The 106,646-nt window shown below is 38.4% G+C and overlaps 1 protein-coding gene and 1 pseudogene across 1 annotated transcript; one reads left to right on the top strand and one right to left on the bottom strand.

Annotated features, from left to right (window-relative positions):
* Window positions 1-271: 271 nt before the first annotated feature.
* Ints4 (integrator complex subunit 4) lies at window positions 272-106,324 on the bottom strand. Its single transcript, XM_020159834.2, has 23 exons — window positions 106,153-106,324; window positions 99,748-99,942; window positions 87,149-87,266; window positions 80,078-80,184; window positions 67,703-67,888; window positions 66,287-66,337; window positions 64,788-64,876; window positions 63,450-63,570; window positions 56,556-56,627; window positions 54,181-54,355; window positions 45,631-45,836; window positions 41,838-41,980; window positions 38,359-38,474; window positions 35,560-35,693; window positions 34,154-34,311; window positions 22,638-22,731; window positions 18,843-18,923; window positions 16,369-16,499; window positions 10,624-10,683; window positions 8,360-8,519; window positions 7,994-8,137; window positions 3,258-3,378; window positions 272-684 (listed from the first exon to the last, which is right to left on the bottom strand). Exons 1-23 carry the CDS (start codon window positions 106,204-106,206, stop codon window positions 506-508), a joined length of 2,895 nt encoding a protein of 964 aa, XP_020015423.2. The 5' UTR covers window positions 106,207-106,324; the 3' UTR covers window positions 272-505.
* LOC109683796 (dnaJ homolog subfamily A member 1 pseudogene) lies at window positions 49,009-50,952 on the top strand (annotated as a pseudogene).
* Window positions 106,325-106,646: the final 322 nt, after the last annotated feature.

Raw genomic sequence — 106,646 nt, 5'->3', positions numbered from 1 at the left:
ATTGCCTGGGTTAGAGAAGAGGCCTCTTAGTAAGATAACAGACATCTAAAGTCCTTCAGGCTCTTAGATGATGAAAAAGTACAATTGTTAAAGCAGCTTTGAAGTTGCCCTTGGAAACGTTAAGAAACAAGGTTGTAGCTCGAATAACCAGTTCTTTGGAAGTGGCTAGAAAATTGGAACTTTGTGTTTCATACCTCAGAATTAATGCATGTGTTTTAAGTCCTGGAGCTATAGCCACACACATTTTTTAAGGACCAAAAACTAGAATAGCTTGGTGTTTTCTCAGCTTTATTATGGGGGGAGGGCAGGGAGTGTGAAGGAAGTAAACTGGAAGGTTTTGGTTTCTAATGCAAAAATAATTTACCCTGTGTGTGATACCATAAAACTGTAAGGGTCACACGTTCCTTATGCCTACTCATCATTTTGAGGTAAAGCACTCCAGGCTTCTGGCTCATGGTACCTAAGAAGGGCCTTGTAGGCCATGTCTGTGAAGGCCACTTGTGACTCAGCGCCTCGCAGGCTTTGGCATTATGTAGACTTTCACAGGCTTGCTGAAGGGGATGGTGCCCTCGATGCTGGCTTCCATCTGCGGCAACAGCTCACCACTCTCAATCCAAGGGGATTTTGGAATGCGGGCATTGGAGTTGTAGGCCAGCAGCAGCCTCACTTCCACCTGGCATGGTTCTGGAAAAAACACAAAAGAAATCCACTAAGATTGGGCAACTGCTAGGAATTTGAGTGAAAGAGCAACTAAAAGCAGTATCAAAGATGGAAAAAATAGGGTTTCAAGAACATTTCATCTGTCTGCATCCCTCTCCCTTAACCCTAAAAAAAAAAAAAAACTAATTGTCTATGCTGGCCTCCATCTGCAATCTTCCTGATTTCAGCCTCCCAAGTAGCAAGGGCTATAGGAATGAGCTACTGGCAACCAGCTTACCAAAAGTTACTTACCAGTGAAAAGGAACAAGTTTCAAGGACCTAAAATCATGTCAGAAAACCTTTGATTATTTTCATTACATTATATTAAAATGCTGACCTAGTATCTGTCTATTGGCAGGCCCTAGTGAGAAGGAATAAGACCTCCCTTTGAGCTAGTAGCTGTTTGGTTGAGGCAACAAAGACAGCTCTAATTGAGTTTTCAAGTGTACTGAGGAGAGAGTACCAGAAGGCTCTGGAATAAAACACCAAGGCTGTGCCAAACATGGAACCCCAAGAGTTCTTATCCTGCCAAACCATGGAAAAAAGACTGTCATAATCTCGAAAAAAGTCCTGAAGCTTAGAGAGGTTCTAAGGGACTGCCCAAATCCACATCTGTGATGGAACTTGAGTTCAGTTCACAAACTGACACAATTAAGTTTTCCATTATCCACATGGCTTCTACACTGAAGAAGGGGTAGAAGATTTCAGAAAAACCCAGAGGGCAAGTGCAAAGGCCAGAACAGAATAAGCTTGGGACATACTCCCCACTTTGGGGGAACTAGAGCAAAAAGGTGCAAGGGTTAAAGATGAGCCTCAGGCTATGAAGTTCAGAGGGCAGAAGTGAGTGGATGGGTCTAGATTAATGAAGGTAAAGGCTCCAGAACTCCTCAACAAACCAGGCCTATTCCTGGTCACTTCCAGATGTTTTCCAAGAAACCAGTGAGAGACTGGATCCTTGGCAGGCAGCAAGGCCAGGGCAACCTTGCCAATCCCAGAGTTCAGCTTGAGCCCTAAGTGTAGCCTCATCTCCCTATTTACTAGTCATGTAGCATGCACACCTCCACATCATGAGGCCTGACACAGTCAAGAGTGTAGCTGTAATAACACTAGTGCTGCTCTGTGACATCAGACTCCAGAAGAATCTCCCACTCAGGGTGGAGTTAGGGCAGGTACCAGTGTCAGCCTTCCCACCACACTCTCTAGCTCTTCCCAGACAGCAGGGCACAGCCACAGCTGTGGTGCTTTGGTAACACTTTCAAGGAACCAAACACTGAGAGAGTCAGAGGGAGCTGATGCAGTTCTCAATCCTGTTGGGGTCATTTTGCCTTCCCTCACCAGCATTTGGTAACAATGGCAATTCAAGCCAATGCCATGGGAGGAAAGAAGAGAAGAGGGAAACCAAGAGGAAAGTAGCAGTGGAACAAAGAGACCATAGGTCAAATGGGACAAATTACACAACCTATTTGTCAGGCCTAGAATCTGAAAGATTAAGAAAATGAGACAGACAGGTAGGTAAAATGACTTCCTCAGGTTCACACAGCAAGATAGGCAGAACATGAAACCTGTTCTGTGTGACTCTGCTCTCCACATGGCAACACCTCACCTCTCTGAGGAGCAGCCCTAGCAGGGATCAAGGGACTGCAGGAGCTCGTACAAACTTCTGGCACCACATCCTAGGCTAGGAGAAAGAGGCCAAGTGCATTTAGAATGAGAACACTTTAACTTTTCTGTCCCAGGCCAGAAGGGAGCAAGGCTGGATGAAAAAACAAGGGATTTAGGGACCTGTAAGTCTGGGGGTCACCTTCAGCACCTCACTAGTCACCTGTGTGGTTCCCCATGTGTACACCTCTACCATTTTATTCTGACATTAAATACAAAACAAAACATGCACAGCTCTGTGTACTGTCACAAAGTTAGGTTCTATTTAGTTGCTGTTTTAACAGATCATCTTACTCTGCATTACCTCAAAAAAACAGCCCAAGTGGAAGGGAAGAACTGCTACTTGTCATGTTACTTATTTCAGGGGAATAAACTATTCATTCACTGACTATTCACTGACTATACAGATAAATTTTTGGCAAGAAAAGTTGCTTAATCCTCACTACTGATTTGTAGGTTGAGAATTTTCATCTTCATTTTGAAGGTGGGGAAATAGACTCATAGAATTACTTGCCCAAGGGTGCACAGCAAATCAATGGCAGGGTTAGAACAACACAATAGTCTCCGGGAGTCCAGCCCAAGGCTCCATTCTATGATAGGGGGGTATGTGTGTTGAACTGAGGGTCTTGATGCTTGCTAAGCCAATGCTTGGTGCTTGTTTGAGCCATATCCCAACTCTCCTGTATATCTTCTAATAGAATCCTGTTTCTCATGCAACCAGTGAAGCAAAGTAGTCTATATGTACTAAGTTTTAGCTTATGAACTCTTTAAAGAATCAAGTTCAATCTTCAGCATGCATGATTCAAGCATGTATTTTTTTCAAACTGCAAAAAATGCTAGAGTGGTTATGATCTCCAGGAGCATATTTTTCTGCCCACCCTGGCCCACTGACTCTTTACCTGTCCAGGCAGTATGGGAAAGGTACACCTGAGTGATGAGACGGTGCCGCCCTGGGCCAGGATTCCGGAAATCTGCTGGCTTGGGGTGAATCATCTGAGCCTGACCATCTGGATATAAAACCTAAACGGTGACAGAAATGAGGAGGGGTTAAAAAAAAAAAGCAGAAGATATGTGAGCTAAGAAATCTGATCATGGCATCTACTGTGATCCACAAAATAGCAGAAGAAAGATGAAACTAGTCTTCATAGAAGACTGCACTTGAAGGGGAGAGCAACACTATAGACATCCCCAAACCCCCACCCCAGCACAAAGTAGCATCCAATAGACATTTCTAGAATTCCTGGTTAATAAGAGTTAGAAATAAGTGTCTCTATTAAGTAAAAGGGCAGGTAAGAATACTAATTCTGTTTGGGAATCTCTACCCACTTGCCCATAACCTCTCCACAAGTCTTGGGACCTCCCTCTGATTCTATCCTTCTTGAATTTTTTTTCTTCCCACTCTCATCAGAATAACTTCCCTACTTGGCTCTGAATCATATCAAGGCCGACATACACCACCAATCAGCACATGTTAGGAGATTTTTATAACTATTCTTTGCACTACATTTTAAGCTTCTGGGAAAGCATTTATCTATCACTTTCTATAGAGAGACTATTCAATGAAAGTTCTGCTCAAATCATCAGCCAGGCCTTCACATCTCATAAACAGCCACAGAGGTCTCTCCTTAGCATGTGGGGCCTCCCAGTTATCCTTGTAGATAAGAGGACCTATTATGTGACACTGTATACAACTGAACTAGAGGAACCAATGAAGTTGACCCTAAAACCAGACAAGACCTCTTTTATGATCAGGGCAGAGCAGGGAACTACACAGTTCTTTCAACTTTGAAATTCAGGAAGGCACATCTCTATTGCCCATACCCTCTCCACAAGTCTGGGACCTCCCTCTGATTCTACCCTTCTTGAATTTTTTTTTTTTTTAATTTAAGAGATAGTGTCTTGCTGAGTTGTACAGGCTGGAGTTCAGTGGCTATTCACAGGCAAAATTCCACTACAGATGCTTACTATGGGCACCCTATCAGTGTAATGCACTACAGCCTCAATCTCCTGAGCTCTAGCAATCCTCCCGCTTGAGCCTCTTGAGTGGTGGGGACTCCAGGTTCATGCCACCATACCTAGCTACCCTTTTTCTTTCTTAGCTGTGGTATGGTTTGGATATGAAATGTCTACCCAAAACTAAGTGTTGTTGAAGATGGAAAGATGTCCCATGTTCGTGAACTGGCAGATTTAATATTGTGAAAATGACTGTACTACTGAAAACAAACTATGGATTCAATGCACCCCTCATCAAATGTCATGAAAATAGAAAAAACAGTGCTAAGATCCATTTGGAAGCCCAAAAAAATCCTGAATAGCCAAAGCAATCCTGAGCAAAAAGAGCAATGCTAGAGGTGTCACAATACCTGACTCAAATTATACTACAGAGCCATAGTAACAAAAACAACATTGTACTGGCACAAAATCAGACACAGAGGCCAATGGAATAGAACAGAGGACCCAAAAATAACCCATCTAGAACCATCTGATTCTCAACAAAGGTACCAAAAACATATACTGGAAAAAACTCTGACAGTCTTTTCAACAAATGGTGCTGGGAAAACTGGATATCCACACACAGACTGAAACTAGACCCCTATCTCTCACCTTGTATAAAAAAAATCAATTTAAAATAGATCAAAGACCTTAATGTATGATCTGAAACTGAAACTACTACAGAAAAAACATAGGGAAAATGTAGGCATAGGCAACACATTTCTGAATAGGACTCTACTAGTAATTGACAAATGGGATTCCATCAAATTAAAAAGTTGTACAACAAGGGAAATAATTACCAGAGTGAAGAGACAGGAGGACAGAGTAATGAATGGGGGGTAAATATGATAAAAGTACATTGAATACATGTATGAAAGTGTCATGATGAAACCCATGAAAAATGTTTAAGAAAATTCATGTGTTCAAAGCTTGCTCCCCAATACAATGCTCATATGTGGGGCTTTTGGGAAGTGATTGAGGGCTCTGACCTAAACAATGGGTTAATCCACGATGGACTCATAATCTGATGATGCTAGTGGAAGGTGGAAACTAGGGACATGGGCCTAGTTGGAAGAAGTAAGTCACTGGGCTTATGCCCTTGATGGGTGTATATACCTTGTCCCCTTCCTTCTCCCCCACCTCTCTTCTGTTTGCAGATTTATTTATTTTTTTTGCAGCACTGGGATTTGAACTCTAGGCCTCACATTTGCTAGGCAGGCGCTCTATCACTTGGGCCGCTCTACCAGTCCTCCTCCTTCCAGGTTCTGTGACCCCAAACCTATGAGAACAAAATTCTACCTTCCAGATTCTCATTCTCTTTAAAGACAAGGACTTGAGGTTCATTTATGAAAAAGGAGGGCAGAGGAAAGCAGAAACAGGGGTGATCATGGGAAAGCAAAGGGCACCAGCACTTGAGAGGCTAAATTGAGGCAGAAGGATCATGGCTGGAGAACAGTATGAACCACAGAGCAAGACCTTATCTCAAAATTTGTTTTTAAAAAGGACAGAGGCAGAACCTCCTAGCATTCTCAGTAAAGTTGTCCTTGATGAAAAGCCTCACCTCTGTAAAACAGCTGCTGTTTCACTCTCCCTTACTACTACCAAGAGGGGAGATGAGAAGTCTGTGGCTTCAGCAGAAGTCTGTGGTCAGTGTGAATTATATTCTGAATTTCAGAATAACTGAAAACTTCATCTCCTTTTATCATTAGGCATAATATAGCAGCCTGCATCAGGCTGACAAAAGTATCAATGAATGGAGTTCCTGGAGTCCTCTTTAAAAAAGATAGACATCATTTTACCAGAGAATGTAATCTCCTTCCAATCTCTGAGGCATGTTTCCTGGTAGTGCCTAGAACCTAAAGCAATGTCAGAACAGAGGAGGTACTGAAATTGTTTCACACCTCTGCAGGTGTCCACAATAGTGTGGTGAGGGGCCAGCTCCCATCTGCAAGAGGCATCAAACAATTTGCCCATGCATATAGTGCAGGTGCTTCATAGGGGATTTTTCAGGAGGAGCTCCAGCAGATAACCTGTAAATAATCACCTGCAATATCATTCGTGTATAGCTGGCCAGGAAACTTTTTTCAGGGCCATTGTGAAACAGTGATTCTCATTAAAATCACTGACTGCACCCTGTGGTCACCCATGAGCTCTTAGGAAGAATACTCGTACTTCTCAGCCCTGTTCTCAGGATTTTGATTTAATTGCTGTAGGCTGAAGCCTGTTCATTAGTACTTTTTAATGCTTTCTGAGTAATCCTAAAGTGGAGCTAGCAGGGAGAACCACAAATATGAAAACAACAAAAAATCTCTTAAAACAAAGACACTGCAGTATAGATCCATAGTGAGCTTAGAATTAGTTCTCTGCAGGTATCATGATGGGTAGTAATTCCTGCTGGGATGCAACAGTCTTGTTCTTTTACCATCACCATAGACCAAAAGTATCGTCTTCCAGGCCTGATGCGTCCTACTTCTTCCAGGAAGCCTTCCCCACCCTGCTCCAGACCATTTTTTTGTCTGCTGCTTCTTCTTACTACCTGTGCTCACACCCCTGCTTTCCCTTATAGTCCTTCTGCTAGAGTGCCTCCTTTTGCCCTTCCTCCTCGCTGTTACTCATCCTTTTAGATCCTGCCACGCCCCAGCATCTCCACCAGATCTTTCCTTTCCTTGGCTTCCACCACAGCACTCTTAACTTACCCGATCATGTCTTATCACTGACCTTCTGTTTCATAATTGCCTTTCCATTTGTCTGTCTCCCAAAAAAAGTGAGCATCTTAAGCACTGTGACACACTTTCACAACCCCAGCATGTGGAGTAAGCACTAATATGTGAATGGGTGAAAGGACAGACAGTAGGCTGGGTGGATGGATGGAGCTTAACCGTGTAGCTCAGTTGCAGATGTATGAATTGACTGGGGTCTCTACCACATCCCTCCTGTATCTCTAACATACTACTTTAACGTGGGAAAAATTGCTTCCTATTGATGACCTCCCCCTACCCAGAAATTTTGTTTGCCAGCTGACCCACTTATACTGTGAAAAGGACTTGTTTATTACAACTTTCTATAAAAAAAATAAAATAAAATAAAAACTTTTTTGAGATGGGAAGGGGTCTCACTATATTGCCCAAGCTGATCTTGAACTCCTGAGCTCAAATAATCCTCCTACTTCAGCCTCCTCAATACTGGAAGTACAAGCACATCCCGCCTAGGCCTTTTTTTTTTTTTTTTGTGGTACTTGCTAGGCAGGCACTCTACCACTTGAGCCATGACCCCAGCCCACACATGAATGTGTGTGTGTGTGTGTGTGTGTGTGTGTGTGTGTGTGTGTGCTAGGAAACAATCACATCTTAACCTTGACTTATATAAATAGAAAAGGCCCTCATTTACTGGATATCATTTCATTTCAGTATTTGTCAGAGATAGGAATCTGAGTCTTAAGACTTGACTCTAACTCGTTCAGGCAGCAGAGTCACTCAGCAGTAGAACTGGGCTTCAAGCCCAGGGTATTTACCATGGAGATTCATCTCTTCTTCCTTCCCAGTTTCTTCTCCCCTCCAGTAGAGATTAGAGGCATAATAAATTAAGTGTTTCAACACAGGATCAATCTAAAAGCTCTACAAGGACCCAAACCCATTGGACAGACCTGGACCTTCACAGTGCTCTGAGGATCCTGCACATGTTCCAGGGTTGCATCGACATCTAAGGCTACCACCAACCCAGAGGTGAACCTCAAAGGATTGTCTGACTCTCCCGCTGGCTCAATGATGGTGGCTGAGGCTTTGTGGATCTATAAGCAAGAAGAAAATATGATGATTCTAAAGCCAGGTCAAGCTTTAGTAATAAGACATGATCCTTGCCCTTCAGTCTTCTTATCTAATGGGTGGGCATGTTAGAAGCCAAAGGAAGGGCCCTAGCTCAGCTGCTCCACTAACTGAAAAAGCTCACCAAGGTAAGCAGTTTTCACTGCCTGGTCAGAGTTGGCCTGAAGAGGTACGACATAGAACCTGACCTGCTCTGGAAGTGGGAGGTGCAAGAAGGTACTCTGACGCAGCATGGTCTGTAGAATTTTGACCACTTCTGCTGGTTTGGATGTCATGAGTCGGGGCATAAGGTCAAGAAGCTTGTCTACAAAGCTGTCTTGCAAGTGAGGCAAATCAGCAATGAAACACCTGGAGGAATAAACAGAAACAACTGACTATGCATTCATTCACCACAGGCTGAGCTCCATACATTGGCCAAAGCCTTAAGTAAGAAGGCTGCTGAAGTTGGAGGAGCTCAGGTTTCACGACTGAGACAGGCAGGTACATAGACCAATATGCTCTAGTGATACAATCATCACAAGAGCTTCTGCTAATGAATAAACCATTGTTTTAGGCACATGCTTAACTGTTTTACATGATCTTATTTAATCCTCCCAGTGCTCCTCTGCATTGTGAGATTGTCTTTCTCTTACAGCTTCATTAGTAAAACAATGAAGATCCATAAAGTGCCAAGTACTATTTACTAGGGACACTATTGTGAGAGAAAATCAAGAGAACTACTTGGTTTTTCTGTTGTTTGCTTTTATTTTTTTAATTAATTAATTGATTTTTGAGACGGGGTCTTGCTACATAGCCTGGGATAGCCTGAAACTTGTGATCCCCTGCCTCACCCTCCTGAGTGTTGGGATTATAGGCTATACTACCATGCCTGACATGAATCCAGCCCTCCTCTCAGTACGAGGGTTTGAACTCAGGGCCTCATGCTTGCTAGGCAGGCACTCTACCACTTGAGCCATGCCTCCAGCCTGAAAAGAATTATTTTAATGGCGCTTATATCCAAGCAATAGGAACACTGAGATTCAGAGAAGGTAATGTTACACTGAGGCTCAGAAAAGTTAAGCAACTTATTCCCACCTCAGACTGAGTTGCACAGTACTTTGCCTTCCGGAAGGGACAGTCAAAAAGTACTTCACTGAAGAGGTGATACCTACACAGGACCTCAGAGACTGAATTAAGAAGAATAATCAGCCCTATTAACCATATGTGAGGAAGTTTAGCAATTAAGAGCTGTCACATTTTCAAAACCCTTTTCAACCCAATTATGCAAAAAATAAACTCCCCATCTTAAAGAATCTATATCCAAAACTAAGGCATGTATTTATTTTACATTTGAAGCCAGGATTTCAAAGAGCCATCCTAGAAGGTACCCTTTGCTAGAGAGCATCACCTGCTGGTAAAGGGTGGTAATGCATCCCAGCCCTGACAGCAAGCTATTGTCACCCAAATGAAAGATGAGAAATATAGTCATAAAAACTCAGGTTTGGCAAAGTTCATGAGGGCAGGGTCTAATGATTATTAGACTTAATCTAGTGGTTTAAATCCTGTACTGCCAACACAACACAGTAATCAGTACCTTAACTCCCACTATTTCATCAAGCCTTTGATTCATCTATTGCATCTGTTTTCAATTTACCTCTAAGGAAACACTTTTTTTTCTTTTGAGATGGGGGGTCCTACTATGTTGTCCAGGCTGGTTTTGAACTTGTGGGCTCAAGGGGGCCCTCCTGCCACAACAAAGACAATTCCTTGTTGTTTATAGAAGAAATATGCATGTTTACAAAAAGTGACAAAAAAACTGAGAAGTTGTGATTTTTCAATGAAAGCGCTTGAGTTTTCCTCACAATATTTGACTTTTTATGGCTCAACTGAGTAAAGAATCCAAATAATTTCTGATGTTATTAGCCAGTTATACATTTAAATTAAATTTCTTTAAAGAAATTTCTACATTAAAGAAAAAAGCAAATTAGGGCACATTGCCACAGATGACAGATAGCTTATCTTCATGGGCTAAACCAAGGACTATGGTTTATGATCTCCCATGGTGCCTATTAAGTTGCTCTCTGCATAACCAAGATTAATAAGCATAAGAGTTATGAAATACGAGGCCTGATGTAGTGACTCACACCTGTAATCCTAGCAATTTGGGTGGCAGAGATCAGGATGATCACAGTTCAAGGCCAGCTCAGGCAAACAGTTCATAAGACCCCCATCTCAATCAATGGCTGGGTATGGTGGTACATGCCTGTCATCCAAGCTATGTAGGGAAGCACAAATAGGAGGATTGTGATTCAGGCTGGCCCTGGCATAAGGCGTGACCCTATCTCAAAAATAACCAAACCAAAAAGGCCTGGCAGTGTGGCTCAAGTGGTGAAGTGCCTGCCTAGCAAGTGTGAGACCCTGAGCTCAACCTCCAGTACCACCAAAACAAACAAAAAAGTTATGAAATAGTTACCTCTGAAAAAAGTCCACTTCCTGTAAAAATTTTTCACACATCCCAAATAAGGGATCAACTCTGTAGAAAAGAAATGCAAAATAAATAATAATAAGTAACTTGTGAAATTCATGAACTAAGGAGTAAGGATCAGAAGTTCCAGAAACCTGAGATTACATGAAAAGAGAATGAGTATATTATACTATAAAAATATTTCTCTCAAACTAAAGCAGATACCTTAAAAGCAACTGAGATCAATAGGAAAAGGGGACCAGGAACTAGAGAAAAGGTTAGATCAAAAAGAATTAACATAGAAGGTAACACACACACACAGGAAATCAATGTGAGTCAATGCCCTGTATAGCTATCCTTATCTCAACCAGCAAAAACCCTTGTTCCTTCCTATTATTGCTTATACTCTCTCTACAACAAAATTAGAAATAAGGGCAAAATAGTTTCTGCTGGGTATTGAGGGGGTGGGGGGGAGAGGGAGGGGGCGCAGTGGGTGGCAAGGGAGGGTGTGGGGGCAGGGGGGAGAAATGACCCAAGCCTTGTATGCACATATGAATAATAAAAGGAAAAAAAAAGGGAAAAAATATTTCTCTCAGAGGAATAGAGGACTCCTAATGGACCTAGAGAGAACTATCTGTCAGGGTCCTGAGAGCTGATTAAACCACTGCAGTGCCCACTAGGCTCAAGAAACATTAAACATCAAAGACCATCATAGGCTATATTTGGCACTATACTCACTAAGGGTACTAGACAGGGCCCAGCTTGCAGGCAGTGCTGTGCCAAGTTCCCCTTCTGCAATGGTCCCACAGCTATCTTACAACATTTTTGGCCTGGCGATTGAACCCAAGGCCTTGCTCATGCTAGGCAAGCACTCTACTAAGCTACATCACCAACATACTGTCTTAGAGCTTTGATCCTGTAGCTGACAGCTTGGGTGTAAGGAGATGAGATCCACATCAAGCAGGTGTGGAGACCATCCCAGCTTTGAAGTTTCAGGCTCTATAGTTTCCAAGTTCCTACTACTATAGTAGTCATAGTTTCCAGGTTCCTCACAATGAATACCTCCAATTACAACAATCAGTGCACTCAATGAAGCCCAAAGCTATGGTGTCTACCTGAGGAAATTATAGTTCCTTTGTAGTTCCTTCTAGTCTAGATGCAATCTATTCTGGGATCTTTTTTTTCTACAGCAGAATGGCCCACTAATATAGTTGTCACTATGAGGGTTCTAGGCAACAGAACTAGAAAGTTAACCAAATGCAGAAGGAGAACGAGTTTTGTTTCTGCTTTGCCCACAGACACAAGCTATGTGCCATCTGCTTATCTTGTTTTACATAATACCTAAGAGTATTTCATTTCAGTAAAAAACTATTACATATCTAAATCATTGGGAAACATGCCACACTAGGTCAATATAACTTGCTAAATATACAACACACTCTTCCTTTTGAATTTTGTACCTTTTCTTTTTATTTCTTGTATGTAAATTCCACATGAAACTTCCCATTTTCATTTCTATATCATTCACTCGAGGTGTGAAGTTCCATTCAAGAAGGGAAACAGACAAAAACTCTTTCCTTACGTAAAAATATGTAAGATAATGGAGTCAATATTTTTAATAACCTGGTTTGCTCTCTACTAAAATATATGTTCCATGAAAATATAAACTTTGTATTCCTCATCATATATTTCCTGGCACAGCAGCATTCAATAAATATTTGCTGAATAAGTAAATGAGTGGGAATGGCAAACAGAAACCTGCTCTGCAAGCAACATTCATTCGAGTTCTTTCCCCAACCCCCCCCCCCCAAAAAAAGATAGCACTTGAAACTTTTTTTAACTGATATACTACTGGAATGGAACTAAAATTTGATAGTGAGGCTAACCCACTAAAGATTGCTGGGAGTGACACAGTCAGTAGGGAAAACTCAGTCAAACAAGGACATAAAAGAAAGGAATTCAGCAAAGCAGTGACATTTTTCTTTTTTGGCCTGTCTATATAGCACCAGCTTAGACAGCTTCTGAGCAGTAAAATACAAAAAGATTTGGGAACTATCCCCAAATCCTGAAACAGAACCAGCAGCCTCACCTACATGCTCTAGGAGATAGGTCTCTAACACTAAGAATCTGCACTTTCCCTTTGAATGAGGAAGAAAAGCAGTGAATGATATTAGGGAAGTCAAACATTGACTACATCAATTACAAATTTAAACCACTCCACACTTTCATATTTAAGTATGCAAAGAGATGGAAAATTAAGCAAAAGGAGACCAACTAGCCCTCAATAAGACAAAGTCAAAAAAAAAAAAAAACACGGAAAAATTTTACAACAGATTCTAACAGGTAATCTCAGCAAAGGGCTGGGGATGTAGCTCAGTGGAACAGCATGTGCATAGTATGCACAAGATACTATGTTCGAACCCCAGCAGTGTGTGTGTGTGTGTGTGTGTGTGTGTGTGTGTGTGTGTGTGTGTGTATTAATCTCAGTGGGAGTTAAGAAGAGATTTAAAAAGAGCTGCATCGATTAAGAGAAATTACTATAAAAAATAGTACACAGAAGAAAGCACATTTGGAAATCAAAATAATAATGAAATCAAACTCAACAGTTAATGAGCAATAATGAAAACTCAAATGACAAGAATATATTGAGAAGCTGGGCACTGGTGGCTCACTTAATCCTAGCTACTCAGGAGGCAGAGATCAGGAGGACTGCTGTTGAAAGCCAGCCTGGGCACGAGACCCTATCTTGAAAAAACCCTTCACAAAACTAAGGCTGGTGGAGTGGCTCAAGGTGAAGGCCCTGAGTTCAAGCCCCCATACCACCAAAAAAAAAAAAAAGAGTACATTGAGGAATTTACTCAGAATATAGTGTAGAAACAAAAAAACACAAATTATAAAAGCAAAGTTTAGAGAAAACTGATCCAGAAGATACAATATCCAGTATGAGGGACTGGAGTGGATGGAAAACATAGTAATAAAAGAAATAATGGAAGAAAAAAATTCCTAAGTTAAAAACAGCTGAAACTTCAGAGTCCCACTGAGTCTCAGCAACAATTTTCAAAGAAAACATATACCTAGAAACATCCTGGTGAAATTTCTGAATTCTAAAGAGAAAAAGAAAATTTTGTAGCTTTGAGCCAGTTGTCTACAAAGGAAAGAGAACCATACTGACATCAGACATCCTAGCTATATTATTAAATACTAAATGTCAATGTAACAACATTTTCAGAGTTCTTTTTTTAAAAGAATACCATTTATGTATGAAAGCAAAAGAAAGGGAGATTTAGAAGTGCAAGGCCTAAATGAAGTATACTACTTATTTATGCCTATTTTAAAAAACAATTACTAGCTGGGCACTGGTGGCTCACCCCTGTAATTCCATCTACTCAGGAGGCAGAGGTCAGGAAGATCGCAGTTTGAAACCAGCCCAGGGAAATAATCCTCGAGATCCTATCTCATAAAACTCATCATAAAAAAGGGCTGGTGGAGTGGCTCAACGTGTAGGCCCTGAGTTCAAATCCCAGTACCACAAAAAAGAGAACAAAAACAAATACTAGAGTTTGTGTACTAGGCAAAAAATGAATTAGAACAGGGAGTTTTAAATGGCAAATATGATACAAAAAGAGCAGATGTGGGCAAGATAGAGCAAAACATAAAGATTATATAGAAAACTCACATAATCTTATAAAGTTGTAATGATTAATGCATATCTTAAGAAAAGGTCTTAAAAGAGGTATTTAAAAAACATAGTATGATGCAAAATGCCAATTATTTAAATAGCACTGGACAGATAAGATAAAAGCACACTTAGAATTCATCTTGATCTTGAAGATAAATAAGTGATCATAAATCCTATTTAATTCTTTTATTCTAACAAATTTAGACTGGTTATTAAAATTGTAATGGTAATGACAGTATCATTAGAACTAATGCTGGCTAACGTTTATCAAATATTTATAGTGAATGTGACAGGCAGTATTTTATGGGTTTTATATATTCAATAATTACAATAACTATAATAATAGGGGAGAAGTAGGTATTATTCTTATCCCAACTAACTTACGGGAACAAACTGAGGAAAAGAAGTGTTAAGTAACTTTTCCAAGATACCTAAGCTTACAAATGGTAAAGACAAGATCTGAAGCCAAGCAATGTAGTACCATGTAGCTGTGCTCTACTGCCTCTTACTTGACCAGGTTAGAATTAAGGTATGGAACTTTCAAACCCCTGGAGGAAAAAAGAAACAAAGAAACCAATCCATCTGCAAAACATAAGAAAGGGGAAAAAAAATAAGCAGGAATGCATACAAATGGAAAATGTAAAACAATATAGCATGAATAAAGATTGAAGATATCCCCCTTATCTTTATGTAATAATAAGGAAAGATAAGCATATTTTATTGTAGAGTGAAAGGAACAGGAGGCAGAACAGCAAAGTATACTATGATCCCATTAATGTTAACACACACACATTTATAATGTACACATGCTCATATGATTGGAAAAAATCTGGAAGTTCATACATGAAAAGACAGATGTTCTAGAACCTTTACATACTCTGCAATATTTTAATTTACAAAAATTATATTTGAACTGAAAAAAAATCTTTTCCTAAAAATAAAAAGTGTACATGCCATCACAAACACCTTTCTTTTCTCAGTTGTGAGTATAGTAGTGCAGTGGGATTAAACTTTTTAAAGTGACTATATGGGTATCTTTAAGATTAAACCACTATATGAGTTTATCAGGATACTATATCAAGGTTAAGTGAAGAAATAAAGTAAATTTGAGAATGTCCTCACTGAGCTGTTTTTCAGGGTCTACTTTCAGGGTCTAAACCAACCTAGCTTGACACTGCTGCTGGACTTGGTACCAAATGCCCTCTATTACATCTATGATGCCATCATTCTTAAGATGCACCTTTATTTTATGAAATGCCAAGAAACAAAAAACACATTCAATCAAACGATAGCATACCATCACAATATTTGATTTCAGGGAAGTTACAATAATAAAAACATGCAGCTTAGAAATGATAAAATATGGCAATGCTCATTATCAGAAATCTTAAAGCTACCATCAAATTGAGCTCTTATTATAAGCCAAGTATAATGGTACTAAATTCCTTTACATCTATTTTTCCATTTATTTTTCATCGGGAACCCGTAAGATAGACCCTGTCACCCTTCTTATTTTGTAGACAGAAAAACAAGGCATATGTAGAGAGGTGAAAAATTTTGGCTGTAATCAAACAACTAATAACTGGAGAAGTCTGATTTGAATGAGGTTGGCTGACTTCATAGTACTCTAATTTCATGTTTACTGTCTGAGAGAACACTTCCTAGTTCTTTGGAACAGAAAAAGCAGTTCCTGGCACTAAATTCTCTTGGATTTTGTTTGCTTTTCCTGGCTCTAACTTCTCTCAGGAATCTATCAAGGACAGCCATACAGAAGCCCTTTTTACCAGATGAAGTTCTGTGCTGTGCTGTAGGGAATGGAGAGCCACGTGAAGAGGGGCACAGGGGTTGACAGTGTTTAAGCAAGAGAGAGACATGATTTAGATTTCCAAGTATCTAATCTGATCTAAGAGTGGAATTTAGAATATGTGGGAAAAAACAAATAGATTGCACATCCCTTAGTTAATCTTTCTTAAATCTCATTCTACTTATTATTGACCTTGGGGAGATCTGTGAATCCATGTGAAGGTGTCCTTGAAAGGAAAATGCCACCCCTTTTGGCCAACCCCTCATCTTACCCTCGAGTAGTTCGTGCAGTTACTATAAGTTGCAAAGCTTTGGCCTGGAGCCTCATGTGATGTATAATCACCACCTGCTTATTCTCCACACCGCTGTACATGAACTCCATTTTGTAGGTCTCTTCCATGATCTATATGGAAAAGGTAACAGTCAGTAAAAATACCAGATTCTTATTTGAGAGCAGCCTACTGACTAGTCAAACAGTCTTCCAGGTGACACTCTGAAGCTAAATGTTTTGAAAAATGCCTGCTTTACTTCTGAATTGAGATTTTTTAAGTACCAAGTGAAATCAATATAGTATGTCTTGTGAACAAAGTATTTTGGCAATTGAAAAAAAAGACTTTGATGTGGTAGTAAAGTCATTTTAGCTGATGATATGAAGATATGAAAGTTTAACCACCGATCAAACTGCAAAGCACTTCTTGTTACCCTAAACCAATTCACCATGCTGTGGGAACAAATGGATATCAGATGCTCACTGACTGATGATTGGATTATGTTCCAAGAAGCCCATTCAAAGTTGAAAATACCGTAAGTCAAAAATGCATTTAATACAATTAATCTAGCAACACAGTACTGCAAAGTATCAGTTGTTACCCTCATGATCACATGGCTGACTGGGAGCTGCAACTTGCTGCCATCATCCAGTATCACAAGAGAGCACTGTACTGCCCAGGAAAAGATCAAAATCCAAGATCCAAAGTAAGTTTCCTACTGAATGTATATCACTTTTGAAATATCATAGAGTCAAAAAATTAGCCAGGCGCCAGTGGCTCACACCTATAATCCTAGCTACTCAGGAGGTAGAGATCAGGAGGATCACAGTTCAAAGCCAGCCCAGGCAAATAGTTTGTGAGACCCTATCTCAAAAAACCCTTCACAAAATAGGGCTGGTGGAGTGGCTCAAGGTGAAGACCTTGAGTTCAAGCCCCAGTACCACAAAAAAAAAAAAAAAAAAAAAAATCAAAAAAATTGTTAAGTCAAACCATTACAAATAAGGGATTATCTGTATATACCATATATAGAAACCCAATCCCCAGGAAAATTTGCCAAGAATTAAGCCTCAGAAACCACTAACAGGAATGGGAAAGGGGTACGGGGAGGTGGCCCAAACAATGTATACACATGAGTAAATGTAGAAACAATTAAAAAAAAAAAACCCACTAACCACACACCAGTCATCCAGACAGCCTGATCTACGGGGGGAACCTGTCTATGTGAGGGAGGTTATAAAGGGAAAAACTACGGAAAATGTCTGTGACCCCAGGTCAGGCCCAGTGCATCTGAAGATCCTGTTCAATTCTAACAAATTGATTATTTCCATCCAAATGATGCTTCTCTTTCCCTTTGTACTTACCTCCCTTTGGAGGCTTTGGCGTCAGAGAAATGGCTCTAGACTCTCTTACAGCTTGAAGTAAGACAAGTAACTTATTATGTGATAATAGCACCAACATCATAAAACTCCAAGTAGCAAATGGGGCATGAAAAGTGCTTAGCACAGTATGTGATAAATAACAATGATATTCTTTTCATATCTTCCTTCCAAACTACTGCTCCCTGGTCCTGACCTTCTGAACATGCCTGTTTTTTGGTTCTACTGAAGTTCTATTTCCCTGCAATAAGCCGCGTACCAGACCTGAGAGAGTCTGGATCAGATTAAAAATTGAACACTGTAGGACTACAGAAAGAAAACAGATTCTGGGTATCAAGTCCTGACACTACCAGCTTGAGCTCTAAGAACTTAACCACACTGAGCCTTCTTCGTCTGCAAAATGTACTTAATACTTATTCCCATCTAATGGAATTACTGCGAGGGTTAATTAAAACAAGAGACTTGAGTGTAATATAACAATCACAGTCAACATCATTAACTTCCTTCTGAGTCATAATCACTGGGTCATATACAGACTGGCTATCTGGAAGACAAGACCCAAAATGATCACCAAGTTCTAATACTTATGAATGAAGGGGAACTGCTCAAAACTAGAAAATAATTTGAGGAAAAAATGCTATTTAATAAACTAAAAAGAAATGTAAGAACCTTCTGACATTCAAAGTGGTACAGGCTAAAACTACAAACAACCTCAAACTGAGTTTAGCTATGTTTTTAAATGAAGGGTTCATGATAGTAGTTATTAGATTTTAATATATATGGAATACAAACTGATTAATGGTTTGGAACACAAAACAATCTTAGATATTATGTAATACAATTGCTACATGGAGGAAAGGAGGAAAAATCCATGCAGGTTCAGTATCATCTAGCAAGTTAAGAAGCCAAGCTGAGGTTGGAACACAGTCCCCTGACTCCAAAGCCAGTGCTGTGTCCCCTAACTACACTGCTTCTCCTACCATTAGCTTCTACCATAACCTGAAATTGCAGAGGCACAGAACCTTAGGAAGGTCTCTGGCTCTGCCTTAGATTGATAATTCCTGGACAGATACCTGTCTGAGGAGGTCAGAATAAACTTACCTGTTTTGCTGCTGCTGAGGCCAAATCACTCTGCTTTAGATACAAAGGGGCAGCGACATTCCACAGCTTTTCCTGCAAAGCCTACCCAGATGAATGAGGAAAAAACAGGACACAGGTCACAAAATCTGACACATCACTTGAGATATGCATTTTTGTCTTGGTTTGAAAATCTACCACAATCAGTAGTACTTCCTGAATGTTAAACTTATTCTTTTAAGCTAATAAGCCATACCTGTTACAAAGAAAGAGAGCAACAGTTTGGGCTAAATGAACTCTTGCCTGTTTGATAAAATTCCTGGACCAAAGGCCCCATATCTTACTCAGATCAGCCATGAGGCCTCACTAATATGTGTAGGCAAGTCAGCTTCCTGCACTCTGGGCCCTCCTTCCTTGACTCTGGTTCTTTCTTTGCTCTTTGAAGAGCCTTATCATCTTACTAGAATACTCAAACTAGAAATCAAGCAGCTTTCCTAGATTGATCCTTCTCTCAACCTCTCTATACTCAAAATTGTCACTAAGAGCCACAGATTTTACCTTCCATCTCTCTCCTCACCTATCCACCCACATGACCCCATCTAATCTCATTTAACTTCTATACTCTTCTTTTCAAGTACTTGGGTTTATTAAAATTTTTATTTTTTGAGACAGGGTGTTACTATATAGCCCAGGCTTACCTCAGACTCTCCATCTTCCTGCCTCAGCCTCACAATTTCAGGAATTACAGGCATGCACCATCACACCTGGCTTTCAAGGACCATTTTTTTTTTTTTTTGGTGGTACGGGGGGGGGGGGGGGGGGATTACACTCAGGGACTTAAGCTTGCTAGGCAAACCCTGTACCACTTGAGTCATACCGCAGTCCTGAAAGACCTTCTTAATTATAGATGCAACTGAGTGACAGAAAACTTAAACTAACTCTGCCAAATGGAAATCTACATAATATGATTCACATATATAACTTTAACTTTTCTAGTAAGCACATTTTAAAAAGTAAAAGAAATAGGTGAAATTAATTTTTAAAATACAGTTTATTTAATCCAGCATAGCCAAGATGTTACCATTTTACCATGTAATATTTTAAAAATTATTAGTGAGATAGTTTATACATTTTTATAGTAAATCTAACAAATCCAATGGCTATTTTGCACTTATAGTACATCCATCTCATTTTGAGTAATGACATTAAATATTCAACAATCGCAAGTATCTAGTGGCATCATATCAGATAGCAATAATTTTAGACTACTGACAAAAGAAGTTTGGGAGAAGGGGGCAGTACTGGGGTTTGAACTCAGTACTGCAGGCATCCTACACCTTGAGGCTTTTTTTGTGTTGGGTATTTTCGACACCCAATAGGGTCTTGAGAACTATTTGTAGGGGCTGGCTTCGAACCATGATCCTCGTGATCTCTGCCTCCTGAGTAGCTAGGATTACAGGCGTGAGCCACCTATGCCAGACTAAAAGAAAATTTTAAACTATTTACTTCTGTCACCCTCTTAGTGCAGTGAGTGGTGTGTCATTCTCATAAAATATTTACTTCTATCATTTTTCATAGGCTATATAGTTATGGTCAGAAAGCAGAATTAATTTTGTATTTTTATGAGAATATTACAAAATATGTATTTTGTCATGTTGTGGTTGTGGTATAATTCTTCACAAAGATCATTACTAGCTATAAAATATATTGAGGAGCTGTGTCATGGTTAATTTAGCTCTTCCCCTATTATCAAACACATTCTTGGCTTGGGTTCTGGGTCTGGGTCCCTTACCTACCCATGCTGCTCCTTGATACTATGTTCCTTGTAAGAGTAATCTCTTCTCTTTTCCCCTCCTATTTTTTGCTACTACAGAACAGTGATTTCTTTTTCTCTTCGTATTCCTATGGGAAAGAAAGCATGCCAAGGAAGAAGACCGCATTTCCAAGGCCCTTGCTGCATACCAGATTACTGGGCTTCCACACACATTGTTTCTCACCAAGTCTCATCCCATGGACAGAGTTCTTACACTCTGTTTCACAGTCTTTGCAAAACCAAAACACTTTGCAATGGGGTATCAAAAAAACTTTAGGAGGTGGGATGTTCTATTATCTTGCCTATAATGATGTTTACACAAGTACCTACATTTGAAAGAATTTATCTAGACTAAAAAGGGCTGTTTAAAACCTAACCCACCTCAATGTACACACCCCGTTTAACATGTACACTCACACCCGCACAACTGTAAGTATAATACTTGCATAAAACCATTTAGATAAAACCACGATAAAGGTTTAACAAGTGAGAAGTTCTCACCTAAATACTGAGCCTAAATTTACAACACAACTCCATTGCCAGAAGCTGAAAACTACTGAACTAGTTCAAGTTTTCTTATTGTATATTTTTGTTTATTTTTTTATGGTACTGAGGTTTGAACTCAGGGCCTCATGCTTGCTAGGCACTCTACCACTTGAGCCATGCACACAGTCCCTTAATTAGATGGGTTTTTTTGTTTTGTTTTGTTTTTTGTTTTGGTGGGACTGGGGTCTAGTCCATTTTGCTCTGGTTATTTTAGAGATGGAGTCTCAATGAAATATTTGCCTGGGCTGGCATCATACAAGGATCCTCCTGATCTCAGCCTCCCAAGTAGCTAGGATTATAGGTGTGAACCACCAGAACCCAGCCCTTTATTGTTTTTGTTTGCTTTTTGTTTGTCTGTACCAGGATCTGAACTCAACTTCACGCTTTCGAGGCAGGTATTCTTACCATCTGAGCAACTCCACCAGTCCCCTTAATTAGTTTTTAATTCAGCAAGCCTGAATAGCTTCTTGGGTGTCAATTTTGAGTGTATATGTTATCTGGCTAGTAAGAAACTGAAGCAACCTGGCTTTTAAAATTTATTGATTGATTGATTGATTTACTGTGGGACTGGAGAGTGAACCCAGAGCCTCACACTAAGCAGCACTGTACACCTATATAGCTCCAGTCCTTTCTAATTTTGGCGGTGTGGGCAGTACTAGGGGTTGAACTCAGGGCTTCCCATGTTCTAAGCAGATGCTCTACCACTTGGGTGACACCGCTAGCCCTTTTTGCTCTGGTTATTTTTGAGATAGGGTCTTGTTTTATGCCCAGGCTGACCTGGACCATGATCCTCCTGGTTGTGCTTTCATGCATAGCTGGGATGAAAGACATGCACCACCATGCCCAGTTTATGGTTGAGATGGGTCGTATGAATTATTCTTCTTGGTCTCCAACTCTCCCAAGGTCCACCTCCTGAGTTGCTAGGATTATAGGTCTGAGCTACCATGCCCAGCGCTTTTCTAAATATTGTTAGGGTGAGGGTCTCACTATGTTGCCCAGGCTGGCCTCAAACATGCATCCCGTGCCTCAGCATCCTGATTATCTGTATTACAGGACTGTACTACCATGTCCAGCAAGTTGGCTCTTTTAAAAGCAATGAAATTAACCTTTTAACTTTGACAAAATGAAATCAGTATTTTTAAAAATAGTATGAAAATTCATGTAAGTCCTTTGCTAATCATATTATACTAAACATTTAACAATCCTTAGGATTCTAATTAAAATGAGTATCCAATATTCCCTAATTATGTAAAGATGAAAGAATTCTCTTAAAATTTAAATTTTTATATGAGTTAACATTTCTTTATTTAGAGATAATATAATTACACTGCAGGGTACCTAATTTCTCCATAAGTGGTTATAAGGACCTTAAGTTTTCCTACTTATGGCCTCAAACACTGCTAGATCAGTTAAAGTGCATTCTTAGATCACAATCACAAAAATAACAGATCCAAACCAACCTTGATGAGAAGCAGCTGACACTGAAGATAGGCAGCAGAGAAGTCAGCTACTCCTGCCAATTCAGACTGAAGCTCTCCAAGTCTCTGCAGATCTCTACAGTAAATAAAATCCCAAGCCAAACACAGGACAAGGATAATGTCACCAACATAAGATCAAGTCAAAAGCATTTTATATCTAGTAAATTGGTCCTAAGTTTTAAAATGACATCAAATGCTGAAGTGGTTATAATAAAATAGGTTCATTCACACTTTGATAGAAGATTAAGCTGATACAATCATTTGGAAAGCAAAACTGTATTATAAAACCATGTATATACTAAAATATTTTAATTTCATTTATGCTATGACGTGATCCTAAAGTAAATATTCAACAGAAATGAACTGTTTTATGCCCCATAATATTCATTGATTTGTGGGCTATTAAAGTAAAATACTGAGTGACTATCAGAAAATCTAATGGTAAGGGTTAAGTCAATTATGGTATATCCAGCCAGTGACACTCTCCAGTTCCTAACATATCAACTGTCAACAGGGTGTATGATGATGGGAAAATTACACATCAGAGAAAACACAGTAAAGCAGTTTTCTGGATAGTAGTATAAGGGTGCTTTTTACTCTTTTCCCAACTGTGCTATCTTACCAAGATTTTTATATAACAAGCAAGCATTTTTTTCCAAAGTGAAAAAATCTTTTAAAGAAGGTATTAGCTGCCTGCTCAGTTAACCATTCTCCACCCCTTCATTACTAACTGACTATTGATTTTGTTCAACAGAACATATCCCCAAACCCAGTTAAAGGTACAGTCCAGAACTGAGCAAGAATGCTTATAGCTCTGGCTGACCCTGATGACTACATGAACTCCAAAGGGAAAAAAACCTTAGGTTAAAATCAAAGCTGAGAGCAAGAAAAATACAAGATGACTAGAGGCGTGGCTCATGTGGTGGTGTGCCTGCTTTGTAAGAACAAAGCCCTGAGTTCAAACCCCAGTCCCATGTGTTTAAAAAAAACAGTGCTGATATCAAGAAAAATGCAAGAAACATAAAAATTATGGACTAATGGCATAAACAAATTACTAGTCATATATCATTCTTCCAATTTCTAGTTATCTGAAGGAAAGTTATACTCCATATAACAAAAATAGAGCAGGTGGCTTATAAACAAGAAAATTTTATTTCTCACAGCTCTGGAAGCTAGACAGTCCAAGAGAAAGGCACTGGCAAATGTGGTGTCTATGGAGACCCACTTCATCACAGACAGCAGCTTCTAGCTGCATCTTGAAATTATGAAAGGGACTGTAGAAGCCCCTTAATCCTCTTTTAGGAGGGCACTAAACTTTTATGTGGGCTCTATCCTCATTACTTCAGGACCTTCCCAAGCCCACCTCCCAATATCATCATCACCTTGGGGTTAGGATTTCAACATATGAACATTCAGATTAGATCTAAGCAAGGCACAAATAGGCATTGTAAGCTAGTTTGAGATAAAGCTTTTCTGATACATGGAATTTAAGGACATTCTATTGGATATATGAATGGACACAAGGACTACAACCATATAAATACATAATTATTCTGGCCATGGTAGTGTATGCTTATATCATCCCAACAACTTGGGAGGCAGAGGCAGGAAAATCACTTGAGCCCAGGAGTCCCAGACCTGCCTGGGCAACCTAGCAAGACTGCATCATGAAAAAAAAAAAATAAATATGTAAAAGTGCCTGTGGACAGGAAATTTAAAAGTAACACACACAAATGAAATAGTTATGTTGGGAACTGGGATTATTAGTAATTTCAAACATTTAGTGTTTTGAATAGGTAATACAGAAGTACATTTATAAGATATAGAACTCAAAAGATCCTATAGGTTATACAATTAAATTAGTCCCTTTTCCTATATCTGTACCCTGCTCTATTATGCTATACACCTTCCAAGAAACAACCACTATGACCAGTTTATTATTATTATTATTATTATTCTTTCAGATATGCTGTATATCTACAAAAAGCATTGGTTGTCTTTTCTTTTTGCTTTTTTTGGGAGGAGAGGGGAATACTATGTGTGTGTGTATATGTGTGTCCCCGTCCCCTAACAATCCAGCTCAGCATTCATAGAAATCTATTTCTGTTTTTTTGTTTTTGTTTTTGATGCTACTTGGGTTTGAACTCAGGGCTCGTGCTTACTATACAGGTGCTCTACCACTTGAGTCATGGCTCTAGCCCTTTTGCTTTAGTTATTTTTCAACTAGGGCTGAACAGACCAGTCTGGAGGGATATCCTCCTATTTATGCCTCCTGCATAGCTAAGAGGACAGGCACATACCACCACACCAACATTTTATTGGTCGAGATGGGGGTCTCACAAACTCCATGTCCCCCAGACATTAAACTACAATCCTCCCCATCTCTGCCTCCTGAGTAGCTGGAACTGGTGTGTACCACCACACCAGCCTGCTTCATTATTTTTTAATGGCAACATCAAAACTGTGGAAAATCTGAAGATAAAGTGCACTAAGGAAAATGCTTTAGATATAACACATGAGGTTTCATAGTAGCCTGAAGAAAACTGTTCATTGGACTAAGCCCCTCTCTCTAATCTCACACCTAGAAGGCAACTTTATAATAACTAATGCTGCCTTCTAGGGACCTTGGTATCAGGAAGGAGATGCCCCACAAAAGAACACAGAGTGAATTATCCTCAGAGTGATTGAAGATATTAGTACTTATGGCAAGCAAGCTCTTGTGAGCTAGACTGACTGGCTTGAGTTGGTCCCAGAGAGCCTGCTCACATATGAGAACCTAGCACAATAAAAGACAAGACCTTGGATGAGCTAGCCATATCTGTCAAGTATAATTTGGTGGCCAGATAATCTCTCCCTTTCACTTCTCTGATGTTTCTCTTACAAGAGACATCCTCAACCCATTCAACTTCTGAAGTATTTTCCTCTCCAAGAAGTTCTACCTTCTGTTACAATTAGCACTGACCAGTCGATTGTGGGCTAACTGACTGCCTCTGGGGGTAGGGTCATTCTATTGTCCCTGGATTGGAGCAAAGGTTCTCAATTTGAACAGAACAAAGTGCAACCAAATCCAATTAGCTATGGGAACTCTGACCTATGTATAAACAAAAATGAAAACCTGCTAGCCCTGGGCAAAATCCTTTGTGTTCCAGTGCTTCCTCTCTGTATCTCCTTACACTCACAATCCTCAGAACCTTAGTTTAGACATCCATCAGAAGACTAGGAACTCTTAGGCACAAAGAAAGAGCTGCCGTGGTGGTACCCCTATAATCCCAGCACTCCAGAGGCTGAGAAAGGAGGACTGTGAGTTCGAGGCTAGTCTGGGATACATAATGAAACCATGTCTTTAAAAGAAAAAAAATAAATAAATAAAATAAAGAAGCTGGGCGCCAGTGGGTAAGGCCTGTCATCTTAGCTTCTCAGGAGGCAGAGATCAGGAGGATTGAGGTCCAAGGCCAGTCCAGGCAAAGAGTTCATAAGACCCTATCTTGAAAATACCCAACACAGAGCTCTAGCTGTAGACCCCCTGTAGATTTCTTCTCCCCAGTAAAGCCTGTGCTGATGTTAAAAAAAAAAAAAAAGAAAGAAAGAAAGAAAGAAATACCCAACACAAAAAAGGCTGGTAGAGTGGCTCAAGTGGTAGAGTGCCTGCCTAGGAAGTGTAATGCCCTGAGTTCAAGTCCCAGTACCACAAAAAAAGAGAGCAAAAGGAGAGAGGGGAGAGAAAGGGAGAAAGAGAAAGGGGAGAGGGGAAAGGGGCAGGAAAGAAAATGTACAAAGAGCATCTTCTGTGTACACTGTACTGTACTAGATGTTTCCACACTTGAGCTCATTTAATTCTCACAAAATGAATTGGGAGAGTTCATACTCTCTCACAGAGTATGAAACTAAAAACCAGCATTTAAGTGGTTTGTCCAAAATCACAGAATCAATGTGGCAAAAATAGCACACAAACCCAAGTCTCTCTGACTCCAAAAGTCTTTTTTAAAAACTGTATATTACATCTTATTTTCTATTAAGCTTTTTATTTATTTATGAGCTACACCAAATTCAAATGAGTCAAAACTGACTTAAAACCAGAAACACTGAAGCACATTTCTAGAGATGTGATCTGGCAGGAAAAAGAGCCTAGTCCAGAAACAAACACTTTAGCATTCCTTAGTCCAAAATGACACTAAATAGTATTTTTTAAATATTAAAAGTAAACAAGTTTTTATATATTGTGTGGGGGTGGTTGTTTAGTTTTGAGACAGGGTGTCACTATGCTGACAGGCCTGCACAGGCTGGCCTGTGACTTGTCAGCCTCCTGGTTCAGCCTCCCGAGTGCTAGAATTACCAGTTTGCACCACCACATCCAGCTCATATACTGTGATTTAAAAAAAATTAAAAAAAGTTCACATAATAAGCTGAATTGGCTAGTTTCCTTAAATCATTGTTAAAGATAGTCAAAAAGACTGTGGATATATAAATCAAATGCTGCATATCTTTTTCATCCTCTTCCAGTCTCTAAAAATCAGAGTTGCAATTGATGTCTCTTAGTAGCTTGGCAGAATGAGAAATATTAGAAAATAGGTATTGTGACTTTTCAAAACACATGTTCATGCTTATACCCAGGTGACTATAAACATTTATTTCTACCTCTTTAATTAGCCAGCTCATTCACTGACTACAAAACAGGTACCATTCCTTAAAGACATTAACAATTGTACAGCAAAAGGAGAATCTGAAAGAATTCAACCATGAAATCCCATATTCTTTAGAATCAGTGTACAAAAGAATTCCCGTAAGAAAAGAAGTGTATTTCTAGTGATTCCAGATAAATGAAGCCCCTCCATTTCAGACTGAAATGAGATGTTATACTCCAAAATTTAAAAACTATATTGTGGAACACTTCTAAAGTGGTATAGTTCCTGAAACAATAATACGTATTTCCAGAAACAGCACTTTCATGGACTTACACAAAAATTCAAACTGAAAAATCAGAAGTCATTAGACATCCTAAGAAACAATGGACAAATGGCCACAGTATTCCTTAAAAGACAACTGCCTGTGAATGGGATAAGAGAATGTAAGGAAGGCAGTGAACTTGTTCAAAGTACACAGTATGCACCTATGGAATCATCACCTTTGTTCCATCAATATATGCTAATTAAAAGTAAAATAAAAACCTTTAAAAAGAAAAGACAATTCTCTTACTCTCAGTGAACTTAAACATGGTTACAACAGTTGTATTTGGAAGGATTTACTCGCAAAATAGCATGAGCATGCTCACATATAGATATAGATATACATATATCTATATAGACTGCTATTCTCAAAATGCTTTTATTATAATAAACCACAATAGTCCTCCATAGTAGCTACATAGTACCCTTGGCTTACAGATGAGGGAGTAGATGATCCAAGATCACACACCTATGAAGTGATTAGTGCTAAACTTGAACCAGTCCTTCTATTTCAAATTTCATTATACTAGATGCTTTAACTTCAGAAAAAACTGATCAGGTGGAAGGCTAGAAAGACCTATGTTCTAGTCCAGGCCTTTCCTATTCCTAGTCCTGAACAGACTCTTCTGCCTTCTTCATGCACCAATGTAACTTCTATTCATTCTTCAGGTCACCCTTAAGAGTATTCAAGAAAGGATTAGGTGCCCCTCCCATTTTTCTAGAGACCCCTATGCTTACTCAATGATAGCATGACACTTCTGAATTTCCTATTCTCTCTCGCATGAGGCTATAGGAGCCTCACAGCACACTGCCTTGTTTACTATTGTGTCCCCTCTGCCTCACGTAGTCCCTGGTTTATGATGAATGCTCAAAAAACATACAGGGAATGAATGAACCCCCAGCTCCCTCACCAGGAGTGTTATCACACTCTTTATAAAAAGGGGGTGATTCTTGTGGGATTACTTTCAAATTCAATTAAATAAAGAATATAAAGCTCTTAGATAAAGTATACAGTAGGCCTTTGACAGATAGCAGCCCAGGTAATCAAGGAGAACATAGCCTTAAAGCATCAGGCTGTACATGTGGAGATGAAGTATGGCCAGAAGGAAATGCCATCTATAAAAATCTTAAGTTTAATATTCCTAGTTAAGCCACCACAACTATAGTTTTCAATAAACATTTATGAGTCCCTATAAGTATCCAGGTACAGTAGTGAAGGCAAAGAGTTATGTAAGTTCCAGAAACAAAGAAATACCATTTCCCAGAGCCCTCACTGAAGTGGACTTTCTATAGATGAGAACTTGCTTGGATGCTTACATGACAGTAAGTGGCAATGAATGTGAGAGTGAAATTTGTTTTATACTAATAGTAACAAATTCATGGGCCAGTTCTAATTAGGTAACATTTGGAATGAAATTCCAACTGACACTTTACTGTTCATCAACTTGTAGAAATAGTAATTTGTGAAGAACCTCAGGAATCAAATGCAGGGCCTTGTGCACGGTAGGCAAGCACTCTGCCATGGCTAGAGTAACAGGCCTAAATTAAATCATATTTACAAAAGCAGGCAGCAGATCAGTTTTGGTCTACAGGCTCCACTTTGGTGACCCTTTGTTTAAGAGCATTGTTCTGGCACATCCAGACACTCAAAAAGTATCAAATATATGACTGAATGTACAGCATAAAGAACCTGTCATGCTAAAACCATTTCAACTTTTTAAAAAATATATTCTATTTCACCTGTCTCTTATTGTTGCTGGTTATAGTGATGGTGTTCACATGAATGCTTTGTCACTTAGAACACCATTTAGCTTTAGCCTGTAGAACCAATATGGCTGCTTCATGCCACTTAGTCTTTTGGGTTTTTGCCAGGTTCAGCTTGTTAAGAATTTGAGCTGCTCTGCAGGCCTTCTAGCTGACACTAACACTGCAAAGCTGGCAATAATTGTGTGTCTAGTCAGTGTGTAACAAGCTTTCACTTGAGCTCTGTGTCTTGCAGCATTTTTCATTTCTGGCAGGATTTCTTCCATCCATTTGCAATGTCAGGTCCACCGCAGGATTATTTTTCCTTTTTCTTTCTTTTGAGAAAAGGTCTTTCTATGTAACCCAGGCTGGCCTGGAATTCCTATCCTCCTTGACTCAGACTCATGAGTGCTGGGATTACAGACATGAACCACCACAACTAGCCACAGCAGGATTTTCTTACCAAGTTGTGAGATTTTGTGAACATTCCCTGCTTGGGGCTCAGAGCTGCTGGGGGCCCTGTAGCTGGAGTGTCCCTATAAGCCTCTATGGCACAGCTTCCCCAGAATGTCGCAGACTATGTGTCCCCAGAATGCTACAGCTTTCTTTTTTTTTTAATTTTTATTTTATTCATATGTGCATACAATGTTTGGGTCATTTCTCCCCGCCTCCACCCCCTCCCTTCCTCCCTTCCTTCCCTCCTTACCCCTCGCTCCCTGGCAGAACTATTCTGCCCTTATCTCTTATTATGCTGAAGAGAGAGTATAAGCAATAATAGGAAGGAACAAGGGTTTTTTCTAGTTGAGATAAGGATAGCTATACAGGGAGCTGACTCACATTGATTTCCTGTACATGTGTGTTATCTTCTAAATTAATTCTTCTCGAACTAACCTTTTCTCTAGTTCCTGGTCCCCTTCTCCTATTGGCTTCAGTTGCTTTAAAGTATCTGCTTTAGTTTCTCTGCATTGAGGGCAACAAATGCTATCTAGTTTTTTAGGTGTCTTACCTATCCTCATACCTCCCTTGTGTGCTCTCCTTTTATCATGTGATCAAAGTCCAAGTCCCTTGTTGTGTTTGCCCTTGATCTAATGTCCACATATGAGGGAGAACGTATGATTTTTGGTCTTTTGGGCCAGGCTAACCTCACTCAGAATGATGTTCTCCAATTCCATCCATTTACCAGCGAATGATAACATTTCATTCTTCTTCATGGCTGCATAAAATTCCATTGTGTATAAATACCACATTTTCTTAATCCATTTGTCAGTGGTGGGGCATCTTGGCTGTTTCCATAACTTGGCTATTGTGAATAGTGCCGCAGTAAACATGGGTGTGCAGGTGCCTCTGGAGTAACCTGTGTCACAGTCTTTTGGGTATCCCCAAGAGTGGTATTGCTGGATCATATGGTAGATCAATGTTTAGCTTTTTAAGTAGCCTCCACATTTTTTTCCAGATTGGTTGTACTAGTTTACATTCCCACCAGCAGTGTAAGAGGGTTCCTTTTTCCCCACATCCTTGCCAACACCTGTTGTTAGTGGTGTTGCTAATGATGGCTATTCTAACAGGGGTGAGGTGGAATCTTAGTGTGTTTTTAATTTGCATTTCCTTTATTGCTAGAGATGGTGAGCATTTTTTCATGTGTTTTTTTGTCCATTTGAATTTCTTCTTTTGAGAAAGTTCTGTTTAGTTCACTTGCCCATTTCTTTATTTGCTACAGCTTTCTTATACCTGCATCCACACACAGAAGCAAAAATTCTCCCCACTGGCCCCATGCACTCCCAAGGGCTAAGAGATATCGGGTTTTTATAAGGCTACTAAGAAGATCAGGCCACCCATGTAGCTTTCCCAGCTCCTTACTCTCACCCCGAATCCTAGCCAGTTGTCAGGTCCTCTAGGTGAGTATACTGGAGCCAAGAGCAGTTTGGTAGCTGGAGCACAGACTAATTTTGCCTCACTCACAGATTCCAATTTTCACCTAATATATTTTCTCATACTATACATATACATGCTGCAAAGTTAAAACTGCATTTCCCAGACTCTCTTGAACTAGGTTCCAGGCATGATTTACTATGGGTCAATCAAACACATTCTTATGAGATTTGCATATGGAACAAAGAAGTAGCAAAGAGGCAGAGCGCAACACATGGTTCTGCAGCCAGCAGTTGTACCAGTGGCATCCAAATTCAATTGGCAGTTTCCTGATCATGGGAGGAACAGCAGCTCCCTTGATAACCATTCAGTGTAGTGGCTCTGGAAATCATTCCCAGAAATTCAACCTAGTGTGTTTCTTTAGTCTTCCCAACAATTCTGTGAGTCATTTAACATCATATAATAAACTTCTTTTTGCTTAAAGTTTTTTTTTTAATCTGCTTAAATTAGTTAACGTCTACAAATGGAACACTAAGCAATAAACTTCCTAAGATGAAATAAGTGTTAGGTGGTAGAGCTCAGATTTGAGCCCAAATCAGTGTGCTTTCAAAGCCTAATTCACTGCATTCCACCTTCGGCAGTACTGTAAGGCCATCCTCTCTCCTGTCTCAGGGCTGTTGAGATGTTTGTTACAGCTGGAATTCTATTCCACCCTGCACTACAATACTGACAGGCTCAGTCATCATTCCATACTAGCCAAAGAGTCTTCTCTTTTATGAAGCATCCCAGACCTCCTACACTGACAAGTCAGGGACTTTCATCTGCTTTTCCACAGCCTCTAGGCTTCTATCATCTGGGTTCTGTAATAGACAATGAGTACCTGGAGAACAAAGGTCACTTCGTATTTCTCTCCAGCCTCAGCATCTGGCCTATTAGAATATATACACAGGTAATGCTGCTAAGTGAATGACATGACATGTCCTAATATAATGGGGTCAATAACTTGAAGAATGGCTCAGTTGGCCCTCTTCAAAACATATTAAGATGCAGTAATGCACAGGAAAGTACAAGTAAAATAAAAGCATTGCTATCCACCATCATAATTCTTAAGTCTTTGTCCATCTTGTCTGCAAGGGCTAAGGGCAGAATCCTGTCTAACTGATCTGCATCTAGCACAGAGCTTGCTTCTCACTGTATAGAATGAAATCATTCACCAAGAATTATTAACTGTGGACTGGAGGTGTGGCTCAAGCATTAGAGTGTCTGTCCAACCAAAAAAAAAGAAGAATCATTAATTGAGGGCTAGAATATAGCTAAGTGGCTGATCTTAGCATGTTTAAGGCTGTGGGTCCGAACCCCAGCAATGCAAAAGAAAAAAAGAGTCAGGTGCCAGGGTACATGCCTATAACCTGTGCATTCAGGAGGCTGGATGCAAAGAGCACAAAGTCAGCCTAGACTACAAAGCCTGGTTGAGTGCTGAGATTATAGACATGCACCACCATGTCCAGCATACTTCCCCGCCTCTTTCTCTCTCTCTCTCTCTCTCTCATACTATTAGGGATTGACTCAGAGCCTTGAACTTGCTGAGCAAGCACTCCATCACTTGAGCCATGCCCCAGCCCAAACTTTGCTCTTTTAAGAGCAAACAATAAACAATACTGCTTTTGCTAAAGACAAAGGGGTTTAATTGTTCTTGGCGGGGTGGGGGGTTACTGAGGTTTGAACTCAGGGCTTCACAGGTTTAAATAATTTTCACAACATTCAGGTAATTTTATTTTATTTCATTTTTCTTTTATTATTCATATGTGCATATAAGGCTTGGGTCATTTCTCCCCCCTTCCCCACCCCCTCCCTTACCACCCACTCCGCCCCCTCCTTCTCCCCCACCCCTCAATACCCAGCAGAAACTATTTTGCCCTTATCTCTAATTTTGTTGAAGAGAGAGTATAAGCAATAATAGGAAGGAACAAGGGTTTTTGCTGGTTGAGATAAGGATAGCTATACAGGGCATTGACTCACATTGATTTCCTGTGCGTGGGTGTTACCTCAGGTAATTTTAATATGTTGGTTATTCCCTAATATCTTTGCTACTCTGTGTCTTGAGTACAGAGTCATCAAAGGTTAACCAGGCACCAGTTATCAGAGTGAAGACTGCATTTCCAGCTCCCTGAAGCTAGATATGGCCATGTGACCTATGCTCCAGTCAACAGGATGCAAGTAAAACTTGAATACAACATTTGGGATGTGTCTATAAAAAAGTGGGTGGAGGTGGAAATGAAGCCTTCTCTTGGACTTTGAGTCAGAAATCAAGGGAGAGTTAGACTTGGGACTGGTAGGCAGAGGCCAGTTAATGCCAAAGATGGAAACACATGCAACTCTATGAGAAAGAATTAAAGGGGGTGGGGGCAGGGGAGAGATATGAACCAAGCCTTGTATGCACATATGAATAATAAAAGAAAAAGAAAAAAAAAAAAAGAAATGTAAACTAAGAAAAAAAAAAGAATTAAACTGTTGCCTTCTTAAGTCATTGATACTTTGAATTTCTGTCACCCATCAAATACAGAAGAAAGAAATTTTAAACATCGTATTTGTAGTTATTTCTATTTTGTACTAATCAAGTCATGATTTTTTTTTTTTAAACAGTCTTGCTATATAGCCTCCCAAGCTGGCCTTGAACTCAATATGTAACTCAGGACAGTCTTGAACTTGCCATCTCCTCCTGCCTCAGTCTCCCAAGTGCTGGGATTACAGGTGTGTGCCACATAACCAGCTCACAAAAAGCAGTTTTTAAAAATAAGCTCAATCTAATTCAAATAGAAACAGGTCACAAAATCCATGCAACAGTGTAGGCCAACAGAGTGATAAACATGCAAACTCAAAACAGTAAGCTGAGCAAGCACTGGTGTTGACTCTGTCAGAGGAAGTGAAGTCAGAGACCCTTACCTGATGGTGAACTCCAGCAGCTCCTGGGCTCCCTGAGGGTCTAGGTGCTGAAGACTATACACTCTTTCCAGGCTCTGCTGCAGGAACTGCTGGGAAGGATCCTCATGGGGTGTGATATTGGGGGAGACAGATGATGACACTAGTTTTCTACCTGGTAACTAAGCAAACACAGTAGGATGATAGTGCTATCCAGTTCTGTGGCTCAGCTGTGGTAGCATAAAGAAAGCAGAAAAAACCTGAACCAAACAAAGCAAGGGAAAAAAAGAGTAGAAGGGTCTATACACAACCTAGTGTTCCCTTCTAGCTACAGGGGTAGCAGGGGACAAATTGGGGGGGAGGGGGGAGAGAGATTGAGAGAGAGAGAGAGAGAGAGAGAGAGAGAAACAAGCATGGTCTACCCAACACAGGAAAAAAAGAAAATGGTGTAATTTAATTTTTCTGTTGCTAACCCAAGAATAAAAGTTAATGTATTGTTGTATTTATTTTTAAGCTTTATTTTCTCTTTCACTTCATGAATGAGTGACAATTTATTCCCAAGGTTTATATAGCATGTTATAAAAATGTTTCCCATGAGGATAATTAAAATTCTTGTTTTTATTATTAGGTTACCTTTTAAGAAAGGGTTGGGGAGGGGACAGCAAAGATTTCACTGTTCATATTTTTTCTTCTATAAAGTTTAAATTTTCTAGCCACAAACAAAATTATTTCATCTCTAGGTTTTAAAAATAATAAAAGTTTTATTTTTAAAAAGTAAATGCTTAGCTGGGTGTTGGTATCTCATGCCTGCAATCCTAGCTACTCAGGAGGCAGAGATCAGGAGGATCATTGTTCAAAGTCAGCCTGGGCAAATAGCTTGTGAGACCCTCTCTCAAAAAATACCCAACCACAAAAGGGCTGCTAGAGTGGCTCAAGTGGTAGAGAAAGCATGAGGCCCTGAGTTCAAACCCCAGTACTGCCAAAAAAAAAAAAAAAAGTAAATGCTTACTGAGAGAATCATGGCTTTAGGTAATTGTTAAAATATAACAAATTTATTTTAGTCTAAAATATAGTCTATTATTCCAGAGTCATTTTTTCTTACCTAGCACCATATAAGTAAAAACCCAGTGACATTAAAAGCTTTTTTAAAAGGTAAAGGAGATCTGAAGATATAGTTCAGTGGTACAGAACTTTCTTAGCATGCACAAGGCCCTGGGTTTTATACCCAGCACTGGGGGTGGGGGGAAAAGGAAAAGGAAGAAGAAGAAAGAATATAGAACCAAAAATACAAAAGAATGAGTCAGAGCCCAAGAGAGAAAGAGATTAAATCAATGAGATCTCAGAGAATATATAGGCTGCTTACTGCTATTTAACAACCACAAACCCCCCAAATCAAAAACTAAAAGCAAGGACAACTGTTTTCAACATACCCTCAAGGCAGGAACAAGATGGGAAAGGCTGTCTCTGAGGTAGGCATAGTGTCTGAAGGTGTGATCAGAGAACAACGCTGGCATTGTTGGACAGGTTTTAGCAGCATTGAAAATAAGCACCAATACTGCAATGTCTGATAGGTAAGGGAGTTAAGAGAACTTGAAGTATAAAAGGTTGAGCTTGGCCAGAGCCTAGTACCCGTTACTCCCACTGCCAAAATTCCCATTAAGGGACTATGATTTTCTAATAAGCACAAGCCAGGAGACACATTACCCTATTCCACCCATAACCCTAAATGCCAACAGTTTTAAAAACAGTGCCCAAAGCTTTGGAGAATTAAAAAAAAAAAAAACCTAGCTGGGTGCCAGTGGCTCACACCTGTAATCCTAGCTACTCAAGAGGCAGAGATCAGGAGGATCGTGGTTCAAAGCCAGCCTGGGCAAATAGTTCATGAGACCCTATCTCAAAAAACCCTTCACAAAAATAGGGCTGGTGGAGTGGCTCAAGGTGAATTCAAGCCTCAGTAATGCAAAAACAAAACAAAACAAAACAAAAACATAAAAAGGAGCCACACCCCACTGGCTCACACCTATAATCCCAGCCACTTAGGAGGCTGAGATCGATAGGTCAAGGTTCAAGGCCAGCCTGGGCAAATAGTTCGTAAGACCTCATCTCCAAAATAATCAACATAAAATGGACTAAAGGTGTGGCTCAATTGGTAAAGCACCTGCTTTGTAAGTGTGAGGCCCTGAGTTCAAATACCACTCCCACACAAAAAAAGGGTATTTACAATATTGAATCATCAACATTTTTCATTGTAAGTGAAAAACATACAGATGATGTGATAGTATCTATTATTAAATATTTGTTGAGATGAACTTTAAAAAGTAGCAGCAAAGCTTCAATTCTAAGCTTTTTAAAAAAAGAAGAAAATATACCAAAATATTAATAGATTACTTTGTACCAGACACTGTGGAAACACCTGTGGTCCCAGGAAGTCAGAAGGCTGAGAAAGGAGGCTCACTTGAGCCATGGAGTTCAAGAACAGAGCAGCCAGGCATAGGTGGCTCATACCTGTAAATCCTAGCTACTGAAGAGGCAGAGATTAGGAGGATCATAGCTCAAAGCCAGCAAATTGTTCAAGAGACCCTATCTCAGAAAATACTCAACACAAAAAAAAGGGCTGGCAGAGTGGCTCAAGTGGTAGAGCATCTGCCTAGCAGGTAAGAAGCCCTGAATTCAAACTTTAGTACTACTAAAACTACCAAAACAAAAACAAACAAAAAAACCATAACATGCCTTACAGTCCCTCCATATTTCCAAATATGGGCTGAAATGGGCTTACCTAATATCTATCCTTCTCCCTTTCCTTTAGAAAACTGATTTTATTCTAGTTGTCCTCTAACTTCCTGCCTGGAAACTGGAACTGATAATTAGAGTTCTAGTCACCAGAACATTTCTAGGATAACTACTAGAAATGGCAGAACACAATGTTATGATGGCATATGCCTGTAGTCCCAGCTGAGGCAAGTGAATCACTTGAAGCCAGGAGTTTAAGGCCAGCCTAGGCAACATAATGAGATCTTGTTTCCAAATTTAAGAAAAGAAAATGGCAGAACAAGAGCACAGATCACCGAGAACAATGCAGAGCTGCTGTAATGTGGAGCAACCCTGAACTGCTTACCTCCAGATTCCTCTTATATTAAGGAAAAATGAAAGTCTTAATTTGTTTGCTCTACATTTGAGGACAATCTTTGTTACTTAGAGCTGAACATAATTTATAAACAATACACAATCCTTCAAAAGAAGGAAAGTTTCTTACCAAAGCACAAAAGGTTTTAATTTTCTTAAATATGAAAAAGCCTTCACATTTCATAGCATTTCAAAATCTCTCCTGAAATTAGTACTAAGACCTAACCCACAAGTCCCTCTCTGATGAGCTAAATTTCAAAAAGCTATACTACACCTTTCAGAGCTGGACTACGTTTTTCTTAGAGGTAAACACAGGCATTGGGTAGTCAATTACAGAGTTTTAAAAAAATTCTCCAAATGCACTGTAAAAGTAAACAGAGTTAAGGGAGAATACAATGGTCACCTTCATACAATAGCCAGTTTTTTGGCTGATCCTTATGTTTCAATAAAAATTCCTAAACCCATAGAAGGTCTGCCCACAGAGCAAAAGGCACCACAGGAGAGTGCAGGTGAACTGACATAAATGTATCTCCATGGCCTGAAAAAAATGCAATCCCATAGAATACTCCAAAAAAACAATCATAAGCCCAATGAACTTGTATCAGAGGCAGGGTCATCATGCAGCCTCGTTCAGAGCATCACCTCCCTCAAGCTGCACATCAACTTAGACACAGTGTAACACAGGTGAACATGCACAGACTCGGAAATCAGATATTTCAGTCTTTAAATCCCAGATCTGCTTCTTAAGAGTCACTTAAACGCCATGAATCTCAGTTTCCTCATCCGTAAACTATAAAAAAACTTCCTTCCAGGATTGTTTGCCACATCATTGATAAAATGTATAAACATTTAACAAGTATTGGAATACAGGAGGTGCTAAATAAATGGTAAAATATAATTCCTAGTATTAAATGGTAAAAAAAGATGAATTACTATGAGAACAACAACAAAAGCTTAGAATAAAAACCATTAGGTTCCCTCAGCCACACTCTCTTACCTAAAGAAAGTAGAAAAAGTAAAAATCAGACCACCATAGCTACACTGCAGAAAGCGATTCCTGAGTTCCCTGTAAAGGCTACAGGGTCCGTCCTAAGCACAGAGGATACAAGCTGGATCATCCATGTCTGGCTCAGCTGTGTCAAAAAATGGGTGGGTGCTCAAGAGCTCTGGCACCAAGGGAAGCACCAGAGTTGGATGCCGACTTCCCAGAAACTTCAAGCACCTGAAACAAACAAGGAAGAACTCATTTTTCTTCCATTCTTTTTTGGTAGTACAAGGGTTTGAACTCGGGGCCTTGAACTTGCTAGCAATGCCCCCAGGCCATGAACCCACTTCAGTAAGCTAATAAATGCCTTAAAGGTACCAGGGGTTAGACTCATGGAGTGGCTCAAGTGGTAGAGTGCCTGGCTAGCAAGCATGAGGACCTGAATTCAAACCACAGTACCACAAAAAAAAAAAAGTATAAGAATTAGAATCAGAAAACTAGATTAAGAATTAGAAATTCTGAACTATCTACTTTTCCTAAGTCTATGAACTCAGACAGACCATCTCTGGAACTCAGTTAATTCACCTAAAAATGGTTATTATGAAGATAAAAGAACTGGCATGGCAGACATATGGGTTATTTAAGCAACAGCTATCTCCCCCATTATCCTTGTGAAGAGACCTTAGAGCAATTAACACAAACCAGATCTTTGTAGGAGAGCCACTTGGTGAAGGAGAAGGATGTGTTACAAGGTCAGGCCTACTTACCAGTGCTGTCAAGCCATACTCTCCAGGTACTTCTGGACTCCCATTAGCTAAATACAGCCACTCCTGCCTATATTACCAAGATTAAATGACAAAAGCAGGAACAAGACAACCTCAATAGAGAGATACTTCCCAATCTATTTCCTCAGCCTCCTCCCAACAGCACGAAGACACAAGGAGACTGGTGGCTTGCTGAGATGGTCCAGGCTGAATCTGAGCATCAAGTCTCTACATGCCTTGATGATGCCTCACCACTGAGATTCTGATGGGTGCCTTCCTTTCTTTTCTTTTCTTTTTTTTTTTTTTTTTTTGTCAGTACCAGAGATTGAACTCACAGCCTGGAGCTTTTCTAGGCAAGTGCTCTACCACTTGAGTCATGCCTACTATAGTCTTTTTCCTTTTAGTTTGTTTTTCAGATAGGGTCTTGTGCTTTTGCCCAGGTTGGGAAAACAAAAACAACAACAAAAAAACCCCATAACCATATAGAGTTGCTATAAGGATTAAAAGAAACAACAAATATAAAGTACTTGACAAGGTATAGTAAGAATTAAATAAATGTTATTACAACTACATGGAGGCCCTTTATAAGCGATAAATAACTATACTGGTGAAGGAAGTGTGTATTTTTAAGTTGCAGTTTAAAAACTACATTGAATTGAAGAGAAATATTAGCCTTAACCTCTCTCCTCACTGAGTTTACAAGCCAGTTGAGGCAAAAATGACCAGCATTCTGAGGTAGTGATCTATCAAAGATACTCTACTTTCTACTTGGCAAGGGTATGATCAGACAGAAGTATCATATAGCAGCTAGCACTTCACAAGGACTGGAATGTAGTTAGATCAGCAGAAGAGATAAAATGAACACTGAGACAGAGTCATGAATAGATGGGTACAAAAGACATCTCCATCTACTGCATTTATCTTGCTTAAAAAAGGACATTTTCCCCAACCTGATGTTTTTCCTTCTATGTGGAATGAAATCCATTCATTCATTTTCTGACCTCTCTCAGCCCTTTTACTCACTGTGCTTCGGAGCACACTGTAAAGGTTGCAGTTTGGCCTCTAGTTGACATTCCTTTATTTTCTCTCTTGCTCTATTCAGGACTCAAGTAAATAGAACTTGACTGCTACTAATTGGGTCCCCCTAGAAATCCCAACACAGCGGAGGTTCTCTAAACCTAGACTTCAATCCTGGCTTCCTAATAGTTAATTTTTTTGCTATCTCATCCAATCTTCCTATCCATATATCTCCTACTTCTCTCTCTTTGTTATTTGAGGAATGGGTCTCTGAGATAATTCATTTTTAAGTTTTCACACCACTTAATACAGTGATGGGGTTGTAACAAGTACTCAGTAAGCATCTGTTAAGTGAACTAGACATAAACAGAACATGGGCATGGTGACTCATCCCTGATGCTTTAACAGGAGGATTATGGATTCCAGGTCAGCCTGGGCGCAAAACCTATCTCAAAAAGAAAGAAAGAAAAGAAACAAACTATCTCTTTCAAAATTTTCATTTATGCCTCTATTTTTAGAAACATCTTAAAAACACACCACTCTGCCAAGGTGATGGGGCTCACACCTGAGAAGCTAAGATAAGGAGGATTATGATTTGAGGCCAGCCTGGGCAAATAGCTCTTGAGACCCCCATCTCCAAAATAATGCAAAATTGACTGGAAGAATGGCTCAAGCAATAGAGCACCTGCTTTGCAAGCACAAAGCCCGGAGTTTAAACCCCAGTACCATCCAAAAAATAAATAAAACAAACAAAAGACCGCACATCACTCTGATTATTCATTTATACTTCTATTATATTCTCTTTTAACATTTCTTTCTTTTCTTTTTTTTTTTTTTTTGCAGTGCTGAGGCTTGAACTCGGGGCCTTCACCTTGAGCCACTCCACCAGCCCTATTTTTGTGAAGGGTTTTTTGAGATAGGGTCTCACAAACTATTTGACAGGGGTGGCTTTGATCTCTGCCTCCTGAGTAGCTAGGATTACAGGCATGAGCCACTGGTGCCCAGCCTATTAAATGTTATTTAACTTATCTAAAAAAGTCACTATTCATGGGAAGAAATTAAAAAAAAAAAGTGATGATTACAACAGGTAACTTCAAAATCATTTGACGTACTATCACCCAAGCAGGACAATCTTATATAAATATTCTATGAAGAATAAATAATCACAAATCTTATTTTATACTAAAAAAAGTTCTGGGAAACATTAAATAACAATGCCTTTCACCAAGCAGAATTAATCATTCCTTCTATGTCTTCCACAGAACTACAGTTACTGACAGAGGTGTGTATTCCTGCTACATCCCCACACATACCCCAAATGACTGAGTGTTCCTTGAAGATTATTAATAAATATACATTTAAGTGAACTGAGCAGGACTGCACAAACATAAGGAAATGGCAAAACAGAAACCAGACAGCAAAAATGTGACCTGGGTCTGTGGGCAAGGCTCAAGGTGTAGAAACTGCTTATCTAGCAAGTGCAAGGCCATGAATTCAATTACTAATATTGCCAAAAAATTAAAACTTTTTTAAAAATGTGACCTAGAGGCAAGATTCTCCTGGCATTTTTCACTTGGGGTTTGGGATTTTTTTTTTTTTTTTTGAGGGAAGGGGCAGTACTGGGGTTTGAACTCAGAGCCTCACACTTGCTAGGCAGTCCTCTACTGCTTGAGCCACACCCTCAGTGTCATTTTTAGTTTTTAATATATTTTTCAGGGAGGTGGAGATGTGGACATGCCTACCATGTGTGAGGCATGAGAAGTTAACACTGTACATTTACCATGTTATGGGACTTAATAATGGGGTGGGAAGTCCTTACTTCCATATGGAGTCCCTATCAGTAGGGTACTTGGCTAAATTTTTCAGTAGCTCCACCAGTGCAAGATGAATCCCTTCTTTGGTTGAAACATTTGTACAGCATAAGAGTTCATGAAGAGCCTCTCTAATATCTCTGGATGAATCCTTTAAAAAAAGAAAAAGGTAACAATTAACAATAATAACCACTGTTAAAATTAGCAAACCCAGGCTCCATCTACCATCCCCTTCTTCCTAGTCACCTTCCCATTTAGGACGGACACGTGACAAAGTATTCAGAACTTTGTTAGCTGAAATTCCTGAAAAAGCTCTTCATTAAATTTTATTGATTTAATAAAAGGGCTATACAAGCCATGCCCCCTTTTGCTTTTTAACCTTTCTTGTTCCTCCTGACTAGAACTCAGTCATAATGCCAAATGGGAAAGCGCCTCCATGCAACTATGTGAAAGTACAGGTTGCCAGGCAAGGCAGAAGGACTGCTGTCTGAGGCCAGCTCAGGCAAAACAGCAAGACCTTATCCTAAAAGCAAACTAGAAACCAAAAAAACTGTAGAGTGGTAGAATGCTGCTGAGCAAGTGTGCAGCCTAAAGTTCAATCTCCAGTACTGCCAAAGAAAAAACAGAATGAACCAAAAAAGACAGGTTAAGCTGGGCATTGAGGCTCAGACCTGTAACTCCAGCACTCAGAAGGCTGAGGCAGGAGAATCTTAAGGTCAGCCTACATAATGAGACCAAGTCTGACAAAAACAATAAATAAAAATAAAGATGACTTGCAAGGCTCTGCATAAGTTGGCTCCACTTCCCCCAGGCAGCCTACCTAATCTCATACCACAAATGTATTAACCTTTTCTACAAGCCACACAGCCCTCTTTCAGTTCATTAAGTGTGCCATCTTCCCATCCACAACGTATCTTCTACACCTGTTGCTGAGGGGACAAGTGGAGAGCCTTATGGTCATTTAAAATGTTTGGATTTTATTCTAAGCATTGTAGGGAGCTGTTGAAGGATTTTGTGAAGACAAGTGGCATGTATATTTGCCCCCTCTTTCAACATTTCTCATTCTTAAAGTCTTCTTGATATTTGTATCAGATACATAGACTCCTTCCCATATTCATAGTTTGAATTTAATGCATAGTGACTGAGTACCAGGCCCATGAGTCCCTTTATTTTTCACACTTTATCAAGTACAGCAGGTTTTGTGTATTTGTTTTATCTCACTGATAAGATTATTAGCTCCGTAAGTAGAGTTACTAGGTGTTACCTTTCATTTTATTCTTCTCAGTGTGATTTTATCACAGTGAATGCTTAGTTAATATTTCCTAAAACAAAACTGCACAAGTTAACTATGTAACTTGAAATTATACAGTTCTTAAGAAACACACAAATCAACAGGGCTTTCTTACTACTTTGACAATTATTTCTCCAGGACATCAGTATACTGTCAGCAATGGGGATTCATTCATATGGAAAGCATTGCCTTATGATTTTCTTCACAGTATTTAAAGCCAGACAGATCTGAACCAACTTGTCAGTCCCTCTCTTTGGTCCTTCCTATATCCTTTCCTTTGATATCTCTTGACGGCCTATTATGTACCAGGCACTGTTCTCACAAGAATGTAATAATGAACAAAAGCCATGGTCCTGCTCTCCTGAACCTTATAATTTAATGAGAGAGACAGACAAATAAGTGATACAAGTAAAGGTATAAGCTGAGTGAAGCTCATGGCAAAGTGAGTTCCCACAGAGTCTACTAGAGGAATTGGGTTGGGTGTGGGTGAGGGAGTACTGCAGTCAGGAAGATTCTGAAGGTGAGCTCATAAACAAAGAAATAGACACTAACCTGGCAAGAAGAGTTGGGAGTGTGTGGTGGAAGAACAGTGAGCAACAGAGTAAAAGAACAGTTTAGAGACAATGAGTTCATACGTGTCCAAATTCTGGAACAGAATTCTAAGTCAAAGAATTTATACCAATAAATTATTTGTGGGTCATATACAAATGTACTCATACATACCTATGGTCCTATGAGCAATTCTGTACATCAAAACACAGCTTGGTGATTTGGGTGGCTGAAGTGGGAGGATGATTTGGGCCTAGAGATCAAGACCAGCCCGGGCAACATAATGACATCCAGACTTGAAAAACCAATGGCAAAAAACATAGCTTTGGACATAACTAAGCTACTTGGCAAACATTTACTGAGCACCTGATTGTGTCATATACTGCAAGGCATTTGGGTTTTTTTGTGGGATTTTTTTTGGGGGGTGGGAGAGGTACTGGAGTTTGAACTTAGGGCCCTGCACTTGCAAGGTAGGTGTTCTAACACTTCAGCCAACACCACCAGCCCTTTTTGCTTATTTTTCAAATGGGGTCTTATGATTTTTGCCCTGTACCAGCCTAAGACTGCAGTCCTACTGCTTATGCCTCCCATGTAGCTTGAATTATAGATATGCACAACCATGTCCAGCTTATTAAGATGGGGTCTTACTAATTTTTGCCAGGGCTGGTCTTGAACCTCAATCTTCCTTATTTCCACCTCCTGAGTTCCTGGGAATGTAGGCCTGACCAATGCCACTCAGCTAGTATGCAGAATTTTAAAAGTGAAAGACAGGACCCCACCCAATTGAGCAGTTTACAGGGTGTGATGATAGACGGAGAATGAAAGCAAGATATTAAGGAAAAGCAAGAATGTAAAAAGTAACTACAGCATAAAGCAAGCTACAAAGGAAGTGAGCAGTTAGCTTAGGGACCACCCATGGAAAAACAATACATAGAATCAAATGTTACCTTATTAGGAAAAAATACATGAAAAACTACAAATATAGATACATATTTCAGGAAAAGTTTTAATGGGAGTGCTAAGCAGCTTGGGAGAATAGGAACCTTAAAAACAAAAGCACTCAATCTGTTTTCTAAAGTATGTACTAGAAATATGAAATAAATATGCTAGTAACAAAGTATCAAATTACTATCCCTTTCATATCTAGAGAAAGGAAAAAAAAACCTAAGGCTAAATCCCATTTATTAATACTTAGGAACTAACTTGAGCACTTGCAAATAAAATCCAGACACTTCAGAAAAACAATCCAAACACACAGAGTTCTGAACGTCCATGTTCATAACCTGGGGCAGCCACTTACTGGCTACAGGACCTCAAATTACTTTTTTCTCTATGAAACTATAGGATTGAACAAACTGATCATTAAGACCCGTTCCTGCAGTAACAGCAGAGTAAAACTAAATCAGACACTGAGAAAAACTCATTATTATGGCTCTTGGCTATCTATAGGTTCCTCTCTCCTCTCTCATCTCTTCAACTGTAGGCAACCATTATAGTCACGCCTTTTCACTCCTGCAATACAGTACACTCTCTCTTACCTCTGGATCTTTAGACACTGCTCCTCTGTTTGTTTCCCTCTACTCTGCTACCAGTACCATTTCCTCTTTAAAAGAAATTCCTCATTATGTCATTACGTCTGACTCTACCTTCAAATATCTACTACATTTCTTCTTTCCTCTCTGTCTCCCCTTCCTCACCTCACCAATTCAAGTATATATATATGTATATTTTATTATTATTCCCAGACACTCTGTCCTTTCCTGATCACAGCAACACCAGCTTATTTAAATTTCCTGTTGAATAGTCAGTTTCCTCCACCTTAAGGGAGGGATGTGCTGGAAAGGGAGACCTGTGCTGATATTGATGTATTTTTGAATGCCTGGCACGCTGCCTGGTTTTGAAAGTGAGGAGTCTCAGTAGGTATCTGATAAAGAAATGAGTGACAAACTGGAGACACTCACCTCTAGCACAGCCAGGACAGTGTCGAGCTGATCTTCTCGGAGGGTGATATTGTTAGAGATTTTTCTCATGGTATGTATGGACTGTAGACGTACTTCCTCAATTTCATCATTAAACATGTCAACAAGGAAATCAAGGCACTTTTCAGCAAAAGAGGGTGAAGACTGTGCCAGCATGCAGAGAGCCTCCACAGCAGCAATGCGCACCTCTAGAGAAGAGAAGACAAGTGAAGCTGCACATGAAGTTAACAGCCATGGGGAAATGCAAAATGAATCCTTTTCATTCAGGCTGTCTTTCAGTCTGCACTCTTCTCGCTCTACAAACTCTCCCTAGAGAATCTTTCTATGCCACCTTCATGGTTCTAAGAACCTGGACTTTGGTGTCACAAGCACTAAGGTTTAAATCTAATCTACATATGTGTGATCAAGTCTCACATCTGCCTACATTAACTGAATTTCTCTTTTTTAAAAATTTTTTTGGCAGCACTGGGGCTTGAACTCAGAGCATCACACTTGCTAGGCAGCTGCTCTACCACTTGAGCCACTCCCTCAGCCCCTAAATTAATTTCTTGAACACTATGTTGTCTTATTTCAATATTCTAACTACAAGAAAGTAGTAAGAATTGATAAATGGGATTACAACAGATTTAAAAGTTTCTGTACAACAAAGGAAACAATTACCAGAGTGAAGAAACAGCCTAGAGAATGGCAGAAAATCTTTGCCAACTCTCCATCTGAATAATATCTAGAATATACATAGAACTCAAAAAATTAAACACCAAAAGAACAGATAATACAATCAGTAGATGAGGAAATGAATTAAACAGTCAGTTCTGAAGAGAAGTACAAACGGCCGATAAATACATGAAAAAATGTCCAACATCTTTAGCCATTAGGGAAATGCAAAACAAAACTACACTGAAGCTGGGTGCCAGTGGCTCATGCCTGTAATCCTAGCTACTTGGGAAGCTGAGAGGGGGATGGGGACAGATTGAGGTTCAAGGCCAGCCCAGAAAAACAGTTCTCAAGACCCCATCTCCAAAATAACCAGAGCAAAATGGACTGGCAGTGTGGCTCAAGAGGTAGAGAGGGTTATCATCAAGGAAACAAATAATCAATGTTAGGGAGAATGCAGAGGAAAAAGGAACCCTTACACACTATTGGCAAAAAAGAAAATTAATGCAGCCACCATGGAAATCAGTATGAAGTTTCCTCAAACAACTAAAAATAGTACTACCATATGATCCAGCTACTCTACTTTTGGGTACATACCCAAAGGAATCATAAGCAGAATACAACAAAGATATCTGCACACCCATGTTTATTACAGCACTATTCACAAAACCCAAGGTACTGACTAACAAATGAATAAAGAAAATTTGGTATATACACAAGGGACCATCTTACAGCAAATTGGATAATGCAACTCAATTTTTATACCTACTAATAAAACAAAACTGTCTTTCAAACATTCTTGAGCATGCCTATAATTCCAACACTTGGGAGGCAGAAGCAGGAGAATCATGAATTCAAGGCCAGCGTGGACTACAAAGCAAGATCTTGTCAATGATGAATATGATGATGATGATGATAATATTCTTGTCCTTCTAAATTCTATTCTAAGGTAATTTTTTTTAACAGGAATCATTAAAGGCCAGGGTCCTATCCCTGACTCTACACACATTTACTCCAAAATTTCAAAATCAACATCACTTCCACAAGTCTATAGCTCTCAGCGGCAACGAGAAGGCACTAATGTTCTGTGATCTAGTAAGACAGATAGTGTCATATTATGGAAATCACAAGGGCTTTACTGGACTTCCATTACCAGCCAAGATGGAGTAGCTTTATCTTCCCAGAATAAGACTGAGACAAATGCATTCTGAGAAGTATATCATTAGGTGATTTTGTCATTGCACAAAGACCACAGAGTACACTTACACAAACCTAGATGGTTAGATCAGTCACTTGACATGGCCTCTTGATGTAATCAAGGGACACAGTAATCAAAAGATGAATGAGGTCACTGTTGGCATGACATGTCATAATGTCTTAAACTTTGTTAAAAATAAATAGAAGTATGCTCTAAAATAATGATAAAGTACAATATACTAAACAAATAAATCAGTAGTATATTTGCTCATTATCATTATCAATTATATGTACTATACATACTGTATGTACTGAAGTGCAGTAGGTTTGTGTAGACCAGTATTGCCATACATACAAGTAATCCATGCATTGTGCTATGACATCATGATGGCTATAGCTCACTAGGAAATAGGATTTCTCCGCTATAATCTTACAGGATATAATAATGCACTCTATTGTAGACCGAAATATTGTTATGTGGCACATGAATGCATGTGAAACAACAGTATCCCAGATTGGACACCATTCAATGAAAGAATGATTCCTGAGAGGTGGGAAATAAAAGCATCAGAAAGGAGATAACTGCACAGAAAGAGTTTGGAAGAGCTGCAACGAGTCCCCCTTGAGTCTTCAGTTGAGCTCTGATCTGTAAGAAAACTGAGACCTAGAAAAGAACTACCCTACAAAAGAGCCACTCTAGAAGGGTAACAATCTATAGAGATCACAAAGGACCCATAATACTTTATTTAGAAGCTTTGCTTCAGTGGCACAGAAAAATAAGCCATAGACTAAATGCAGTTCTGATCCTGCCCAATAAAACTTAAAAGTAAGACCTAAGTAAAATGTACCCCACAACAAAACCCGAGAATATTTATAGGAATAAAACAATATTCAGTACCAAATAATAGTAAAATTCACAATGTCTGGCACCCAATTAAAAATTAATAGGTAGCAGAACTTTCCACAATGCTCGATGAGGAAAAGCACGCAGCCACATTCTCCTTCCTGTCTCCCCCTTGGCCCAGCCAACTCACTCAGTGTAGAAAATAGTGAAAGAAACCACTTACTATGATGTTTTGGGAAGCAAACTCAAGCCACCCAGACAGAACTCAAAAAGGCTTATAGGAAATTGGCCCTGAAGTCTTATCACGGTAAGAATTCAAATAAAGGAGAAAAGTTTAAATAGATTTCTCAAGCATGTAAAATTCTCTGATGCCAAGAAAGGGGAATTACAACAAAGGAGAACACGCAGTTAAGGAAGGGAAAGCAGGTGGTAGTTTTGGCTCCCCATGAAGATCTTTGATACATTTTTTGGAAGAAGAGGAAGGATGCAGAGAGAAAGAAGAGGTAGAAATGTTGTACAATTAGCTATTGGTAACCTTAGAAGATTTATGAAATGGTACAAGAAAACTGACTAGGCAAAAGACAGTGGTGATTTGTGACAAATGTGAAGGCCAAGGTGAAAAGAACAGAGCAACAGAGTGCTGTCCCAACTGCCAAGGTACTGGAATGCAAATAAGAATTCATCACACAGACCTGGAATTTCAACAAATTCAGTCTGGGTGCTTGGAGTACTAGGGCTATGGAGAATGAATCAGTTCCAAAGATAGATATAAAAGCTACAATGGAAGGAAGACAGTTTGAGAGGAAATTCTAGAAGTTCATATTGACAAAGACATGAAACATGGCTAGAAGATAACATTACATGGTGAAGGAGACCTAAAACCAGGACTGGAGTTAGGATGATCAGAAGGACCATGCTGTTTTCACTCAATGAGGAGAACAACTTTTCCTGTCTGTGGACGTACAGCTGGTTGAGGGACTGTGTGGCTTCCAAAAGCAAATATCCACTCTTGACAACTGAACCATAGTCCTCATCTCTCATCCATGATAGACTGTTAAGCATGAAGATGTTACGTGTGTGCTAAATGAAGGAATGCCACTTTATCATCTACCATATGAAAGGGTCCCCTAATCATCAAGTTAAAGGCAAACTTTTCTGAAGATGACTATCATTCTCATGATAAACTCTCTTTGCTGGAAAAACTTCTACCTGGGAAGAAGGAAGAAGAAGAGACTGATGAAATGGATCAGGTAGAACTGGTGGACTCTGTTTTTCACTTTGGGAGTAGGGAGAGGGAGAAAAATCATATTTATTAGTTAAGACAACCACAAGCTACACACAACACATATGCCAAAAAGTAGACTGTCTGACTGGAGGTAAGGTTCAAGAAGTAGAGTGCCTGCCTAGCAAGTAAGTTCAAACCCCTGTATGGTTAAAAAAAAAAAAAAAAGAAGAAGAAGAAGAAGAAGAAGAAAAGTGGACTGTCTTTTAAAACTTTAAAGGTAAATAAGTAAACTTTTTCATAGGCCTACAGTCTTTTCCATAAATATTTACAAATTAAAAGGCCCACATTAAGACATTGAAAAGGAAGTCTCTGCTCCTATCTCCTACATAGGAAGCAAGAAATGTTTCTCCCTCTTTTCCCATTTCTTTCTACATCCTATTGTACTAAATTTCTTTGCAAATAAACTGGGCTGTCATTTTCACTAAAGGAAAAAAGACATCTTGCAATAAAATATATCATAAATGTTTCAACCTATCCCAAGAGCTTATTCTAAGTTAAAAATCATGAATTTGACTAAGCATGCCATTGAAAATCACTTAGTATATTAGAGTCTGAATTAGTTTTCAATATATTAGCCCTAGAAACATCACTCCCCATCCCAAAACCCTTCCCCAGCATATTCTAATTTGTTCTACATTTTAGAGATAAGGCAGTTAACATCTAAGCTTCATTTTAAAAATCAAAATTTAAATGAAGTCTACTAAAAAGCTCCCTTGTCCTGGCAAAACATACTCCTAAACTCTCTGGAAAGACATTGATACCTACTTTTAGCCATTGCTGAAATAAATTATAAGAAACTTAGATTGGAGAGCCAAACTTAACTCTGAAACTATACTCTGCATCTTGGAAGCAATAAACCAATGTTGAACATAACATTATTATTTAATTATTTAAATAGGGGGAGGGCAGTTCTGGGGTTTGAACTCAGGGCTTCACTACGCAGGAGCTTTACCACTTGAGCCCAACCTCTGCTATAAACCATTAATTTTGGTGACGTTTTACCTTGTGTTAGTTTGAGTATAAGTAGACCTTACAGTTTGAAGACTTCTAGAATTCCCTGAATTATTGCAATGACATCCACAATTCCCAGAATGATCAGTTAAGTGCCATTAGAAGATATAAAGACTAGAATCTACAATTAACCTGCACTGAAGATGTTGTTAGTAGAGTTTCAAACCTAGCTCTTGGGCTAACTCAATGTTCTTTCAGCTGTATTCATTTTGGCGGACTGGTGGACTTGGAAAGGCAGTGATATTACAATAGAGAAAGGTATGAAGATAATAGACATCACCCTAGAAGTGGTGTTCAGTGCCAAACCTCTTAATGTGACCTGTGAATAGCACTCAATGCTGGCATTTTATATGTAGTAATGAATGAATAAAGAACTATAATCATAACATGCTTACTATTTGCTATATTTTTGTTTTAATCTTCAGCTATAGTAGTGTTTTAAAGGTAACCAAAGATAAGCTTGTCTCCTACCTCTGCACTTCTCTCAGGAGGTACTATTTTCCTCTCTTTAAATTTCTCCCTACTTTATCCTGTTACAGTAAAATAAGTTCTTGCTAAAACTTCTAAATAATAATAACAAAAGTAAAGAATAAACTCAAATAGAAAATCTGACTTTGCTCCAAATGTTTGAGGACTTCAATATGCAAGATGAAGTTTAATACATATAAAAACCTATTTTTAAAAAGTTCCCCTACCACCAATTAGGTCATAACCTGTAACATATATAAATGATATATAATTATACATTGATCTGTCCTGGTCACATTCTTTTTCCCATCTCTTTGGACCATGATAAAACAGTTGAGTAATGACTTCCAGAGCTGGCTAACTTACATCAGACATCTTCAGACTGATGATATGTGGAGAAGTAATATGCATGTATGATAAAAGAAGGTGTTTCTCAGATATATTATAGGCTTACTTTAAATTATTTCTTTTATGCCCCAATGTAAATGTAACTTAACGTTGGTAGTATAGCAAACTTGATGAATGGCTTTAATTATATGTTTAAAAGTTATATGTCATATGTTCATATACTTAAATCTGGATATCAGAATTTAAGCAATTCTTGAAATGTATAAATATCTTCTTAATATACTGTTACAAAGGGGAAAAGTTACCAAACATAGAGCCAGGTGTGGTGGTGCATGCTTGTATTCTTAGCATTTAGGAAGATGAGGCATAGAGAATGGCAAGTTTGAGGTGAGCTTGAGCTATACAATGAGACCCTGTCTCAAAAAAAAAAAAAAAAAATCAACCCAGGAATCACATAAAAGACCTAGTAGAGAAAGACAATTATTATAAATATATTATATATTGAAAAAGCTAACAAAAGATTAAGCACATTAAGTACAGTATAAAGAGGATACTAAAAAGTCCAAATTCTAGTTGAACTTCTCAGAATGGAAACTATACCTGAGTTGGGCATTGCCTGAAATATCAGCACTTGGGAGGCTGAGCCAGGAGGATCACAACTTTGAGGTCAACCTGGACTACATCTCAAAAAAAAAAAAAAAAAAAAGATAAAAGAAAAAACTACATCTGAGATGAAAAAGTACATTAAACAAGATTAACATCAGATTAGATAGTGCAGAAGAAAAGATTAGTGAACTCAAAGACAAAAAGCTACCCAAAATAAAACACTAATGGAAAAAAAAAACCTATGTGAAAAAAAGAGTAAAACATGAACTGAAGTAAAATTTCATAACTCTAATATGTATTAGATTAGAGTACCAAAAGGGCCATGGAACCAGAAAAACATTTAAAGAAATAATAGCTGAAAATGTGAAATGTGATAAACTGTAATTTGATTCAAGAAGCTTGACGAACTCCCAGCATAAGAAACATGAAGAAAATTATGCTAAGGCATACCATAATCAAATTAAAGCCAGTAATAAAGATAAATTTTTACCAACAGCTTGAGGGGGAAAAAAAAAGAGAGAGAGAGAGAGACACTAGAGAGCCAAACAAAGATGAAAATGACAGCAGGCTTCTCAACAGGAAATACAGAGCATCATCTTTAAAAGACTTAATGGAAATCCTATTGATTCTATTCATACAAAATATCTTTCAAAAACAAAGGTGAAAGAAAGTCTTTATGGGGACTGATACTTGTCTCAAGAGGTAGAGTGCAAAGATTCCACCTCACCCCAGTTAGAATAGCCATCATTAGCAACACCACTAACAACAGGAGTTGGCGAGGTTGCGGGGGGAGAAAGGAACCCTCTTACACTGCTGGTGGGAATGTAAACTAGTACAACCACTCTGGAAAAAATTTTGGAGGCTTCTTAAAAACCTAAACATTGATCTACCATATGATCCAGCAATACCACTCTTGGGGATATACCCAAAAGACTGTGACACAGGTTACTCAGAGGCACCTGCACACCCATGTTTATTGCGGCACTATTCACAACAGTCAAGTTATGGAAACAGCCAAGATGCCCCACCACTGATGAATGGATTAAGAAAATGTGGTATTTATACACAATGGAATTTTATGCAGCCATGAAGAAGAATGAAATGTTATCATTTGCAGGTAAATGGATGGAATTGAAGAACATCATTCTGAGTGAGGTTAGCCTGGTCCAAAAGACCAAAAATCGTATGTTCTCCCTCATATGCGGACATTAGATCAAGGGCAAACACAACAAGGGGATTGGACTTTGATCACATGATAAAGGGAGAGCACACAAGGGAGGTATGAGGATAGGTAAGACACCTAAAAAACTAGATAGCATTTGTTGCCCTCAATGCAGAGAAACTAAAGCAGATACTTTAAAGCAACTGAGGCCAATAGGAGAAGGGGACCAGGAACTAGAGAAAAGGTTAGTTCGAGAAGAATTAAGTTAGAAGGTAACACACATGCACAGGAAATTAATGTGAGTCAACTCCCTGTATAGCTATCCTTATCTCAACTAGTAAAAACCCTTGGTCCTTCCTATTATAAGAGATAAGGGCAGAATAGTTTCTGCCAGGAAGGGAGGGGTAAGGGGGGAAAGGAAGGGAGGGGGTGGAGGCGGGGAGAAATGACCCAAACATTGTATGCACATATGAATAAAATAAAAATTTAAAAAAAAAGAGGTAGAGAAAAAGAGATAGAGGGCTTGCCTAGTAAGTGCTGGGTTCAATTCCCAGTACCACAAGAAAAAAAAGTCCTGATAAGGACTTATTTATAAAGACTTTCTGGTCAGACATACTGGGATTTAAAACTTGCTTCTATCACTATTAGCTGGTGACTAAGTTATTCTTATTAATGCAAATTTTTACTACTAAGATATAATAAAAGGTCATTTATTATGCCAAGTGCTTTATGTATATAGAACCTCATTAATTCTCACAACTCAGAAAGATACTTGTTATCCTCATTTCATGGAAATGCTGGAATTTTAATTTGCATTGACTACACCCAAAGCCCATGCTCTTAACCACTGTATCATGGAGAGTGACTGTGAGGACTAAATGAGATAATGCTGTATCACTCTACCCAATGCCTGACACGGAGCAGCCAGGTTCTATTATTATTGTGTGTCATACTTACCATACATCTCATCTTCCAACCCATGAACAAAGGCTCCACAAGCTCCCGACTCAATCAAGTTCACAGCCCCAGTATCTATTTCTTCCTTGGGAGCATCATCTCCCCACTTCCTGCCGCTGGAAAACTCTCCTGAGCTGTAAAGCTCCTTGGCACGCTCATGCGCAGTACGTTTCCTCTGTAGGAGACAACAATCACACTTGCAATGATCACTTCCAGAAGGCTCTTGAGGGAACACTAGGTAAACCTTAAGAACATCAGAAGATAGGAAATAAAACTGCTCTCTGAGATTACTCAATAATTCAAAGTAGAGAAATGCAAATTCAACTTACAATGAGACAAAGGCTCACAAGTCTATAACAGCTTTCATTAACCTAATTAAAGAAGATAAAGATAAAGATAGCTAAAGAAAGTGTTGATCAGACAGTGGTTATGTTTGTCATGACAACAATATAGAGAGGGACAGCAGAGAAGCAAACAAGGGCAATGAGTTTCCAAACACATTCTTGGGTAGACAGTACACAGACTCTAGAAAGCAAGTTATTTGGTCTCATTAGAAACAAAATGTTTTTCTTTCTGCCTCTGAATAAAGTCTCTATATAACAATATTGCGCTGTATTTGAGCAACAACTGTGCTCACCAAATAACCTTCTAATAAGTTCAATTTTACAGATTACAAAGGGGAACTATATTGCCCAGCAAAAGTCAATATCCATCATACTTAACACTTATGGTTGTCATCATAAATAAGTGAACTGGCATTCTGCTTCATATAACAGCTTCTTACGAATCTTCTCAGTATGAATTCTTAACTCAGGGACAATCATCTCAAAAGCACTGATGAGGTGTAGTACCTGAGCCTATAAGGGATATGGGTTACCTCCAAATTGGAAGCCCTAGTATTACTCATCCCTTCCCATTCACCAGGAGCACTTCCTTCCTTATACTTATGCCATACCACACCAAAAAAAAAAAACCAAACCTTAAATACCAACTTCAAATCAAGGCATATCCTGCAGGAATGGTATATGGCAACATTTCATTAAGCACAGATGTCAACTCCATAACCATCCTGAAGAATTTATTTTATGGATAATTCAAGAAAACAAAGAGCTGGCTCAAGCAGTAAGAGCACCTGCTTAGCAAGTGTGAGGCTGAGAGTTCAAACCCCAGTGCTGACACACACACACACACACACAAGAGCTAATTCACATGAAAATAATAAAGATTATATGGTTTATAGTGGTAGAAAAATCAGGAGAATCTAAATACCTAATACAGTGAAGGGGTTAAAAAGTGATGGCATATCTACTTAACAGAGCTTATACCTCTTGTAAAAGTGCTAAGTATGATGTTGGTAATATGAGTAAAAGTACACGATACAGTGGTATACATAAACAGTAGACTACAAATTACCTACATACAATGATACAATGTTTAAAATATGTGTAAGAGAAAGAGCTGAAGCTGGATGCTACTGGCTCACGCCTATATACTCCTAGCTTCTCAGGAGGCAGAGATCAGGAGGATCGAGGTTCAAAGCCAGCCCAGGCAAACAGTTCACAGACCCTATCTCGAAAATACCCACACATTCAACAAAAAGGCCTGTTGGAGTGGCTCAAGTGCTCAAGTGGTAGAGAACCTGCCTAGTAAGCATGAGGGCCTAAGTTCAAACTCCAGTACTGCAAAAAGAGAGAGAGAGAGAGAAAGAGAGAGAGAGAGAGAGAGAGAGAGAGAGAGAGAGAGAGAGAGAGAGAGAGAGAGAGAAAGAAAACAAGCTGGGAAAAAATATTCCAAAATCACTGAAATCATTGTGTTAAGGTAGTAGGAGTATGAGTAAACTGTTTCCTCCTTTTCCTCAGCTTCTTAAAAATTCTATAACTCCACTAATACTTTTGTAATTAAAAAACCAACACGAATGTGCATATCATTTTCTTGAGTTTTACTTGATCCTGACAACCATGTTGTGTTAGAGAACCATCCCATTCAACGCCTAAGGCATTCCATAGAACCATTTTGTTACAGTTTGGAGAAAGGACTTCCTCACTCTTCCATGGGAACTGCTGCTGAAAGGAGTCCTAGGTGTTCTACCATAACACAAAATAAGACCAGACCAGACCTTTGCAATTTCTAACAAACAGAAAGCTAATCCTGCCACTTCTTTGTAAAATAAGCCATGCAAAGTATTTCATTACAATATAGAATTGAAATGAAGTGGCTTGTGATTTGGTTTGAGTTACTAAGATTTTAAATTAAAATGAAATGTAGTAGCCCTACATTAACTAACAGTGCATTGAATGCTAAATGAAGTGATTCAGCATTCAGTCACATCAATGTTGACTATAGAGACACTGTTTATACACAAAGATTTAAGTTACCCTCAGGTCTGACATGAGCTTCTTGTCAAGGGTCTGCTCCAAGAAGTGAGAACTGACTTGCTCCATAGAGCCCTGAAAAAGAAAGAAACCAGAACATACTCAACAACTTTTATGAAACGAACTTTCTCTTAATATTCAATCTTAAGTGCATAAATATAACATTATTCTTAGGTCAAGATGGCAGTGCATTGCCTGTAATTCCAGAATTTGGGAGGTTAAAGCAGGAGAATCGTGAGCTTGAGGCCAGCCTGGGTTACAAAGTGAGAATGAATTACATGGAGAGATCCCAACTCAAAAAAACCAAAGGTAAAATAAAAGATAACATTATTCTTGGAAAAGATGCCTATAAACTTTGAATCATCAAGAATATAATTTAAAAAAATGCTAGCAATAGCAGCTGCTAACACCTAAATAAAACTTTCTATGTGCCATGAACTAACTGTTCAGTGAACATTATACATATCTTAGCTCATTTAATCCTCATTAGAACCTTATAGCAAGCACTGCTATTAGTCCTGTTTTATATATAGTGGGGGAAAGGCACAAAAAGGTTAAGTTATACATTCAAGATCACAAAGAGAGTAAACTTGAGTGCTGGAATATAAACCCAGGCTTCAGAGTTCTTTGCTTTAACCACTACTTTCCATGGTCTGTCCATTCCTTTTTATTCCATTCTTTTCATTCATTTGATCATTTATTCGGTCACTCAATAAAACAAGTATTTATTTGGCAACCATTCAATTACATGCCTACAGTTATCAGGAACAGGAATAAAAAATAAAAAAAGACATCCACTCTTCAGTCAAGGATCTCACAGATAAGCAAGGGAAATTAACAAGCAGAGATAACCGAATTATGGTTACAATACACATTTATGAAGGAAGCTACACCAGCTAAGAGAATAATTACTACGAGGTACAAGTAGGAAGAAGTATGTTGAGAGAATAGGAAATCAAAGTGCAAATGTTACAAAGTAAGAGAGAATGTCAGGTGGGAGACATTAAGTGGTTTTATGAATGGAACATAGGATAAGGGGTGTCAAAAATGAGGTAGGAAAGATAGGTAGGGATCAGATTATAAAAAGCCTTGTTAGCAAGGAGTTAACAAGTTTACCTAATGAAAAATGGTAAACTCTATTAAATACTTAATGAGCTTGACAATGTGCAAAATATCTTACTTACATTTCTTAAATTTACCCCTTCCAATAATACCATGAAGAATGTACCTTCAATATCACTATTTTTTCTTTGGTGATACTGGGGTTTGAGCTCAGAGACTGGTGCTTGCTAAGCAAGTGCTGTACCACTGGAACTACAGCCCTTTTTGCTTTAGTTATTTTTCAGATAGAGTCTCACTTTTTGCCTGGGACCAGCCTCAGACTGTGCTCACAGGCACATGCCTGGCTTATTGTTTGAGATGGGATCTCACTAACATTTTGCCCAAGGTAACCTTGAACTGCAATCCTACCAATCTTCATCTGGGAATATAAGGGATAAGAGGTGTGACCTTCCCTTACCAGCCTAATATCTGCATTTTAAAGGTATGAAATTCAAGGCTGAGAGAGTAGACTTGCTCATTTCAAGTAAAGAAAAACACAGATTTATATCTCATAAAGCTCATCTTGCAGCAGTGTGTCTAAGGGACCAGAAGGAATCAAAATAAAGCAAAAAGACCAGTTTAATAAAAGGCTGTAAGAATGTCATAGATATTCTTAAGGAAAATATCTCAGGCCTTCTCTAATTTCCATGTTAATAAACATGGAAATAAACAGGCTTGGATCTTTTTTCATTGAAAATTTGTTTCTTTAGAAATATCCTTACCCAAGCTGATCCTTTCCTCTAACTATGAGAGCAACTGGACTATTCTGACTGAATACTTTCAAAACTACTTTTTTCTTATTTCCACATGGTACAGTTGTTTGATACATAGCACTGAGCCAATGCCAAATCTATCAATTATTTTTTATTCAAGCATAAATTTATGAATAAGAAATACAAATATTTAAGGTATTTTAACTTTCTCTTTGGGTATAGAACCAGCATTGGTAGCAGACTTTTTAAGGAGTATTTCCCTCCGACAAAAAACAGAAGTTCTAATGATTTCACGTAAGTTGGTCCATCATAGTTCCCAATGTGCTCCTCCAATGCCTTCAGGTGAGTACTTTCCCAATGCAGTAGCACAGAGGGGTTACCATTCCAATTCAGGCCTCAAAAAACTATGTATCGCTTCCAATACAGGTGTCATCTAAGAACAGAAAGCTGAAGCTTCCTATTTTAAATCCACAATTGCCAAGGGCCCTGAGCATAGTGATTGACCTGGAAATGGTGAGACCTGCATCAGTGTGAGCCCAGCAGAAATGGAAAAGGGATAGATTTAGGTTGTGTCAAGGAGGTACAACTGATGCAAGCTTATGACTTAATGGATGAAGGACATAAAAACAATTTCCAACTTTCTCTAGTCCATGACTTAGTAGATGACAGTATAATTCATGAATACACAAGAGGAGCAGATTTGGGTCAAAAAGATAATGAGTTCATCATAAAGTGCAGGTATTGAAAAAGAATTTTGTCTACTCTGACCAAGACAAATCTCTTAGGTACAATGATGCCTCTCCAATTGCACAGTTATCACTACTTAACAACCTACGTTTGTAACATTAAGAAAACCGTTTCACTGGAGAGCTTCATAAAGTATCTCTGAAACAAGATAGTTAAGCAACCAGTATCAAACACTCTTTCAAAGCAAAACTCCTCCATTCATAAGTCACATAAATCTGTGTACCCTTTCTTTATTCAAATTTTAAACCTTCTACTTTGTATCTAATTAGATGATTCAAAGATAAGCAGAATGCCAAAAAAGATGGATTAGCACATCAGATGTAAGTTGCCACTAACCAGAACATCTACATTTGCCTCTTGGCACACTCACAGGCCCAGAAGCATACAACTAACAATCTAAAAATGTTACAAAGATTTCTGGAGGTTTAAAACTAGATATGATAGCACACACCTGTAATCCCAGCACTTATGATGCTGAGTCAGAATCACAAGTTTGAGACCAGCCTGGGCTATACAGCAAAATGCTGTCTCAAGTTTTGACTTCTGCAGGTTTATAAATAGTTTAATCCTTACCAAATAAGAGAAATTCAACACCCTTAGTAGTCATTGAATTAAAGAACTAAAGACCATAACCTAGATGTCAATACCAGGCTTAATTTCAAAGAAGTGACTGTATTCTAAATAGTTCCATGGATCTGCCTACTTAGAAATCAAATTTCTTTGCCCCAGCAGAACAGTTATAATCAAAATCCAATCTCTTTCACATTGTTCTGAATTTTTTTGATACAACTTACATCTGAAATATCCCAACATCTGCTACAAACCAAGAAGAATGGAAACTATTCATTATTTGTGCAAGACAGACTTAAGTCTAATACTTTATCATTTAAGTTTTTACAGAACCCAGCTTCTCCTGTCCTCTTGAGCTTTATCCTGTCATACATCCTTCATGCTGAACATTATCTTTAGTAGCTATTGCAGTATGGAATGCTAGAATGCACAATATTGTATCACTTCTGTATTCTCTTTCCCTTCTGCTATACCTAGCTAACTCATAATCATCCTTCCAAATGCAGTTCAGAAATCATCTCCTCTAAGAACCCTTTTGTGGTATGGTTACTGGTCTTTCTATGAATACTAGGTATTGTAACTCACTGACTACCTATCTCAACCTATAAAACTATGCACTCTTTTAAAGGCAGAGACTGTGTTTGCTGAACATATAGTGAAAATCATATGCATTTTCTCCAATCACAGAGTTAACGACTAAGGAGCTCAAGCAGGGCAGCTTTACACCTTAGCTTGCATGGACGGATAAGTAAGCCAGTATTGGCCACTGCACCAATGTGTAACTCTCACTAGGAAGATTCTCGCTAGGAAGGGTTTCTACACTGCCTTCAGATTATGAAGTCCAGAGTTCTAATCTGTCATTTACTAACTAGATGGCTGTGGACAAATCCTATCAAGCTTTTAAATCCCTAGTTTCTGATCTAGAAAATAAGTAACATCTACTTCAAAGAGTTTAAAAGGATTAAAAACTGCCTATAAAAAGTATGCATATGAATGTCCCATATTGGTATGCATGTCTCTATGTAAGAAAGTGGGTATAACGCACACAACTAAAAAAGCCCAGTTTAGTAGGCTGAGAATGCTATAAATAGTAGCAATTATATTACTAGCAAGACTAGATTATTAGTCACTTCTGAATATAAGTATAATTACTTATATAATCTGGAACTGTTTAAGTTTAAAATCATGGGAGGGGGAGGTGGCCCACATAACGTATACATATGTAAGTAAATGTAAAAATGATAAAACAAAATTTTTTAAAAAAGTAAAAATATTGACAACTTTCCAAAAACATAAACAAATAAATAAATTTAAAATCATGAAATTATAACATGAAGTACCTGACTCAAATCAGAGTCATTCTAGTAAAAATCCTTTCAATGTACCATTCCTTATGCAAACATCTTTATGTCAATGAATTTCATATCCTCTAGGGAACAAAACAAAATTGTGAATGAGTCTGCTCTAAGTTATTATTTTTCTAAACTACTTGCTTGAATAAAGATGTATCATTAAATTATTCAACATCTTCCCTCCCCTTACAGAGCTCACTGTAGATGTCAAGTAAACATTGATCAAGTCAAGTGCTGGTGACTCAGCCTATAATCCTAGCTACTTGGAAGGTTGAGATCAGGAGGATCACAATTCAAGGCTAACCCAGGGAAATAGTTCCTGAGACCCCATCTCCAAATAACCAGAGCAAAAATGGACTGGAGGAGTGTTTCAAGTGATAGAGTACCTGCTCTGTGAGCACATGCTTTGCAAGAGCAAAGCTCTGAGTTCAAACCCCAGTCTCACCAGAAAAAAATGTTGAATGAAAGGCTTTGATGAATGATTGGACTGTTCTGGATTTAAAAGTATTTGTGATGGGAGTATAGAGCGCAAGTTTAGCATGCAAAGACCTTGGGCTCTATCCTTAGCACCAAAAAATAAAGTATTCATAAACCAAAATAAAGTTTGAATCTAAAACAAAATATGCATTCAAAAAAATTAATTAAATCCCAAACATTATATGCACATATGAATAAAAAAATTAATAACGGCCAGCTATTTAACTGTATTTTATTATGGACAGGTAATATAACTCATTAGAAGGAATTTTTTCTTTCTTTTTGCAATAAATGTAAATTAAATTTGGGACAGAGGCAAGCACTCTACCACTAGAGGCACATCCCAAGACCTTTTGTTGCTGTTGTTGCTATTTATTTGTTTGTTTGTTTGTTGGTGGTTCCTGGGGTTTGAATTCAAGGCCTTGTGCTTGCTAGGCAGGCATTCTACCACTTGAGCCACAACCCCAGCCCTATTTTCTTTTTGAGATAGAGTCACACCAACTTTGCCCAGGCTGGCTTGAACTCATGTTCCTCCTACCTCTGCCTCCCAAGTAGCTGGGAGTATAGCTATGAACCACCATATCTGGCAAGAAGAAAAGATTTAAATCACAAATATATACTCCTTATTATTCCATGAAAATGCTTCACACAAGTTTTAGGTTAGAATATGAAATGTGTCCCACAGGCTCATGTGTTAAAGTGCAGGTTACCAGCTGGTGATGCTATTTTGGGAAGTTCTGGAAACTTGGTGGACCTAGCTAGAGGAAGCAGGTCAGTGGGGATGGGTCCTTGAGGGTATCTTGTCCCTGGCCCCTTCCATTCTCCTTTCTCTGCTTCCTGTCCACCATATATGAAGAACTTCCTTTGCTACACACTCCCACTGCCATAATGTTCTGCCCAAGCACATGGGCCAAGTGACCACAGACCAAGATCTCTGAAACAGTGAGCCAAAATAAATCCTTTCACCATTAGGTTGCTTTTGTCAAGAATTTAGTCACACTGACTAGAAAATTAACTAATACATCCCCAAAATAGTGGTCATAGGACTAAACCTATCACTGGCTCTGTGTTACATCCATGGCATTTCACCAACAATCCCACAAAACATGGCAGGGCTAGAGGCTCTCACAGGAGGAGTAAAAAAACCTCGGATTTTCTTATTGTGCAATTTATACAAATTTTTAAACATCTGTACATATATGCTATAATCCCCAACTACCCCACATGTACTTTACGATTTACAAACATCTTCATAGAAAGTATCTCATTTGAGCATCATGAGAACCCTGTGAGGCAAGCATGGGAGCATTACTTAATAGATGTGGAAACTGAGACTAGGATCAAGCGACATATTCATGGTGACAAAGAAGTAAAATAACCCAAGTATCAAGCCAAGAATTTCTCTACAAGATAGTTCTATCCCTACAAAGCTTTAAACATATGTGCCATGAATCCTCAAAGACAACAGGAAAGTACCAGGCTAATCAGAAAATCAGGATCTGAATCCTACTCTGTAACTTTCTATCACATAAACTGGATAATTTACTTAACTTCTCAGAGCTTCAGTTTCTCATTGGTAAAACAGGGATAAAAGAATCTATTTTAGAGGTTTATTATGAAGAATAAATGAGAAAATATAAGTAAAAGGCATCCTCACAAATATTTAGGGCATAACAGGTACTTAGTAAATGGTATTTCCCTTTTTCTCTAGGCCTTGGCTATCTCATATATTAAAAAGTTTAAGTAGGATTATCTTTAAGATTCTTTTTAATTCTAGAAGACTACTTTACTTTTCTAAAGGAAAATGAGCTATTTCTTTCTATATTAAGAAATTCCAGGGTTTCTAAAAATGAATCACACCTAACCTATCTACAGTTTCCCAAAATGTTTATAAAAACTTAGTAAGCAATGTGTTCACTGAAGAAAGTGAAACTTACCAAGAGCTTTGCAGCTTGAACACGAACCACCCAGGAACCATCACTGACCATGTGACAAATTTTTCCAAATGCATCATCAACTAAGCGAATTTCTTCATTAGAAGAAGGAATTGGGACAATGCTAAATTAAAAGAAAAGGGAAGAAAATGCGTATGACAAAACATGAGCTTAAACTTGCAGGTTTAATAAACCAATTTTCAAGGTACTGTACATGAGGAGATAACTGAGTAGTGCAAATCCTAGAATGATAAAACACATTTCAGCATAAACAAATCATTTTGGGAATATGAACCAATTATTTTGGTTGCATTGAAATTTTTCAGTATCTTGAATAAAAGTGTGTAACCCATCAAAGGTTCAAAGATTTATGAAGAAAACAAGAATTTGAGGCTGGAGGTTTAGTTCAATAGTAGAGCACATACTAATCCTCAGTTCAATTCCCAGAACCAAGAAAGAAAAAAAGATAACAAAAACTAGCTACAACAGAGTATTTTACAGTCTTAAGTTTATTATCTCCTATAAATGAAGTAGCATAAATATAGTAGATCTCAGAATCAATAAAAACTTGCAAACCTGCTTCTAAAAGTAGTAGTTTTGAATGTGTGTATGTATGTGTCTAAGACCTAAAAAACACTTTAAATATAGGCTATTCCTACATGTTTATTAACTATCTTTTTTTTTTTCCAGTACTGGGGTTTGAACTCAGGGCCTCATCTTGCTAAGCAGCAGACACTCTCCCACTTGAGCCACTCTGCCAGCCCTGTAATTAACTCATTCTTGTTTTCAGATTCTGGAAAGAGTTTAATAGAAAGGAAACACACACTTTTTCCTATATGAGGAACTCTTCTATTAAAGAAAATAAATAAGATTTGTCTCTCCACTTTAAATGATCACTGAGGATCAATGATCTAATTGCTGTGAAAAATAGTTTAACCAAGGAAACACTACATAAGGGACCATTATTCTCAGAGTAACCTGGTATCTTTTATCTGGCATTTGGCCCAGGCAAAACTAAACTAAAATGGATCCCAAACAATATTAATGATTAACCAACAAAAAGTGCTGAGAAGCACTTAAGAAAGATAATCCAATCTCTTCAATTATAGATGAGGAGGTTGTACCCAAAGAGGGGAAATGTCTGGCCCAAGATACATGGAAAGGTCATGACAGATTTTAAAGAGGAGACCCAGGCATTCTGATTTTCAGGATACTCTCCCACTGTTTCACACTGCCTTTCAAAACACTAACCAACATTACTTTTCTGGCTGGCTTTTTGTATGGTGGAAGGAAAGAAAAAAGGCTTAGCTATGAATACAGGTGGTTTACACCCACACTGACCTTTCGGGATAGAGCTGGCTGACAACCCAGATGAGCTGGACTGCAGCACTGCGCACTTGTTCATAGTCATCAGAAAGCAATTTACAAGCCTGCAAAGAAGGATTCAAAAGTCTGTCAGTTCTGTGTCCTCCTAGCTAATGTTCAATCTATTTCAAAATGAAGATAGGGTGTCTGGATAAGGATGTCAATCAAAATACTTGTGAGTAGTTTTAACTTCTTAAACCTTTGCCCAACAAAAAATTCTTGGCCTGTCAGCTGCTTAGACTATTTTCTGACTATGAACCTCCTACCCACTACCTGAAAGCAGAGCCACTCTCAGACATTTAAAACATCAAACCTACTGAAGGCTACTGAAAGTCCATAGTAATGCTCTCATAGACTCAAACCCTAAAGATGAGGGTTTTCTCTGTTTATAAAATCAAAATGTACATTTCCATTTACTTTGTTTGAAATCACTTACCTCCATTTAAACCTACTCACTCTTCTTGGAATCTTCATGGCCCCTGGATAATGATGTCTCAAGATAACCTCTGCTAGTTCCCACATTTCTCTTTAATTCGAGACCTTCATAACTACCTAGGGCCTGGAGCTTCACAGATGCCTCACCAACTTTTCAAACTCAACATAACCAAAACTGAACTCATTACAGATCCAAATTCTATATTACATCTCAAACCTTCCACTATCACTCCATCTTCACTGCCCTGAGGCCCTCATTATTGCTTGCCTAGGTTACTGACAGTCATACGCCACTAAACATCTGAATCAGCTAGCTTTCTTTCCTGAATCCTTCCTCCCCAATATTCCATTTAGTCATTTGGCTTCCCACATAGTTTTGTTTTGTTTTTATTATGGACAAAAGGTGATGGTCACACAAATACAAGCATTCTGGACTTATTCTACTTCAGGGGCTTGACTATATATAATCTTCTCCTGAGAGATAAAACCATTCTTGGTAGGCTAACAAAGTCTGATTTCCAAGTGTATATTTAGATTGCCTATCTATTCTCCAAGAGAAAAATAATTTCTAAGGCCTTTTGGTAAGGCTATCAAACAGCTTTTCCACAACTTCATTCTGCCATGCTTTACCAGTGCTACATTCAGGTGACATCTTTTTGTATGAACCCATGGTCTTGGTCACCCTCTAGAAACACTTTAATTTGTCAAACATGGTTCCCCAAATTGACCTCATGTATGGTCCACCCAAAGAGATCTATAAGATTACTACTTCCTTATTTAAACAATATGCTTTTCTTCATGCAGTCTGATATTCCTATTGATACCTAAATCTTCCTAAAAGCCCTTTCACATTTATTAGTGCTATTCAATTACATACCCCAAATTCTTTTCTGAAATGTATGTTTTGGATCTGCCTCACATTCATTCCAATTAATGTGGTACCACAAGCCAGCTGAAGTCCTTATGTTTTCAAATTCAGTGTGCCACCACCCTAGTTTCATGAACCTGCTCCCCTGCCAGATGGTAATCATTCAAAGTACCTGATTATAAATTGTTTGGTGTAATTTCAGTCCTCTTTCATGGAGCTGCAACTAGATAATAAAGATATAGTTTAAGTATTTGTGAAAAAAGGTCAATATTTCTAATGCCTCCCCAAAATCTCATGTATTTTTTCACATTATATCACACTAATATAATATATTAGCCAAAAACCGTAATATAAATAAGAAACCTGGTCAAAGACCAGAATAAGCACTCAAACATTTAAAAAAATCTAATCCATGGACTATCCCAAGGGGGTATTAGAAAAATATGAAATAATCAGGTGTGGTTGCACACACCTATAAATCCCAGCATTCAGTAGCTGAGGCAGGAGGTTTGAGAGTTTGAGGCCAGCCTGGGCTACATAGTGATACTCTCTTTCCAAAAAACAAAAAAAAAAAAAAAAAAAAAAGAGAAAGAGAAATATGAAATAGTGGTAAGAAAGCTAAGGAGAAGGACTGGGGCTGTAGCTCAATGGTAGAACCACTAAGTAGGGCATAGCATTCGCCAGGTCCTAGGTTCGTTTCCCAGCAATGCAAAAGAAAAAGCCAAGAACAAATGGTTTAAACAACTTACTCCTGGTAATTATCATCTATATTTCTGAAACATGGAAGAAATATACTAACTCACATCCCTCCCCAATGGGATCAGATTACCTGGTGGAGGGATGTGACTTGGTGTTATAATAGCCACAAGTTGTACCCTCTATGTTGCAGAGATAGGGATGAAAGCTACCAGAGAAGCCAAAAAACCCACACTTGTTATATAAGAATGTGTGTCTTTTAGTTCTATAAGGTTATCACCAATGCCTCCCTGAAAATGTACATAAAAGTGTACGTAAGATGTATGCTGGGGGATTCAGAATATATCCAAGGCAACACTTGCCATGAACTTTAAAAAAAAAAACAAAGAAGCCAGATGTAGTGGTTCACAATTCTAGTCCCAGTTACTCAGAAGGCTGAGGCAGGAGGATGGCTTGAGCCCAGGAGTTTGGAAACACAGTAAGATCGTGTGTGTGCGCGCGCGAGCATGTGTATGTGCGTGTGGTGATGGGTTCTTTTTCCTGTTTCTTTTTGGTTGTTTTGAGGCAGAGTCTCACTAGGTAGCCTAGGTTGGCACAGAACTCTCTATGTAGCCCAAATTGGCCTTGCACTTACAATCCTCCTGCCTATACCTCCCAAGTGCTACAATTACAGACGTGCACCTCCATTCCCAGACAAGAGCCTACTCTTTAAAAAAAAAAAAAGAGGGCTGGGCATCTAGCTTAGTGGCAGAGCCTTCACCTAGAATGCCTGAGACCTTGGGTTTGAATCCTAGCCTGGCCAAAAAAAAAAAGGAGGGGGAAGGATGTGGAAGATAGAGAACAAGGAGAAGAAGAAGAACTATCCCCAATTAGTTCCCATAATCACGTTTACCATGGCTTTTATAGCTGCTGTTCTGACACGTGGATCTTGGTCACCAAAGTAATCCCCTATAATTTTCTGGACATCTCTTGCAGTAAGGCCTTCTGCATCTTTTGTGACACTTTTCTCCAAAGAACCAAGATTGCCAAGCAATTGCAGGCACTTATTTCTTACACCATGGGAGGTGTCTGTCAAGTGCTATAAAAAGAAAAGAAGCAAAAGAACATGGCTAAAATGCCTTTCAAAACAAACAAAAACACAGTATCACAGCATTGCATCCATTTTAAGGATCATTTCAATCACTACCTTCTCATTAGTCTACGTAGCACATCGTGTAACTTGAAAACTCATCTTCCCCCTAAAAACATAACTACAGGCATGAAACAGGTCCGCTGTTAATAATTACATGACACCAAAAGGAAGCAGTCCAGCAAATACAGAATGCAGGCTACTCTGCTAACAAATACCCAGTTTCTTCAATGAACCAATGGCATCTAAAGAAAAAACAAAAGAAAGCACTTCTATAGACTAAAAGAAATTTAAGAGACTGTCCAAAAGCAGTATGTGGGTCTTTGGGAGGCTTTAAGTTTGAGTTTGTTTATTTTTGTTTTGGTGGGACTGGGGTTTTGAACTCAGGGCTTCACACTTGCACAACAGATACTCTACGACTTGAGCCATACCTCCAGTTCATTTTGCTCGGTTTTGGAGATGGGGTCTCATGAACTATTTGCCCAGACTGGCCTCAAACTGATATCCTCCAGATCTCAACCTCCCAAGTAGCTAGGATTATAGGTGTGAGCCACCAGTGCCTGGCTAGTATGTGGGTCTTTTGGGATCCTAATCTAAAACAAACCAACCATAGAAAGTTATCTTTAGTGCAATGATGAAATTTTAATACAAACTGATCTGACATGACATTAAGTAGTGTTAAGAAGTGCACCATACACCCATGTTTATTGCAGCACTATTCACAATAGCTAAGTTATGGAAACAGCCAAGATGCCCCACCATTGACAAATGGATTAAAAAAATGTGATATCTATACACAACGGAATTTCATGCAGCCATGAAGAAGAACAAAATGTTATCATTCGCAGATAAATGGATGGAATTGGAGAACATCATTCTGAGTGAGGTTAGCCTGGCCCAAAAGACCAAAAATCATATGTTCTCCCTCATATGTGGCATTAGATCAAGGGCAAACACAACAAGGGGACTGGACTTTGAGCACATGATAAAAGCGAGAGCACACAAGGGAGGGGTGAGGATAGGTAAGACACCTAAAAAATTAGCTAGCATTTGTTGCCCTTAACACAGAGAAACTAAAACAGATACCTTAAAGCAACTGAGGCCAATAGGAAAAGGGGACCAGGAACTAGAGAAAAGGTTAGATCAAAAAGAATTAACCTAGAAGGTAACACACACGCACAGGAAATTAATGTGAGTCAACACCCTGTATAGCTATCCTTATCTCAACCAGCAAAAACCCTTGTTCCTTCTTATTATTGCTTATACTCTCTCTTCAACAAAATTAGAAATAAGGGCAAAATAGTTTCTGCTGGGTATTGAGGGGGTGGGGGGGAGAGGGAGAGGGCGGAGTGGGTGGTAAGGGAGGGGGTGGGGGCAGGGGGGAGAAATGACCCAAGCCTTGTATGCACATAGGAATAATAAAACAGTAAAAAAAAATTAACCTCCTAAGTTACTTCATTGTGGTAATGCAAAACTGACATTTTATATATATAATATATATACTAATAAAATTTGTATTTAAATAAAAAAAAAGCACACCATAGCTAAATTAAAAACATATTATCAGTTAAAGAAATATACTGAAGTATTTATGATTTAAATAGCATAATGTTAGGGACTTTAAAATACTACAGCAGACAACAAAAAGTAAGAGGGAATAATACATGGAAAAGATTGCTGATTATGAAATTTGCATTCAAAACTGGAACGAATAATGCATTTGCTATTGTTCATATTATGTGTTTCTGTTTTGTTTTTTTAAAGACCTATCTTCAAACCACAGCTCCAATTCACTAGCTGTGTAATACTGGTCAAGTTGCTGGACCTCTCATGGCCTTAGTATTCTCATCTGCCTCTGTGAATTTATACGCTTATCAGAGACTCAATTTAGGAGTATAAATGCGGAAAAACCTTATGTACTATAAACCATGATACTAACTGTTGTCACTAAAATAGTAAGGAAGGTAGAAAGTCACATATATAGTTACATAGGCAATAACTACATATACAACTGCCAGTACAATACAAGTTATCTTCAGATACTGCCAAGTTCAAAATGTCTGGAATTGTTTTTACCTATAAATGATATCACTAAAAAGAAAAACAACAATAAATGATATCACTAATTTGAAATACACAAAACTAGTTTCTTTCTTCCTGACTCATAGCCCCATGTCTCCAGCACTCTGTTTCCCCCACTATCATTGTAACATAGTCTCTGGAAGTACTCCCAGTAATCACCTCTTCCTCCCCTGCCTTAATTTGACAGGCCTCAATTTCACAGGTGAAGAATATTACGGTTAGTGTTGGGCATGGAGCTCAGTGGTACTATGCTTGCCTAGCATGCATGAGGCCCTGGCTGCAATATGAAGCACTGCAATCAATCACTCAATCGATCAATAGGATTAAGTGATAATGCCTAGTAATACACAGACTACTAGTAGAGGAGCCAATATAGAATCCAAGTTTCCTTACAGTCATTCAATTTGGTTTTCATTTCCCATACAGCTACATAAACAAAATATTTCATGATCTTGAAAACTTTGCTATGTTCAAAGTTGGGCATTTGAAACCTAAGTACTTAAAGAGCTCTTTAATACATAACTGTGTTCTTTACATATATTTACACAGTCACTCCAAGTATCAATGTTCTCCAACAAGGAAGGATTGCCCAGGCTTCTAAAGAATGCCAGAAAATATAGTGATACTAAATCAATAACCAATCCATATGACTAGCTTGCTAGGCTGCCAAACCTTTTGCAAGTAACACACCCACATGTCCACTGAGAGGACACAAAAGCAACACCGCAACAGCAATGAGCACACCTACCACACAGCTCTTGATTGCTTAAAAAGATTTTTTTCACTAAAAGGAACCACGGTTTCTTTTAGAGAAAGGCTGATATTAGGACTAGAACAGAGAAAATACGAGATGAGCCTGTAATATCTTATTGTTCTTTGAAACTATTCAAAGAGCAATAGAGAAAAGACAAAAAGACATAGACAGCTTGAAATTTGACCCACTTGGTCAAATAAGAGTATTTGAACATCAAGATGAATGACAGCAATAAGTTATAATCCATTGAATAAGAAAATACTAAGTTCATAAATGACATAAATAAATAGCAAGTTTGATGTCAGAATACACAAAAGTATCTCCCCACAAAATATTTATTAATTTCAAAGGGGAAAAGAGTAACCTTACAGTGAAGAAGGATGACAGACACCACTGTAACCAATGATAAGTGGTACAATAATTCAAAATGGTGTACTATCTAACAGGATGCAATGGTAACTGCTTCACATCTCTGACATTTTTACCAAAGATGCATAACAGAAACCTAATCAGGAAAAAGCATCAGGCACAAATTCAAGAAGATACTACAAAATAACTGTCCCATAATTTTTAAAGTGTCAATGTCATAAAATCAAGGATCAACTCAGGAATTATTCCAAATCAAAAGCAACTAATGTGATATGGCAACTAAAATGCAGTATGTTATTATTCTGAACAGGACTCTTCTTCTATAAAGGACAGTATGGAAAGACAAATGACATTTGAATGGGTTTGAGGACTACATAGTAATATGTCACTGTTAATGTCCTGATTTTGATTTTGTATTGAGTTTAGATAAAAGGATGTCTTTGTTAATAGAAAATACACAGTAAAGTATTCAAGGATAATGGGGCACCATATTGACAACTTGCTTTCAAATATTTCAAAAGAACAAAGTTCACTACCACTACACTTGTAATCATTCTGTAAGTGTGAGGTTGTATTTTGTTTTGTGTTTGCAATGCTGGGGATCAACCCAGGGCCTGGTGCTTGCTAGCAAGCTCTCTACCACTGAGCCACATGTCCAGCCCAAGTTTGAGATTTTTTAAAAGTTAAAAAATATTCTAAACAAACAAAAAAAATGAAACAAGCATACTGTTTCATAACATTAGAAAAGGAGCACGTGATCCACAAGAGTAAATACACTTTAAAGACCACAAAAAAGAAAGAGGCAGCTATAGAACTATGCCCACACAGGTGCAGGGAATAACTCCATGAGGTACGGGGGCTTTGCAGAGAAATTAGATTTCTTAAATTGTTTTGCCTCTTATCTGAGAAGCAAAGTAGAACAGTGGAATGAACAGAGTGGAAATGGACACATCAAGATTTGATTACTGGCTCTGCCATTTATCACCTAGCCACACACAAGCATCCTAAGCTTTTAGAAGCCCTTAGTGTATAAAAATAGGAACAAAGAAGAAATACAAATGGCCAAAAAACACATGAAGAAATGCTAAACATCCCTGGCCTTAAAAGAAATGCAAATCAAAACCACATTAAGATTCTACCTCATTTCTGTTAGAATGGCTACCATGAAGAACATACACAACAACAAATGTTGGGGAAGATATGGTGGGAATGTAAACTAGTACAGCCACTATAGAAAACAGTGTGGAAATCCCCCTCAAAAAACTAAAAATAGAACTACCATATGATCCAGCAATACTGGCATATATCTGAATGAATATAAGTCAGGATACAATAAAGACACTTTCAACATTATTCACAATAGCCAAGCTATGCCAGGCACTGGTGGCTCATACCTATAATCCAGGAGGCAAAGATTAGGAAGATGGAGGTTTGAAGCCAACTCAGGCAAATAGTTCACAAGACCCTATCTTGAAAAACCTCTTCACAAAAAAGGGCTGGTGGAGTGGCTCAAGTTGTAGACCCTGAGTTCAAACCCCAGTACTACAAAAAAAAAAAAAATACCCAAGCTATGAAAACAGCCCAGAAAATGGATTAAGAAAATATGGTATATAATGGAATTTTATTAAGCCATAAATAAGAATGAAATTTTCTCATTCTCAGGTAGAAGGATGGAACTGGACAACATCATCTTAAGTGAAGTTAACCAGGTTCAGAAAGACAAAGGTCACATGCTTTCTTGTGGAAGATAAATCCAAGTACAAGCATTATATACACATATAAATATATACAGAACGTTTCCAGAAGAAGGACTGCCAGAGGACACTAAGGGAGGAGGAAAAGAAAAGAATGTTAGAACATGAATAATATTGAAATATATCACATCTGTGTAGGAACAAGACACACAAAACATACTGAAAACTGTTCAACAACACAGGATATAGGGTGAGGAAGAGTAACAGAAAGTGTTAGACTGATTGAAGCACAATATATTTACAAGTAAAATACTAAGGCAAAATCTTCACTGAACAATGAACAGACACTTAGACAATTAAGGACAGAAATTTAAAAGGGGAGGGCACTAGTGGGAGCGGAAGGGTAAATGAAGAAGGTGAAGGAGTGTGAATATGGCTGATGTACTTTCTCTACTTATATGAATCTGAAACCAGCTGAAGTCATTTTAAGAGGGGCAAGGGGTAGGAGAGAGAATAATGGAGGGAACGAATCAAACATTATACACATATGTATATACGGAAATGTCACAACAAAACCCCCTGTATAACTATCATAGTCTAATAAAAAATTTAAAAAGTTGAAAAATCTATGTTAGATATAAAAAAGCTATTTATACTTACAAAAAATAAAAACAAGAACAATATCTCATACCACAAAATTATATGGCAAATGAACTAAATTAATTCATTTAATAATTATTGTACATAAAATCAGCTAACAGTATATGGGACATAACAGACATTCAGTAAGTACAGGTACCTACTACAGAACCTGGCACTTAGCATGTGCTTTTTTTAAAACCAGTAGTGGTAGCTCACAACTATAATCCCAGCTACTTAGGAGGCCCGGCCACCCCGGGCAAAGTATCTGAAAAATAAGCTAAAATAAAAAGGGCTGAGGATATGGTTCAAGTGATAAAACACCTGCCTATCAAGTGATAGAGCACCTGCCTAACAAGAGGCCCTGAGATCAAACCCCAGTACCACCAAAAAAATTAAAAAAAGAAAGGTCAGGAATGGTGATACATACCTATAATCTATGATTCCTGCACTAGGAAGGATAGTTAGTTCAAGGAAAAAGAGAGACAAAGAGGGGAGGGGGGGAAGGGAACAAGGCGGGGGATGAGTAGGTGATGGCAAAGAAGAGAAAATGAAACTGAAAGCAACAGAAATAGACTGACTGGATGAAACAAATCTGCACACCTAGGACACTGTCACAAGAGGTAGTAAGCACCCGTTAAATGTTCCTGTCAGATGCTTCAGAAATAATCTCATGAACCAAGTGGGAACCAAAACTTTTGGTAGAAGCCATGTCCTGTGTGAAGGTGACATGGGCAGGCAAGTTTACATTGGGCAGAGAACAAAGGAAATCTCACAAGATTTCTGAGAGTGGGGCTCTCAGAATGGGAATTTCCAATTATAAAAATGGCTCAATCAAGCAGCTTAATCTCAGCTAATTCTTTACCCCCAAGTTGTTTAGGCTAAAAAGTGTGAAACATACACTCTATGTCCCTACGATGCCTCATATATAGTAAGGGCTCAAAATAATCCATCAAAATAAGACACTGAAACTGAGAGATGAAGACACATTTCTAGATTTGAGGCCAACAATGACTGTGTTTGTCACAGTTAATAAAACAGCTGGCTTTTTTTTTTAATGGCTCATTTATGTTTAGTATGGAAGCATTATTTCTTATAACTAAAATGCTGACTAAATCGTCAGCCTCTGGGAGTTGCTAACACTGTTAGAAACACTTTATTTGTACCATTCTAGCTTCTACAGTAACGAGGCAACAATGACTCATAACCTACTGCACACTGAATCTTAGCCCAAAAGAGAGTCTACATCACACCCTCAGAGCAACAATTATAATTTTATGATGTCTTTCCCCTACAGGTCACTTCTTACATCATGCCCATCATCATTAAGAACTGCCAAGTGTCTGAAGATGCTATTTTGGTGTTGTACATTTTGTCAGGCCAAAAGTACCATCATTTTTTATATTAATGGAATGAGTAAGCCAACCACATTTCCAATGAGAGCAATATATATCAAAAGTTAAAATAAACTTAGCCAACCAGTTTAAAACTTTTCTATACCAAAGGGGGGGAAAAAAATCAAAGATCAACTATATCAAGAAAAGTACAGCTGGGCACCAGTGGCTCAAACCTGTAATCCTGGCTACTCAGGAGGCAGAGATCAGGAGGATCACAGTTCAAAGCCAGCCCAGGCAAATTGTTCGAGATCCTATCTCAAAAAAAGGGCTGATGGAGTGACTCAAGGTGTAGGCCCTGAGTTCAAAACCCAATACCGCAAAAAATAAAAAGTACAGAATGGAGTTACATAAGATTAAAAATAACATATTGACTTACTCAGTTTCAATATGGATTGAAATAAAAGTTCAGTGTACACGGCATGCAAATTATTCTTAAGAATACCCTCTATTTCCTCAAATAGAGGGAATAATTTGAAACACCATGCACCTGTTTATAAAGATAGTGTAACAAAATGCACTGTAAACTGTTGAATAAAGGTAGAACAGGTTAACAGAGTAAGTAATAGAGGGGGTTAATGTGATTAAAGCACGATATATACATGACTGAAATAACCAGGCAAAACACCCTTGACAAACCAATATACACTTAATTTTAAAACATAAAGGACAGGAAGGTCCTGTGGGGGGGTGTAATCAGTGGGAGAGGGTAGGGTAAATGGCGAGGGTGATGGAGGGTGAACACAGTGGATGTATTTTGTATTCTTCACTATTAATTCCATTCCATTGCTCTGTCTTTAGGCAGCACCACACTGTCTTGATTCCTGATGCTTTGTAGTTGGGTTCTGAAATTGGCAAGTATAAATACTTTTACTTTGTTCTTCTTTGTCAAGATTATTTTAGTTCCCTTTGAAACTCTTCCATATAGTTTCCAGAGTAAAAGTGTTATACTTCTTTTGTTAAACTTATTCAAAAGCTCGGGCATGTGTTACATAACAATAGGGGCATGTTCTGAGAAATGTACTGTTAGGTGATTTCGACACTGTGTGAACATCATACCTTACTTACACAAGCCTAGACGCTATAGCACACCTGGGCTATAGGGCACAGGCTATTGCTCCTAGGCTCCCAGTCCACATTTTACTGTACCTAATACTATAGGTAATTATAATAACATGTTGATGTTTTTATATCTAAGCATATCTAAATGTAGAAAAGGTGGAATAAAATGTGATATAAAGGTAAAAAAATTGTACAAGCATGAATGGAGCTTGTAGACTGGAAGCTGTGAGTGATTTAGTGAGTGGTAAACAAACATGAAGGCTGAGGACACAATACACACCATTATAGTCTAAAAACATGGCTGCACTTAAGCTACATTGAATTTATTTTACAGTATTTTTAATAATAAATGAATTTTAGCTTAAAACTAGCTGCTTTACAAACTTTCTAATCTTTTAGTTTTTTTATTTTTATTTTTATTTTTCTTGTGGTTCTGGGGTTTGAACTCAGAACCTCACTTTTACTAGGCAGACAATCTACCACTTGAGCCACTCGACCAGCTCTAGCTTTTTGGTTCTCCTGAAGTAACATTTAAAACACACAGTACACTACTATACAAAATATTTTATTTCTCTAGAATCTTATTCTATAAGTTTTTTCCTAAAATGTTTAAATTTTTAAAATTCTTAGTTAAAAACAAAGACAAAAATACACATATCTGACTCCACCTACAAAGGGCCAGGATCACCAGTATCACCATCTTGACAGGCACTGAGAAGTCTTTAGAGACGGTAAAATATGCATGGCACTGTCGACTCCTACAGGTGGTAACATGCCTTCTGGAATATCTCCTGAAGGTTGTGCCTTGAAACTGTTTTACAGTTAATATTTCTGGGTAAACAGAAGTTTACTCTAAAGTAACATTTAAAATTATATTACACTAAATACATAACCCAGTAATGCAGTCACTTTCCATCATTATCAAGTGCTACGTAATATATATAACTGTTCATGCTATCCCTGAATAAGGTAATGCTGGTTAGTTTACACCAGCATCACCACAAACACATGAGTAATGATGGTGGAAATGTCACTAAGTGATTGGAATTTTTTCAGATCCACAATAATCTTATGGAACCACCATAATCTCTGTGATCCACTGTTGACCAAAACATCATTGTGCAGCAAATGACTATATTTCATTCTTTTTGATGCTTACATTATAAGTGCATTATTTTACTAATTTAATTTTTTTTGAAACAAAGTTTCACTATGAAGCCCCAGCTGACCTTCAACTGGAATTATTCTCAACCTCCCAAGTGCTAGGATTACAGACATGTGCCAGCGCATTTGCCTTAATTTTCATATTGTTCATTACAAGTTTATAGAAATACAACTAATTTTTGTATATTAGTCCTGTATCCTACAACCTTGCTAAACTGTTTATTACTTCTAATAATTTCTAAATTCAAGATCATGTCATTTATGAATGGAGATACAGATGCTTTACTTCTTCCTTCCCAAAACAGATGCCTATAATTTCTTTTTCTGGTCTAATAGCCTTGCAGGAACCTCCAATACAAAGGGAAGTGGAAGTGGACAGACATTAGGGGAAAGCACCATCTTTCAAAATTAAGTACAATGTCAAACTGTCAGGTTTTTTGTAGATGCTCTTTATGAGGCTGAGGGAGTTCTGCTCTGTTCTCAGATTATTTTTAGTGTTTTTATAAAGGGTTTAGGTTTTGTTGAATGCTTTTTCTGCATCAATTAGATCATGAGGATTTTTTTGGTCCTTATCTTATTGTTATAATGTGTTATTTTCTTTTCAAATGTTAAACCAATCTCACAGTCCTGGGATACATCCCACCTGATCATGGTATATAATTCTACTTATAAATTGCTGAACTTTATTTGCTAGCATTTTGTTAAGGATACTTATATCCATATTCACAAGAGACACTGGTGTGATTTTCTTTTCATCTCTCTCTCTTTTTTTTTTTTTTTTGTGGAACTAGGGTTTGAACTCAGGACTTCATGCTTGCAAAACAGGCACTCTGCTGCTTGAGTCACACCTCCAGCCCATTTTGATATGCTTACTTTGGAGATGGGGTGTCTCGGACTACTTGCTCATGTTGGCCTTGAACCAGATCTCAGTCTCCCATGTAGCTAGCGAGGTGTGAGCCACTGGTGCCTGTCCGTTTTCTTTTCTTACGATGTTTTTGTCCAATTTTAGTATCAGAGTAATACTGGACTCATAGAATGAGTTGGGAAGTGTTCTCTCCTGCTTTTTAATCAAGTTTGTGAATAATTGGCATTAATTTTTACTTAAATGTTGGATGTGATTCACCAGGGAAATCATCTAGGCCTAAACTTTTCTTTATGAGCAGGTTGTGTTATTGTCTGGGTTTTTCATTACTAGTTCAATCTGTTTACTTGCTTGTTATAGATCTACAGAGACTGTCTACCTTTTTTTAAATCAATTTCAATAGTTGTGCATTTCTAGGAATCTATTTCAAATAGGTTCTCTAATTTTGGGGGTAATGAGATTTGAACTCAGGGCCTCAACAACTGCTAGGTAGTACTCTTGAGACACAGCCCTCATCCTTCCTGCTTTAGTTTGGTTTTTTACATAGGGTTTTTACACTTTTCCCCAGGCCAGCCTCAGACTACAATCCTCCTACCTCCAACTCCAGAGTAGGTGGGATTATAGGCAAGACCCACCACACCCAGCTTGGTTTTTTGTTGTTTTAGGGCTTGGTTTTTTGCTAGCTGAGCAGGTAGTCTACCACTTGAACCATGCCTACAGCCCCAAGCTTGTTTTTTGAGATGGGCTCTCACTATCTTTTTGTCCAGATTGGCCATAAACCACAATCTTATCTCTACTTCCCAAGTAACTGGGATTACAGGTGTGGGCCACCATACCTGGCTCTCTGTTTTTTTTTTTTGTTTGTTTTTTTTTTAATTCCAGGTACTTACAGCTATATGCAAGCAATATTTTACAACTTTTGTTTTTTGAAACAGGGCCTCACTATGTAGCCCAAGCTGGCCTTGAACACTCTGCATCGCCCAGACTGGTCTTGAACTTGCAATCCTCCTTTCTCAGCCTCCTGAATGCTAAGATTATACACATGTACCATCACACCCAGCTGAAACAGTATTTTAACTGCCTAGATTTTCATTCAACTCAAAGTATTTCCTAATTTCCCTTTTTAATTTCTTCTTTGAAGAAGTATGTTGAATTTCTACATACTTATGTGGTTTCTGGATTTATTTCTGCTAACTGATTTCTAATTTTATACCATTATGGTTAGAGAACATACTTTGTATTATTTCTAATAAAAGACCGAATGTTTTATGAATTAATTATATCTCAATTAAAAAAAAATCTTTAGTACTAGGGGTATAACTTAGAGGTAGAGCACAAGCTTAGTTAGTATGGTCAAGACCCTGGGTTCAATCCCCAGCAGAAAAAAAAAGTAAAAGAAAAAGCCAGGCCTGATTCGACATGCCTGTAACCCAGCTACTCAGAAGGTAGAGACAGGAGAATTATGAGTTCATGGTCAGCCTGGGCTACATAGTAAAAATGTCTCAAAAACTAAAAAGCAAACCAAAAAAAACTCCAAGTTACTAGACATAATTAATTTACTTGAATTTCTTTTACAATCAGAAAAAAGGAACCTAAAAAGTGTTTCCCAAACAGTTGCTGTATCTCACTGGCTTGTTTACTGAAGCAACAGGCATAATAAAGAATGTGAGTTTTGAAGTAAGAGAACCCAGTTTACACCCTGGTTCTGCAACCCAACCTCCTCACTGTGAAAACTTGGACAAGTTACACTCCTTAAGCCTCAATATGCACCTTTGTAAAACAAAGATTACAGTATTTACCTAAGAGACTGTGAGCACCAAATGAAAAATTGGAAGAAAGCACCATAATAAGCAGGGTACATTATTAAGCACAATATACACAGTAGCTATGTACTGTAATTATTATCATATCTTTTGGGAGATGAGGAAGTTTATTTTAAAATAACTGACTTAGCTTTATTCCTACCCAACATCAAGGACAAAAAGAGAAACAGCTCTTAAAGCCATTGAGTCCTTGGCAATCCTATTATATGCTTAGGATGAATCTGAGCAGATTTTACAGAACAACCACCTTTCCAGATAATGAGAAACTATTCAAGAGAGACCATTATACTCTTACCTTGCAGGCTACATCAACTAATCGTGACTGGATAGCTTGGTTCTCTGATAGTTTAGTGCCAATTGCAAGCAAAGTGTCCAAGAGTTGAGCTAGGACTTGATGAGACTCTAGAAAAGATGGAAAATTGGGTTATAGAATTTCAAAAGGAGATCTCTATAGAAACTAATTTACTTTAGGATTCTACTATCTAATTCTTCATCCCCTCAACTAAAAGTTGAATTCCTAAAGGAATTGGATCTAAAACTCCAAGTCTTCCATAGGACTGGGTATAGTACTACTCACAGAATAGGTGCTCCCGAAATGTTTAGTGCTTGACTGATTTAAGAACCTTCCATTGGCTGGTCTGATGGTAGTGGGTTATCTGAATTTATTAACATTAGGTGTCAGTAAAGTTGGCATACAACTCCCCACTGCTAAATTTGACTGGCTTAAAAAAAAAAGAACCTTCCATTGCCTTCAATACAAAGTCCAAATTCCTTAGCAGGACTTATACACACACACCAAGCCTTCTATCTCTTTTTCTTTTTTCTTTTTGGTGGGACTGGGGCTTGATCTCAGGGCTTCAGCGCATGCAAAGCAGATGGTTTACCACTGGAGCCACACCTCCAGTCCATTTTGCTGTTTATTTTTTGGAGATAGGGTCTCACAAACTATTTGCCCAGGCTGGCCTTGAAACATAAGCCTCCCAATCTCAGTCTCTCAAGAAACTATGTTTAGAGGTATGAGCCACTGGCACCTGACCAGCTCATCTCTTTCAAGTCCCCTCTAGCACTCTGTGCCAACTACTTATGATTCTATCTCCTCATCTTTGCTCAGGCTAACTTCTCTACCTAGAATGCCTCCACCTACCCATCAGGGACCACCTACTAATAAGTGTCACTTCCTGTGCAGACCTGGTTCTAATTCTCAAGAATTGACCATTTCCTCCTTCTTATCCACAGTACTCTCCACAGCAGGTATATCACTATTTATTTCATATCAGACCAAACAAGAAGACTGAAAGATCCCTAAAGACAATGAATATTTTATTCACCTCTGCAGTCTCAAAATCTAGCTCAATTCATTAAGTGCTCAATGAATGTTTAATAAATGAGCAAAAAGCCAGATCCAAATGAAGCTATGACCATCTTCTTGACCAGATCATCTTCTTTGTCTAAAGACTCTTTGTGTTCCAAAATATGGTTCTTATAATGCTGGTGGCATATAAGAGAATTTTAGACAGCCTTCAAATAATACTTATATTAATAATTATGTATATTTTAATGTACATAACAAAAAGTTACCACTTTCATCTACTGATATCACAATGTAAGTTTTACATTACTAATACAGAAATTCTCTTTGAATTTAGTTTATCAAAAAATTAGTTTACTTAAGAAAAATGATAAATTATAACATAGATGTGAAGCAAATATGCCAAAAAATGACTTGCACAATACATAAATGACTCAATTCTAGGGAACACTAAAGACTTCCAGTTGAACAGTACATTGAACACATCTGTTTGTCTCTGCACTTTCCAAAAACCTCACTAACATAAGAGTAAAGAAAGTAAAAGTGCAACAAGGAGAAAAAAAGTGGATAGATGAGAAGCATGCACACACTTTTCAGATGGAGAAAGTGGTAAGCTTGAGAAATCTAATACTAAATACCTACTAAAAAGAATGTCACTGCAAATCAAATAAATTCTAGCCCTAACACCCCAGAAAGGCTAAGAATTGACGATTTAGGGCAGAGGCATGGTTCAGCACTAGAACTCCTGCCTATGAAGCCCTGAGTTTAAAACCCCGTATTACCCCCCCCAAAAAAGATTTAAAAAGGCGGGGGGGGGGACTACGAAGGGGAATGGGGCAGGGATTTGCTTGACATCTCTATCTGAAGCAGGTTTTGGTTGTTTTTTTGGTGGTACTGGAGTTCGAACTAAGGCCGCACACTTGCTTGACAGGCACTCTACCACTTCAGTCACTCTTCTGGCCCTTTTTTATGCATGTGTTGGGTTTTTCTGAGATAGGGTCTTGGGAACTATCTGCCCAGGCTGACTTCAAACAGCAATCCTCCTGATCTCTGCCTCCTAAGTAGCTAGGATTATAGGTGTGAGCCACTGGCACCCAGCTCTATAAGAAGCGGTCTGATCTTTGACCATTCCGAATACTACACAGTCAAGTATTATTAAAGCAGAAGGTTTATTCTGTATAGAAACTAAACCAGAACAAATGCAATTTTGGGAATGGCTGGTGAGAACAGGCAGTAGATAAGGTGAAGAAGAGGATTTTTTGTTGTTCGTTTTTGCATGCTGTGGATCTAACTCAGGTTATCACTCATGGTAGGCAAGCACTCATCACTGTGCTATATCCCCAGCCTCAGAAGAGAAGATTAAGAGATAATTTTACCTACTGGATAATAAGATGTTCCCTTCCTCCCTCTCCCTAGCCTCCTTTCAGCTACTATGGCTCTAAGAACACAGCATCAAGGCATTTCTGTCTTCGAGTAAGAGATTCATCAACTTCTAACTGGAAAAACTTATAGGCTCAAGAAAAAAAAAAACACTAACATTGCAAAGTTCTCCACAAACATGTAGAATCATCCTATAGTAGAAGCTACCAGCTAACAAGTCCTATCCATGTACACAAACTATTTATCATAGTTGTCTTAAATTTAAATGCAGAGTCAAAGATAACCATGAAAAACTTCCTGGGCTGGCAGAGTGGCTCCAGTGGTAGAGTGCCAACCTAGCAAGCATGAGGCCCTGAGTTCAAACCCCAGTACCATGAAAAAAAAAAAAGAAAAGCCTCCAGCTCCCTCAAGCCAGGTGTGGTAGCACAGGCAAGGGATCACAGACCAAGGTCAGACCCTGTCTGTAAAATAAACCAAAAACAAAAGGGGGCATGGCTCAAGAGGTAGAGTACTTGCCTAGCAAGCACAGGGCCCTGGTCTCAAACCCCAAAGAAAGAAAGAAAGAGCTGGGGGTGTGGTTCAGTGGTAAAAGCTTGCCTAGCATGTTTAAGGTCTTCAGAGCACTGCAAAAATAAAGAAAAGCCTTCAATATTAAAGAAGCCACAGAGAAAAGAAAGCAAGCAAAGAAAATAGAAAAGAGACAAAGAAATCTCCAACATCACTTTATTAATTTATTTCTTCAGAAAGATAATTTTATATAATTTCTGTGAAAAACTAGCTAAAGCTGGGCCCAGTGGCTCACGTCTATAATCCTAGTTATTCAGGAGGCAGAGATCAGGAAGACTGCGATTCAAAGCCAGCCCAGGCAAACAGTTCATGAGACCCTATCTCAAAAGAAAACCAGCACAAAAACGGGATGGTGGAGTGGCTCAAGGTGAAGGCCCTAAGTTCAAGCCTCAGTACTACAAAAAAAGAAAAACTAGCTAAAACTTTTGAAGCTTAACTCTTGCCTTTGATAAATCAGAAATTTAATTTGAATCTTTAATTATAGTTTATCTCCTAAGTTGCAGACCTACAATACAGCTTCAGATTGGACATCTCCACTTGAACAATAAATGATACCTCAACATCATCAAACCAAATTTGTCAGAGCTACCAAATTCTAAAACTAGACGTGATTATTTTATGCTCTTGCTCAAAAAATTTACATATGGGGGGAGAAATGAACCAAGCCTTGTATGCACATATGAATAATAAAAGAAAAATGAAAAAAAAATTTACATAGTGTCACCATCTACAAATTAACATTTAAATTCCTCAGCGTTTAAGACTACCCTTCAATTTCAAATACTTCATCTTTCCTCTAAAAACATATATATAAAAAATTCAATTCTTCAAATCTCTCTCATACTTTCCCGGCTCTCTGCCTATTATCAGAATGTTCCTTCTCCTTGGTGTTACTCTTCCCCACCTCTAATTTTCAGTCCACCTCTTCACTCAGCTTTTCCAGATCTCACCCTCTGCTCTCACCATACTGATTACACCTCCTCTAAAACACGCTTTGTGCTATCATGCGTACCACAGCAGCCACCAGAGAAGCAGGTATACACTACGCCCTCCAAGCACCTAGTCCCGTGTTTGCCAAGGAGTTATAGTCCTCATTCATTTGCTGAACGAAAATAAAAAACTTTTCATCCACAATGTGGGTCACACTTTTAGAGTTGACATGGCACGCTAGACTGAATAATAAAGAGCCCTAATCCTAAATTTATGGCTTTCACAAATACAAAGTGACTATTTAGCAGTCACTTTTCCTCACTGGAGTTTACTTTTATCAGCTATAAAACAAAAGGCATAAACTATCTTATCTCTATGGTCCCTTCTAATTCTACCTTCTATTCTTCTTGGTGGGCCAGGAACTTGAAACCCAACAGAGATATAGATGAATATTCTTAGAGGTAAGTAAGAAACAAAATTAGAAGACTTAGCAACAAATAAAATAGTTATTTGCCATGGATACTGCATAATTTTGAGTCCCTTTCTTTTAAAGGCTAGGATGAGGTTTACATTCAAACTCTCTCTTATAATGTTTCTATTTTGGAGGTAAAGTGTTTCAGTTAAAGTTAACCTATAAGAAAGAACACTACATCAAGTTCTCAGTTCTGAGACTAGTTAGCTAAATGAACTAAGCAACTTACTTCGCCTGTCCAGACTTAGTTTCTGATATCTGCAAAATAAAGCAATTAGAAGGTCAAAAAAGTCTAGGCTGTCTCAAATTCTCACTCTGGAAAGAATGGAGTTCTCCCATACCCCTGAGTCATAAAGTTCCCTGGGTAACTTCTCCACTCAGAATTTCTTCTCTAACACCTGACTCCATCCTCAACTCTACCCCTAATCCTTAAGTTGTCACCTCCCACCCAGTGATTAGAAGAATAGTCCATGGAAAAAAAAAAAAGGACACTTCTGCTCTGAGGCAATATAATTGTTTTGGTACTTTTAAAATTGTGTCCCCTTTTTTTTTTTATCCCCCACCCCTAAGACAGAGACTCACTATGCTGCCTAGGCTAACTCAAGATTCTCTTGTCTCAGCCTCCCAAGTGCTGAAATTACATGCATGTACCATCATGCCCAGCTAAAAATGTGTCTTCATTAAACAAGAACACTCAGTTATAAGTTGGAGCTTAAGATAAATCTATTTGGAAAGTAATATGTAAAATATAGCAATGATTATTAATATGTTTAAGACCCTCTAGCTCAGTAATTTCCTTCTTAATAATTTATCCTAAGCAACAACAGAAAGAAGAAACTGACTTTTATTTTCCCCTAGCTATAAGAACCAAAAAAATGAAAAACATGCTACTTGTTGTTTAATATCAATACCATGAATACTATTGAAGGTATACAGAAACATAAAAAAGAAAAAAAATGTAACATTAAGTGAGTATAATAAAACAAAATAATACATTCACTAAATACAACCATATAAAATGTATATAAATAAAAAGTAATGTGTAAAACATGTTGTTTCATGGAAATAGTAGGAATATTTTTTTAAATGTCATTATATTGTCATTGGAATTTCATTAAAATGGCTCACTGTCTCCTGTGAATGAAAAGGTGGGTCAAAATTCAGTACAAGTCAAAAAAATCTTTTTTGAGCTATGGCTCAAACCTTTTGTTTTTATTTTACTTTTGAGACAGGGTCTCTCTACCTTTGCTCAGGCTAGCCTTGAACTCTCAATGTTCCTGCCTCTGTCTCCTGAGTAGCTAAAATAACAGGTGTGTGCCACCCCGCCTGACTACTAGTAAAATTTTAATATAAAGTTATTTCTAACAAAATTTATAAAATTAGTCTGGGGACACAGCTCAGTGGTAGAGTGCTTACCTAACATGTGCAAGGTGGAAGGAAGGGAGGAAGGAAGGGAGGGAGGGAGGGAGGGAAGAAGTAAAAATTTGTAAATTTCTCAGTTTCAGCCAGTAAAGACAGCTGTACAAGAAATGAATTTACATAGTCTAAGTTCATCTGACATTTATTCTCTCAGAGTCTGTATATAGTTTATATATCACATGCTAATATTTAAATACACATATTTACTTAAATATTTATACCCTAAAAGGAACTAGAACAATAGTATTCTTTGACCAGCACCACAAAAAGATAAAATATAATGTTTTTAGAAACAGTGAAGAGTTTATTTTAATTTTAAAATAAACATCAAGGGAACTGAGGCACTAACTCTGGAACAGAACTGTAAATACATAAAAGCAAATGATCAAAAAATAAAAAAGGTGATGTAGTTCTCGCTTCACTTAAACCCTGAGAATACACTTTAGTGGCATCAATAAGGAGCTAAAATAAAGGAGACAACACAATGCCTGAAAGATGGCACTTTTATGAGCTCTAAACTGTGATGGGCCACACAACCAGGACAGCCTCTTTTATGGTTTCTGAGTTAGTGCAGCACAGTGAACAAACCATAAACTCTGCAGCATACTATGTAACCTTGAATAAGTTAATCTTCTCTGAGCTTCCATTTTCCTACCTATAACACAGGGACAATAATATCTATCTTCTATCTTAAATAAAATAGCTTAAAAATATGGCACTTGGTAGAGGTCAATAAAGGATAGCTATTACGAGAAAAAAATTATATTTAAAAAATGTATTAGCATAAGGGATTATGCAAAGGGATTTCATTATGATATTTATAACATGTATTTAATATACTTTGATCAAATTAATGCATCTATGTTACTATTTTTAGCCACCCTCTTTCCTTCTCCCTCCTTTTTAACAGTTTTAGTGGGTTTCCTTGTGCTATTTTCATACATGTATGTAATATTCCATCACCTTCTTTCCCCTTCCTCCCACCCACTGGTTCCCAAACTGTCCCCCTTTTACAATTATTATTGTTTTTTTAGTTCTACATTCTGTATATGAGTGAAAATATGAGATATTTGTCTTTCTGAGCATGGCTTATCTTGCTTAACATGATGACTTCTAGTTCCATCCAGAGAAAAAACTGTATTTTAACTCTAATGAAAACATACATACATCTTTTATTAAATCATTCTCACATTCCTTTTCAATAACAAGTAATAAAAAAGCTTGTTCTAAAATTCTATACAAAAGGAACTAAGTATTTCTTCTCTGAGTACACACTTACGACAACTTACTTTCATTCTGCAGTATGTTAATAGCATCGTCCATAATGCAGTCTGGTGAGAATCCTGCAGTCTTGGACAATAAACCCAACAATGATGCAATTTTCAGTCTCACGGATGGATCATTTTCCTGGAACAAAAGGAGCAACTGTCACCATGATGCTCTGCTCCCAACTAATTAAAAAACAGGAACGTGGGGAACTAACATGCCATTTCTGAAAAACTAACTTCACATACTCCAAGAGTTTCTCAATTAGCATCTCACACTGAAATACTGTGAATGGAAAGTGAATGGAAAAATGTTTATGCTTGGCTGATGTCATACTGCCAGCCAAATGTGCAGTTGGCTTTAAAAGTAACTTACCTCCACTGAGTACTCAGGTTACACGTGAGTCACAGCCACTTGCACCACCAATACTACCAGCACTGGACACCCAGCACAGCTGTTGGCACCACTGCTCTTGGTAGTCCTAGAAAGTGAGAGCTGCAGCTACCACTGTTATCACCAGAAAGAACCTTCCACTCTACCTACTTTTTTCAGATCACCAGATCTTGACTACACAGTTGGGGCAGGCAAGTGAATTTGGCTGAGTACAGGTCATGTGCCTGGGTCTCAGTAGCAAGGGAGTAGGAGAAATGAGGAATCTGGCCATTTTAGCCTCCAGAGTAAGAGGTGACCTCTAATAGACACCAGGATTCCTGTGGTAAGAAATTTCTCCCCTAGACAAAAGGAGTATGTCCCTTTGTTTACCACTGTACTCAAAGACATAGTACAATACACAACACTAAAAAGATGTTCAACAAACGTGTGAAATGGAGGGTGAAAAGTGCCAGTAATCAAATTAAGCAATCTTTCTATACCAAAGACAAAATTATTCAAATGTATGCTGAAAGAATGAAGTGCCTTCCAGTTATGATCAACTTCCAACCTCCTACCTAGTTCCTAAGGAGGCAACCAGGCCAAGGAGGCCTAAACCAGGGAAGGAAAAGCAAACGTGGAGTCAGAAAACACAAAATCCTGGCAAGCTATGCTCCTTATCTGAATATAATTTTAAGAACATCTTTTTCTTGCAAGCTTAATCATATGGTATAAGTGAAGCAGAAAGACAATAGGCTTTGAAATCAGACACATCTAGGTACAAAAGCCAATTCATTACACAATGCATAGGTCTTTCTGTTAGTGGTGATGGTTTTGGTTTCGAGTTTTTTGTATTTTGCTTTTTTTGTGGCTTCTGGGTTCGAACTCAGGGCCTTGTGCTTGCTAGGCAAGCTCTCTACCATTTGAGCCACATCCCTCCAACCCTCTTTTCAAATAGGGTCTTATGTTTATGCCTAGGCTGGCATGGACTGCAACCCTCCTATTTATGCTTCCTTCCTGACTGTAATTACAGACACACACTACCACACCCAGCTTTTTATTGGTTGAGATCCTACAGATTTCAGCCTTTCGAGTAGCTAGGAATACAGGAGTGAGCCCCAGCCATCCAACTTTTGTTTTTTGTTGTTGTTGTTGTTTTTAATTTGAGTCTATCCTGAAATTCAAGATCCTCCTGTCTCAGCCTTCTGAGTGCTGAGATTGCAGGTATGTGCCACATATCTGGCTTTGTATGTTTTCAACAGGTAGTTAGCCTTTCTAAACCTCATCTGTAAAATGAGGCTAATAATCTAAGAGAGGAAAATGGCTAGTACAGAAATGAAAACATAATAGACTGTCAGTACTGGTACCCTAATATTATTTCCTCCTACTAACTTTGGATTAGTTTGTTCCTTTTTCTAAAATTTTAAGTGGTAATGTTAGGTTCTTGATTTGAGATTAATATTGATATATACAAAACTCCTAAAACTCAGTAAGAAACAAAAACTCTAATTAGAAAACGAGCAAAGGACTTAGTCACTCCTCCAAAGAAAATATGCAAATAACCAATAAGCATATGAAAAGATGTTCAATATCACCAATCATTATGGAAATGCAAATCAAAACTACAATAAGAGAGGGGGTGAATTCACTATAGTATATTGTAAGAACTTTTGTAAATGTCACAATGTACTCCCAATACATTAATTTAAAAAAAGATTAAAAAAAAATAAGATACCACCTCATATCCATTAGAATAGAGCTAATAGGAAAAAAAAAGAATATTAAGAAATTGGAACCCTTTCGCACTATCAATGGGAATATAAAAAAATTGTAAAGATGCTATTGAAAACAGTATGGTATGGGCCAGAAGTGTGGGTCAATGATAAAGCACTTGCCTAACATGTGCAAGCCCTGGCTTCAACCTCCAGTACCATAAAACAAACAACCAGTATGACAGTTCCTCACAAAATTCAAAGTAGACATACCACACGATCCAGCAATTCCACTCTTGGATACTTGGGTATATACTCAAAAGGACTAAAAGCAAGGTCTTCTTTTTTTTTTTTTGGGGGGGGGGGAGGCAATAATAGGGTTTGAACTCAGAGCTTCACACTTGCTAGGCAGGCACTCTACTACTTGAGCCATACCTCCAAAAACCAAAAGCAGTGCCTTGAAGAGATATTTGTACGTCTATGTTCACAGCAACATCATTCTCAATAGCTAAAACAGGAAAGCAACCCAAGAATCTGTAGACAAATGAAAAGATAAGCAAAATATGGTATTTACTCACAAAGGAATATTGTTCAGCCTTAAACACAGAAAATTCTGACCCATCTTACAGCATGGATGAACCTGAAGCATATTATGTTAAGTGAAATAAGCCAGTCAGACAGAAAAAGACAAATACTGTATGATTCCACTTACATGAGATACTTGAAGTAGTCAAAACTACAGAGACAGAAAGTAGAATGGTAGATGTCAGAGGTTCGTGAAGGAGGAAAATTGGGGGTGAATGTTCAATGGATATAGAATCTCAGATGTGCAAGATGAAGAGTTCTAGAGGTGGTGATGTTTGTACAACAATATGAACATACTTAAGGCACCACTGAACTGTACACTTAAAAATGGTCAAGTGTTCGATGGCAAAGCACTTGCCTAACATGCACAAGGCCCTGGGTTCAATCCCCAAGCACAGCAAAATTAAAAACTGAAAAATGGTTAAGATAGTAAATTTCATAACAAAAGTATTTTACCACAATAAAAAGTAAAAGAAATAAAGGGGGGGAGCTAAGACAGTATCTGACCTAGTAACATTCCTTATCCACCTGGATACTTTACACAAGCTCTCTACTTTCTGAAATAACCTCTGGTACCTCTTATCTAAGTGAACTCCTTTACAGTGAGCTAAAAACAAATGGCCTCCAGGGAAATCATTAAAATTGTCCTGATTTAGACTTTCATCATCCTTCTCCAGACCTATCAGTCTCCTGTTGGTCATTCTCACTCCAGTCTTGCCCTCATTCAATTCCTCCATCCTCTCTACATCCCACAAAGTGACATATCTAAAGCAAAAACTAACAAGGTAGAACACAAGGCCCTTCAGAATCAGACTCCTTCCAAATCTTTCGAACTATAGTTCCAAACCTAAAATCTCGCCAAGCAGGAGCTCTACCACTTGAGTCACACCTCCAGTCTAGATTTATTTTTATGTGATAACCTATTTCACATCTCCACGCCTTTGCTTATAACAGCTCACAAATACAGTGTCTTTCCTCCCATTCTCCAACTGTCCAAAATCTGTTTTTAAGACTTGGCACAAATATCACTACTGTCTTTAATGTCTTTTTTGGATGGAGGGAAAATCCTAATTTTTTATTGAGAGTCATGACTAATACTGCTGTATAAACACTGCCATTTGGAAAAATTGACAAGTTTGATTCTCACTGGTATGGTTAGCGAAATAAAAATAGAACCTTTTTTCTTTTGATACGTGATAACAAAACAATTTTAAAACCTACTGTTTTTATCACTGAAATTTAAATTGTGAGATAGCTCTTAAATGTCTACAATGCAATTGATGACTTTTCTTGAACTGTTAGGTATTTTTTTTTGAAGTATAGCTTTTTCATGTTGCATTTGTATTTGTGAAAAAAAAAGAGCTCCAAAATCTGAATAAAAAACAGAGAAAAACTATTGTGTGTGTGTTATTTATCTATGATTCCAGTCTTTGCAATTACTTAAAGAAAAATAATAAAAATTCTAGAGTACCTCAAGTCATAAAGTACCTGCCTAGCAAGCATGAGGCCCTGAGTTCAAACCATAGAACTGCCGGAAAAAAAAAAATTCTAGATCTGTCTTATCAGATTGAGAGTATGTGAAGAATTACAGAATCTATCTTTCATCACCTTATATGTGTTTTGTTAACATTTGTTATGTCTTATTCTAAAACTGAGTCTCAAACTGGAAAGACAGATGCTTCTGTCTTTGGTCTAAATAGTGCAACATTTGTACTAAGTTTTACTTCAGTGTCTAATCAGATTCCTAATCATAGCCCACAAGGAATGTGACTTTAATATTGGACTTTGCTGATGTGCTTGAGTATCTGCAACTTTTTTCCCTTTAAATCATAGCCATATGGTAAATTTTCTATCTTGTTATGGTTCTCTGTTATTAACAGACATACAGTGGGTATTTCTTGGAAATGGCCAATTTTCATTTAAGTATTTCCAGAAAAAAATTTTTAAAAGAAAAGACTAAGGAAGAAGAAATGTGCTTTAAGAAAATGACTGAGCAGGTCTCATGGCAGTGGTAGGGAGAAGGGTTCTAAGCAGAAGAAATACATGTAAAAAGCCACTAATTTCAGCCGGGTGCCAGTGGCTCACATCTGTAATCCTACCTACTCAGGAAGCAGAGATCAGGAGGATCACAGTTCAAAGCCAGCCCAGGGAAATAGTTCGCAAGACTCTATCTCAAAAAAAACTTTCACAAAAAAGGGCTGGTGGAGTGGCTCAGGGTGTAAGTCCTGAGTTCAAGCTCTAGTACTGCAAAAAAAAAAAAAAAGTCACTAATTTCACAAACATACAGGGTACTTGAAAAATCTGAAGCACTCTGATTAAGATAGAACATTACATATGTAAAGCAGACATTTTAAGTTAGACATTAAAGGTAAAGGTAATGAACAGATTCAAATAAAAATAATTTATAAAGAGAGATTAAAGAGAAAAAAACAAAGTTTTACAAGGTAAAACATCAAGACATTACATGCATCCTGACAGGTGCAATATGAAATAACAAATCATCAGTTATAAGATACTCTAAATTCTCAAAAATATCATCAACCTGAATCTAACAAAGCCTACAGATCTAACTTCTAGTTCATAGCAAATAGCAGTGTCAGAGAAGCAAGTTAACCCCAAGGAAAGAAACAAATTCAGAAAACAAGACATTTTATAAAACAACTGACCCAGTTTCTTCAGATCAGTGACACTAAAAATAACAAAAAGAGGTTTACATTTTTTAAAAAAGACCAAATGCCATGTAGGGAGCTGATCTGCATTCTGATTTGCATTTACATCAATGATAAAGCAGTACTTGGAGAAGCCACATGTGCTGGCACACACTTCCCAGCTACTCAGGAGACATAGACAGGAAGAACAGGTTTGAAGCCAGCCCAGGCAAAGTTAGCAAGACCCTATCTCAAAAAACAAAATAAAAACAGAAGGGCTGGGGGGTAAGTGGTAAAGCACTTGCCTAGCAAGTGAGAGGCCCTAGGTACAATCCTCAGAACAATGAAAAAAAAAGATGTTTGGAGAACTAGAGAAGTCTCACTCAATATGGACTAATTCTCAGATGACACATTAAGGAATTATTTAGTTTTTTTTCCATGTGATTTGGTAGTTATGTTTTTCATTTAAAAAGATGTTGCTTGCCCAAGGCAATACTCAGCAAAAAGAACAATGCTGAAGGTATCACAATACCTCACTTCAAACTATATTACAAAGCAGCAGCAATAAAAACAGCATGGTACTGGCACAAAAACAGACATGAAAACTTGTGGAACAGAATAGAGGCCCCGGATATGAATCCACACAACTATGCCCACCTTATTTTGGACAAAGGCGCTAAAAATATACGATGGAGAAAAGACAGCCTCTTCAACAAATGTTGTTGGGAAAAGTGGTTAGCCATCTGTAAAAAACTGAAACTAGATCCATGTTTATCACCCTGTACTAGTATCAACTCAAAATGGATCAAGGACCTTAATATCAGACCCCAAACTCTAAAGCTGGTATAGGAAAGAGCAGGAAACACTCTGGAAGTAACAGGTATAGGCAAGGACTTCCTCAATAGAACCCCAGCAGCTCAGCAACTAAGAGAAAGTATAAACAAATGGAACTTCATAAAACTAAAAAGCTTCTGCACAACAAAAGAAATGGTCTCTAAACTGAAGAGAACACCCACAGAGTGGGAGAAAATATTTGCCAGCTACACATCAAAGGACTGATAACCAGAATACATAGGGAACTCAAAAAACTAAACTCCCCCAAAATTAATGAACCAATAAAGAAATGGGCAACTGAACAGAACTTTCTCAAAAGAAGAAATTCAAATGGCCAAAAAACACATGAAAAAATGCTCACCATCTCTAGCCATAAAGGAAATGCAAATCAAAACCACACTAAGATTCCATCTCACCCCTGTTAGAATGGCCATCAACAAAAACACCACCGACAACAGGTGTTGGCGAGGATGTGGGGAAAAAGGAACTCTCATACACTGCTGGTAGGAATGCAAACTAGTGCAATCACTCTGGGAAAAAAATTAGGAGTCTTCTTAAAAATCTAAACATAGACCTGCCATATGATCCAGCAACCCCACTCCCGGGGATATACCCAAAGGTATGCAACACAGGCTACTCCAAAGGCACCTGCACACCCATGTTTATTGCAGCACTGTTCACAATAGCCAAGTTATGGAAACAACCAAGATGCCCTGCTACTGACAAATGGATTAAGAAAATGTGTATGAACATTTCATCCAACCTCTACACAATATACATTCTTCTCAGCAGCCCATGGAACCTTCTCCAAAATAGATCATATCCTAGGGCACAAAGCAAGTCTCAGCAAATATAAGAAAATAGAAATAATACCGTGCATACTATCTGACCACAATGCAGTAAAAGTAGAACTCAACAACAAAAGTAAAGACAAAAAACATGCAAACAGCTGGAAACTAAATAACTCATTACTTAATGAAGAGTGGATCATCGATGCAATAAAAGAGGAAATTAAAAAGTTCCTGAAAGTCAATGAAAATGAAAACACAACCTACTGGAATCTATGGGACACAGCTAAGGCAGTCTTGAGAGGAAAGTTTATAGCCATGAGTGCATATATTAAAAAGATTGAAAGATCCCAAATCAATGACCTAATGATACATCTCAAACTCCTAGAAAAACAAGAACAAGCAAATCCCAAAACAAATAGAAGGAGAGAAATAATAAAAATAAGAGCTGAAATCAACGAAATAGAAACCAAAAAAACCATACAAAGAATTAATGAAACAAAAAGTTGGTTCTTTGAAAAAATAAACAAGATCGATAGACCCCTGGCAAACCTGACTAAAATGAGGAGAGAAAAAACCCAAATTAGTAGAATTAGGAATGCAAAAGGGGAGATAACAACAAACACCATGGAAGTCCAGGAAATCATCAGAGACTACTTTGAGAACCTATATTCAAATAAATTTGAAAATCTTAAAGAAATGGACAGATTTCTAGATACATATGATCATCCAAAACTGAACCAAGAGGAAATTAATCACCTGAATAGACCTATAACACAAAATGAAATTGAAGCAGCAATCAAGAGTCTCCCCAAAAAGAAAAGTCCAGGACCTGATGGATTCTCTGCTGAATTCTATCAGACCTTTAAAGAAGAACTGATACCAACCCTCCTTAAACTGTTCCATGAAATAGAAAGGGAAGGAAAACTGCCAAACACATTTTATGAAGCCACTATTACACTTATCCCAAAACCAGGCAAAGACACCTCCAAAAAGGAGAACTATAGGCCAATCTCCTTAATGAACATTGATGCAAAAATCCTCAACAAAATAATGGCAAATCGAATTCAGCAACACATCAAAAAGATTATTCACCACGACCAAGTAGGCTTCATCCCAGGGATGCAGGGGTGGTTCAACATACGAAAATCAATAAACGTAATAAACCACATTAACAGAAGCAAAGACAAAAACCACTTGATCATCTCAATAGATGCAGAAAAAGCCTTTGATAAGATCCAACATCATTTCATGATAAAAGCTCTAAGAAAACTAGGAATAGAAGGAAAGTTCCTCAACATTATAAAAGCTATATATGACAAACCTACAGCCAGCATTATACTTAACGGAGAAAAATTAAAACCATTCCCTCTAAAATCAGGAACCAGACAAGGATGCCCACTATCTCCACTCCTATTCAACATAGTACTGGAATTCCTAGCCAGAGCAATTAGGCAAGAAGAAGGAATAAAAGGAATACAAATAGGTAAAGAAACTGTCAAAATATCCCTATTTGCAGACGACATGATCCTATACCTTAAAGACCCAAAAAACTCTACTCAGAAGCTTCTAGACATCATCAATAGCTATAGCAAGGTAGCAGGATATAAAATCAACATAGAAAAATCATTAGCATTTCTATACACTAACAATGAGCAAACGGAAAAAGAATGTATGAAAACAATTCCATTTACAATAGCCTCAAAAAAAATCAAATACCTAGGTGTAAACCTAACAAAAGATGTGAAAGACCTCTACAAGGAAAACTATACACTTCTGAAGAAAGAGATTGAGGAAGACTATAGAAAGTGGAGAGATCTCCCATGCTCATGGATTGCTAGAATCAACATAGTAAAAATGTCTATACTCCCAAAAGTAATCTACATGTTTAATGCAATTCCCATCAAAATTCCAATGACATTCATCAAAGAGATTGAAAAATCTACTGTTAAATTTATATGGAAACACAAGAGGCCACGAATAGCCAAGGCAATACTCAGTCAAAAGAACAATGCAGGAGGTATCACAATACCTGACTTCAAACTATATTACAAAGCAATAATAATAAAAACAGCATGGTACTGGCACAAAAACAGACATGAAGACCAGTGGAACAGAATAGAGGATCCAGATATGAAGCCACACAACTATAAGCAACTTATCTTTGACAAAGGAGCTAAAAATATACGATGGAGAAATAGCAGCCTCTTCAACAAAAACTGCTGGGAAAACTGGTTAGCAGTCTGCAAAAAACTGAAACTAGATCCATGTATATCACCCTATACCAAGATTAACTCAAAATGGATCAAGGATCTTAATATCAGACCCCAAACTCTTAAGTTGATACAAGAAAGAGTAGGAAATACTCTGGAGTTAGTAGGTATAGGTAAGAACTTTCTCAATGAAACCCCAGCAGCACAGCAACTAAGAGATAGCATAGATAAATGGGACCTCATAAAACTAAAAAGCTTCTGTTCATCAAAAGAAATGGTCTCTAAACTGAAGAGAACACCCACAGAGTGGGAGAAAATATTTGCCAATCATACATCAGACAAAGGACTGATAACCAGAATATACAGGGAACTTAAAAAACTAAATTCTCCCAAAACTAATGAACCAATAAAGAAATGGGCACGTGAACTAAACAGAACTTTCTCAAAAGAAGAAATTCAAATGGCCAGAAAACACATGAAAAAATGCTCACCATCTCTAGCAATAAAGGAAATGCAAATTAAAACCACACTAAGATTCCACCTCACCCCTGTTAGAATAGCCATCATCAGCAACACCACCAACAACAGGTGTTGGCGAGGATGCGGGGAAAAAGGAACCCTCTTACACTGTTGGTGGGAATGTAGACTAGTACAACCACTCTGGAAAAAAATTTGGAGGCTACTTAAAAAGCTGGACATCGATCTACCATTTGATCCAGCAATACCACTCTTGGGGATATACCCAAAAGACTGTTACTCCAGAGGCACCTGCACATCCATGTTTATTGCGGCACTATTCACAATAGCCAAGTTATGGAAACAGCCAAGATGCCCCAGCACTGACGAATGGATTAAGAAAATGTGGTATCTATACACAATGGAATTTTATGCAGCCATGAAGAAGAACGAAATGTTATCATTCGCTGGTAAATGGATGGAATTGGAGAACATCATTCTGAGTGAGGTTAGCCTGGCTCAAAAAACCAAACATCGTATGTTCTCCCTCATATGTGGACATTAGATCAAGGGCAAACACAACAAGGGGATTGGACTATGAGCACATGATAAAAGCGAGACCACACAAGGGAGGGATGAGGATAGGTAAGACACCTAAAAAACTAGCTAGCATTTGTTGCCCTTAACGCAGAGAAACTAAAGCAGATACCTTAAAGCAACTGAGGCCAATAGGAAAAGGGGAACAGGTACTAGAGAAAAGGTTAGATCAAAAAGAATTAACCTAGAAGGTAACACCCACACACAGGAAATCAATGTGAGTCAATGCCCTGTATAGCTATCCTTATCTCAACCAGCAAAAACTCTTGTTCCTTCCTATTATTGCTTATACTCTCTCTACAACAAAATTAGAAATAAGGGCAAAATAGTTTCTGCTGGGTATTGAGGGGGGGAGAGGGAGGGGGCGGAGTGGGTGGTAAGGGAGGGGGTGGGGGCAGTGGGGAGAAATGAACCAATCCTTGTATGCACATATGAATAATAAAAGAAAAATGAAAAAAAAAAAAAGAAAATGTGTATTTATATACAATGGAATTCTATTCAGACATGAAGAAGAATGAAATCTTATCATTCGCAAGTAAATGGATGGAACTGGAGAACATCATTCTGAGTAAGGTTAGCCAAGCTCAAAAGATCAAAAATCTTATGTTCTCCCTCATATGCAGACTTTAGATCTAGGGCAAATACAGCAATGTGATTGGACTTGGGTCCCATGATAAGGTGAGAGCACGCATGGAAGGTATGGAGATAGGTAAGAAACCCAAAAAACATGATAGTTTTTGAGGTCCTCACTGCAGAGGAACTAATACAGAAACTCTAAAGCGACAGAGGTCAATATGAGAAGGGGATCAGGAACCAGTGTAAAGATTAGTTAGAGATGAATCAACTTAGAATGTAACATAATTATACATGGAAGCAATGCTAGGAATCTCCCTGTATAACTATTCTTATCTCAACTAACAAAAATGCTTTTTCTTATTATTGTGTATACTCTCTTTTCAACAAAATTTAGAGATAAGGGCAGAACAGATTGTGCCTGAAAGTGAGCGGTAACAGAGGAGAGAAGGAGAGGGTAGGGGATAGGAGGGAGAAATGGCCCAAACAATGCATGCACATATGAATAAACGAGGGGAAAAAAAAAAAAAAAAAGATGTTGCTTGGGCTGGCAAAGTGGCTCATGTGAGGGGCTGCCTAGCAAGCATGAGGCCCTGAGTTCACACGTCAGTACAATCGCTCCACCAAAAGCTTTTTTAGAGGTACTTATGGAACTATTTAGGGAAAAATAATACACCTTAAAATATTTTTCAGGAAAACAAACAGATGGAACAAATTTAACAAACTATTAATAACTGTTAAATCCCAGGGACAGATATTTGGGCGTTCATTAGAGTATCACCTCTAGTCTTCTATAAGCTTAATAATTTTCATACTAGTTTTAAAATTTAATCTGTGATTCAAATCATTTCTTCTTTCACTTTAGATCTCATCTTTATAAATGAAAAGTAAATGTATTTTGTGAATTTCAATTTCTATTTACATTATTTCCTACATTTAATCACGTATGAACTGATACTTTTCTAACCCATTAAAATAGAGAGAGAAGAACCAGGTGCCAGTGGCTCACGCCTGTAATCCTAGCTACAGAGGAAGCAGAGATCAGGAGGATCACGGTTCGAAGCCAGTCTGGGCAAACAGTCCACAAGACCCTATCTCAAAAAAACCCATCACAAAAATAGGGCTGGTGCAGTGGCTCAAGGTGAAGGCCCTGAATTCAAGCCCTAGTACTACACCAAAAAGAAATAGAGAGAGGGCAGGGGGTGTAGCTCAGCAGTACAGTGTGAGGGAGGAAAGAATGGAAGGAGGAAGGAAGGAAGAAAAGGAAGAAAGGAAGGAAGGAAAGAAGGAAGGACAATTTGTAGCCAGGCATGGTGGCACACAAATGTAATACCCATACCCAGGAGGCTGAGGCAGGAGAATTGCAAATTCTCAGCTTACAGCCTGCCTGGATTGAGCAAATCCACAGCTACACAGTTAGTCCTACAAAAAAAAAGCAACTTTGCTAGGCGACAAAAACATTTTTACGAGGTCTATTACAATTAGGACAGGAACTGCAGGATGATGAAGGTACTATATTCCAAAGACAAATCTTGTTACAGAGCCCCATGGTTGCTGCTAACTCCTCCTTTGTTCTCCCACTGATTCTGTACATAGTCAGTTCACAGTACCATCAGCGACATTATGCACCTTATCATTTACATGTTATCTCCATCTATAGTACCATAAGGTTCTGAAATAGCATTTGCATCTTTCTTTTTATTTTTGTATCTGCAACTAGCACATGAAAGCCACTCAGTAAAAACTTGCTGAATAAATGCCTTCTTATTTATTAGCAATATTAACTCATTCAGCAGACACAATTCAGTTCTTAACACAATCTCATCAGGGACATAAGAATTTCTTACCTTGTAATAATGTTCCAAGAGAATCCTGACTACTCCTTCCACACTTTCTGCCTCAACAGGCTTTCTGGCAAACTGGAGTAGGTACTGTAAAGCATCTGCTGGGGAGGTGGCTTTACACAGATCTATGTGGAGTGCTGCAGATTTACTTGGTTTTGTCAGTCGGAGTTTCTTAGTAGCAACTTCCTCCTGTTGTTGCTGTTAAAGACAGTACAGTAGACATGAAAACTGAACTGGAAGCAGTGTGTGCAAATTTAACTTTGCCCCATTTGATGAAAATAATTTCCCTTTGTACCATATAACGTATTCCATTAATAGACCTACCATTAGGAACAACAGTACTACACACCGTAAAAAGAGCACTGAATTGGTGACAAGGCCGAGTCACAATTTTGTCTTTCACTGGCTCCTACAACTTTGGGCAGTTTCTTTCTCTATGAAATAGATATATGAACATTTTATTCCACCTACCTCTGAGGATTACTGTAGCTTGAGGATTAAGAGGCCACATTAACGACCTGGCCTATTCTGTATTAGAAAAGAAGTAACAAGAGCCAGGCGCAGTAGTATGTGCCTATAGTTCCAGCACTCAAAAGGCTGAGGTGGGGAAGGCAGGGGCAGGAGGATCATTTGAGCCCAGGAATCTGAAACTGACTTGGGCAACACTGTAAGACCACACTTTTAAAGAGAAAGAGAGAGAGAGAGAGATTGATTGAGAGAGAGAGGTTGAGAGAGAGAGAAATCAAGAAAGATTGAAAAGAAATAACAATTCAAATGTAATGAGACTGTGCTAGGGCACCCAGCAGGCTCAGCTATCCTCCTTAGAAAACTAGAACTAATGGGAAATGCCTATAGCTTACACTGAGGAAAACAATCTTCCCCCAAGCCATTCTGCCTTTATGAGAAGGATGGTCGATGTAGAAAAATAAAAACTAACTACCAGGCTTGGACTACTTTCCTCCAACCCCTCCCACTCAGGAGTCTGCTCTTTCTCCTGCTTTCCTTTCCTTTCCTAATAAAACTTTGTCATTTTGCACCTCAAACAACAACAACAAAAAAACTTACTACCCTATACCTAGCAAACCGCAGCCACTTAATAAATGAATGAGTGACTGATTTGGAATTAAAGAGTTTTCTTTGAGTTCTAACTCTCCTGCTCTGCTCTAAGTCGTACACTCAGTTCTAGCATCTGTAAAATATGAGTAATGATACCAACCACCAGTCTCTCCATCAGGGACCCTCACCTGAACCACAGAGCACAGGGAGTTAAGTGACTATACTCTCCATTTCCCCAAGGATGGTAGATAACTACAACACTCTAGAAGCATCCATTACATACAATATATGCCAAAAGGTTGTGTAAAGGGGAACTTGTCACTCCAGGGCTTAAGTCAGGCCATGATGGGCAGGTATAGAAAAGGTTCTTGCCAAGTGTGATGGAGCACACCTACAATCCCAGCACTTGGGAGGCTGAGTGAGGAGGAGGATGAGTTCAAGGCCAGCCTCAACTAATTAGCCAGCCCTTGTTTCAAAAAAAAAAAAAGAAAAGATCCTTAGATAAATGTTATGGTCAATAATTTTCCTTAATGTCTAATGTATCATTTTAGTATGCTGAGCAATCATCTACTTTCAAATTCATTCTTCTACAGAGAAGAGATGACAAGGCCCTGGGTTCGATCCCAGCATCACAAAAAAAAAAAAGATACCTAAGCCTCCATGCAGTTCCTAGAAACACAAAGCTATTTTAGAAGATCATGAGGCAATTCACAGAGGGAAATGTGAAGTAACAAACTTTGTATCTTTCCTACTCCCAAAGCTTCCTTTCCCCTTGCAGAAGATGATCTCAGGGTATTCACTAAATGTAGTTCAAGTCAGGGATCTTAGTTTAGTTTAGTATTTTGATAACAAAAGAAAAAAAGTTAAATACCTACCAAATTCATAGGTATTCATTAAATATCTACCTCATTCATTTGAAATATATGGAAGAATATGAATATAGAAAATACGGAAAAGCTCTTAGTTCTTCCAGTTTCCTTCAAAGACATGAAAGAAATAACAGAAGAAAACTCTATGAATGTAAACAAGTGTGGTAAAGCCTCTGAGTACATGAAGGAACACACAGTGAAGAAAAACCGTATCTACTGTATCCTGTCTTACGTTCTTTCAGGTAGATGCCCAGGAGCGGTATCACTGGATTATATGGTAGTTCTAGCTCTAGTTTTTTGAGGAATCGCCATACTGCTTTTCACAGTGTTTGTACTAATTTACATTCCCACCAGAAAGTCTGGCACTAGTTTCATCTTCTGGAATGGATTCCGTATCACTGATTCCAGAGGACATGTTAGTAACAGTCTATTAAATAGATTTATATTTCAATAATGTAATAAACATCTGGTCTAAATTTGGAGTTTCTATTCACTTGGTGCCAAATATTCAGGCCTTTCCTTAAAAATTCATTGTAACATTGCTGAATTTATCAGATATTAGAAAAATCATAAAGGTAATCATAAATTGGCAGTCATTTTAATGGACATGCAGTGGTAGCTAACTGTGGTTTGAATTTGTTTCTCCTTAATGACTAAGGATGACTAACGATGTTGAGCATCGTACACATCGTTTAGTGTGTACTAAAAAGTTTGCTCAGCTAGAAACAGATCGTACTACATTTTAAAATAAACATATTATTATATCTGGAGGTCTGAGCCAAACACTGCCTGATATTGGATACCAAAGATGAATAATATTTTCCCTTACCAAGGCACTCAGAGTCAAGGGTGTTAGATCGGTAAACTAGTAATGATGGCATAACACACACACAAAAAAAAAAACACGCAACAATAGCAGTATACACAAGGGTGCTATAGAAACAAAGCAAAGGGGCAAATAAGATTAAACATGTTTGTGTATGTACAGTGCCTCTAATCATAACCATTTATGACAAAAGTTACTTAAAATGTATGAATTATTTGTTTCTGGAATTTTCTATTCAATATTTTCAAGCTCTGAAAGTCTTTGTAGAAGAGAATGATATTTAAATTGAGTCTTAAAGGATAAGTAGACATTTTCTAGTTGGCCACGAGGATGTGGCAAAGGGGGAAGTGGGGCAAACACTCCATAACACAACCAGTATTTGCACTTGTATTCACAATCTTGTCTGTACTGCTTCCCTAGTGGCTGCACTAATCTACATTTTCTCTCTACAACACACATGAAGGTAGGGAAAAGGCTCCCTTGTTCACTGTTCACATCTCTAGAAACCAGCACAGCACAGCCAACTGCTGATTACTGAGTAAATGATAAATATAACTCAGTGTTCAACTACCAAGCTCCCTAATTTTTCTGCACTTGATATATATAATCTTAAATCTTTTAGTAGCCTCATTAAGAAATACAAAAATAGGTAAAATTAATTTTAGTAGCATATTTTATTCAACTTAATATATCTAAAGCATTATCTTAACATGTAATCAGTATTAAAATTGTTAATCAGGTATTTTGCATTCTTATGTTTGTATAAATCTTTACCAAAATGCCATTCTCCCTTCTCTCTACCTATCCTTCCCAGTCTTTCAAAATCCAATTCAAATATTGTTTGTTCTTGAAATTTTTCACCAAGTAGTTTACTGCAGAATCATGCTGGTGCTGAATTAATAAGTCTTTATTATACTGTCTAATTTTGTCTAAAATGCTTTTTAAGTATAAGTCATAAGATTTCATTTTAAACAGTATGGTTGTTCTGATACCTCACTGTTTATGACTGTCATACACACTTTTATTTCAGGATTTTTTAGCCAGGGAAGAACTAATTTGTCTAGTTAAGCACAACAAAAAAAAGAACAAAGATTTTGGAATCAGAAGAATTTATATTCAATAACCACATACTATTTAGAGGAGGCCTACATCAAATACATCTTTGAGAAGTCTAAATTATCATGGCTTTATTACATATATTCATAATAACTACTAAACATACATCAATTTTCCCTCTTCACTGCAGAAGGAAAAGAATGGAAACACTAAGATCTCATTTCATCCTATGGTAACCACTCATGCAAAATGAAGCAAGGAAATGAGGTTTTCCATTGCCAGGTGTGGTGGCCCGTGCCTGTAAGCCTAGCACTCAGGAGTTGGGAAGCAAGAGGGAGGATATGGAGACCCTGAAAAAGAAAGGAAGGGAGGGAAGGGAGGAAGGCCTGGTGGTCCATCTAAGGGACACTGACATGAACCATGAATTATCTCTGCCATCAAGAAGCCCATACTGGTGGGAAGATACACTGGCGATTTATATGGCTGGGGATAGAGCTTTAGTGGTAGACTGCTTGCCTACACTGGTAAATACGGTAGCACTGAGTGATAAGCAAAAATAATCCAGGACAACAGAATGTCATAGAAGCAGGGTAAGAAGAGACTAACCTCTTGCTGAGAATTCAATTAGGTCTCAAAGCAAAAAATTAATTCCACTGAATGTTGAACAAAAGGAAATGGAAGAATAGCGTGGATTTTATGTAAAAGAGACAACAGATACAAAAGTTTGGAGGTTTGGGAGATGTGTAATCATAGCATACTGGAAAAGGGAACAATAATTTTGAGGAGAAAGGAAGTAACACTGCACAACAATATCAATGTTCTTAATGCCTCTGCCCTTTAAACTTAAAAAACTGTTAAAATGGTAAATTGTAAGCTGTGTGTGTGGAGTGGGGAGGAAGGTACTGGAGATTGGACTTAGACCTTGTGCTTGCTAGCCAGGCGCTCTGCCACTTGAGTCCCACTCCCAGTCCCCAGGAAATCCCAGAAAAAAAGCCACAGTAGAAGGAGTTCTTTGTAGCTAGAAAAGTTTTCCTGATTCTTGATTACTTCAGGAGAACTAATTTCATATAAAAAGTATATTACCAGGTACTGGTGGCTCATGCCTATAACCCTAGCTACTCAGGAGGCAGAGATCAGGATGTTCGAAGCCAGCCGGGACAAACAGTTCATGAGACCCTATCTCGAAAAAACCCATCACAAAAAAGGGTTGGTGGAGCAGCTCAAGGTGTAGGCCCTGAGTTCAAACCCCAGTACTAAAGGGGAAAAAAAAAAGTGTATTAAGGCTAACTTTCCATCAAAGCTATTTCAAAAAACACTAGAATAAAGAGCAGACTTCCCTACAGACTATGGGAGGGAGGGAGGGAGGGAGGGAGGGAGGGAGGGAGGGAGGGAGGGAAGGAAGGAAGGAAGGAAGGAAAACAAGGGACAATGCACTGGATAAAAACTGCTCACAAAGGGCTATGGAATTTGGTTTTAGGAAAAGAAAGAATTGCAAAAGCAAACAGAAAGAAGACTTTATTGGTCAGTGCAATTATCCCTGTTTACTATAATCACAGATACACTGCTCTGGCTCTCCCGTTAACTTGTGAGCTCATAAGACAGGGACCCTCACATGTATTGGATTTTGTAGGTCAACACTTTTTACCATGCCTCATTTATTCAACAGACTCCTGTTGAACGTTTAAGGATCATTTTCCTGTTGAATGGTCTGTTACTATTCTGCAAGTCTAAGGACCTAAGTATATTGTTAATCCACGAACACGAATTGGGGGCTTTGTCAGAAATGCAGAATCTCCCCCACCCGACTTACTGAATACGATCTACAAAATCCCCAATGATCTATATACACATTAAAGTTTGGAAAGCAGAACCCAAGAATGATTTGGAACCAGCCTCTTCTTTAGAAGCACACGGGACATACTCGCTGTTCTGACGGGGACTTGGCATGCCAGTCCGTTAAGGACAGCAGGGAGGACGGTACTGCCCTCCTTCCTGGGTGAGGTGTTCCACCAATGACGAGCTCTACCCCAGGGAGCCTGTAACCCTCGCCTGCTTTGACTGGGCCTTGAATTCTACTGACCGCTCTTCCAGCCCCTCAATGTTTTGTATACAGCCCAACTTGTAACTGGAAGTTTGGGGAACAGGCAGGAGTTGGGAGGGACTCTGTCATTAACTAGCTGAGTCCGGGTACTCTATCACAAGCCTCAGTGTTCATGACTGTAAATTGAAGATGCAAATGTAACCTGGTTGTGAGAAAGCAAAAATGAGATAACAGAGAAGACTGTAGTAAATTGTAAAGTACTATGTGTTTTTCCAATAATTAAAAAGAAAAAAAGAGTAGGGTGGAGGTACGGCTCAGTGATAGACCGTTTGCCTCGCATGCGTGAGGACCTGGATTCGACCCCCAGTACCCCAATAAATTAAAAAAAAAAAAAAAAACAATTACACATGTTAAAAGCAGCTGCAACCTAACACGCCCACTAACGTGCAGCCTCAAGAGAAACGGCACTCAACGCAGGCTAGTGGCGCCTGTTCCGGCAGAGTGCCTGCAGTCTGTTTAACCTTCCCGGTCCAGGACAAACCTGTCCTGCTGGAGCTTACCTGAACCACTTTAGTGAACTCCTCATACACCCGCTTTTTCAGGTGAGCCGCCATGGCTGCTTCCGAGGCTTCTCGGCTTCCGTACTCAATGAGGGAGGCGCAGTGAGGAAAGTGGAGGACCGGCCTAGCGGGAGGACCCCGCCGCTATCCCACAAGGCAGCGGGGCTTCGGGAAAGAGAGGCCGCTTCCTGTTCCTCGACTGCTCCAGAGAATTTGGCTGCCTTGACTCGCGCATCTGCGAACGGAAATACAAGCGCAGCGTTGAGGAGGCGGGGTCTCTGGCGAGCCGAGCGGAAGGTGGGGAGATGGACCAGTTAAAATGCAGGGGCGGGGCGATGTAGAGCTAGAGGCAAAACCTGGAGCTGCGTCAGGGCTTGGCTCTGTGGGTAGTGGAAGGAGGCCGAGCCTGGTTTCTCGCTGTCCTTTGCTGTTCCCAGTGTTTGCTGCTTGAAGCACCCATGAGCGTTTCCTTAGTGCGGCCCCTGCTCTGGGGT

Source organism: Castor canadensis, chromosome 1 (assembly GCF_047511655.1).
Source record: "Castor canadensis chromosome 1, mCasCan1.hap1v2, whole genome shotgun sequence".
NCBI classification, from domain to species: Eukaryota; Metazoa; Chordata; class Mammalia; order Rodentia; family Castoridae; genus Castor; species Castor canadensis.
This window is presented reverse-complemented; position numbering and strand designations above follow the sequence as displayed.

Excerpts from the sequence above, each read along its gene's own strand:
- Ints4 (XM_020159834.2), bottom strand. The coding sequence starts at position 106,206 with ATGGCGGCTCACCTGAAAAAGCGGGTGTATGAGGAGTTCACTAAAGTG. Across the intron at positions 38,475-41,837 it reads GATAGGGACTCCATATGGAA|GTGCTTGAAGTTTCTGGGAA; the intron begins GTAAGGACTTCC and ends TGTTTGTTTCAG. Across the intron at positions 8,138-8,359 it reads ACCTCCCACTTCCAGAGCAG|ATCCACAAAGCCTCAGCCAC; the intron begins GTCAGGTTCTAT and ends TCTTGCTTATAG.